The sequence below is a fragment of the Cetorhinus maximus genome, chromosome 8 (assembly GCF_964194155.1).
Source record: "Cetorhinus maximus chromosome 8, sCetMax3.hap1.1, whole genome shotgun sequence".
NCBI lineage: Eukaryota > Metazoa > Chordata > Chondrichthyes > Lamniformes > Cetorhinidae > Cetorhinus > Cetorhinus maximus.
Window position 1 is genome coordinate 29,451,683 of NC_135886.1, and position 144,179 is coordinate 29,595,861.

The 144,179-nt window shown below is 41.3% G+C and overlaps 1 protein-coding gene across 2 annotated transcripts; it reads right to left on the reverse strand.

Moving 5' to 3' along the window:
- Positions 1 to 44,392: 44,392 nt before the first annotated feature.
- brpf3b (bromodomain and PHD finger containing, 3b) lies at positions 44,393 to 114,989 on the reverse strand. Of its 2 annotated transcripts, none has more exons than XM_078546611.1 (13): positions 114,730 to 114,989; positions 105,039 to 106,434; positions 71,880 to 72,036; positions 69,610 to 69,741; positions 66,454 to 66,582; positions 61,518 to 61,830; positions 57,959 to 58,222; positions 51,495 to 52,025; positions 51,156 to 51,264; positions 48,126 to 48,232; positions 47,294 to 47,391; positions 46,303 to 46,457; positions 44,393 to 45,380 (listed from the first exon to the last, which is right to left on the reverse strand). In XM_078546611.1, the coding sequence occupies exons 2-13, from the start codon at positions 106,421 to 106,423 to the stop codon at positions 45,197 to 45,199; spliced, it is 3,564 nt and encodes a 1,187-aa protein (XP_078402737.1). In that variant the 5' UTR covers positions 106,424 to 106,434; positions 114,730 to 114,989; the 3' UTR covers positions 44,393 to 45,196. The 2 variants fall into 2 exon arrangements, with proteins under 2 accessions (XP_078402737.1, XP_078402738.1); XM_078546612.1 differs by lacking the exon at positions 114,730 to 114,989 and adding an exon at positions 114,026 to 114,303.
- Positions 114,990 to 144,179: the final 29,190 nt, after the last annotated feature.

The following is a 144,179-nucleotide window of genomic DNA, read 5'->3' on the forward strand; positions in this document are numbered from 1 at the left end:
ATTTTGGTTTAAATTTCTTCATGATGTGGCTGAAAACACTGGTTAATGTTCATTTCAGCTCTGTTTCACACTCACAATTAAATGAGATGTTATTTTGTGCTATTGGCCTCTATATGCTTCATTTGTTCTGTAGATGCAGGGAAGGCCATTATGTAATAATGGACATGTGTTTCCTGAAACGTTATTGCAAAGGCACAGAGTGTATGTTGTTGGCCAAGGAAATAGTCCTGTCGGGGATCTGGTATAGAGCCTGCAGCCTTGGCATGAGGTGGTAGTTCTTGTTTGGTAGGCTAGCTGAAGAACCATTGGATCAAAGTGTCCCGAGTGTTCCTGCCTCCATGGAGGTTACCCAGGTCAGCATCCATGCCCTCAGCATTCTCCTCACCATGCTCGTCCTCGGACTCACTAATGTACTCATCATCTGTTGCCTGTGCAATGCATCAAGATCTTCTTCCTCCACTAGGTCGTCAGATTGTGCAGAGCGCAGCATACAACCACTATCAGTGACATACGCTATGGGCGGCATTACAGTGTGCCCCCTGAACGGTCCAGGCATCGGAAGCGAATCATGAGAAGACCAATGGTTCTCTCCACCACAGCCCTCGCAGAGGCATGGCTCCTATTGTACCGCCGCTCGGCCTCTGTTCTTGGATGGCGGAGAGGCGTCATGAGCCACCTTTTGAGGGGATAGCCCTTGTCACCCAGCAGCCATCCATCCAGTGAGGCTGGAGCACAGAAGAGCCTTGGCACCTGGGAGTGCCTCAGGATGTAAGCATCCTGGGAGCTGCCAGGGTACCTTGCACAGACTTGCAGAATCTGCATCTTGTGATCACAGGCTATCTGCACATTCATCGAGTGGAACCCCTTCCTGTTGACAAAAGCACCCGGCGCACCAGCTGGCGCTGAAGCAAGATGAAGCTGCCCAGTTCACAGAAGCAACCAGCAGTAAGTTTGATCCAAAACTCCTCACTACTCACATTGACAATTCCACTAACCCTTCTTATCCCGCCCTTGGATGAGCCTTTGCTAATTGTGGCCTGCCTTCCTGCCCGTTGTGCCCGTGCAAAGGCGAAAAATCGCACGGGCTACGTAAAGTCGGAGATAATTGGTCAAGGGCCTTAACTGGGTGCATCTGTCTCCATCGCGCGCCGGCCTAGTGAAATATCATGACAGTGCTTGTTGACGTTAACTCTCAGCCGATGTCATCGCGTTATTTCACGCTCGAGCGGGTCAGGCGCACACGCGCCCACCGAACAAAAAGTCCTGCCCCTGAAATTGCCTGCATAACAGCATTGTGGGAAAAACCTTCACGACACAAACTGCAACATTCACAAAGAAGGCCCACAGCCACTTTTTCAATGCCTACTAGGAATGGGTCATAAATGTCAGCCTTGCCAGCAATGTTCACATCCTGAGAACATTTTTAAAAATCTTTTTCTAAATCTTCTTCTGTGAAGCGCTTTTGTAAAGTTTGTGAGGAATACAAGAGCTCTTTTTCTCTCTGATAATCTGTGTTTTCTCTAGTGAGCGAGCAACTGGAATCTGGCCAAGCAAGCAGCCGTTACTGAAAACAAAATGAGTAAGAGAGCTATTCCAACCACAGTGACACTTATAAACTATTGAACGAGAACCTGGCCCTTCCTTTGTTGAGGTGCCAACATTTTCATTTGAAACGTGAAGACTTGTCTATATTTAATAACATTTTAAATTTAACAAACTCCATAATGAATGGTGTAAATTAATTAAAGGCTGTGTTTAATAGTGCTGCAACACTAGGAGTAGCACATCCAGCACATGCCCAATTGCAGTCTCAGTGTCAGTGTCAGAGTATCACCTGCTGCATTAGAATGAACAAGTTGGCTTGAGACAGACCACCAGGAATAGTTAGGTATGCGCCACTGACCGCAGCAAGGGTTGAACACGCATGCACAACCACGCCTGATGCACTTTCAGGCAGAGCAGGAGTTACAGCAAAAGTTCAAATGAACATCATTGAAGCACATCCAATTGATATTAGGACCAGTTGGCAACTGAAGCTTAACTGGGTTTATATATGTAAGCTTATCCTAACTGTACCAAGGATCAAGCTGCCACACACTCAATAAAAAAGTACTTTGCTACATTCATTTTCACAAATGGGAAGCCCTGAATGTACCTGCATAATTTATAGACTCTCTGCTACTGACCTACAATGTATAACAGTTCATTTGTCCTATTAATGATCTCTACTTAGCCAAAATATGCAACAAATACTATTTATTGTAATGTCCTGAGCTGCAAGTATTTGTAATTGCTACTTTTTTTTCAGCGAAAATAATCGATATATTTTAACTGTCAAAGGCTGAGCCAGCTTAGGAACTTCGGTCTTAGGGGCAGGAGTAGGCCATTTGGCCCTTCGAGCCTGTTCCACTATTCAATAAGATCATGGCTGATCTGGTTGTTTTCTCAGTTCCACTTTCTTGTCTGCACCCCATAACCCTTGACTCCCTTGTCTAACAAAAATCTATCTCACTCAGCCTTAAATAAATTTGAAGATCCGGCCTCCACTACCTTCTGGGGAAGAGAATTCCACACTCTAATGATCCTCTGAGAGAAAAAAAATTCCTCTTCATCTCTGCCTTATTCTTAAACTATATCCCTGAGTTCTAGTTTTCCCCCACAGAGGTAACATCCCTCCCACCCCCCCCACCCTCCACCGGTATCCACCCTATCCAGTCCCCCAAAAATCTTTTATGTTTCAATAAGGCCACCTCTCATTCTTCTAAACTCCAATGGTCTAATGTAGGTCTAACATGTTCAACCTTTGTTCTTAAGATAAGCCCCTCATCCCAGGAATGAGACAGGGAACTTTCTTTGAACTGTTTCCAAATCAATTCTATCTTATCTCAAATAAGAAGATCAAAACTGTACACAGTACATGAATAGGATGGGAATAGAGGGATACGGACCCCGGAAGTGCAAAATGTTTTAGTTGACAGGAAATATGATCGGCGCAGGCTTGGAGGGCCGAAGGGCCTATTCCTATGCTGTACTTTTCTTTGTTCTTTGTACTCCAGATGTGGCCTCACCAAGGCTCTGTACAGTTGCAGTAAAACTTCCCTACCTTTATATTCCATTTCTCTTGCAATAAAGGCCAGTATTCCATTTGCCTTCCTAATCACTTGTTTAGGAAGTGATTTATGTTATTAATATCAGGACACCCAGATCTCTCTGTACCACTGAGTTCTGCAATCTCTCTCCATTTATATAGTGTGCTGTTTTACTATTCTTCCTGCCAAATGGACAAGTCACATTTACTCTCGTTATACTCCATCTGCCAAATTTTTGCCCACTCACTCAACTTGTCAATTCCCTTTGCAGACTCTACCTCCTCTTGAAACTTACCTTTCTACCTATCTAGGTGCCATCGGCATATTTAGCTACCAAACATTTGGTCCCTTCATCCAAGTCATAGATATAGATTGTAAATAGTTGAGGCCCAGCAGTGATCCCTGTGACACTGCATTAGTTACAGCTTACCAATCCATTTATCTCCTTACTGTTAACTAACCAATCCTTTATCCATGCTAATATGTTACCCCCTACACATGTGCTCTTATCTTGTGTAGTAACTTTTGGTGTGGTACTTTATTAAATGCCCTTTGGAAATCCAAGTACATCATATCTGCTGGTTCCTCTTTATCTACCTTGACTGTTACTTCATCAAAAAATTCTGCTAGACTATTTAAACATGATTTCCTTTTCACAAAGCCATGTTGGCTCTGCCTGGTCACATTGTGATTTTCTAAGTATCCTGCTATAACCTCCTTAATAATGGATTCGAGCACTTTCCCTATGATAGACATTAGAGTAACTGGCCTATAGTTTCCTGCTTTCTACCTCCCTCCTTTCTTGAATGAAGGTGTTACATTAGCTATGTTCCAATCTGCTGGGACCCTTCCAGAATCTAAGGAATTTTGGAAGATTGTAACCAATGTATCTACTATCTCTGCAGTCACTTCTTTTAAGACCCTAGGATGCAGGCCATCCAGTCCTGAGGACATGTCAGTCTTCAGGTCTAATACTTTTCCTAGCAGCTGTTCCCTGGTGACGGTGATTGTTTTAAGTTCATCCCTCCCCATCACCTCTTGATTTTCAATTATCTTCACAAAGTTTTCTAAGTCTTCTACCACGAAGACAGACACAAAATATCTGTTCAATGCCTCCTCCATTTCCGTGTTTTCCATTATCAATTCCCCAGACTCACTCTCTAGAGGACTAACATTAGTTTTAGTTACTTTTTTCCTATTCAAATACTTGTAGAAACTCTTACTATTTGTTTTTATATTACTAGCTAGCTTTCTCTCACTCTGCTTTCTGCCCCTTTATGATCTTTTTAGTCATTCTTTGCTGGTCATTGTTCTACAGGAGAATAGGAGGACAGTTAAATTTTCCAACACTCATGATTTAGTTACCAATATATTGGTTCATGGCAATAGATGGGAAAGAGAAAAATAGTACAAAAAGAGTCTAAATTTTGTCACTATGGCTAAATTATTCGCTCAGTAGATTTGTTGGTCTGTATGATGTAAATCAATTTGAAGTCCTCTCAAAACCCAGCATTAAAATCATGGATCCATTATTCCAGGAACAATGATGATGTCCCCTTTCTCATCTCATTGACACCTTTATCAGTCTCACTGTTATTCTCTTTCCAGAAACAGAGGGGCGTTTTTGGAGCAATCCTAAGATACTGGGTGTAGAAAAGCCACCTATGGTCATATGAAAGAACGTTTTCAGAAACTAATTGCGTATGAACTGCAAGATTTACAATAGAACCCAGGCCAAAAGACCCCAAACTCATTTGTTTGCTTGAATCACCTCAAATGGCTATTGACACAAAATACTATACATGTAATTTTAAGACATTACTGACAAGTTCATTAGGGTAGGCTTTATTAATATTCCTATATTATCTCTTGCTGATGAGTAATTTTTAAATAACAGCAAGTAATACAAAACGACTCATCCACTGTCCCTCGATTCAAGGATGATGTCTACTCAGGGTTTCTGCCAGGGGTTTTCATGTGACTGAACATGTCGATTCTCTGTAACCTCATTAGTTCTATAACATGGAGAACCTTGAGTTCCTCCAGCTCTGGTCTCATCCACAAATCTGCCATTCATATTCTATCAAGTGCAAGTCACTCACCCATCACCTCCATTCTCACTGACCTCGTACCCAGTCCCCAAATGCTTCCAAATTCAATTTCTAATCCTTGTGTTTAAATCTCTTTATGATCTCACCCCTTCCTATCTCTAAATCTCATCCTGCTCTCCAGTCCGACATCCAAATTCTCTCTTCCTCTAACTGGCTTTTTGTTTGCATTCCACTGCCTTCAACCCCTGATTGGCAGCTATGCTTTCATCTGCCTAGATGCCCGCTATCCACTTTTGCTCTATTCATTTAAAACCTTCCTTAAAACCCATTTCTGGCCAGGGTCCTGGTCAGTGTCAGCCAGTAGTAGCATGTTTGCCTTAAAGTCAAATGGTTGTGGGTTCAAATCCCACTCCAGGGTCTTGATACAAAATTTAGGCTCAACATTCACTGTAGTACTGATGGAGTGCTGCACAATTGGAGGTGCCATCTCTTTTGGATGAGACATCAAACCAGGCTGTCTGCCTTCTCAAGTGGATATAAAATATGCCATTGTACTATCTCAAAGAACAGCAAGGGAGAATTATCCCTGATGACCAAGCCAATATTTAGCCCTCAATCAGCATCACAAAGGCAGATTATCATGTCATTAATTCATTGCTGTTTGTGGGATCTTGCTGTGTACAAATTGACTACTGTGTTTCCTACATTGCAACAGTGACTACACTTCAAAAGTACTTCATTGTCTGTAAAGTGCTTTGGGACATCCTTTGGTCGTGAAAGCCGCCATATAAATCTGAGTCTTTCTTTCTGTCTTTAAAGGTTCTTTATAAATGCAAGTTTTTGTTTTTGTAGCCATATCTCCATTTGGTGATGTGATATATTTGATTAATTTCAATGTGATCGTTACAATTTCAGATTCATCAGAATATTTTATGTTAATGCAATGACAATTACAAAGTTTTTCACATTTTTAAAAAATAAATAATATGCAAACTGAATGAAGTCACTTAGCACTAAATAAAAATGGACACACCTTATTTAGTCTAAAAACACATCCAATACAATCTATTTTTAGGTAGTAAATTACTTCCAGTAGTCAATGCAAATGTTACATTCTTGTGTTTGTGTCTGGAGGTTGCTCGCAATTATTTTGTGTAATTTTTTTCTAATTGAAAGGGTCATTTCTCCTATTCCATGGCATGGGACCAGATGTGGCAATGGGCTGTGATATATTTCTAAATTGGTCTGTGCTGAAATTCAGGCATAGGTGTAGTTGCAGTTTCATGGAGCAATGTGTTGTTCTCAAAGTGGTTTTTGAAAAATGATTGTTCTCTGACCACATAATGCTGAGGTGGCAGCAACAGTTACAAATTGAGAAAGATCTGCACCAAACACTGTTCAGAATTCCCAGGAATAGAACTTTCTGCAAAGGAAAAGTCACATTAATTTAGTCTTGATACAGTGTTGGATGATTGGCTAATAGTTAAAGGTGCATTTGATTTTGTTTTTCCTTCTTTACATTTTATTTTCTAAACTTTGCCTTGCTGTCAGTGTAATTCTTGTGCCCACTGGCAGAATGTACATTGCACAAAAGTAGCATTTAGCTGACATACCAGAAATCCTCTGTGAATGCTAGTTTTAAATAACAATAGAACTAAAAGTAGATTCTGGTATAAAATAATCCAACCAACGTTTGACACTCCAAAACTAACTCCTCTCACATGGTGGAGCAGATGTGATTACGTTTGATAGTTGGTGAAAGGAAAGCTTTTAAAGATAGTGGCTGGACTGGTAGTTTCATGGGGCCGGGATTTTCCACACCCGCCCGCCGCTGGGATCTTCCGATCCCGCCGCATGTCAATGGACTTCTGGCTGGGACACTGCTTCACCCGCAGCGGGTCCCGCCCACAACGGGGCCAGAAAATCCTGGCCTATCATGGAATATTATAAAAGAACGATTTGTGGGTTTCAGCACAGCCTTTAATTTTCCTCTAATTTACCTTGGTGCAGTTGCTTAACTTGCCCAGGCTTTATGAAATTCCATCAACAAACAAGGAGCTACATAATAAAATTAAGTACAATTCATGCCGTCGTTTTTGCCTCCTGCAAACACTGAATATTTTATAAAGTGACACCGTCCAATGAAACTGTTTACAATTTTACAATGTATAAAATTCTGAAGGGCATCAACCTGAGATGTCAGCTCTGGTTCTTTCTCCACAGGTACTGCCTGACCTGCCGAGTATTTGCAGCATTGTCTGTTTTTACTTCAGATTTCCAGCAGCGGCAGCATTTTGATTTTGAATACATAAAGCATATTTGCCCCTTCTGACTAAGAAACATTCAATAAATTATGGTTCATGGTGTGACTTAAGGAGTCCCTGATTTTAGTTGGTGCCGTTTTCTGCTTTCCAAAAATATGAATATTGAAATCTAATTTGGTAGAGCAGATTTCCAAAAGATTCAATGACATATTTCTGCCTCCATCAGCTATACATTGTTCAGTTCACTTATGGTATGAAAATCATGTTTAATGGCAGTCCACTGTGTAATCTCATAAATTGAGCAATACTCAATATGTTTCTTTAATGAAAAATACAATATAATGTAGCTTGAATTATTCCATTGCATTATACTATTTATCTCATAGGACAATACAGCCATCTCCTGGTGACAATCAGTATGACTAATACTCGAGTACATAGAGATGGAGCATTGCAGTGTCAGAAGTATCTTTATTTAGAATGAATGTTAAATCAAAGTCTTGCATGTCTATTTTGTTGGATATTAAAGATCCCATTTCATTATTCAGACAAGAGCAGGAAGTAACTTCCTTCCTGAGTAACTTCCTTCCTAAATCAGTATCATCAAAAAAGATCAACTGGCTGTTTATCTCATTGCTGTTTGTGGGGGTCTTGCTGTCAACAAAAAAAAATGTTGCATTTAACTACATAACAATCAGTCACTACACTTTAAAATCATTGGGCTTGAAATTTTATTGGCATACCATGCGTCCATGACCAGTGACACAAACTCCTCCAAAAAAATAGGGGTGGGATTATTATTGTAATCAGTATGAGTGGCCTTGTCATTCCAATGGTGGAAGGAAGACTTTTAGAAGGGCCAGAGCAAAAAAGCATATGCATGTTTGAATTGCTCCTGAGTGAGCAAGTTACCATTTTTGGAGTGTCTAATGTGCACTATTACCAGTGTTATCTGGGATCGTCCTCCAAATACGCCCTCAAGAAGTAGGGATCAAATGAGAAGGTTTGATGATTCCCCCACAACACCCCACCTCACCCCACCCCCACCCCCACCACCCCCCACAATGAAATTTTGTCTGAAGTTATAGAAAAGGCTGAAATCTGCAAATCCTGGTTCGGTCCCAAATTACAGCTTCACTGGCAGGCGATTTCCCTGACTTCCACCTCAATTCTACTTCAAATTTTGGGACAAGTACAAGTAAAGTGCTTTGAAATGTTCCAAGAGATGTAATACTATATACCCATTTTTTTAAAATCTAGAGGTGCAATAATTCCTCATTCCTTGGTGAAAGATATATTCCACAAGTTATGAACAAAGGAATACCAGCATCTGCAAAATGAGACGTACATTCTTCTCTTCAGGAGTCTTTGTGGTGGGAACTAGTATGATATTTCCTTACTGAGCCTTTTAGGACCAGTTGTCCTTCTATCAGTTTCTATTAAAAGTGTATACATGAGTTTAAGATTAATTGGAAATGCCATAAATATTTATTTATCTATGAGCTATTGAAGAGGAAACACTATTCTTTATTGAAACAAAACTATTGTATGTTTTGTCAGTGAAGTATGTAATTTAAATATTGTAAATATAGATATTTTTGTAAGAAATGCACAAACAAAAATTGGGAATGCTGAAGACGGGAATAACTAATCAACATGTAATTTCCACATCATCCCATATTGTTACCAAATACTGTAACAGCTTGTATATATCCTCATATTGATAACAGCCAATAGAGTAAAATAATAAATAAAAACAGAAAATGCTCAGCAGGTCAGATAACATCAGTGGAGGGAGAAACAGGGTTGTGAACTGTAGTGGCTCAAAAAGGCAGCCCACCACCACCTTCTCGAGGACAATAAATGCTGGCCTAGCCAGTGATGCCCACATCCCATGAAAGAATTTTTTAAAAGTTAACAATTCAGGCAATGAACTTTCATCAGGAATAGACAAAAAGATATATCATGCTTTAAACAAGTACTGAGGCAGGGAAAGGGGAGAAGGGAGGAAAGAACAAAAGATATGGTAGTGCAAAGCAAAACAGGATGGAGTGAGACAGGTAATGAAATAAAAGATGGCCTAGAGGAAGTGTAAATGGAAATAACAAAATCATTATCAAGTTTCCAAACTGGGAGTAGCAGTGATGATCTGTATTTGTTGAAACCAACGTTGGGTCTAGAATGCTGCAGAGTGTCTAATCGAAAGATGAGATGCTGCTCATCGAGCTTATTTTGAGTTTCAATTGAGTAAAAAGCCGAGGACAGAGTGATCAGAGTAGGAGTGGAGTGGAGAATCAAAATGACAGGTGACTGGAAGCTCAGGGTCATACTTGCAGAATGAATGTAGATGCTCCCCAAAGTGATCACCCAGTCATTTGGTCTCCCCATTGTTAGAGGAGACCACAACATGAGCAGCAAATACAGTGGCCAGAATTTTTAGCTGGGTGGGTGGGCGCGCGCCCGACCCGGCCGAGCATAAAATGAGGCGTGATGACTTTGGGCGAGCATCCCAATGTCATCGCTTAGTCCCATGATATTTTGTTCGGCAGGCGCGCACCGGAGTCAGCATCGTGCCCGATGACAATTAAAAAGCTTATTAAGGCCATTAAAAAGTCATTAAATTCAAATTTACACTGCCCTTCCAACCTTACAGTTGGCAGGCAGGCAGAAACTCCAAGCAGCCTTTGCACTTTTTAGGAAACCTCATCCACTGGCGGGATGAGGTTTCCTAAAGCAAATAAAAATAAAACAAAAATATTACACTTGAATTAAAAACATGTCCCTGCGCTTGTGACAGAGGGGACATGTTTTATGACATTTTTATTTTCGCCATTAGTTTTTTTAAACAGCGCTTCATCTCCCTGAGGCGGCTCCGTGCCTAAGGGAGATTGAAACGTTCTCTCGCGCACATGCACGAAGTGCGCACTAGGCCTTCTCGCCCTCCTCCCCCCACCCACACAGCGCTGCCACTCGCATTTCATGCTGGGTGGGCCCTAATTGGACTGCCAGTATGAAATCGTGGTGCGGTGCCATTCGTGGGTGGCAGTCGGCTTTCCGACAGCCCTCGCCCTCCCCTGCCAAGCCCGCACGCCAAGGTCAAAATTCTGCCCAGTATGTCAAATTGAAGGAAGTACCTGATAAAACAAATCGCTGCTTCACCTTGAATGGGAAGGTGCCTAAGAACAGGTGGGATTGTTGGGGCTGGTTGAGGAGTGCATCCCCCAGGGTATCACAGTGAGAACAATTCCTTCTAAATGCTGAAAGGTGAGGGGAAAATGTGTTTCGTGGTGGCATCACAGTGTAGATAGCAGAATTGGTGGAGGATGATTTGTTGAGCATGAAGGCTGCTCAGGTGAAAATGAGGACAAGGGAAACCCTACTATTGGTTCTGAGAGAGAGGGCAAATGATGAGAGCAGAAGTGGGAGAAATGGAATGACATAGTCAAGTGCCCTTTCAACCATAGTAGAGGAAATCCTCGAATGAGGAAAAAGGAAAACATATCAGAAGCACTAATATGAAAGGTGGCAACATCAGAACAGATGTGATGGAGACAGCAATACTGGGAGAACGAAACAGACTTCTTACAGGAAGTGGGGTGGACGTGTGGTCAAGGTAGCCGTGGGCTTTTAATCATGTTAGTCAATAGCCTGTCCCCAGAAATGGAGACACAGTAGTCGAGGAAGGGAAGGGCAGGCTGGAGATGAATCATGAAGGAGGGAAGATCAAAATTGGAAGAAAAGCTAGTAGAAATTGGAAGCAAAGTTGATTAAATTTTCCAGTTTGGGATGAGAACAGGAAACAGCACCGATACAGTCATCAATGTACTGGGAAAAGAAATGAGGAATGGCTCCCAAGTAAGGCTAGAGCAAATAACATTCCGCATATTCCATAAAAAGGCAGGCATATCTGGAATCATACAGTTCCCATCGCAACACCTATTATTTGGAGGAAGCAAATAGAGTCAAAGGAGAATTGTTCAACATGAGAACATGTCCAGCCAGGCAGAGCTGAGACAGTGGTGGGTGGGAACTGGCTGGGATTCTCAGGCTGTCCTAGTGGGGGAAAGGGATGTAAAGGATTGGACATCCATGGTGAAAAGGAGACAGTTAGAGCTGGGAAACTGGAAACTATTAAAGTGCCGGAGGTGTCAAAAGAGTTGCAGATGTAGGTAGGAAGAGACTGGACAAGGGAAGGAAAAAATAGAGTCCAGATAGGAAATTGGTTCAGTGGAGTAAAAACAGGCTGAAACAATGAGTCTACCAGGGGAGAGCTGTTTATTTATTTGTTTGTTCATGGGATGTGGGCATCACTGGCTAGTTCAGAGGGCATTGCTGTGGGTCTGGAGTCACATGTAGGCCAGACCAGGTAAGGATGGCAGGTGTCCTTTCCTAAAGGACTTTTGTGAACCAGGTGGGTTTTTACAACAATCAACAATGGTTTCATGGTCATCATCAGACTTTTAATTCCATAATTTTATCAAATTCAAATTTCACCATCTGCCATGGTGGGATGTGAACCCAGGTCCCCAGAGCATTACCCTGGGTCTCTGGAATACTCATCCAGTGATAATACCACTATGCCACCGCCTCCCCTCATTTATGGATATTGGGAAGGGGGTTGAGAGGAATTGGGAGCCTATGAGGATAGGAAGATTAGAAAGATCTCTAGGAAAGATAAAGTCAGTAACAGTCTGGGAAATGATTTTTTTGATGCTCGATGATGGGGTCATGTTTCAAGGAGAGGTAGGAGGTGGGTGTTAGAGAGTTGGCGTCAGCATTTGCAAGATAGAGGTTAGTTTGCCAAACAACAAGTTTAATGACCATGTTAAGGTTGGACCTGAGAGACCAGTGTTGCAAATTCAGGCGGAAGTAGGTTAGAGTAAGTCAGCTTTGTAGAAGAATTGAAATGGTTGGTGTCATGCCACCAATTCAAAATGAAAAGATCAAGAAATGATAAGAGGTAAAATAACAAACTGGAAAACGGAAATAACGAAAAACAGTAACCTGTAACTTTTTATGTGAGAAATTCAGGTCACTATCATACCTTTACTTAAATATGAACTTTCCTGAAGTATCCCTTTGAACAAATTGATGGATATACATGCCTTTATGCCACTTTTATACTGCCCCGAGAGCTACAGTACTGCTTTAATTAGTGACAATGAGACTATAGAACTGTGTTTCCACCAACATATGGTACAGTAGATTGTAGGATATTGTTTTGGTCACCAATAAGCTGAGATGATAAATGGGAAGAAAAATAAAATAAGTTACACACATCATCTTTTTTGGGGAATAGTGAGTAAACATGGTACCAAATAAAAATGAAAACTTTTCCTAATTGCGTGTGATATTAATAGAATTGTATTCCAGTATGGAAAATACTGAACAGGTCTGACAGCATCTGCTGTCTGACAGCATGAAGGAGAGAGTTCATGATCTAAAATTGTTGAACTCAATATTCAGTCCGGAAGGCTTCCGGACTGAATATTGAGTTCAACAATTTTAGATCATGAACTCTCTCCCCCATCCTCACCCCCTTTCCGATCCCTCTTTTTTCCAAATATTTATATAGATTTTTCTTTTCCCACCTATTTCCATTGTTTTTAAATGTATTTCCATCCATTGTTTTATCTCTACCTTTTAGCCTATTTCGATCCCTTCCTCCCACCCCACCCCCACTAGGGCTATCTGTACCTTTATTATCACATTCCTTAGATAATATCACCAGCTTCAACATCTCTTTGTCCTTTTGTCTATGACATCTTTTGGTTATCTCCACCTATCACTGGCCCTCTATCCAGCTCTACCTGTCCCACCCCCCCTCCCTTAAACCAGCTTATATTTCACCTCTTTTCTATTTTTCCTTAGTTCTGTTGAAGAGTCATACGGACTCGAAACGTTAACTGTGTTCCTCTCCGCAGATGCTGTCAGACCTGCCGAGTTTTTCCAGGTATTTTTGTTTTTGTTTTGGATTTCCAGCATCCGGAGTTTTTTGCTTTTATGGAAAATACTGAAGTTGCCTTTTCCCTCCGTATTGTACTCATTTTTTTTTAATTAGCTCTTTGTGCATCAGTTAGAACTATTTTTTCTGCTTAATTTGTTGAAGAAGAGGTTCAGATTTATGCAGGAGAGAAATCATCAGAGGGATTGCCTCTCCTTTTTGCAATACTCCACTATCTGAAAACTTTAAGGCATGTAAATCAAGATGTGTTAAAAAAAATCCAGATTGCTAAATTAATATTGAATTTGAGTAACTATGAGAACTGAAAGCTGTAAGGAAGACATTGATTTGAGGACTTCAGAAACACTTTTAAAACATTATTTCTATTATTATGCTATATGATGTTCAGTGAATATTATTCACCATTAGATTTACCATCAATCATTCTTCAAGATAAAGTGACTGCTACATAAAGTACATGTCCAATTGAAAAAAATATGCTCGTTTCAGGATTTATGCTGTGAAATTATGTTTTCCTTACATTGCATGAGGCCATCCCTGCTCAGTTATCTTACTGGCAAAGTTCCTATTTAGCCCAGCAGCATTTACATGGTATCATAAATTTGTCTATGTCAGAAACATATCCTGACTGATTACAATTTAACTAAACAGAGATTTTTGTTCTCTTTATTTATACAAAGAAAATCGACAGTTGTATATATTCGAAATTGAGCAGATAAATCTCTATCTTTCTAGCTAGAGAAAAGGTGCAAGTATAAAAGAGGAACAGTTGTGCGAACTTTTCTGAGCAGGTAGACCAACAAGAGAAAACCTCCAACATTAGAAAATGACCAATTTCTCCTTCAAAAACAGTGAGATGAAAAGATTGTACTGTGCATTACTAGCATTTGCTATCTAGTCAATCCTAATCTGTGCAGCAGAAAACAGGAAGCAGTAAGGGGATACATACACAAGGTCACCAATGCAGCAGAGCCAAGCACTTGGGATTGCAATGAAACAGCAGAGAAAAAGGACCAAACAGTAATATGGGACTGAATTTTACCTTTGACGGGCGGGCTCGGCGGGAGCAGTCGGGGGCAGTCGCGGAGCCATCGGCCGCCAGCGATCAGCTCCACACTGTCATTTTACGCGGGCGGGCCAAGTAAGGCCTGCCCAGCGTAATATGCGAGTGGTAGTGACCTGTACGGGCAGGAGGGAGGTGGGAGAGTCAGGTCCAGCGCTCTTTCGCGCGCACAATCTCCCTAAGGCACGGAGCTGCCTCAGGAAGGTTGAAGCACTTTTGAAAAAAATAAATGAATGTAATAAAACTTTAATGAAACATGTCCCCTCATGTGTGTCACATGAGATGGGACGTTTTTATTTTTCAGAAAAACTTCTTATTTGATTCGTAAAGGCTTTAGGAAACCTCATCCTGTTCGTGGATGAGGTTTCCCAAAAAATGTAAAGGCCGCTTCCAACCATAAGGTTGGACGGGCAGCACAAACTTGAAATTAATTACTTCATTAATGGCCTTAATAGGCCTATCAATTATCGACGGGCGTGCAGCCGACTCCGGCGCATGCCTGCCGAACGAAACTTCACGAGACAGCGTGATGACATTGGGATGCACACCTGACGTCTTTGTGCATCATTTTATGCACCAGCATGTCTGGCCCACCCCCGCACGCCAACTGTAAAATCCTGGCCATGGGGTGGTATCCTTTCCAAGGTCCACGGTGCAATCAATGGCACCAACATTGTGTTGAAGGATCTCACTGAACACCACATCAACAATGGTGAACAGGAAAGGAATCTACTCCCTGAATGCGCAAATAGTTTGTGGCAATACACATAGGATCTCCAAAGTCAAAACCCCACTTACAGGAAACTTCCATGAGGTCTTTGTACTCTGGCAATCAGCCTGGCCTGATATCCTCAAGGAAGAGAGCCATACCAGTGGATGAGTGCTGGGGGACAAGGCACTGACCCTGTTACCATAGCTGATGAACCTAATCTAATTGCCCTGAATAGAAACAAATGAGGACACATGTAACAATTAGGTTGGTGATACAGAGCACTATTGGGGGAATTCAAGTATGATTTTGCTGCCAAGATAGGTCAAATGGAGCTCCAGAGTAATACTGGAAATTGAGAATAGTTATAACATGTTGTGTACTTCATAAGTTTGCTAGTGTTATGGACAGGGGAGGAGAGATAAACTGAAACCCTTAATTCCCTTCCCTTACTGTTGACAGTCAGGGTGGTCATTTAGGAAAGGTAGGTATATGTGTTTCTAAGCCCCCTTTAGCAAGTGGACAATTTAAAGGACCAGCAGCAGACTTCTGTGGGTTTAAATGTAGGATGTCACACACTCATCCCGAAAATCTAAACGCTACGTCAGTCATACATTACACTCTCAAAAAAGATACAATTAAAGACGATAGTGCACTTCTACAAGACTTAACCCAAAAGAATAGTTAAGAGTTCAAATGTTTGGCTTGTTGTAGTCATTGCGGGCCCAATAAAGAATATTTTTTCACTCTTGAATTGTAGTTCAGTTGGGTTCAAATGGCTGAAGTCAGATAACAGGATTGTTCCAAGATTCTCTCAAAGAGATGAATATTCAGCAGGTCACAAAGCTAGGCACTTATGGTTTTCGCATCAGGTAGTCAAATTTCTTTATAGATGAACTTGGAATTTTGTAATCAGGCTGGTAGGCTTTTAAAGACTTAACAGCCTGCTGGTTCTTAAAAGGCCCTGTATTTTATGCAGCTGCTGCCTTGCAGTGTTCTTCTGCAGACTTCCCAGGTCTCTCTCTGGGTCTTTAGATAAAACTTATTACATCAAGCCAGTTTTGGTCGCATGACTGGTATCATACAACCAGAATGGTTTGGCAGTTCAAAGCCATCACTACACAATAGGAGATCGATGGTGGCCTCCCACACTTAACTTTTGGATAATTGGTCTCATCAGCTCTCCTCAGTTAAATTTCAAACTTGGAGACGTAGGTCTGGATTTGTGTCCATGATTCAGGTGTGCCGAGTCAGGAGGATTCCCAACTCCACAAACCTGACTTTTAAAAATGGCTGCCCGGACATCAGATTTTCGGTCTGGGTGGTGTGGACTAAATTAAAAGCCAGGGGGCTGGGCAGAAGGCCTGCCTTAGGGCAATGGCACTGGGTCCAAAAAGAATAAAACATAAAACATCCCTCCAGTCCTCACCTCTCACAATCCCTCAGCCCCCCACACACTCCCCACTCCCCCCATCCATGCCAATCTATGCTCCTGCACCCACCCCCTCATGGCCCTTTATAACCCCTATGCCAACTTAGTGCCAAGCCATGCAAACCTATGTCTCCATCCACCAGCCTGTGTCCTTGCACTTACCATGCCAACTCACCCATTATGCCCACAGGCAGACCCCAGGGCCCTTGTAGAGATGAGATAAAATAAAGTTCTATAAAATAATCCTCTACGGGCAGAATTTCTCGCTCAGCGGGTGGGCGCACGCCCGACCCTCTCGAGCGTGAAATGACCTGCGTTGACATTGGTCGAGCATCCTGACATCAACACGCACTCTCGCGATATTTTTGTCAGCGGGCGCGTGTGGGAGACGGAGGCGCGCCCGCCATTAATTAAGAGGCCAGTTAAGGCCCTTGACACACCAATTGTCAACAAGTTTGTGCAGCCTGTGCGAATTTTCGATCGTTGCATGGGCAAAACAGACAGGCGGGCAAGCCATAATTTGCAAAAGCTTATCCACAGGCGGGATAAGAAGGGTCAGCAGCAATAGCGATGTGAGTAGTGAGGATTTTTGGAGATCGTGTGCTGCTGGTTGATTTTGAACTGGACAGCTTCATCTTGCTTTAGAGCTTCATTCTCAGCATTTCTAGGCTTCATTTCAGGGCTGTTTGTTGTCTTCCAGGCCCCTGGAGGATTCAGACTGCATGGACCCTTCCAGGTATCAGACAGCCTTCCATAACCCTGGTAATGAGGATTGTGGTCTCTGCTGGAGGCACCTCCTCTGAGGAGAAACAGAGGGGCAGAGGGGAGAGGAGGCCAGGTGTCCCGATGCAGCTTCCTGTGGGGCGACCTGTGGGAGGAGAGGCGCAGGCACAAGGGGCGCAGAGCCAACAGATAGTCCAAGGTGGAAGGGCCGGAAAAGGGTGCACTATCCCACTGCCACAGTTTACAGGCAACGATGCAGCTACCTCAAATGTCCAAGGTGCAATGCCAAAGGAGGCTCCGTCTCTCTAGGGAGACCATTAATTCAATTTGTCAGAGGATTGGACCTGAGATCAGTTCCAACTGCGTGGGTGGACACCCCATGCCAGTGGCTCTGAAGGGTCACAGTGGCCCTCAACTGCTATGCCTCCGGCTCTTTCCATGACTCAGTGGGGGATCTGTGTGGAGTCTCCCAATCAGTTGTCCAAAGTTGCGTCAAACTGGTGACAGAAGCTCTGTCCAGGCGTCCATTGACTTTAATTCATTCCCACATGAATGAGGCCAGCCAGGCTGAACGAGCCAGAGGCTTTGCAGCGATTGCTGAGCTCCCCCGCGTCCAGGGTGCCATTGACTGCACACATGTGGCCATCAAGGTACTAGCGGGTAAGCCGGGTACCTTTGTTAACAGGAAGCAATTCCACTTCATGAACGTACAGATAGTGTGTGATCACGAGATGCAGATTCAGAAAGTCTGTGCAGGATACCCTGGCAGCTCCCTTGATGCTTATATGTTGAGACACTCCCAGGTGCCGAGGCTCTTTAGTGGTCCAGCTCGATTCGATGGATGGCTGTTGGGTGACAAGGGCTATTCCCTGAAAAGGTGGCTCAGATGCCTCTCCACCATCCAAGATCAGAGGCTGAGCAGTGGTACAACAGGAGCAACGCCTCCACACAGGCAGTGGTAGAGAGGACCATTGGTCTTCTTAAGTTCTGCTTCTGATGCCTGGACCATTCAAGGGGCACTGCAATACCCCCCAGAGCAGGTGTCACTAACAGTGGTGGCACGCTGCACTCTCCACAATCTGGCACTGGCAAGGGGGGGACCCAGTGGAGGAAGAGGATGTTGACACAGCTGCACAGGCCACAGATGATGAGTCCAGTAGTAAGTCCGAGGACGAGCATGGTGAGGAGAGCACTGAGGGCGTGGAGGCAGACCTGGGAACCTCCAGTGAGGCAGGGGCACCCGGGACGCATTGATCCAACGCTTCTTCAGCTAGGCTACCAAATAAGAACCGTCAACTCATGCCAGGGCTGCAGGCTCCATACTCGATCTCAGAGAGGAGCATTTCCTTGGCCACCAACATACACTCAGTGCCTGTGCAATAACGTTTCAAGAGACGCACGTCCATCATTAAATAATGGCCTACCCTGCATCTACAGAACAAATGAAGCATATTCAGGCCAATGGCTCAAAATCAAATCTCATTTAATGTTGCTTGTGACAGATTGCTGAACTAAACATTAACTGGTGTTGTTTGTCACACTATTAAAAAACTCAAAGCAAAATGGGGGAACAAAATATCACCCGTGACAAGCCCGTCTTGTGAATAAGGTGCTTTACATTTACATTTGTGGATACGACATCAACGTGCTCCCATCTCGCTGGCACTGGCATTGGAGACAGCCTGCTGACTCTGCTGTCTTATTGGCCTTGATGACCTTGGCGGGCGTCCTCTGGCCCATGGAGCCTGTGCTGCGCTCCCCACCCCACCCCCTCCCTGGGAGGCTGTGGCCAGTTCCACGGCTGACATTTCCCCAGTCGCCGCTGCCTCATCAGATGCCATGGTCACTGGCAGAGGGGCGGAGGAGCTGCTGCCATCATCCGGAGTGCCCTGAGAGGAGCCCGCAGAGACAACAAGCAGCTCATGTGCCAATGTGAGGTCACTCTGGACCTCCCTGCACACCATTGATGGATGGGCACCTAGCTGGGATACTGGGTGCCTCATCCATCTCCCACACGGACACTGACCACCTGAAGTCATTATCTGTGTGTGCCTTGCAGGTCCCAGTGCTTCCCCAGGGACCCCTGATTCTGACTCTGGAGCAGCCTCTCCATGAGAGTCGCCACTCTCTCCTTCGATGAGGCATTGCACTTGGCCATGAGGGTCAACGCAGCAGTCATGCTCGGCAGGGACTCCTCCAAAATGGAGACCATGGCACGCATACCCTCATGGATCTCCTCCGCCAGATCCTCCCGACACCCCACTGGACTTCCAGCATCTGCTGCCTAATGGACAACTCCAGAAGCCCATCATTAACCTTCGACTGAGCATCGTCCTGGCCTCCAGCAGTCCTCTGACTGCCCGCACCCTGGGCACTCTCTGCCTCCACCTGCACCTCAAGCGAGTGTGAAGTGCCATCACCAATGTGCACTGAGATACTAGACAGTGATCAAATGCCCACTGAGTTGTTGGTATCTGCGCTGATGCCTGCTTGACAGGGTGGGTGTGCCACAGGTGCGTGGGGAGCATGGTGGTCCTCCGGGGTCAGGGGCGGCTCTTCAGGGTTCTCATGCGAACGCCTGCTGGTGAACCTAAAAGGGAGAGGAAGAACATCTCATTAGTGAAAGTCACCACACTTCACTGTGCATGCCAGGCACCCAGGTGAGACAAGAGAGATCTGCTTCATGGTGCCTTCATCTTTCAGTTATCAATGGGGACTGCAGGTTGGAGGCTCACATCAGTGAAGAGACTACACTAGAATGGTTGCACAAGCCGAAATTCTCACCTCTGTGCATTGCACTCTTACCTTCGCCTGACACCCCAACCTCACCATGGCTGGCTGACTGAGGTACATGTTGCCTCTCAAGCTCCAAGGCCTCCTGCTCATAGCAGGTGAGGATGAGGAGGTATGGTGGTCTTCCTCCAGACTGTGACCTCTCAATACTGTTATGGGATGTATTCTCCTGAAAGGACAGAGGAACATTGATTAGACCATTCTCTACCTGCAGCGCCATTGCAGCCTGGCCAACCCCACCTGAGAAACACCTCTCAGGGCACAACCAAGCCGTGACCCTCAAGCCACTCAGGCCAAGCAGCCATGGCTCACCCCCTGGGCCAACTCCAGTGTCATTGACAGGTACCACTCAGATTCTAACGCCCCTGAGGTCCATGGGGGGATGGCCAGCTCTTAACTGTTCTCCACACTGACTCATGTCAACACGGTACTCACCCTTCCTGAGCTCAGCAGATCATTGAAGCGCTTCCGGCACTGCACCCATGTGCGCCTCACCACGTTGCGGCTGCTCACCTGGGATGCCACCTCCTCCCATGCCTTCTTGGTGAGGTATGGTGGCCTCCTCCTCCCGTCCCTGAGGACAAGAGTGTCCCTTCTGGCAATCGCCTCCTCCAGGAGGGCAGCAAGGCACTCATCAGAGAAATGCAGGGCCTATTGGCCCGCCGACCTCACCTCCCGCATGGATTCTCCTTCCTGGGTCGCAGCCATGTCGCTGCTGCAACTCCCTGGGTCTGCCTGCACCGCCTTTGAATCGGCCGCTGGGTCGCCATTGGACCCAGTGGACAACAGGCTCCCGTTCCCACCTGACCCTTCTCGGAGGTTCCACAGCTGCCTTTCATGCTGGACAGGCCTTAATTGGCCCACCAGCGTGAAATCGCCTACCAGCCTCGATCGCGGCCGGCTTCCTGACCACCACCCCCAACCCCGCCTGACAAGGGCAGAATTCTGCCCTAAGTGTCTATTGTAGACTTCACTACATTGAAAATAAACAGATTCATAAAAACCATTTACTACATTTACATCCCTTCAACTACATAAAGCCTTATAACAACAAACATATTATTCAAGTGCATAATCCCTTATAACAACAAGCATTGGAATTCATAGTCCAACTTCAAAGAGCCTATAACCACTTGTAGCTGTCAATTAAAGTGTGACATAGCAAGCATCCTACTATGATAATGGATGGTTGTGAAATCAGTAATGCAGCAGTAGTCCAGTAACGGAATCCCTCAGGCTTATTATGTCAACAGAGTCAAACAGAAAGCAGTCATCTTTTTTAACACCCCACATTTTTTTTCAAAGATTTAAAGAGTAGGACTTTTAAATTCTTTGACAGCTTGACAGCTCCACTTAACAGGTGCTTTTGACAGTGTGAGCAACCCATTTTTGGGAAAATAGAAGGACATTGCCTTTTAGATTTTCTTCCTCCTGTGCTATTTTTAAAATCTTGTAATATTAATTCAGGGCTGTGAATATGCCATTTTTCAGGAAACCATGGGTCAACAGATGGGTATCCAGCGGGGAACACCTGGAGAGGGAAGAGATACTTTGTATATCTAAGCTCACAAAGAACTGCTGTTGCCAAGATAAAGACTCTTGCTGATTGAATGAAACCACCTTGCCTGAGAAGTGCTCTTTGATCATCTTAATCTTTAAAAAAACTCTTAGTCGGAGAGTGAGTGTGTGTGGGGACGGGTGGGAGGGGTGGGGGGGGGGTTAACGGGATGCCTTAGAACAAGGCTGCAAGAAAAGGAATCTCTTTCCCCCTCTCTGCCGCAGCTTTATGTTAAATCTTCCTCAGAAATGTCTCATCGGAATAAATCATCTGTTTCTTTTTGAAAGTCTGCAAAGTTGTGATAAGTAACAGTCAAGGACAGTTTCACCAACAAATCCGTCCGAAAGAACTTCCAGATCTATTGTGACCAGAATTCTGTTTGATGAACAGTGTCGAGATCTCTTCGAATTTTATCCTTTTAAAAGAAACATTCCCATACTCCAGCCTTTGCAGTGGACTGTTTATTTTGTCCTGTTTTGTTTTTGTGTGCAAGTGTATGGGGGTTTGAATATCAATTTTCTAAAAGGGAAAATCATTGCATTTCTAAACTACAACTTTTATGTTAACCAGTTTATTAACTTGTTTTTAAAAAATAAGTTTGTTTTATAATAAATCAATTTTTTTGTATTCACTGAAAGAAGCCTGGTTAGAGTCTTTTTATGCTGGGATCAATATGTATCAATTGGCCAGTTTTGTGGGCGAATTAAACATTTAAACCATTATTGTGTCCTGCGGAGAAGTGGGGCTAGAATTAACAACGCACTCCTCCCAACGCGGTCCATAACATAAGATTGGGGTCTCTCATGGGATTTGAAGTGCGGACAGCAAGTGATTGGATGCAGATTAATAATAATTGTTAAAAGATAAAGAGACAGATACCAGGTTTCTGATTCATTGGTAACTGACATGACTTTTTTAAAGAAAGATTTATACCTGACAAGAAGTAAGCAAGGCTAAACTAAGGGAATTGGCAGATATGTTGAAGTTAGAATTAACCGAAGAGATGAGGAAAGCAGACATAGTTTAGGTAATTGCGCAGCATTTGAAATTGGAAGGGGTACAAGAGAGATCACATTCTCCAGGGGGTGATTCAATTACCTTAGCTAGGATTCAGTTGCAAATGAAGCACCTTAAACACAAAAAAGAAATGGAGAAACTTAAACTTGAGTAGGAAAGAGCAAAAAGAGAAAAAGCATTTAAGCAGCTAGAACTGGAATTGCAGGCAAAAGGGAAGGAAGGAGAAAGGGAATACCAGCTTAAAAGACTGAAATTTAAAACAAAGGCACCAGACATTGGCGAACATTTTGCAGACAGAAATGCTGGAAAATGGGGTTAAAATGAGCTGTGTTATGACACAGCAGTTGGTAAAGGCTGAGGCAAACTTGAACAACTGTCATAACCTATATTTTCAATTGGTATGTTTGAGATGCAACTCTGAATTCAGGAATAATACCACCAAGCCTCAAAAGGTTTTTTATATAAAACTAAATTATACATTTATTAATTTAACAACAAATTAAACATACAGACATGTCAACAAATTACTACCATAATAACTTTTTAAAAAAGCCCCAAGTTAATCACTCCCAGGTAAATCTTCACTGAAGCAACAGTAACCCATAGACTTTAAACAGACACCAGGCAAAGCACATTTGATTTTATGAATTCAAAATGAGGTTCCTTTCAATTTGTTTCCTTTGCAGACAAAGTTGTAGGCTTACAGCCTGGTTAGATCTTACATGCCTCTGACTTACACACACAAACTCCTTTCTGTTTATACCTAGCTTCCCCTTTGAATGTAAATTTTCCATTGTATCCTAGGCTTTTAACATCACAACTTCTAACAACAACATTTTCATTTTCCACTAATTTTATTAGTAATATAAACACATTGCTTGGTGTCTCCCAGCTAGGTGCAAGATTTTACCCATTCTTTTGAATGGTTTATTGAAAAATGCAAATTGCACTTTACCTTTTAACTTCTTCATGTTTATCTAATTAACATCTCAAAACTACTATACATCAAAGCACCCAGGCTAGCTGGCTTTAATCCAATTAAACCACACACAGACACTAATACAATTCCAATTTAAAAATAATTTCCAATAACATTACAGACATTAATCTCTTCATGACAGTGGCTAGTTTCTTTTTCATCTTTTTCTGACTGGCACAAACATGATGGGATGAATGACCTCTTTCTGCACTGTAACTTTCCTACGGTTCGATAGTTCTAGAAGATTTAATCCCAACCGAGCATCCATTGGGGACATGTTTAAATTTTTACATGCCCTTCCAAAGTTTGAGGAAGGGGATGTGGAGGCATTCTTCATTTTATTTGAGAAGGTAGCTAAGCAAATGAAGTGGCCAAAAGAAAACTGGACATTGCACCTGCAAAGTAGGTTAGTGGGCAGAGTTCATGAGGTTTATGCATCACTTTCGGAAGAGGTGTCTATAGATTATGATGCAGTAAAGAAGGCTATTCTTAGTGCATATGAATTGGCCCTGAGGCATACAGGCAAAAGTTTTGAAACATAAGGAAACAGCCTGTCCATAAATCCAAACCGTTTCTTCATCACCCCCAAAAACCTGAGAAGGATAGAAAGTGGGAGGGTGAAAGGAAAGCAAGTAGCCAGGGAAGAAAAGGGACAACTGGGAATGTGCTGAAATCTCCTCCTCAGGCCAGAAAGGAAGGTTCTGAGGTTGGGAGTGATGTCTGAAGGTCTAAATGTTTCCATTCTAACTAGGTGGGACACATTTAGGAAAATTGCCAGAAATTGATGTGGACCAACCTGGATGTCGAGGGATTTACAGGATTGGATAAAGAGAAAAAGGGAAGCTTATGGCAGATACCGAGGGCTCAAAACAGCAGAAGCCTTGAGGAGTATAGAATGTGTAAGGGGAACTTAAAAAGGAAATTAGGAGAGCAAAAAGGGGGCATGAGAAAACATTGTCAGGTAAAATAAAGGAAAATCCAAAGTTATTTTACAAGTGCATTAAGGATAAGAGGATAACTAGGGAAAGAGTAGGGCACATTAAGGACCATACTGGTAATTTGTGTGTGGAGCCGGAAGACATAGGTAGGGCTCTAAATGAATGCTTTGTGTCGGTGTTCACAAAAGAGAGGGATGACGTGGGTATGGAAATCAGGCAGAAGGACTGTGATATAATTAAATAAATTAGCATAGAAAGGGAGGAGGTTCTAAGTGGCCTAGCAGGCTTAAAAGTAGATAAATTTCCAGGTCTGGATGAAATGTATCCCAGGCTGTTGAATGAGGCAGGGGAGGAGGTAGCAGGGGCGCTGGCAATAATTTTCACTACCTTTCTGGCCACAGGAGAGGTGCCAGAGGACTGGAGGACAGCCAATGTGGTACCGTTATTCAAGAAGGGAGGAAGGGATAAACCACGGAACTACAGGCCAGTCAGTCTAACCTCCGTGGTGGGGAAACTATTGAAAGCAATTCTGAGAGACAGAATTAATCTACACCTGGAGAGGCAGGGATTAATCAAGGACAGTCAACATGGTTTTGTTAAGGGGAGGTCATGTCTGACCAATTTGATTGAATTTTTCGAAGAGGTGACCAGGTGTGTAGATGAGGGCAATGCATTTGACGTAGTCTACTTGGACTTCAGCAAGGCTTTTGATAAGATCCCGCATGGGAGATGGATAATGAAGATAAGAGCCCATGGGATCCAAGGCAATTTGGCAAATTGGATCCAGAATTGGCTGAGTAGCAGGAAGCAAAGGGTGATGGTCGAGGGGTGTTTTTGTGACTGAATGCCTATGTACAGTGGGGTTCCACAGGGGTCAGTGTTGGGTCCCTTGCTGTTTGTGGTATATATAAATGATTTAGACTTGAATGTAGGAGGGTTGATCAGTAAGTTCGTGGATGACACGAAAATTGGTGGGGTGGTAAATAGTGAGGAAGATAGCCTTAGATCACAGAAGGATATAGACAGGCTGGTCAGATGGGCTGATCAGTGGCAAATGGATTTTAATCTGGATAAGTGTGAGGTGATGCATTGGGGCAGGACAAACAAGGCATGGGAATACACGATGAATGGTAGGACCCTGGGAAGTACCAAGGATTAGAGGGACCTTGGTGTGCATGTCCACTGGTCCCTTAAGGTAGCGTGACAGATAGATAAGGTGGTTAAGAAGGCATATGGGATACTTGCCTTTATTAGCTGAGGCATAGAATATAAGAACAGGGAGGTTATGCTGGAACTGTATAAAACGCTGATTAGGCCACAGCTAGAGCATTGAGTGCAGTTCTGGAATCCGCATTATAGGAAGGATGTGATTGCACTAGAGAGGGTGCAGAGGAGATTTACCAGGATGTTGCCGGCTGGAGAGTTTCAGTTTTGGGGAGATTGGATAGACTGGGTTTATTTTCCCTGGAGCAGATGAGATTGAGGGGGGACATGATTGAGGTGTATAAAATTATGAGGGGCATAGATAGGGTAGACAGGAAGGAACTTTTCCCCTTGGTGGAGGGATCAATAACCAGGGGCATAGATTTAAGGTAAGGGGCAGGAGGTTTAGAGGGGATGTGAGGAAGAATTTTTTCATGCAGAGGGCAGTGGGAATCTGGAACTCACTGCCTGAAAGGGTGGTAGAGGCAGAAACCCTCATAACATTTTAGAAGTATTTGGATGTGCGCTTGTGTTGCCATGGCATACAAGGCTATGGGCCTAGTGCAGGAAAATGGGATTAGAATAGTTAGGTACTTGTTTGACCGGCACAGACTCGATGAGCTGAAGGGCCTTTTTCTGTGCTGTAGACCTCTATGACTCTAAGTTGCATGGGAAATCCGTGGAACTTATTGGGGTACGTAAGGTTGATTCAGGGAAAAAAACCCCGACTGAAAATACAACTGATCAAGTTGTAATGTTATTGCAGCTGTGAGTCCGAGTGTAAACACTGCTACGAGTACAGGCGAGGTGAACAAGAAAGCTACAGGGAATTCTTGTGAAAAGGAAAAGTAACTTCTTATTCCTCAAATGAAGCAGATAAATCCAAAGTTATACTTAGGGATACAGGGGCTCCCCAAAATCATTTGCTGGGAAAAGGCCTGACTTTTCCACCAGAGGCTTTTAGTAAATGCTATTGGCGGGGAATATATACCCATACCTTTCTATTGGGTGCAGCTGAAGTGTGACCTTATGTCAGGAATGGTAACAGTAGGAGTTGTTCATAGTTTGCCTATAGATGGAGTTGACTTATTCCTCAGAAGTGATTTGGCCAGAGCAAAAGTAGTAGCTTCTCCAGTAGTCACAGAAAGGCCAAGTGAAGTCAAGAAGACAGAGCAATTGCAGGAACTGGTTCCAGGAATATTTCCTTCTTGTGTCGTGACCCAAGCAATGGCTAAACAAGCTCCATCATCAGAGGTAAAATTGGCACCACAAACAGATATTTGGCTATCTTTTTTTATATATTTATTCATGGGATGTGGGCTTCGCTGGCTGGGCCAGCATTTATTGCCCATCCCTAGTTTACCTTGATGAGATAGTGGTGAACTGCCTTCTTGAACTGCTGCAGTCCATGTGGTGTAGGAACACCCACAGTGCTGTTAGGAAGGAAATTCCGGGATTTGACCCAGTGACAGTGAAGGAACGGCGATATATTTCCAAGTCAAGATGGTGAGTGACTTGGTGGGGAACTTCCAAGTGGTGGTGTTCCCATCTAACTGCTGCCCTCATCCTTCTAAAGCTACCTGAAACATACTTTTCAGATTTGTACCGTCAAAGGAAACAATCAGTAAGTCATCGCTGATTGAAGCTCAGCAAGCCGATCCAGAGTTAAGTAAAGTGGCACAATCAGCTCAAACCAAAGCTGAAGCAGAAGGAGTTCCAGAATACTACGATATTAAAAGTGGGATTCTGATGTGGAAGTGGAGACCTCCTCACAGACTTGCGGATGAAGAGTGGACGGTGGTTCATCAGGTAGTGGTAATATCATCAGGAAATATTAAGGATAGCTCATGAAATTCCTATGTAGGGATCTGAAAGACCCAAGCATATGTAAGTCAACATTTTTACGAACATACAAATTAGGAAGAGGAGTAGGTCACTTGGTCTTTTGGGCCTGCTCCGCCATTCAATAAAATCATGGCTGATCTGATTGTAACCTCAACCCCACATTCCTGCCTACCCCCAATCGTCCTCTTGCTAATCAAGAATCTATCTGGCTCTGCCTTAAAAATATTCAAAGATTCTGCTTCCACTGTCTTTTGTGATACAGTGTTTCAAAGGCTCATGGCCCTCTGAGAGAAAAAAATTTCCCCACATCTCTGTCTTAAATGAGCAACCCCTTAGTTTTAAACAGTGAACCCTAGTTCTAGATTCTCCCACAAGGGGAAACATCCTCTCCACATCCACCATGTCAAGACCCCTCAGGATCCTAAAGGTTTCAATCAAGTCGCCTCTTACTCTTCTAAACTGCAGTGGATACAAGCTTAACCTGTCCAACCTTTCCTCCTAAGACAATCCACCCCTTCCTGGTATTAGTCTAGTAAACCTTCTCTGAACTGCTTCTAATGCATTTATATCTTCCCTTAAATGAGACCAGTACTGTACACAATGCTCCAGATGTGGTCTCACCAGTGCCTTATACAACTGAAGCATAACCTCCCTACTTTTGTAATCAATTCCCCTCACAATAAACGATATTCTATTAGCTTTCCTAGTTACTTGCTATTCCTGCACACTAGCCCGTTGTGATTCATGCACTAGAACACCCAGATCCCTCTGAGTCTCAGAGCTCTGCAATCTCTCACCATTTAGAAAATAAGCTTCTTTTTTATTCTACCTGCCAAATGGACAATTTCACATTTGCCCACATTATTCTGCATTCTCTCCTTTGCCCACTCACTCTTTGTGGTCACCTTAAGTCCTCTTCACAATTTACTTTCCTATCTATCTTTGTGTCATCAGCAAATTTAGCAACCATTCCTTCAGTCTCTTCATCCAAGTCATTTATATAAATTGTAAAAGTTTGAGGCCCCAGCATTGATCCCTGTGGCACACCACTCATCACATCCTGCCAACCAGAAAAAGACCCATTTTTGCCAACTCACTGCTTCCTGTTAGCCAACCTCTCTGCTATCCATGCAAATATGTAACCCCCTAAACCTATGAGTTTTTGATGTGGCATTCTATCAAATGCCTTCTGGAAATCTAAGTACAATACATCCACCGGTTTTTCTTTATCCACAGCACACGTTACTTCCTCAAAGAACTCCAATAAGTTGGTTAAACACAATTCCCTTTCACAAAACCATGTTGACTCTGCCTGATGACCTTGAGCTTATCAAAGTGCCCTGCTATAACATCTTAAATAGTAGATTCTAACATTTTCCCTATGATAGATGTTAGGCTAACTGGCCTATAGATTCCTGCTTTCTGTCTCCATCCCTTTTTGAATAAAGGAGTTACATTTGCTATTTTCCAATCTAATGGAACCTTCCCTGAACCTAGAGAATTTTGGAAAATTAAAACCAATGCATCAACTAACTCACTAGCCACTTCTTTCAAGACCTTAGGGTGAAGTCTATCCTGATCTGGGGATATGTTTTCCCTATATGTTTTGTAATGAAATCCATTTGAAAATGACATTTCATCCCTTAGAGGCGGAGGCATTTGAGGAACCCATTTTTGGAAAAATTGAAGGACACAGAATTTTGGACATTCTTCCTCCCGAGTTATTTTTAAAAGTTTGCGATATTAATTCAGGGCTGTGAATATGCCATTTTTTCAAGAAACCACGGGTCAACAGATGAATGTCCAGTGGGGAACACTTGAAGAGGGAAGAGATACTTTGTATATCTAAGTTGGCAAAAAACTGCTGTTACCAGGCTAAATAAAGGCTCTTGTTGATTGGTTGAAAACACCCGGCCTGAGCGACGTAGTCTTTGAATATCTTAGCCTTCCAAAAACTCTTAGTCAGAATGTGTGTGGGGGTGCCTTAAAAGCAGGCTGCAAGAAAAAGGCTTTCTTTCCTTCTCTCTGTCTTCATCTATGTGTTAAACCTTCCTCAGGAACGTCTCATCAGAATAGATCATCTGTTTTTTTGAAAGTCTGCAAAGTTGTGATAAGTAAGAGTCATCAAGGACAGTTTCATCAACAAATTCATCTGAAAGAGCTTCCAGATGATCTATTGTGACTAGAATTCTGTTTGATCAATAGCGCTGAGATCTCTTTGAATTTTATCCTTTTAAAAGAAATATTCCCACACTCCAGCCGCTGCATGGAATTGTGTTTATTTTGTCCTTTGAGTTTGTGTGCATGTGTATGGGGGTTCGAATATCTGTTTTTTATAAGGGGAAAATCATTACACTTCTAAACTACAACTTGTATGTTAACCAGTTTATTAACTTGTTTTTAAAAAAGCATGTTTTATAATAAATCAATTTTTTTTGTGTTGACTGAAAGAAGCCTAGTTAGAGTCTTTTTAAGCTGGGAATAACAGTATCAAAGGTAAACAATTGGCCAGTTTGGTTGGTGAATTAAACACTTAAACAACTGTTGCAACCTGTGGAGAAGTGGGCTAGAATTAACAATGCACTCGTCCCATCATGGTCCATAACAATAGTTCCTATTGACACTTTTGACAGGTCCTCTTTACAGGTGCTTTTGACAGTTAATTTTGACAAGTCTGTTGACAGTTCCAATGAGCTTGACAGTTAATACTTTTATTCACTTTTTATGCACATTCATGCCTACATTTAACAATTCCAAAGGGCACCTTTCCTCCCGCAAAGGTGCCCCATGACCAGATCCAAGGGGGTACACTGGCTATCCAAATAAATACACAAAAGTTCAATCCTGCTCTTACCAGGTCTACTCTGCACACTTAGGGTTTCACACTTCTGGCCTACCAAAATCCGACTTCAGTGGAGGCAGCTGATGATTTAAATATCCAGCTGTATCCATAAACCACGCATGTATGAAACGTGAACCACCCCCATTCCCGTCCCGCGAACATGCAAAGTGCTGTATTCAGGGCCAGGTCTTATGACTTTCATGCACTTCCACCCCTCCGTTGTGGCAAAAATGTGGGCCGTGGACTCTAGAGGTTCTTTGATTCTGTATTTGGAATAAATTTCAAACATTGGCAGGTGTGAATTCCACAGAGGGGTGCTACCTGGGCATGTTCAAAGGGGAGACCTCCACCCACTATGACTCAATTGGGAACTCTCCAGATGTTTGAGATATTCTGTGTTGAAATTGCAACTGTTACTTGACCCTTTGGCAGTCATCTTAACCACTTTGTGATTGTACATTTTAAAAATATAAAAGTTGCAGAACTTCAATAGGAACAAAGCCCACGTTTGAAGTTATGAATAGGGGATGCCTTCACTGGGCATGACATGAATCAAGTAGGATATAGGCCTGATATAGCTGAGGAGGTGTTGACTCCAGTACTACAGGGAACAGAACATTACAATGATATCCACTCAGAGCCTTGCTTAAAGCTGCAAGGGTCTGCAGAGGACAGATATTCAAGAAAGCCTTCTCAATGTATTCTGCAAGGTAAACAGTTACATCTCCCACAGTTTCAAATAAAGAGACATGTCCTCAATCCCATAATCATATTTCCACAGGACAACACTTCAGCCCTCGTTGGTCTGACTGTGTTAGTAATTAGCACTTGAGTAATAAGCTAGCATCAGATGAGTGCACCATTTCCTATATGTATAATCTCCATGATTAATAACGTGATGCTATTACATAGTTTGCTTTAATACAAATATTGCAAAGACAATCACCCTACTCTTTCTGAACATACCTCCCTGGTGCTGGTACATAACTTTCTATTACGTATTCTAGTGCTACTTCTAAGCTTGAGCTGATCCCACCTGGGATCAGGAGGTGGTTGATTCATCACACGATGCAGGAGGGTCATGGAACTGAAATGGTCCACCTCTCCTGGCTGCTGGCACATGGCAGGAAGTCACTGCCATTTGCGTTTCTGGAAGGTGGTCATGGAAATTCTGGTCTTGCTTCTCACATTCTATTGACATTGAGAGGGAGGCCAGAGTCTTATCAAGAGCAGCTGTCCTGAAAGACAACAGTATCAGGAAGATGGGCTCCAGCTGTCATTATTTCACTAGGACCTAGATCTGTTGTCACAATAAACAGCAGTTATCAGCTCCTAAATGCCTTGGGGCACAGCTGTGACCACCGTCTGGAAGCTGTCATTCATACTGTGCTCCATTTTTTTTCTTATTGCCTGAGGAATTGCTGTCTGTATTCCCATGGAGCTGAGGACACCGATTGGTCTGTGGTTACTTTTTACAGGGATCTGCTGTAGATTAGAGTGAAACCTTCAGTCACTTTTGGTGCTTGCAAGGAAGACAAAGCTTCCAACGTGTTGCCGCACGGGAAAGCTATAGACATGAGAGCCACACGTTGATTACCATAGTCCTCCGAGATCATCCTCAGAGCATGCACATAGCTTTGATATTCCACAAACGTTCTTTTCAGGTGAGTACCCAGGGGCTTTGGTTGACAAAATTCTTAAGTCATTGGCATCCTTCTTCGCAGCCTCCACATCCACCCCTCCACTTCCCAATACTGTATGAATCACCCAGTGTCACAAACATCACCACCACTATCTAACTACCCTCAGGTGAAAGAGTCTGATCTAGTGCCTGGGGTCGAGGAAACAAATGTTGCAGGTGGTTAGTTGGCAAAGATTGCGGAAAACAAAGGCAGGGCAGGATGAAACAATTGAGACAATAAGAGATCCAAGTTTCATATTCATTTCCTCATCAGTGTCAAGTGCAATGAAGAAGAAAGATGTCCCCATGTCTTCCTCCTCCTTAATCATCATCCTCCTCCCGTGCCTCAGATACTGTGATGAAACTGCAGAAATGTAGAGTAGAAGGTAAGGTGTTTCAGGAGAACTCTAGGAAATGCTCAGTAATTATATTGAACAAAGTTATAAACGTGTATATATATGTTTTGTTAAAACTTGGAAATTTTAGTTTTCAGAATGTATCGAAACCATTCAATGTCAGGTAATGATACCATCAAATTAAACTCATCTAACCATCTCTATATAGCCTCTCATGATCAAATAATCTTAGATTAAAATTAGTTTCTAAATAGGATTTTTCATCAGTTTTCCCGCCCCCTCTCCAGCCCCACCAAAACTAATACTCAAAGTTCAATCCACAATTGCACTTTCAGCATCCTTTGTAGATTTGATCAGCTCGGTGCATTTCTGCCAAAATAACATTGAAAATCACTCTACAACTATCTGCAGCCCATTTCTTCTTGATACTCACTGATAACAGCAACAGGCAAATCTACTAAGGAGAATGAACTCATTTATGTTGTTTGTGAAATAAAAAATTGATAAAGAAAAAAAATCAATTGAAGAAAAACTGAAAAGCAGCTGGCTAAAAGTATTTAATCTACTGTTAAATCTGCAGTCAGTTCTATAAATATAACAAATTACTTAATTAAAGGTTGATTTATTTGGACTGATGGGAAAGCAGCAAGTCTTAAGCTCAATAAAGGAGTTTGCTTTACAGAAGGCAGTATTATGAACTTTCCATTGCCCGATATAAAGGTCCATGCCTGGACCTGATGGAGACTAGTGTGGCAGCAAAACAGTTGCCTGATTGAGTGAACCTAGGTTTGACCTAATCCATTTGGGTTAGACCCATTTAATAAAAATCCTGGTTTGTATTGGGCCTGCGACTGAATGCTTGCCACAGAGGTGATAGCATAAGAGATAATGGGAAACTTTAATGGGATCCAATCATACGGTGACCATTCAGGACAAAAATTGTATTAGCCATAAAGAATGAAAGACTACCAAAACAGTACCATTTACTGGGTTAGAAATTCCACTTTGGCCAGAATTGGTAAATTAGACACAAGTTGCTCTCGAATTTCCTCGAAATTCCAGTGGAAGAAGGTAGAGGAAGAAAGCATTAAAAATTATGCAAAAAAAATTAGGGAAATGAACAATGAACAGAATAACAATCCTGGGAAATTTCAACTGCCCTGAAATTAATTGGCCAGAAGAGGTACGTAAACAGGATAAGGAAATGGAGTTCCTGCAATGTGCGGAAGACTTGTTTCTAACCCAGTAGGTAAGCAGCATGATAATAAATTGGAGAAAAGCTGGTTTTGATGGGTTGAGAACTTGAGAAAAGAAAATGGACGACAATATTGGCAAACAATGATGCAGAATAGCAAAGGGAAATATTTAAATGGTGTTCAGAGGCCATTTAAAAATATATTCTGTTTAAGAAGTAAAACCTCTTTAACTTCTGGGTAACTATTGTAAAGACCCACACCCCCCATCCCCCCATCAACCTCCGACAATCCCACCTCCCCCCGACCTCTGGACCTCCCCGGCATCCCCGTCCCCCAAACACCACCCCCACCCCCCACCACCACCCACCCCCAAATGGAAGTGGCAACGCAATTTTCAAGAGCAGGTAAGTAGGCATTTATTTCTTCTAATTTCTGTGGGCCAGCACTTTCCAATGCTAATCGGAAGTTACAGCCTATTGTATTTAAAAGTTCATTAAGAAAATGTGTATTGCCAGAAGACTGGCAGATAGCTAACATTATACACCTATATTTAAGAAGGAAGATAGAACACATCCAGGGAATTTTAGACCGGCCAGCTTAACATTAATGGGTAGCAAAGATAGTGGAATCCCTACAAAAAAGAGAAACTGAAAAACATCGAGAACCCAAAAATAATGAATAGTCAGCATGGATTTCAAAAGGATGTTGGAAATCTGAAATTAAAAGGAAATATAAAACCGGTCAGGCAACATCTGTGGAGCAGAACTGGTAGAAGTTAGAAATGTAATAGATTTTAAACAAATGAAAGGGAGAGATTGGAAAAAAGAACAAAAAGGAAGGTCTTGGATAGTGTGGAAGGCAGGAGAGATTAAATGATTAAAAGGGTCGGTGATGCAAGGCCAAAGGGAATGTTAAGTAAAGAAAGAAAAGATCCATCTAGAGGTGGTGTGAATGGCAGAAAGATGAGCTGTTGCCACCTGAAAGCAAAGAGGAGGGGAAACACATGAGAGTAAAACCAAATGCAGCAAAGAAAAAGGAAACAGATGGAGACAAATGTTACCATCTGAAATTGAGTTCAGAAGGCAGCAAAGTGACAATGTGCAGTTCCTCAAGCTTTCATTGAGTTTCATTGGAACACTGCAAGAGGCTGAGGACAGAAAAGGTCAAAGCGGGAACGAGTGGAGAATTAAAATGACAGGCGACTGGAAGCTGGGAGTCATGCTTACAGACCGAATGGAGGTTCAAAAGGGAGAAGTCTTGCTTGATCCACCTCAGTAAGTTTCTTGAAGAGATAACAGTTGAAAGAGGTAATGCAATAGATACAATTTATTTAGATTTCCAAAAGGCCTTTGATACTGAATAATGATAGACAAATGAATAAGGTCAGAGCACACAGAATCAGGGGACAAGCAACAAAATGGAGAGCTAGCTGGCTGCAAAACAGAAAGCAGAGAGTAGGGATAAAGGATAGTTATACAGGAGCAGTAGAAAGTGGGGTCCCACAACGATCAATACTGGGACCACTGTTGTTCACAACTTATATTAATGATTTAAACATCGGAATCGAAAACATTTTCAAAATTTGTGGGTAACACCAAATCATATGGAACAGTCGATGTTGAGGAGCGCTGCCACAAATTGGGAGAAGATATTGATATACTTGAAGAATAGGCATATAATTGGCAAATGAATTTCAACATAGGTAAGCATGATGTATTAAAATTTTGGTAAGAAAGATAAGGTGGTCACATATTACTCAGAATATAAGAATCTACCTTAAATCTAATTTAAAGGAATAAAAACAAAAAATGCTGGAAAAATTCAGTAGGGTCTGACAGCATCTGTGGAGAGAGAAACAGAGTTAACGTTTCGAGTCTGTATTATTTATTTCAGATTTCCAGCATCCACAGTATTTTGCTTTCATCTAATTTAAAGGAAGATGGCTGTTGTTGGAGGTCAATCATCCCAGTCTCAGGATATCGCTGTAGCAGTTTGTCAGGGTAGTATCCCAAGCCCAACCATCTTCAGCTGCTTCATCAATGACCTTCCCTCCATCATAAAGTCAGAAGTGGGGACATTCACTAATTAATGCACAATGTTCAGGACCATTTGTGACTCCTCAGATACTGAAGCAGTGCGTGTTCATATGCAGCGAGACTTGGATAATATTGAGGTTTGGGCTGATAAGTGGCAAGTAACATTCATGCCACACATGGGCCAGGCAATGACTATCTGCAACAAGAGAATCTAACCATCTCCCCTTGACATTCAATGGTGTTACCATCGCTGAATCCCCCACAATCAACATCCTGGGGGTTACCGTTGACCAGAAACTGAACTGGACCAGCCATTTAAATACTGTGGCTACAAGAGCGGGTCAGAGACTGGGAATTCTGCAGAAAGAAACTTGCCTCCTGACTCCCCAAAGCCTGACCACCATCTACAAGACACATGTCAGGAGTGTGATGGAATACTCCCCTCTTGCCTGGCTGAGTGCTGCTCCAACAACACTCAAGAAACTCAATACCATCCAGAACACAGTAGCCCCCTTGATTGGCACCACCTACAACACAAACATTCACTCCCTCCACAACCAACGCACAGTGGCAGCAGCATGTACCATCTACAAGATGCACTGCATCAACTCTCCAAGATTCCTTCGACAGCAGCTCCCAAACCCACGACCTCTATCACCTAGAAGGATACGGGCAGCAGATGCATGGGAACACTGCCGCCTGCAAGTTCCCCTCCAAGTCATATACCATCCTGACTTGGAACTATATTGCTGTTCCTTCACTGTCGCTGGGTCAGAATCCTGGAACTCCCTCCCTAACAGCACTGTGGGTGTTCTTGCAGCAGATAGACTGCAGTGGTTCAAGAAGGCAGCACACCACCACCTTCTCCAGGGAAATTAGGGATGGGCAATAAATGCTGGCCTAGCCAACGATGCCCACATCCTATGAACAATTTTTTAAAATCCAAATGGGGTATAGGAACAAAAGAATCCAGGAATAAAAATATAAATAAAAAAACCACAAAAAGTAATGACATAAATTAATATGGCCATAAAAAAACAAACACTAGGGTTTTATTTCTAGAGGGATAAAATTGAAAGAGAAATTATGCTAAGCTTTTATCAAACGTTGGTTACATCACACTTGGAATATTGTATACAGTTCAGGTCACCATATTAGAAAAGGATATAGAGACACTGGAGAGGGTGCAAATAAGACGCAGAATATATTCACTTGTGGAGAAGAACTAAACATGGAGGCCATCAATATAAGCTAGTCAGCAAGAAATCAAATAGGGAATTCAGAAGAAACTTCTTTACCCAGGGTGTGAGAATATGGAATTTGCTACTACAGGAAATGATTGTAGCAATTAGCATAGATGCATTTAAGGGAAAGCTAGGTAAGTATAAGAGGGAATGGGAATAAAGAGTCATGTTGACAGATGAGGGAGGAGGCTTAAGTGGAGCAGAAACACTGGCATGGCCTGGTACTATGCTGTATATTATATGCAATTACACTATCTTTCTGGAGTAAAGTTACGGTTCGTTTCTGTCCAAACTCATTATGTACTAAACCATTTACTAGTTCTATTGGTATAGCCTAGTCAGTTTCTTAGTAAATTTAATACTGTTAATATTTAAAAGCTTGTAAAATACGCCTACTAGTGCCTATGTACCTCAGAAAAAATAAGCTCAATTTGGAGAGCCTCCTCAAACAGGGCACACTTGGCAGAAACTTGCCATGCTTCATATTTTGATCTAGGGTTGTGATATGTTTTGTAGGCAGGGCCAACTTCTAGTGCAATATTTTTCAGCCCAGCATTTAAAATCACAGAAATTGGAGTTAGGCTTAAGCTAATTTGTGTTTAAAATTCTGAGGCCTGCAGCGCTGATTTAGCCAATTTCAGCCAGGTTGCAAATCAGCACAAACTAGCGGAAACTCTAGACCAGTATGTCCCACATATGTATCCCCTTACATAATATTTTATATTTACAGCTGACATATGCCAAGGCCATGCACAAAATTAAAGCTGTTTAATGCTGACAATGGCTACCATTGGACACACATTACAGATGTAACTCACATTTGAAAGTTTTCACACTCCCATCCTCATCAACTTCATATGTGAAAAGCATCATACCATAACTAGCAGTCCTTGTGTTTTAATAGAAACCTTGAGAGGTGGCTGTCCAGGTATTTTGGTCCCTACCCTGTCAAGCAAGATCTGGAACAGAAAGAAATGGCAGGGGACAATATTGATTTTAATTGTGTTCAGCAAACCAAAACAAATTATATCAGCCGATTAGTCCATCTAGTTAGTCCAGCATATATACTAGTTAAAAAGGAGGTAGGGAAAGTTTCTTTTACACAGGGTGTTAGGCACCCAGTTGCTTGGCCAAAATTCTGGAACTCCCTTTCTTCCTGTAGATGTTCCTACAGCAGATGGACTGCAGTGGTTCAAGGCTGCAGCACAGCACCACCTTCTCAAGGGCAATGAGGGATAGGCAATAAATGCTGGCCTAGCCAGCAACGTCCACATCCCACAAATATAAGTCTCTGCTTATTCTGTTGCATATGACTAGGGATTGTAAGCCAGGGAAGTAAGTGCATCCCTGTCCAGTCCCTAGGTGGATCAAGATTGTGCAGCCATTAGTGTACACTGTGGATATGGTTGTGCTAACAGGGATTTTAACCTGGATATGTCACCACAAGGTTTTCTAATGTCCACTTTATCCAGTGAACACCTTTTCTAGATTCAGGTACCAGGTCATGTGCAATTTGATTTCATTGGGCATCATGGTATTGTTTGGTTGGTGTAGATGGAGATAAGCTAGCCATGGAGGCATAAGCTCCCCTTGGCTCTGGACATCGTGCTTATCCTAGGCATTGTGCATTTGCATTAACATCTCACTCTGTTTCACCCACAATGAAGAACATCAGGACATTTTTCCATGTTGAAGTCACTATGTAAATGCAAAAGGTATTGGCTGTTAAATGTGTACTTGTCTATACATCCATCTTAGCAATTATCTTTTCATCTATCCCAAGCTTGATAGGTGTATGGTCTCAACCTCATATTCAAACAGGTTATCTCTGCATTAATTTTCTGAACAGTCATTTAAAGTTTTCATTAAGCTTTTGAATTGCTGCTATGAGTTCTACGTATCCAGGTGTGACTAGTCTGTATTTAGTGTTAGGCTATCTTGGCTGCTTTACGGTCCATGTTGGGTAGCTTCTGGAAGATTAGGATGGTTGGGGGTGCCAAGGTGTTGTAAGACAGTATCAGCATTGTTAGAATGTTATCTTCTTGGAAGTACAGGCCATGTCTTCCTCAATGAATCACTAGGATTGCCAGACAAAGAAAGTTGCAGTTTTGAGTCCAGCAATGTCATCACCTGAAGACTTGCTTCCCCTACAGGTCAACAGGATTAGGAATCATGTGGGCAACATTGCTGATGTTAAGAAGCAGGAAACAAATAAGGCAGGAGGTGTTGAGTTCTTGATGGCTGTCCAGAGATGGATATCTGCGATGCAGTATTTCTTGCCTAGGGCCTACCGAGCTGCTCAGCCATTTAATATGACCATGGCTTCAACTTCACTTTCCCACCTGCCCCCTATATCCCTCAAGTCCTTTCATAATCTTGAATATTTCAATGAAATCACCTCTCATTCTTCTAAACCCCAGGAGAATTTAGACTCAATTTATCCAGCCTCTCATCCCAGGGACTAACCTAATGAACCTTTGCTGTACTACCTCCAATGCAAGTATATCCTTCCTTAAATATGGAGACTAAAATTGCACAGAGTCTTCTATATGTGGTCTCACCAAAGCCCCATACAATTCTAGCTTTATTCTTGTACTCCAGTCCTGTTGCAATGAAGGTCAACATGCCATTTGCTTTTTCAATTGGTTGCTGTACCTGCATGCTAACTTTGTGTTCCTTGTCCAAACACACCCAAGCCTCTCTGAACATTTACAAATTCCAGGCCTTTTAAAAAAATATTCTGCTTTTCAATTCTTACAACCAAAGTGAATAACATCACACTTCCCCACATTATACCCCATCTGCCACTTGTTGCCCATTCACTTAAACTGTCAATCTCTCTTTGCAGCCTGCACCCTTCTCACAACTTGCATTCCCACCTAGCTTTGTATCAACAAACTTAGAAACATTACTTTCTGTCTCTTCATCTAAGCTACAAATATAGATTGTAAATAGCTGAGGCCCCAGCAATGATCCTTGCGGCACTTCACCAGTCACAGCCTGCCAACTTGAAAATACTGTTGATGTCAACTCTCTGCTTCCTGTCCATGCTAATATATCAATCCCAACTTCTTGAGCGCTTTGCTTGTGTATTAACCTTTTGTGTGGTACCTTATTGAATGCCTTTTGGAAATTCAACCATGCTATGGGCAGGATTTTCCCGTCGGCGAGCAAAATTAGCTGCGCACCCACCGACCTGTCAATGGCCAATTGAGGCCATACAGAGTAACTATACTAATTAATGGACCTGCCCGTCCAACCTTAAGGTTGGCAGGCAGGCCAACAGCCCTGGCGGGAATTAGAAAAAGCACGAAACCTCATCCATGGGCGGGATGAGGTTTCATGTAGGTTTTAAAAAGCTTTATTAAAGTTTTTGTAAAAATTATGGACATGTCCCAACTCATGTGACAGTGTCACATGAGGGGACATGTCAGGGAAATTTTATTTTTCTATTTTTAGCTTTTTTACATTTAGAGCTGATCTCCTTGAGGTAGCACTTAGCCCCAGGGAGATGAGTGCACTCTTTCGTGCACATGCGCGAAAGAGCGCACTCTCAATTTTGGGGTTCACCCCCACCCAGGGAGTGCATAGCGCTTCCGTGCGGACATTGCACTGGGCAGGCCTTAATTAGCCAGCCCACATAAAATGGCGCCGTGCCCCCAATTGGGGGCACCAATCGGAAGCGCACCTGTGCCCGTTGGCCCTTCAACTTCGTGCCCAACAGGGGGGGGGGGCGGAAATCCTGCCCTATGTCTACTGGTTCCCCTTTATCTGCTCTACTAGTTAGATCCTCAAAAAATTCTAATAAATTGATCAAACAGGATTTCCCTTTTGTAAAACCATGTTGACTTGCTCTAATCACACTGAGTTTTTCTAAGTGCATTGTTAATGCTTCTTTAATACTAGCTTCCAGCATTTTTCTGATGACTGGTGTCAGGCTAACTAGCCTGAAGTTTGTTTTTTATCTCACTCTCTTCTTGAATAGCAGTGTTACATTTGTTAACTTCCAATCTGCTAGGACCATTCCAGAATCTAGGTAATTTTGTAAAATTATAGCCAGAGCATCCACTATCTACATTCCTAGATGTAGACCATTAAGTTCTGGGGATTTGTTGGATTTTAGTCCCTAGAGCCTCTCCAGTACTTTTTCTCTGCTGATATTAATTACCTTAATTTCCTCACTCTTATTAGTCCCTAGTTTATCCCCTATTTCTGGTATGTAACTTATGTCTTCTACTATGAAAACAGATAAAAAATGTGTACAATGTCTCTGCCATTTCCTCATGATAATTTCCTCTGCTGCTGCTTCTAAGAGACTTTCGCTACTCCCTTTTTATATACTTATTAAAAGCTTTTACAATCTGTTTTTACATTCCTGGTTAGCTTAGTCTCATATTCTATTTTATTTTGCTATTTATCAACTTTTTAGTGGCCCTTTGCTGGTTTCCAAAACACTCCCAATCCTCAGATTATTACTACTCTTTGCAACATTATAAGACTCTTCTTTTAACCTTAGCAAGCCATCAATGGATCTTTCTCGGAGGTTTTTTCAATGGAACATATTTTTGTTGAACGTTTTGAATTGTTTCCTTAAAATGTTTCCCACTGTTTATTTACTGCCATACCTTTTAGTCTATTTATCCAATCAACCTTAGTCAGCTCTCCCCTCAAAGTATGTAATTGACTAAGTTTAAGATTCTTGTTTGCGATTGGAATTTGCTGCTTTCAAACTTAATGTGGAATTCAACTGTATTATGATCACTATTTCCTAGTGGATCTTTTACTCTGACATTACTAAGTAACATTAGCTTTATAAAATAGCTTTATCTCTAGTTTGTTACATAACATATTGCTCTCAAACTGTCACTAAAGCATTCTACAAAATAATCTTTCAAACCACCTTTGCCATTTTGATTGGTCCAGTCTATGTGAAGATTAAAATCCCTCACAACCATTACATAGCCTTTGTTACAAGCTCCAAGAATTTATTGTTTAATGCTCTGTCCAACAGTATAACTACTGCAAGGAAGCCTATAAACTACTGCCCCGAGAATTTTGACCCTTGCTATTCCTAATTTTCACCCACACTAATTCTACTTGCTGATTTTCTGAACCAAGAACCTTTCTCACTAATGCCCTTATGTTATCCTTCATTATCAGGGCTACCCTCCTTTTCCCTTCTACCTATCATGAGGCTACAGGTCAAGACACCGCTGGTAGACAAGGATAAAATTCACTTGCTAGAATCTCCATAATAAAGATCAGCCAGTTGGACAGGCCAACATAGGCTACAGTAAAGGCTAGAATCTAGTGATTAGTATTCAAAGTAAATCTGTTCAAAGATTGCTTAGTAAAAGGTCAACCATAGCTTAACTGCAAGGAAAGGGCCAGCCCAGGCTAAAGATGAATAACTGGAATTGTATTGAACGATGAATTTGTCAAGCTTGACATTTGGAAATTAAGCTAAGTTCTGCACTAAAGTGTAAATCATTAAAACCAGTTGTGAAATGGCATTTTTAAAAAATATGGACATTACAAACCCTTATTGCATACATGTTATACATATTGAGTATGTTTTGTTAAAAGCCATTTATTCTTCTCCTCCAGATCAATTAAATTACTTGTACAAAAATAGATATATTACATGTGGCATTTAAACTACTGCTTTCATTGCTATTGTGGAGAGCACACTTTGCATTAAACTTTTTTTGGAGGTACAAAATTTTGGCTTTGAGTGAGTTCCCAACACTATAAGAAGTTAACTGAATTACTTTTTGCACTTCTAGTGCACACAGAGACACCAATTTCCACACTTACACAGGCTCTGAATAGGTGCAGCATGGCCGAGGTATGCTTCATCTGTCCAGAGTGCCAAACTTGTAAATTTGGTAGGCTGGATCATTTGCATGTTTGTGGGTTACCCCCCTTCTTACCCCTCAACTACAGGTCCACCCATTGCCTGAGCAGTGTAACTAGAAACAAGGTGGAAACACAACTGCAGGCCCAAGAGCATATAGTTACAGATCTGTCTAATGGTCTTGGGCCTACTGACTGCTGTTGGAGAACAGAAGCAAGAAGGTAACACCAGAAGATAACTGGGGAGATTGCAAAGGAGGTAGCACATACTTTGTCAGGACTCCAGTGCCTGGCTATCTGGCCCATTCAGACCCAGATGCAAAGAGTAGCACCAGCTTCTTTGGACATCCCTCAAAATGATCACCCTTCCCTTAGCATAGAGAGAAAAGTGTGGCTGGAGATCCAGGAAGACCTCTTCCCTGCCTCTTCCATGGTGGCCTTTATTCTGCACCTATTACAAAGGCACAAACCCAGATCTGCCTCTCTGAGGAAGCACCAGAAATTCCATCTGTCTGTAGCAATCAGAAACTAATCAGAAATGAATGGAAACCCTGCTGTTGCGCATAATATGAAGTTAAGAGAATGCACCAACAAACTGAAGCCAATTATTTTGTATGTACTATTGAATAAAACTACAAATAATGATTTAATATTTTGATAAAAAACATTATGAATTTTTGCCCTACTTAAAACACAGAAACCCTCCAAACACACTACATGACTGCCATACATAACAAGCAATATAACATTTGCCATTTATTCCTAGATTTGTACTTTGAATTTTAAGGTTAGGAAGATTTTTTTCTTTTTGCCAAAATTGAAAATTTATGAACATACACGAATAGACAATAATCTTTGGCAGGCCCAAACTATAATGGAAAACTGCTGCAGTTCGGTACCCAATTGGTTTCCTGAACAGATAAAAGTTGGATGTCATCTGAAACATGTGTAAATTTTAGCATTGATTTTCTTCAACAGATAAAACTGAAAATTAATATCCAGTTTAAGTATTTGGTCCACCAAACATAATAGTTCTGTAGTGATCTTAACTTTAAAGATGGGAAAAATGATGGGCAGGAACTGACGTACTGGTCCATCTAGCCTGCCCCTCACAGTTGTAATGTCTTATGCTTCATAATATCATACACTTCCAGCCATACCTGGAAGCCATCTAATCTCCTGGGAGAGGCAAAAAAACAAGTAAAAGAACACTGTGCAATTAGGGAAAAGAAATCTGGAAAATTTCACTCCATCCCACTTATGCATTCAGACCTAGTCCAGGAAAGCACTCAGGTCCTGATTAATGTCATAAAGTACCTACCTCTTCCACAAGGTGATCTCCACCCCAGCCAGGAGATGGCCCAGTCTCGCTTGAAGGAATTAACTGGGAATTTTTTTTGTTACCGTTATATTTTGTCACGGCAGCTTTCCTTTGAAGGCTAGAATCACAGCGACACTGATAAGAGCAAACAGCAAAGAAGAAACTGACTCCAAGTTATCGAGACTGAAAGCTAACAAAAGAAGCTCAGCAATTAAAATTAAGAACTGTTAATTTCTATTCATCACATTTAATTCTCAGGAGAAAATATAGCCTCAGACAGTTGGATTGTAATAGATCAGAGGTAAAAGTACAATTTTGCAAGTGTCAATTCTCAATTTTCTCAACCATTACAGTTTCTTATAAACAATACTAGAAAGCAAATAATCTTACTTTCTACAATAAATACAACATGAACATCCTGTGTTTCACAGTGGACACGCAGCTAATTTTAGGTCCCTAGGTAAGTCAACATCATTGATATAATAGCCTGAATACATTAAAAACCAAAATCATAAAATGTAATAAAAAATGTTTTCAACTTGTACTACACAGTATACACAGGTCACAAGTCCACTGCATTTTAACAGAACAAATACTTTCAAACGTCAAATGGTATCGTTTCTCAAATAAATTACAGTGTGTGCGTACAAAATCCATTACCATCACAGAGAAGCTAAAGATTCAGATCTGCAGCCTTGAATAATTTAGTGTATAACAATATAATACAATTATATACATGGTTTTTCTTCCCCTTGGCGTCCACACAAAAGGCATTATAAACACTATGAACAGGATTTGTATTTGTAAATTTAAAGCATGATCTATGTTTAAATGAAGTAAACATGGCAAGAAACAAGCCAAAGAAAGGCCATATAAGAATTGGCAGTGACAGAGGCTGTGTGTCGATCTGCTTAAAAGTATGAAAAAATAAAGAAAGGAAATTTAGTTTTTACAATGAGCAGAAATTAAGGTCTTTGATGCCCGATGTCACATCATACAATCTCCTTCTGCAACTTTGGTTATGTTTTATAACAGTCACATGTAGTTTGAGGTGAGAAAGCCATGTTCTCCACGTACTCTGCTCAAATGAATCATTGCTCGGTCATAAGCAATTTGAACAGATTTTCGAATGCTTGATTTACGCCCTTCCATCATTTTCAGTTTGTCCACTGTATCATCAATACCAAGAGGAAGTAATTTTGAACGGGGAAGCCATTGCCTGTTGAGAGGTAACAAATCATGCAAACATATCAGACAGAAATTACAGATCAATAGTGTTATTTCAGTTCTGTGGTGCCTGAATATAGCATGACTTGAAACTACATGATCAAATTTTGAAAAATTAAGAGCAAAATATTATTATGCCAGACACCAATCATGTGGGGTTTCTCGCTTGTACAAAAGCCATACTTAACCTAAGAGGCTGCTGTACATATCAAGACCATCTGCCAATGCAGGCTTAGAACTTAATTGACTTTACACAGACAGCATATATCATATGTAATGTGCAGGAGCTAAAACCAAGTGTGCAAATGGACAACTTTGCTACATACCATAATTACTCAACTTTAGATGCAGTTATTTTCATATAGGGTTAATAATGCAGCAAGGTTTGATTGCTAACATTCTTAGATTTCTTGCCCCACCCCTTCAGAATGTCCTAATCAGAACATAGGGTAACATTTTTTGATTGTACAATCAGAATGCATCTTTGAAGTTCTGGACTTTTATTTATGACTAGCAAGATTGATCATTCACAGGTCAAAGCAGGGATTCTTGTTTGTAAGCCCTGCCCTTCCTTTCCAATGCTGTATCAAGCTGAAGAGAAAATGGCAGCTTAGCAGAGTGGCACACATATTTGACAGTAGTCACCAGAGCAACAGTGTGCTAGCTACTTGATTGAGCCTCTTCCCTTAAGAATCTGGAGAATGCAGCAAAATTCAAACTCCAATCAAATAGGGCTCTGAACAAAATGCACATGCAGTCATTTCAGGAATGAAAATCAATTTTAAAGATAAAAAGGACTTACATACTGAAAGTTCCAGTACATTTTTCAAAATCAATATAAACCAAATAGAGTTAAAACAGTACACCTACATATAAATCCATAGTTCAAGAACCATATTTCTTTTTCCACTTACCACGTTCTTTTGTTGTCAAAAAACAATACTAGGTAAAGTTTCTCTCCAGCTTCAGCGTGCATCTGTTCTCCTAGTTTTACCACATCCAATGGAGGTACAGGTATTGGGACACCATTGTGGTACAAGCCATCTCGAGGCATGTTAGGATCTATGATCTACAAAGTAAAATATTACAGAAAACAAATGAAAAACATTTTGTAATTGTAAAGCATCTGTCATGATCTCAGGACTTTGCAAAGTGCTTCACAGCCAATGAAGTACCTCTGAGGTGAAGTCACTGTTGTAACATGTGCAATTTTATACACAGTAAGGTCCCACAAACAGCAATGAGATAACTGGCCAATTAATCATTTTTTTCCTGGTGCTCGTTGGTCAAGGAATAAACATTGGCCAGGATACCCAGAGAATTCCCCCGCTCTTCTTTAAAACAGTACTATGAAGTCTTTTACATCGACCTGAGAGCATAGACAGATGTTAGTTAAAAATCTCATGTAAAAGACACCAATCACCTCAAACAGTGCAGCACTTCCAAAGTACTATACTGAAGTATCAAAATTAGTTTCAAGTCTCTGGAATGGGGTCATAGCCACTGTCTCAGAAGCAAGTGTGCTAACGCTGAGCTAAGTCTGATGCCTTCTAAGTAACATTTTCAAGAGAAACACACATATGCAAATGTGAGGCAATAAGCATTACCACGTCCCAGGTTGGACCAGTTCTCAGCCTGTACTAGCATTGGTTGCATAAAAACAAAATTGCATGGAACAATGTTCATCCAAATCAATTAGCAAAAAATGCAGACTCAGCTATACCAAACAAATGAAAATAAAATCTTGAACTGCGTTGTGAGTCAAAGTAAAAGTTAATTAAAATGAGTGAAATTATTTCCAAAGGTTAAATTACAACCTAGAATCTGCCAATTATTCAGTGAGGTTATTTAACGTATTATGTAGTTTTGTTCATTTTACTTAATGGGGCAACAAATTTGACTTACTAGTGCTGGATATGAAGGGTATCCTCTGCACTTGGCCCAAACTAATTCCAGAGGCTCTAAAATGGCATCATTCTCAAAGGGTGTCCAGACCCCTCTTCCTAGAGAAAAAAATCAGAACAATAGAAGTGTTAAGAAAAGTTTATATGCGTTACAGTGTAAATTCTGCAATTTCACTTATTCTAAAAATAAATACCCAGCCATTTTGGAAAATACGATACTTCTCACAGAAACCTTGAACTGAACTAATGTACTTGACATAAAACTCATTTATTTCAATTTCCTTTGTTTTAATTAAATGGCACTCTTCCTTTGCTATATTTTAATGCTTCTGGAACCAAATTTGTTATTGCATAAAGATAGGCTAATGGTCTCATGTTCAAAAAACAAACCAGCCAGACGTTTTGCGTTTTTCCTGGAGCTTTTTTTTTTAAAAAGGAAATAAATCATCCTGCCATAGAATACACAAAACAGCTACAACTGAAATTTTCCAACTCCAAACAGCAGGTGGTGCCATTTTTATGAAAAATTGAATTTGGCCAAACTTTGTTTTTTTACCCAATGCGGTGATGCTTTTCAGTGTAATTTGCAATTACATGATAGAGTATGAAGAAAATAAAATATGGCCTTGCTCTCATTCACTTAGTTTTTTTTAAACAAAAGTACCCTGCCGAGATATAGTGACAGACTAACAAAGCATTGGTGGAATTAGAGACACCTTCTAGCAGGCTTCACACTGCCTCATTAGTAATATTTATTTCACAGTCAACTATTTCTTGTAATTTTATTTTTTACATCCAATTAATGCTTAGTAGGAAGTTCCTACTATAAGTACCTGATGCACTGTAATCTCCACAAGATACATCCCCGTTGCCATTATCAAGATAGTGTGCTCGAACAAGAGCTGGCTTCCCTCGACTACGTTTGGGCGGAGACAGGCCACTAAAAGAGGACATACAATATTAATTAGTAATAGTATTTATAAAGCTAATGGATGCTTGCTTTTGAAAACATTCATTCAATCATAAATAGGAGGTAGTATGCAATTGTAATTGATTGGCAAGGGAATAAAAACGATATATTCAACAACAAATATTTATATTGCACCTTTAACATAATTAAATGCCCCAAGGTGCTTCACATGAGCATTACAAAAAATATGGCACCAAGTCGCAACAGGAGATGAGGTCAGATCTCCAAAAGCTTGGTCAAAGTAGGTTTTAAGGAGTATCATAAAGGAAGACAGTGAAGTAGAGAAGTGGAGAGGTTTAGGGAAGAAATTCCAAAAGGTTGGGGCCTAGGCAGCTGAAGGCATGGGACTAATGGCGAAATAATTAAAATGATGGAAAATCAGGCGGCCAAATTTAGATGAGTGCAGAGGGTTGTGGGGCTGGGGGAGATTACAGAGATAGGGAGAGGCGAAACCATGGAGGAATTTGAAAACAAAATGAGAATTTTAAAGTCAAGGTGTATCTTCACCAGGCCACTAAGTACACTAAAAAGTACCTTTTAAAAAGCTTATGGCGTTGGGGGTTACTTATTAGCATGGAGAGAGGACTAGCTAAATTGACAGGAAAGAGAGAGTCGGGATGAATAGGTCATTTCGGGATGGCAAACTGGAACTAGTGGAGTGCCACAGGGATCAGTTCTCAACAATTTAAGGTCTATGTTAACGATCTGGATGAAGGAACCAACTGTTTGGAGCCAAATTTGCTAATGATACAAAAATAGATGGGAAAAGAAATTGTGAGGAGAATGCAAAGCATCTGTAAAAGGAAGTTAGATGAGTGTGCAAAAATTTAGCAGATGGAATATAATGTGGGAAAATGGAAGGTTGTCCACTTTGGCAGGCAGACTGGAAAAGCAGAATATTATTTCAACTGAGAGAGAGACTACAGAATGCTACGGTACAGAGGAACCTGGGTATCCTTGTACATGAATCACCAAAAAGTTAGCATGCAGGTACAGCAATTAAACAGGAAGGCAAATGGAATGTTGCCTTTATTGCAAGGGGAATGGAGGATAAAAATAGGGAAGTCTTGCTACAACTGTACAGGCCATTGGTGAGGTCACAACTAGAGTACTGTGTACAGTTTTGGTTACTGTACTTGAGGGACATACTTGCATTGGAAGCAGTTCAGAGAAGGTTCATTAGGCTGATTCCTGGGATGAGGGGTTTGTCTAACGAAGAAAGCTTGTGTGGGTTGGGCCAACACTCATTGGAGTTTAGAAGAATGAGAGGTAATCGTATTAAAACAAATAAGATTCTGACGGAGCTTGACAGGGTAGATGCTGAGAGGATGCTTCCCCTCATGGGGGAATCTAGAACTAGGGGGCAGAGTTTCAAAATAAGGGGTCTCCCATTTAAATGAAGATGGGGAAGAATTTCTTCTCTGAAAGAATCATTAGTGTTTGGAATTCTCTTCCCCAGTAAGCTGTGGAGGCTGGGTCATTGAATACATTCAAGGCTGGGTCAGACAGGTTTTTGATTGACAATGGAGTCAAGGGCTATGGGGGCCAGGCAGGAAAACAGAGTTAAGGCCACAATCAGACCAACCATGATCTTACTGAATGGCAGAACAGGCTTGAGGAGCCAAATAGCCCACTCCTGATCCTATTTCTTACATTCTTAAGTAGTCAGAGATTTTGTTAAATGTTTTTTACAGATATATGGGAATCCACTAAGCTACTTAAAATGGTTTGGCAGAGGTTATCACAAAAACTAATTAAGTTCTTAAAAAATTGAATTTTTATCATATGCATTTAAATCTGGCTTAGATTTCCTCCCATTTTAATGTACAGAACATCATACTCAAATTATAGATATTTCCCACCATCTATTCAGGCACTACAAGTTTTTTTTTAATTAAAAGCTAATGAGATATTTTCAATACACAGATTTCACCCTAAAACTCGTGCAAAATGTGTACTGCAGCATATTGAACTGCCTATACACAGGACATTACAACATCTGGAATAGCAAAACATGATGCAATGTCTGTCCCTTACCAAAAGAGTTCCTGGTCTCACCACAGACATTATAAGGAGGCACCAATTAGATGTCAAGTGCTTCTCCACTGGGAATGGAAGTGGAAAAGGAAAAACAAAAACCAAAGCAAAACTAAATCTTTAAGCCACTCTTACTTATCTAAATCAGTTTAAGATTAGACTGTTAGAGGTCAGTGAACAGATCACCTACTCTGTCAGAAGACAGTGCATACCCTTCACTAAATAAGTCATGCAATTTAACACTGGATTCTAGTATGACTGACCATAATTTCTATGGCAATGTTTTTAAAAAAAACATAATTAATACCCTTTCAATTTAATCTGCAGGGGAACTTTGGATTCGGAATAAGAGATATCAGTACTGGAGATTTTTCTTATTTGCTGAAATGAAGTGCTGGCATCAAAAGTGCTGGCATTCCAGGGTAAGATGTAGCATAGTTTCTGTTCAAGATCAAACGCCCATTACTGCATTATCAAGCCAACCAGATCCCAGTGAGGCAACAAGGTCAGCTACGGCAGAGGATTCAGGTCTTTATATAACATCTCAACAGTTACCTCATCCACAAATGCAAAAAAGAGTAACATTTTCATTTCCTCCACCAGCCGTCCATATAACATTAAAAGCCAACTTAGTCTGGTACTTATCATTGCAAGTTTTGTACAGTCGGAAGGGAAACAAATGTACACAACTCAGGCTGGGCAGAATTTCAATCTGCAACCTAGAGATGAAAAAACAGCCTTCTAATCCACTGTTCCACTCAATTTCCAAACAATTATACACATTTAATTAACCTTTATTATCACATGGTTTACTCCAGGCATGAAAATCAGCAGGTTTCCAGGTTTTAATAATTACCTGTTACTGTCAAATGCCCCATTGCTTCCAAGACTAGAACTACACTCAGAATCTGAGTAGCTCTCTGCATTTAACAACTGGGGGTGTTTTCCAAATCCATTTGAAAGCCCTGTGCAGAAAATATACAAGGTTTCAGCAAAACATTGCCCTCAATATAAAACATTTATTTTAAATTTTAAAAATCCAAGAGACTGACTGGCCCTGCTAAATAACAACTGCTGACTGACCACAGAGTAGCACCAAAGTAATCCATGGGCTGTACTTTTAAGCTGTCTAAAAAAGGAAGTTCAGTGCTGAGAAACAGCACTTCTGAGGAGAAAGGCAAAGGAGAAAGATTACCCAGTTCTGCAGGAGTGCAAGGAGATTTCTCGCTTTCGCTATCTGAGCTACAGCTCAGACTTTGAGGTCGTTTCCTTGACTGACGTCGACTCTGTAGTTTTGAGAGTGTCCCTGGTGAAGTATTCAGTGCCAATTGCTCTGTTTGATGCTGGCTGTCTCCATTCTCCACAGGCTGACCAGAGCCCTTCTGTAGCTTCATGCCATTTTTGGCCTTTCTAAAGAGAACAGATGTACGCCTGCCCACTTCGTTGACTGACTGAGCTGTTGTGTCTGAGGTAGAGAGAGCTAGACCATTTACACCACTGTCACTGAGAAGACGCTGAAGAGTATGAGTGCCAAGGGCTTCCTTTTGTAGTGTTTTTCTGTTTAGGACATCGCTGTCAGATTTAATTCGTTTGTGCAGTCTGCTGTGTGCCCTGCTCTCACTCACAGGTTTGAGGGTAGGAGGGTCTGTGTGGGTTTCAGAGTCTGAGGGTGAAGGTGCAGGCCCAGTAGGTTCTAATGTAGGTGGAAGTGAAGATTTTGAATCATCTGTGGGAAGGAGGGGGACAAAAAACAAATTAAACCCAATTTTCCAAATTTATATTCACTCCAGTTTATTCAACCTCGAAATATTTGGGTTGCTTCATTAAACTAACTTGTGTATTTTCTAAACAGTATTAAATAACTCTGATTATTCTAAATACTGAATTAGTGCCTAATCCAACCTTGAAACAAAAACTGTATCTAAACTATCTACAAATAAAAAATTGTTCTTGCAGAATTGTTTTCTTCCATGTGAAATTTTCTATCACCTTTGCAGAAACGATAGTTATGGTATGCATGTACTGGGCTGTCCTATGTAGGGGTCACAAGCTTCAAGAACAGTAGTTGATCTCCCGTACCAATGCACATATTAAATCAAAGAAAAGATTTACAACTTGCTGCCTAGGCATATAACTGGCATGGCAGATTGATTCTGAAACCCAAACTTGGGGTTTTCTACAATAGGCAGCTAATCTACAGTTTCAAATCTACTCCATGCTCTCTCTTTTACCCATCTATTATCTTCAAGTCCTTCTCTCTCTCTTTCCCCCATCCCCACCAACTTCTCCATCTCCTATCCTATCCCCACTCCCATTTACCTATGCTTTCTCTGACCACCCCTCACTCCTATCACTAATCCTACCTCTTCTGCTTCAATCTATACATTCAACCCTTGCATCCTTCCTACCATATAACTCGAACTGACATTCACTGCCCCTTACACTGTTCCAGGGTGTTTGGCAAGAGGCTAAAGGCCTGTTCACCTTAACTTTATTTTCATCCTCTCCGTCCTATCCATTCACCTCGGAGCTTTGTTCGCTTTCAAAATTCATTTTTAAGTCAAATTAGGACAAAGAAAACCACTGCCTATGTACCCCTCACTCCATTTCTCTCAGCCTGTCCCTCTGTGAAGTAAACATCATTACGCAGGTTCACATTTCCTGTCAAAAAAACACTTGATCGATGCTTCAAAATTCAACACTGTTTTTGAAAAATAAACTAAAATTAGCACGAGGAAGATACGGTTTCAATATGATACATATTCTGAAGTTTACAGAACACAAACAGCTACAGTAGGTGTGTAATTACTGCAGCCTGTCGTTTTTCACAACAGACCACAGCCCGAGTTTGAAAGAAATACTTTTTAAATCTTCTCTCTAGCTTTTCTTCAAACTATTTTTTAAAAAACAGCACAACAGAAACTGCTGGAAACTAAAGAAAAATATCCACGTGAGCTAGTTTTATAGCACTTTACAGCCAATGACATACTTTTAAAGTGTAATACTGTTGCATTGTAGGAAAAGCACCAGTCAAGTTATGCACGCTAAAGTCCCACAACCAGTAACATGATATGACCAGATAATCTGCTCTTACTGAGGCTAGTTGAGGAATAAGTGTCAGGTTTTGAGTGTTAGCCGTAGCTCAGTTGGCGGCACCGTCACCTCTGAATAACAATGTTTCGGGCTCAAGTTCCACTCCAGGATTCGGGTACAAAAGTAAAAGCCAACACTTGCAGTACATATTGAGCGCTATACTGACAGAAGTGCCATCTTTCAGATGAGTCATTAAACTGAGGCCCTATCTCTCTGGTCAGGTGGATGTAAAATATCCCATAGCACAATTTTGAAGAGCAGGGGAATTATCCCCAATGTCCTAGCCAATATTTATCCCTCAATCATCCTCACAAAAAACAGATTATTTGGTCATTATCACATTGCTGCTGGTGAGATTTTGCTGAGCGCAAGCTGGTTGCCACACTTCCTACATTTCCCTGCATTACAAATAATTAACTTCAAACCTTAAACTATTTTTCTCTTTCAAAGGCTGATCAACCTGCTGGTGCAAACTATCATTGTCCATAATCTTTCATAATCTATACAGAACCAGAATCAATGTCCTACATCAATATTCACTGGCCTGCATTTATTTAATGGATATATTTTCACATGGATAATCTCCTACAGTAAAAGGAATAAATGAAACAACTGTTGGCCTTATTTTAAGAACAAAAAGCCATGACATGTACATTTCAAAAGTGCTTCATCGGCTGGTGGTTGTGAAGAGCACTATATAAATACAAGTCAGTCTTTCTTTCATGAATATGGGTTATTTATTTACATTATATTGTGAACTTTTCATTTTTTTTTTTGCAATTTTTACCCATTTGTATTTCAGTTCCACTGTCCAAAACCTTTCTGGTTACATGCTGTCTCCAATTTACTAATTGACCTGTCAGCCAAATAAACTCAGGATTAACATCCACAACTCTGGTCAGTAAATCAAACCAAAATTCATTTAAAGAATGCAGAGCAATTACACTTCTTAAAGGGATGGACCTACATTCTATTACCAAGGTATCACAGCTACATCCTCTGAACATGGGCCGCACCCATAGAATATTCACTGGTATGTAACAAAAATGATACCATCTGCATGCTATATTACAAATGCAAAGCAATGTGATATACTTCTAAGCTGAAGCCTGAAATAGTCAAGCACATTCCAATTTGCAAACCCTCCTGAACTCCCTCTCTAACAGCACTATGGATGTACCTATGCCACATGGACTGCAACAGTTCAAGAAGGCAGCTCACCACCACCTTTTGAAGGGCAATTAGGGATAGGCAATAAATGCTGGCCTTGCCAGCGACACCCACATCCCATGAATGAATAAAAAGTGGTACCATCAACAATTGGATTTTTTGACCTTAAAGGAACACAACTCTGTCTTATTAGCAAAATAATACGGTCATAGTACATGACCGTGATCCATGTCTGGCGTGTAGGAAATATCAATCTCTTGCACATCACATGCAATGCCACAAGAGACTTCTACAAAGCATATTATAATGTCTTTTAAATTCACTATATAAATACTGGACTCGTGCATGTATTTTGTCTTCAACACTTGAAACCGATTTGAGATTATGGAATTTTAGCCAAACAGCAACAAATTACAATGGAAGAGGTAGGGAACGTATGAAACAAACTTAGGAGGGGAAGGAAAAACTACCAGTAAAGACCAATCAATTAAATTTACAAGATGGACCAAAGCGAACAAATTGCTTCAAATATTTTTTGAAATGCTTTATGCAAGTGCTCCATCTTAGTTTGTGCACTAAGCTGAGCAATACCACTTGAAATGAGATTTGTATTCAAAAAGACAAAAATTACAATATTTAATCAGAAAAATAGTAAAACTTAGGCATTTGCATTTTCTGCAATGATGGTTCTCATTGGAAGCCATTTTACATGAAAAGTGTTAGCACTCAATTTATACAGCTTCCCAGGCCAATCGTTGTCAGCTGAAAGATTCAATTCGCCAGGTTACAATTCCAAGCCTGCACTCGTGCTTTCAACTTTTAGAAATGTTTACAATTGACGCAACATTGATATGCATTGCGCCTGCCAGGGCTCACTGTTTATAAACGCATTCTCTCCACAATCTGGTATATTATTAGAACATTAACTGAGAAAGAAATTCACAAGAAAACTGTTTTTACAACAGTTAAATTGTGTAATTTTTTTGGTACATCAAATAAAAAGTATAAACCACAACTTTTTCTGAAGTCATTTCAGTAAAAAAGGATACTGCATTCAAGGGATTGGTTAGTTTCTTACATTATATGACACAAGATTTTAAATAATTAAAAATTACAAAAATAGAGTCTTTATTTTATATAATATATCCTAAACAATGAAACAACTGCCATCTTTTAATTTGTTTGTTTTTGCCCTATACATTTGCCCTGCTCATTTGAACAGCAACAACTTCTGGAAGGGCCACACTAATAATCAAGTTTGGAAGAAGGTTCTAAATAAAGCTCTGCATTTAAAATATTTATCCAATAGATATTACTTGGAACACACTACACACCGATACAGATATAGTTAAGTTTATATATTTCTTGCCCTTCATCAGTCCTGGACCCTGTAAACTGGTATTTATGTCCCCATTGACAGGGAGCAAAGAACTATTTATTCTCCAAGAATCAACCAAACATTTATCTGACCATCTCTAAAGGGATCTCTTAAAATCTTATTTTCAAATTCTTTAGCATATAGATCAATTTAAACACATAATCACAGATCTAAATATTGTGGTTAAATTCTTAAATCCTTCCCTCTTGATTAAATTGAATGCGTTGTATGGACTAATTCCATCTAGTTATAAGAACTCAAAAGACATGAAAACGCTCCACATTAACGGCATTGTAGAGATGAAGGAAACTAAATGGCTCATCGGGTTAATTTTTCTTCAATGACAACATCTATCTGCCTCTTAATTTATTAGAGATTTTGTCTTTACTAGCCTATTTCAGAAGGCTATTCCAAGTATTAATCAATTGCTGCATTAACAACACTGCCTAACAAAAGCCCTCTCATTAGTTTGTAATTATTCCTCTTTGTTCTCGAGTTCTATAGTTTTTAAAAACACAAATGCCTGGATTCTGCAGTGTATGAAATGCAAAACTATGTTCACCTTCATTACTCCTCTGAAACTGACAGCAACTTTTGGAGCCCGCACTTTCACAACTAAATGTGGAAATCCAGAAGTTCTCGTCATTGACCCTAAGCTTTGCCATAGGATGCACTAAAGTCCCCTCCCCACACTGCAATCAATTGGAAATCATGGAACGTATGAGCATTTGCCCCTGTACACTATTAGTCTCGATGCAAAAGTCCTTGAAAAAAAAATTGTACCATGACAAATAAGCTTTAACTGGGGCTGGATTTTACCAGGTGCTGTGGTCCCTCGCCCCCATCAAAAAGTCAAGGGGGGGGGTCCCTCGTCCCCACCAAAAAGTCAAGGGGGGGGGTCCCACCCAGCAATTTGACACTGGGAGTACCATTAATTGCTTTAAGACGAGACTTCCACCTTTTCCTTGGGAGGAAGTCCCACCTTAGAGAGCTGCAGGCCAATTGAATGGCCAGAGGCTCTGTAGTTCGAGCAGCGCCACCAGGAACAGTGGCCACTGCTGAGATTACAGGAAGTCTCCAATGTTGAGGAGCCACGGTAAGTCCAGATTCGGGGTTTTGGGCAAAGGGGACAGGGGGCACGAGGAGGCTGGGTTCAAGAGGCCAGGAGGGAGGGGATGAGGTGGTTGGGGTGGGGGGGGGCTTTCTCACCAGGGTGCTCACGAATTAGGTCCCCCACCACTTGCCCAACACCAGCATGCGTAGCTAAAGTTGCCGGGCTTCCCACATGGTGTGGGCCTACCCCCGCCATGGATTTAAAGACCAGCAGCAATGGAATGAGGTCAAGTAGCCATTTAAGGATCTCAATAGGCCCAATGGCAGGCGAGCAAGCAGCTTGACGCCTCACCCTGTAAAATTTCAGAAATGTCAGGGGTAAGAGGGTAGGTGGCAGGAAGGCCACCAACTGGATTCTACGTGGCCCCCGCCTTCAAACCCACTGGTGGGGAACATAAAATCCAGCCCTGGGTTTTTAATTGCGTACCAAGTACATAATTATCGCTGAAAAACTTCTCTGGTCTGAAAAAAATAATTTTACAATTCTGAATTGTCAAATTTCTCCATTAAAAAATATTTAAATTATTGGAGTTTTTTTTAAATCATAAAGTTTGATTATGTTTCACCTTCTACCTTAATCCTAAGTGTCTGTCCCAATCATTTAATTCCCTGTAAAATGTAATTAAAAGGGAAGGATAATCAGTTCATTTTACTTCCTGGCTTGCTGTCTAAGAATTTTTCATTGTGATTGGCCACTTACCCTGATTAATGAAAATCGCTGTCACTGGAGGCCTGAAGATATCCTTGACTTGGTACTAGATTTAAATTATCAAGGATGGGGAAAGCTATGTCATACAGAACTCACTACATCCATGTGGACGTCTTCCTGATCATTGGCAGGCAATGTCACTTTGCCAGTAACCGCAAAATCTGCACCAGATTATATACAGTTAAATATCACAAACCTCTCTCAGCGCTATCCTCGTGGCTTTCAGTCAGTGGTTTTCCATTATCCTCCTTCGACAATTCATAGTTGCCATTATGCAAATGCTGCTGTTGTGCCAGTTTATGCCTGATGCTGTTGATTTCTCTCCTCAATAATCTTACTCGTTTTGATCTAGCTCCACTCGATTTCATGGTGCATGTTATGTCCAATTTATCTAGCAACTCTTTGAGCTGGTCCTCCAGCGACAGATGGGCTCTGTTCTCTGGTATCAGCATGTTATCCACTGAAGAACAAATCAAAACATAAATTGAATCCAAAAATTCCCCGTGGTCAGCAATTATGCTCTGCTTTTAATTTTCTTGGTCTGGTTTGCATTACGATTAAAATACATGAAAGGATTATGGAAATATTGAAACCAGCATAATTTTAACATTCACAGAATTAACATTTTGATGCCAGTTAGTGGACTTGTTCATCATATGTGAATGCTCAGTAATGCAATATTAAGCAAATTGTGCAAATATCAAAATTTAACAATAAAATTCCACTGCATTCTAAAACCTTCATTGATCCACAAACTGAAGTTATAACAGTTTATGTTTGAATCCTAAATGAATTAGAATTCCAAAACACAATAATCTAATGAATATTTCACAAAAATTACCGAAAACTGCTCTAGTCATTAAATTCACGAATGAGATAACATCCAATATTTAATAGCATCACGTGCAAAACACTATGCATTAATGTTAATATATTTCAGTCTTAAATTGTAAGTACCAGGCAAAGGTCATCAATATAAACACCAAACGATTGAAAATATAAGTGACATTTAAATTAGATAATTATATCGCATTCAATGTAATAAGTTCGACTGATGACAAAAGTTGGGCATTAACAAGCACACGATGTCACATTCATGCAAGGTGTCCATTATTAAAAAACAAATTCAACCTGAATGCTTCAATTACCATTTACTATGCGTTAATGGATAAACATAATGGATTAGGGTTGGGATGGATTATTTTATCCAGAAGTGAAATTAAGGTACTCTACCACAGTCTTAAATAGCTTAAACAATTAGAACATTTCTCCCTTCACTGTTAGAGGGAACAGAGCAAATTCTACTGTGTACATGGGCTGCTATTCTTTCTGGATATTATAATACTGTATAGACCCTCTAGCTCATTGTTTTTGTTTTGCCTCCAGTGCTATGAAATTTTATCTGCTTTGTAAATGAGTACACTCCACAGCACTGACAGCCAAGACAACTAGACTTGTTTCTATTTCACTCACTTTACTGCAAAAATGAAAAATACATCATTTCAAACATTTAATCTCAATTTCCAAAGATTATTAATTTTGCTTTAGTTTTAATGCAATGAGCATTACATTCAGTACATTTTAAACTCCATTTCCCAGAAAACAATTTCTGATATCAACTCAATTATACTAGGATACAATGTGCTAATAAACAAGAAATTTAACATATGGAACTTAAAGCTCTTACTGTCATTTACAAATCACTCCATGCCATCATCCACACATACCTCTGCAAATTCCTCTAACCATATATGCCAACTCTCACTTTCCACCATTCTGACAATGACCTGTTCTCCCTCTCCACCAACCACTGCAATTGCATCTTGTTCAGCCATCTTGACTCTACTGTCTACATTTTCCCTCAGTCACTCCCCTTTGCCATCTCTCACCCCATCTTCAAAAGCTTTCACCAAACAAATTACTTTGACCATGTCTTCAGTCAGCTCTTCTAATTCTTAATTTACACAAGAAGCACTTTGGATGTTTATTATGTTAAACACTTTATAATGGCAAGGCAGTAATGATGCCACTTCTTACTCTATGTCTTACTCATGTCACAAACGCTTAATTATGATATGACAGATTTTAAGGACAATTGTTCTAAAGGTACATTTCTGTTTGCAAATCTATACATTGAGTTTAAAAATCTTTTGCAAAATGGGAGTATGGACAGACAACATGGCACCTTTCTGTGTTAGTCGAATTTTGTCAAACTCATATCTCTAGAGCTAGCTACGAAGAGTTATTAAAATGCATCCTCCAGGGATGTCCACTGAATCTTCTAAAAAGGTGTGAAAATCCCTTTTACTTCTGAGAGAACAGGAGATGGGAAGGGACTTCAAAGAACCACAACGTAATTAACTTCTCTGCCTGGTGAAATAATGACTCCTTGAAAATTAACACAGCAGCCATTTTTGTATTTTTCGAACTGTGGAGGCTGTAAGAAGCTATCTTGGGGAGGCAGGGTGCAGAACCCCCTGGAAGAACTCTGAGAGACATCGTCAGGGGGGTTTTATCTCTGCCAAAATTGATGGTTATCCAGAAATTAACTGTTGTTCGCTGAGAATAATCTAGGCAATCTTCAAATGTCATAGTCGCAGAACTAGTGAGGAACAAGAAACCTTCACTCACTCCCAAAACCTACGTGAACTGCTGAGTCCACCTGAAAAAGGCAGATACCGTACTAGTCGACTACAGAAGCTATAGCAACTGCTAAACCGAACCTCAAGTTTCAAACCCTTCACTTCGGAAAGAAGGTATTCAAGCAATGGGCGGCCGTGATACCTCACAGACACTGATTTGAAATCACATCTTAAAGTATCTTTTTTCCTTTAAATGCATTTTAATTTTTGTATCTGTACTCTATTTAATGGCTTTATCACTTTTGCTTAAGTAACTTTCAGCAGTAATTATGTAATAAACTAACCTTGACCTTGTTTAAGACTAAAACTTGTCTGCTGGATTATTTTTAAATTGAACCACTCAAATTATAATACACAAAGAAACTCTTAGGTCACAGGCCACTGAGGAAACGCCTTTTACGTGGTCATGACATCAAATTCGGTGCCTATGCATTTTATTCTCTACTCTCTATTTTTGTCTTTTTTGGGTTATACTTCTTATTTCTAAGGATAATGTGAAAAAAATACTGGGTGACCAAAAAATTGCAAAAAAAAACTAAAAAACAAAAAAATTACTACAGCAGAACTATGGGGACATATGACTTTCAAAAGATAATTAAAAATGGATTGCCTGTGTTACAGCTCGTGTTTTTAAGGATATAAAGTTCTGCCTTTCACATGCCAGTTACCATGCTCATAACTTTTCTATTGCAGTAAAAGAAAATAAATCTGGGCACCTAATGTTGTTCTAACATTTGTTCTATATAAATCAAAAACAGGATAATCTAAATGTCTTATTTGAGTCAGTCAGAAAAGCATGACAATTTTTATCCCTGTAAAGATTGATTAAATGTGCAACCCCACACACTTAATGCATGGCTTGCTATATGCAATATTAACCGAAAGTACATTATTCGATTAAGGACTTTTTAGAAAATAGAATAATGTAATTTCATTTTTGAATATTAACCATCTTGATGAAAAAAAATCAAGGCTTAAATCTGGGATAATTTATGGAATGTTTTTCAAATCCATCAATTGAAAATCTTGGTTTCCCCCTCCCCCACTTTTCAGTGAAATAACAAAAGGAAGTATTATCCTCCCAGTACCAATCTGTACTGTCAGAATACCTACCATCCTCCCAGGAGAAGCGGTAGAAGTTAGCCAAATTTGGTGATTCAGGTAGATGCATTCCAGTTTCATAGTCATACCCAATGTTTTCAGCTTGGCGTCGAGCACACCTTAATATGGAACCTCCTATGTCTCTCAATCTCACAGCTGCCCGGTAGAATATAGTTTCTTTAGCATTATACTTCATACAGTTGTTTATGACCAGGTTAAAATCCGTTTCAAACTCATCAAGGGTTTTGTAACAGTGAGTTTCTAGCTTTTTTCTCATGGTTGAAAAGTCCATAGGATGTGTAATAAACTCTAAATAATCTGGAACCTTGAAAAACAAAAGCATTAATAATAAGTAAATGTCAAAAAGATAGAACCCTTCCTTTTCCACCCCACCCAAAAAAATTGTGTATGCTAAAGAGCAAGTCTCACCATCAATTTTGATAATGAAATCCTGTGTGCCTTATTTGTAGATTTCTTTTTAAATTTTAGCAGCGAACTTACTGGGGTAAAAATCTTCCAAATTAGTGCATTAGTTCCAGGATTTTGATGCAGCGACAGTGAAGGAATTGCGATATATTTCCAAGTCAGGATGGTGAGTGATTTGGACGGGAATTTCCCAGTGGTGGTATTCCCATCTATCTGCTGCCCTTGTCCTTCTAGATGGTAGTGGTTGTAGGTTTGGAAAGTGCTATGGAAGGAGCCTTGGTGAATTCCTGCAATGCATCTTGTAGATGGTGCACATTGCTGCTACTGTGCATCAGTGGTGGAGGGAGTGAATGTTTGTGGATATGGTGCCAATCAAGCGGGCCGCTTTGTCCTGGATGGTGTCAAGCTTCTTGAGTGTTGTGAGAGCTGCACTCATCCAGGCAAATGGGGAGTATTCCATCACATTCCTGACTTGTGCCTTGTAGATGGTAGACAGGCTTTTGGGAGTCAGGTTACTCGTTTTGGGAGAGGTGGGTTACTCGTCGCACGATTCCTAGCGTCTGACCTACTCTTGTAGCTACAGTATTTATATGGTTAGTACAATTCAGTTTCTGGTCAATGGTAACCCCCCAGGAGGTTGATAGTGGGAGATTCAGTGATGGTAATACCATTGAACATCAAGGCAATGGTTGGATTCTCTCGTGCTGGAGATGGTCATTGCCTGATAAGTGTGTGGCACGAATATTACTTGCCACGTCAGCCCAAGCCTGGATATTGTCCAGGTCTTGCTGCATTTGGTCATGGGCTGCTTCAGTATCTGAGGAGTCACGAATGGTGCTGAACATGGTGCAATCATCAGCAAACATCCCCATTTCTGACCTTATGATGGAAGGAAGGTCATTGATGAAGCAGCTGAAGATGGTTGGACCTAGGAAAGTACCCTGAGGAACTCCTGCAGTGATGTCCTGGAATGGAGATGATTGACCTCCAAAAACCACAATCATCTTCCTTTAAGCTAGGTAGTGTGTGCAGTTTTGGTCTCCTTATCTGAGGAAGGATGTTCTTGCTATAGAGGGAGCGCAGCAAAGGTTTACCAGACCGATTCCTAGGACGGCGTGACTGATATATGAGGAGAGATTGAGTCGGTTAGGATTATATTCGCTGGAGTTCAGAAGAATGAGGCAGGGGGATCTCATAAAAACCTATAAAATTCTAACAGGACTAGACAGGGTAGATGCAGGAGGATGTTCCGATTGTGGGGTAGTCCAGAACCAGGGGTCACAGTCTGAGGATACGGGGTAGACCATTTAGGACTGAAATGAGGAGAAATTTTTTCACCCAGAGAGTGGTGAGCCTGTGGGATTAGCTACCACAGAAAGTAATTGAGGCCAAAACATTGTATGTTTTCAAGAAGGAGTTAGATATAGCTCTTGGGGCGAAAGGGATCAAAGGATATGGGGAGAAAGCGGAAGCAGGCTATTGAGTTGGATGATCAGCTATGATCATGATGAGTGGTGGAACAGGCTCGAAGGGCCAAATGGCCTATTCCTGCTCCTAGTTTCTATGTATGACTCCAACCAGCAGAGAGAGTTTTCCCTATGATTCTCAATGACTCCAGTTTTGCCAAGGCTCCTTGATGCCATACTCGCTCAAATGCGGCCTTGATGTCAAGAGCAGTCACTCCCATCTCACCTCGGGGGTTCAGCTCTTTTGTCCATGTTTGAACCAAGGCTGTAATGAGGTCAGGAGCTGAGCGGCCCTGGCAGAACTCAAACTCAGCGTCAGTGAGCAGGTTATTGCTAAGCAAGTACTGCTTGATAGCACTGTTGATGACTCCTTCCATTACTTTACTGATGATGGAGAGTAGACTGATGGGGCGGTAATTAGCCGGGTTGAATTTGTCCTGCTTTTTGTGTACAAGACAATTTTCCACATAGCCGGGTAGATGCCAGTGTTGTAGCTGTACTGGAACAGTTGGCTAGGGGCCCGGCAATTTCTGGGGCACGTCTTCAGTGCTATTACCAAAATAATGTCAGGGCCCATAGCCTTTGCAGTATCAGTGCCTTCAGCCATTTCTTGATATCATGTGAAGCGAATCGAATTCGCTGAAGACTGGCATCTGTGATACTGGGGACCTCCGGAGGAGGCCGAGATGGATCATCCACTCGGCGCTTCTGGCTGAAGATCATACCAAATGCTTCAGCCTCATCTTTTGCACTGATGTGCTGGGCTCCTCCATCTTTGAATATGGGGATATTTGTGGAGCCTCCTCCTCCAGTGAGCTGTTCAATTGTCCAACACCATTCATGACTGGATGTGGCAGGACTGCAGAGCTTAGATTAGATCTGTTCGTTGTGGGATCGCTTAGCTGTGTCTATCGCTTGCTGCTTATGCTGTTTGACATGCAAGTAGTCCTGTGTTATAGCTTCACCAGGTTGACACCTCATTTTTAGGTGTTCCTGGTGCTGCTCCTGGCATGCCCTCATGCATTCTTCATTGAACCAGGGTTAATCCCCTGATTTGATGGTAATGGTAGAGTGGGGGGGGATAAGCCAGGCCATGAGGTTACAGATTATGCTCAAGTACAATTCTGCTGCTGCTGCTGATGGCCCATAGCACCTCATGGATGCTCAGTCTTGAGTTGCTTGATCTGTTCACCAGCAGCTCAAGAAGGCAGCGCACCACCACCATCTCAAGGGTCATTAGGGATGGGCAATAAATGCTGGCCTAGCCAGCAATACCCACAACGCATAAATGAATTTTTTTTTTAAAATCATATTTTGTTATTGTTTCATAGGTACCGAAGATGAGACTCTCTCTTCAAACAGAGGTAATATGTAGTGCTTTCTCTACAGATTCTAAATTATGTGGGATGACTGAATTCACACCTACCTAACTTAAACATGACTCTGATCCATGCACAGAATTCAAATGTACCAATATCATTAGATTAAATATAAAATTTAAAACCATACATAATATTCTGAGAAAACTCAGTTAAGTAAAGGAAATGATTTCCTGGAACTGGGATGGGTGGGAGCAGAAATCTGGGCAAAGATGCACTCTGCCAAATTCCTACCAATTAGATTTCCCAGCAAGTAGTGTATTATCTATTCCCTACCTAACAGCACGGTGGGTCTATCTACACCAAACGGACTGCAGCAGTTCAACAAGGCAGCTTACCAGCACCATCTAAAGGGCAACTAGGGATGAGCAGTAAATGCTGGTCCTTCCACCAACACCCACATCCTACAAATAAAAACAATCCAAACAACCAAAATAGGTCACCCAAACACATGTTCCACAATTTTATCCATGACTCAAAAGCCTATGCAGTTGATGGCTGACTGACTGATTGAATAACCTTTATTGCCAAATTCAAAATAAAATTATTCATAATTATACCAGCAACACCAAAGATGATGGCAATGTCACACCAGGACTTCAGGGTGTACTGCAGTTATTATGCATAATCACCTCACATGGAGTCTGTTATGTACATGGCTTGCATATTAAGCATATGTCTTGGTCAGCAAAATCAGTAAAGATTTGGGCACATTTTTCTGGCAGACAGAAACCCAAATATATGGAAGATACGTGCCTGAATTCTACTAAAACAAAAGAATCTAGGCTATACTGTTTATGTAAACTCACAGTCAATGAGTACAATCCAATTTGGAGTTGGGGGTGAACAAAGGAGGAAACAGGGGAAAAAGGAAAAGGGGCTGAGGCACTGTACTTAATTTAAATACAATCTAAATTTACTCAATTAAAATTAATTAAGCAGAGTATAAATTTATAACAGACAAATTAACTGCCTACATTTGAAAGTTTAACTAAAAAAATTGATATTGACACTAGTGATAAATATATATATTTTTTAATTCATTCATGGGATGTGAGTGTCGCTGGCTAAACCAGCATTTATTGCCCATCCCTAATTGCCCTTGAGAAGGTAGTGGTGAGCTACTTTCTTGAACCACTGCAGTCCATGTGGTGTAGGTGGACCCACAGTACTGCTAGGAAGGGAGTTCTAGGATTTTGGCCCAGCAACAGACAAGGAACGGCAATAAATTTCCAAGTCAGAATAGTAAGCGGCTTGGAGGGGAGCTTTCAAGCGGTGGTGTTTCTGTGTGTCACTGGCTAAGAATATAAGAACATTAGATATAGGAGCAGGAGTAGACCCTTCAGCCACTTAAGCCTGCTCCACCATTCAATACGATCATGGTTGATCTTCTACCTCAACTTCATTTTCCTGGCCACTTTCCATATCCCTAAATTCCCTGACAGATCAAAAATCTATATATCTTAGTCTTGAATATACTTAACGATGGAGCATCCACAACCCTCTGGGTAACAGAATTCCAAAGATACACAACCATGAGTGAAGAAATTTCTCCTCATCTCCAAATGATCAGCCCTTTACCCAGAGGCTCTGCCCTGGTGTCATAGCCTCCCAGCCCAGGGAAAACAACCGCTCCGGGTCAAACCCTTTCAGAATCTTCTACGTTTCAAGCCTTACCTCTTTGAGGCTTACAGGTTGTGCAAATATATTTGCTTGATCTCTTTCCTGAAGTTGATCCAAAATTTGTCTTAAAAACACAATGAATGGTGTAAGTTGCAATTCCAAGGCAACTTGTTGAACTTTGACCTGCAGAATGTCAAACAATACAAGTATTTTCACAATACTGGTACATGATAATGTGACAAAGATGATCAAAATTCAAATTCATTAAAACAAACAAGCATGAGCTTTAGTTAATTCTTCAACAGCCTCATAAGAACAGGAAACAGCAAAAGGATGCTTTTTCAATGGTAAGTTTACAAAAACTGCATTGTAACACACACCCTGCATTATGTAAATTCATCACCGTAAAGTTTGAGACATTCAGGACATCTTCTGAAAATATGAAATTAACTGAACTTTAATCATGCCCCATGGTGATCATCTGCATGGAAATGCTATCATAAGGGTGACCAGCCACTTTACTTCAAAAGGGAAATAAACAACAAGTCGGGAGTTCACTTTCACTTGTCTCCGATCCTAGTGCGCTTGGACACCGACCGTAACAACTGCTAGCATGGTTTTGCTCGTCTTGTATCCTGCCAGTCCTTTGTGACACATCCATATCTCTTTTCAGGGTTATTGGCTGCATTCTGATCACACTGTTATGCTATTAAATTGTTTGTTTCCACTGTCTTCTAATGAATTATCTTAACTGCACTGAAGTTCATTTTTAAATGTCACATATTGGCGTCCATCTTTAATGAAAACTACAGTGTAATTGAATCATCACAAAGAGAATATTGCTTTAATATGCATAATGTTACCTCAGTTATATCCATCTTATACATTCTATCAAAAGATAAAGCAATTTGAAGGTCCCTTACTCCAACATTAATATTAATCATAAGTAGTAAAGATGGCGAAGGAGTTGAGTCATGGTATTTTGTTTCAGATGTGGTGCAGAGCTTGTCTGCACATGAATAAAACTGCAAATGGTGGAAATATTAGAAACAAAGCTTGTGCATCCACTGGGATATGGTATTCAGCCTCTGTTGACCTCCATCATTCCTGTAGATCACAAGCACCTGGAGCAAATTAATCTGGGTGGTACTAAGGCCAGCTCTTTGAATACCTTACTGACAGAAACTCCTGTATAGATTTGATACATTTAGATTTCGGCAAGATTTTTAATACCATGCCATATAAATAATTAGTCCACAAGGTAGAAAGGTATGAAATAGAAAACAAGCTTCTGAAATGGATTAAAAAATTGGCCAAGCCAGAGGCAGCAAAGGCTGGGTGCAAATTAAGCTGTGTGGACATCTCAAATGTTTACTAGCAGGGCATCAAAGATCAGTGCAAGGGCCAAATGAGTTGGAACTGGGGACAAGAGGAAAACAGAGGTTTGAACATGAGGTTACAAGCAATCCAAATACAAAAGGAATCTGGATGGATTATGAAATAGGTTGATGTTTGGCAACTGGCATATAACGTGGACAAATGAAAGGCAGTGGAACTAGAAATAAACAGAAGAGCTATAAACTACATGGCTCCAAGTTTTAGGACACAACAAAGGAGAGGATTCTGGGCTTGTGCGTATAACTCGCTGAAACCAAAAGTGTAATATGCAGCAACAGTAAAGAAAGTCAACTGGCTCTTGATATGTCACGCCAGAAAGGAGGGATAGAGTCTCAGTGATAAAGGGCTGGCACAAGCCACTGGTTATAGCCACACTTGGATTGTGTGTACAATTCTACAAGTGTTGGAGAGAGTGAGGAAAAGGAAAAACAAAACTGTTACTTAACTTTTAAATGCTTATTAACATATCAGACAATCCAATAGTAGCTTGATTGCCAAATACTCTAGATCCGAGGTACATGCACTCAAGCTTAAAAAGGAAAGTTTAGACATTACACCGAGAATGATGAACTCCATTCCTGATAAAGCAAGCCATACTTTCCTCCAAAATTAGTTTCTGAAGCTAGTATGATACAAAGGAAAATAAAGAACCAGAAAAAAGACAGCAGTCCTTCTGGACATCTCAAAAACGACCCCTTTCAATTCTCCTTAAAAACAGAGGCAGAAAGCGTGGAAAATTTTAAAAAGGCAGTTAAGGAGGCGGCTGTGGTATAGTGGTATTGTCATTAGCAATCCAGAGACCCAGGGTAATGGGTCTGGGAACCTGGGTTCAAATACCACTATGGGAGATGGTGAAATTTGAATTCAATAAAAATCTGGAATTAAAGTCTGATGGTGACCATGAAATCATTGTCGATTGTCATAAAAAAACCCATCCGGTTCACTAATGTCCTTTATGGAAAAAAACACTGAGGAAAATGCAGTTGTGCTTTATCAGGGAAGGAGTTCAAAGGAATAAATTTTTTTCTGTATATAATAATCACCAAATACAACAAATATTTCACATGGGAATAGATAACTGGTGGGAAAGAAAATCAGGTAGCTCTTTTGCAGAACAGGACAAATTGTGAACATCAGTTTAACAATCAGTGATGAGAGATTGTACTAAGTGTGATCAATCTATTACAGAAAACAAAACTCTACTTTGGAGAAGGGAACTAACTACAGTAAGTAAAATTGCTCAAATAGCAAGCTATATTAAAAATGACCTACTTTGCATTCTTAACTTGGAACCAAACTATAGTTCCAAAGCCATTGCATAATCAAATCACTGTTCATAAAAGGGATTGTGCACGTCAATTAAGGTGTACCCAAATTCCTCAATTCATTTCATATTGAAATATTCAGAAAATTGGTTCCCCAGTTCAGCAAGTCTCTTCCTTCTTGCAGTCATCATTGACAGATTTAATAAGAGAACCTATTTTGCCTGTTGTTATATTACACAAAACAGGAAAAGACTACAGGTGGGAAAATGCATCTGCAGTGCTCTCAGTCCACACATTTATATGATGGTAGTGTAATTTTTTTAAAAATGCTATTTTAAAACAATGACAATCATATTATAACAGGAAAGAGTTTGTGCGCTAGCTGGAGTGAAATCAGAAACATGTTCTATATGAACATATTTACAATTTTTACTCATCTAGTGCATAAGGGAAATCTTTCCCCAAAAGTAGTGATTCTACCATATGTAATCCCCAAATAAGTTAAGCACTGCTATTAACATCCCAATATCAATTATAAAACAATTACCTCTTCCCTTTTGAGCTTCTCTCTTTTGCGAATCAATTCAACAAGCAAACGAGCCCTTTCCAAATCATGGCGTAGTTTCTGCCAGTACTTCAACTGTTCTTTTACTGCACTGTTTTTTTCATCCTGTTCTTTCTGTGAAGTGAGTTTAATATATTACCATATGCATTTTGCTAAATTAGTGATAAATCACTAATTAGTGATTAATCACTACCACTCTAAAATGTATCAGCAAGGTGACCAGTGAATAAGAGAAACTTGGATGAAATCTGCAAAGCTAAAGTGAGTAATAATCAAGCACAAAGTTTCAAATTTACACTATATTTGTTAAGGTTGGAAATATGTCAGATTTCAAAGAATATATTATGAAAATATCAATACAAGGCAAAATATTAAAGGCTGAGCATGTTCTTTAAGAAGTTGACCACATAGGATGATAATAAGTTAACTAGGGGCTCTAGCCTTATGCAAGTGAAAGATGGAGGAAAGACGATATTTCAGGCAATACTTTGCCATTGATTCATTAATAAATGTCATTTCCATGGTGGAAAAGCTTGAGCAGCAACATCATTGTCGTAAGCAGGGACAACTTTCCACGATCAGGCAGCAAACAGACCATTTGTGCATGGAATGGTACTAGAACTGATCTGAGGAAGGTCAGTGATCTGGTATTTCCACAACCTGGTTCAATCAACCATGTGTACTCTGAAATGTCTGGCCTGTAGCAGTAAAGCCTCGTAGCAGTAATTAACCAAGCAGATGGCGCAAAGTGGCAGGACTCCATATTTCCGCCAGAAGATCAGTATGCAAGACAGCATTATAGATTACATCAAGGAAGACAAAAATAGTCTTAATGTTTACCCCCAATTCATTTTTCACTGAGGGTAATTAAGGTTTGTACAGAACAAATATATGTCATGTACAAGTGGAGAAAAGGATTGTGGATTTTACAGCTTTGTAGAGAGTTCCACAAAAGCATGTATAAGATTCCAAATTAGGATATTATGCTTTGGGATAGTAACAGTGACTAGTTCAATAATCTCTGGTAAACAAAGCCCAATTAGCTTTCTTAAAGATCCATCAGGCTTTCCTTGTCTTTTGATGAACAGCAGTTGCAAGCATGATTAAATAATGGTTGGAGTTCATTGTGTGGAAAGTTGTTGAGAGCAATCCATGATACTGGGTTGTGGGTGAGATTGTTGTAACCCAACAAATGTAGGGGAGTGGTCTTGACGCCCACCTCTGCCAAATGTTCAAGTTTGAGAGTCAGGGAGAGATCGTTACTAGCTGCCAAACTTTAATCACTCTTCTTGGCGTACGAGTCGCCCCAGTCTGTATAATGGTTATTAAAGTCACCAAAGTTGATAGCAGGGTTAAGAAAGAGATGAGAGTAGATTGTTTCCTCAGGTTTTAATTGATGGTTTGTATATGCTTGCAATCATGAAACCATCTGTATACCATTACAATGATTAATGAATAAGATATGCATTACAGCTAACATGTTGTTATGGACATAGATGGCTCAGCCATGCATGGCATGAAGTACACAACATACCAAGCGAAGCAGCCAGTTTCATCTATTGCAATGTGGGTTTTCTTTAAACCAAATTCTGTTAGCCTTCTGGTGGTGTCTCTCTGCCGAAAGACATTTGAAAGCTACTTGTCTGCCTGGAAGAGTGTTCATTGTCGACCGACTAAACAGAATCTGAAGATTCTGTGATTCAATTTGCATCATTAGATTCACCAGTAAAATTGATTACCCATAGTGGGAGAGAATACTGATGCACTGCTGTACACACATTACCAAACACCTTTTCATCAAGTGTGTGCTGGTTAGACCCATGAAAAAAAGTCACCAAAACACTAAGCAAAAATTAAACTTAAAACAATTGTGTCACATTCTATAAAAATGGAATACTATAACAATAACTTACTCATACCTGTGACACTTCATCCACAATCCATTTGTTTTTACTGTTTCAGGAATTTTTAAATGTTAATACTTTTGACATAATAATGACTATTTTCAAGAATGTAACTGAAGTCAGCTATGTCATACAATAATATCAGCCATTAATAGTCTTACTGCAACTTTTATAGTACAATAGGCGCATAACAAATGAAAGTTTGCAATATCCCATAATACACAGCAGTAAAATGAAAAATATATATTTACTTTCCAAATATTATTTATCTGCATTTACCAAAAAATAGTTCCCAACACTTAATTAAACGAAATACAAATCAGTAACTTTGGTTAAAGAATCTTTTACCTGTTCTGCATTTCTTTGAGTCTGCAAATGTGAGTGCAATCGCCGAAGCAGAGGAACACCATTCCGTGACTGCCTTTTCAACATCCAGTAATTATGCAGCCTTTGCATGAACTGGGTTTTCCTCTGAATCGATAACCGACTGCAGATTTTATTTAACCTGATAAGAAAGCAGGGATTCTCAATTACAAATACTATAGATTGCATTCTTTAGACTTAAAAAAATTGATTTTATAATTACAAAACTAGCTTTTTTTGATAATCAATGAAATATTCAGCATGGTGAGAAATATCCAATTTTATCGATTTATATGCAATATATTAAATGACGAGGAAATATTGAGGTGGTTGAAGCATTTGAACAGTAAAATTCAAGTTTGGTTCATTCCTCAAATTTAATATCTCAAATTTAATATCTCAGTCATGTAGCTTGCCACTTTTCAGCTTAGCCAACAGACGGTTTTGAGAAATACTGAATCATTTGACTTCAGGGATAATTAAAACTGCCATAACTAGTACTATGTAAAAAGGGAGATAAAATTATAACTTAAGGTGCAAGCTTTAAAATTTTACTTAATAAAAGTTTGCAAGAAGAGTATAGAGTTCATAACCTAAACATTAAAAGAGAATGATTGATATTCATAACTTTCTCTGTAACTCAGAGCAAACTGTTGTCAATAAGAGAAAGAGAATGGAGATACAGATTCAGAATTATTTTATACATTTTCCGTACTCACTTGAAAAAGAGCTTATGGTTAATATGATCCCAGTAGATCAGTACATTTCAATCATTTCAAGGTCAGCTATTCATTTGTGCATGAAGGGGGAACCAATATAAGTAAAAGGTGTCTGCGTAAGAACTTGGACAAATTACAAAAAAGTTTTAGTTCCGATGAAGAGTCATACGGATTCGAAATGTTAACTGTCTTCCTCTCCGCAGATGCTGTCAGACCTGCTGAGTTTTTCCAGCTATTTTTGTTTTTGATTCAGATTTCCAGCATCCGCAGTATTTTGCTTTTATTTTACAAAAAAGTTATCTAGTAAGAGAGGTCAGAATATTATTTTATTTGCATACAATCATATACTGTAGCTTTGAATACTTTGTTTCTTCAAATAATTGATTACTGCAAGATTGTCAAACAGTAATGCATTCCACTCGAACACCATCCACATCCGGAAGCAGTTTATATGATGACCAGTTGACAAATGTAATCTTTCCAGTGATTCCTTGGTACTTCACTTAATCTGCAAATACTGGGATATGGGCTGGCCAGTCTCGAATAATTTTTTACTGTATGAGCCCATTGCACAGAACAATTAATTTGACAATCTTAGCATTAGGTTGGATGATATAAAAGCGGAAAAATAGTGCAGTAAAGAATGCCTCGTGAACAAAAGTTGACAACTCCAAACACAGTTCTGATTAAAGGTTTTGACAAGTAAGTACACTGAAAGAGAACAAGAGCAAAAATGCTGCGGATGCTGGAAATCCAAAATAAAAACAGAAAATGCTGGAAATACTCAGCAGGTCTGGCAGCATCTGTGGAGAAAAAAAACAAAGTTTGCATTTCAGGTCTATGACCTTCCATCTGTTCTGATGAAAGGTCACAAATCTGAAATGTTAACTCCTGCTTCTCTCTCCACTAGGTGCTGTGAGACCTCCTGAGTATTTCCAGATTTTTGTTTTTATTAATTGGAAGAAAAATAATGTACAGCTTGTCATAATTTAAGTTATGCCAAATCTTTATAAAACTGGGGCAGAATTTTGCCCTCGTCAGCTCGGTCGGGAAGCCGCCCGCGATTGGCCCAGACCACGATTTCACACTGGCAGGCCAATTAAGGCCCGCCTAGCACGAAACGTGCGTGGCAGCGCTCAGCGCTGCCTGTGTGAGGTGGAGGAGGGCAAGCGCACAAGTTTGCGCATGTGACTCTGCCACATGAGCAGGGACATGTTATTAATCAAATAGTAAAATTTTTAATTTATTTTTAATTGCTGTTGGAAACCTCATCCCACCCATGGATGAGGTTTCCTAAAATGTGCAAAGGCCGCTTGGCCTTTTCACCTGCCAGCCAACTGTAAGGTTGGATGGGCAACGAAAAATAACATTTATTAATGGCCTTCATAGGCCTATTAATTGACGGCGGGCACAATGCCAATTCCCGCACGTGCCCACCGACCGAAATATCCCATGAGTGCACAATGACATCAAGACGTCTCACATCGGCATCATTTTACACTCATTCAGTTCAGGCGCATGCCCACCCGACGAGCGAAATATTCTGGTCACTGGATAGGCCTCAGCTGAAGTAGTGTGTTCATTCTGAGCATCACACTTTCAAAGCCTGAGAGAGTGCAGAAGAGGTTTACTGGAATTGTACTAGGGACGAAGGACTTCAGTTATGTGGATACTGCTGTGAAGCTGCAGCTATTTTCCTTAGTGCAGAGAAAGTCAAGAGGAGGTCTGATAGAGGTGTAAAAATCACGAAGAGTTTTGATTAATAAGGAGCAACTGTATCCAGTGGCAGAAGGGTTGCTGAACAGAGGACACAGATTTGAGATTGGTAAAAGAACTAGAAGTGACATGAGGAAATTTTTTTTTTCAAACTCAATGGGTTGTAAACTGGAATGCATCGCCTAAAAGGGTGGTGGAAGATTAGTCTCAGGACAAGGGGCCGATGACCATAAGACATAGGAGAAGTAGGCCATTCGGCCCATCGAGTCTGCTCCGCTAGTCAATGAGATCATGGCAGGTCTGATAATCCGCAACTCGACTTTCCTGCCTGTTCTCCATAACCCTTGATTCCCTTACTGATTAAAAATCTGTCTATCTCAGCCTTGAATATACTTAATGACCCAGCCTCTACAGTCCTCTGCGGTAAAGAATTCCATAGATTCACTACTCAAGAGAAGAAATTCCTCCTCATCTCTGTCTTAAATGTGCAGCCCCTTACTCGAGATTATGTCCTCTGGTCCCAGACTCTCCCAGGAGGGGAAACCACCTCTCAGCATCTACCGTATCAAGCCCCCCTAAGAAGCTTATACGTTTCAATTAGATCACCTCTCATTCTTCTAAACTGAGTACAGGCCCAACCTATTCAGCCTCTCCTCATAAGAAAATCCCTCCATATCCAGGATCAACCTAGTGAACCTTCTCTGGACTGCCTCCAATGCCAGTATATCTTTCCTTGGATAAGGGGACCAAAACTGTTCACAGTATTCTAGATGTGGTTTAACTAGTGCCTTTTTTGTTTTAGCAAGACTTTCTTATTATTATATTCCATTCCCTTTTAAATAAGGGCCGACATTCCATTTGCCTTCCCTATTATCTATTGAACTTGTATGCTAGCTTTTTGTGATTAATGTACAAGGACCCGCAAATTTCTCTGTGCTGCAGCCTTTCTCCATTTAAATAATATTCAGCTCCTCTATTCTTCCTGCCAAAGTGCATAACCTCACATTTTCCCATATTATATTCCATCTGCCAAGTTTTGGCCCACTCAACCTGTCTATATCCCTCTGTAGATTCTGTGTGTCATCCTCACCGCTTGCCTTCCCACCTATTTTTGTGTCATCTGCAAACTTGGTGATAGTACATTCACTTCCCTCATCCAAGTCATTAACATATATTGTAAACAATTGTAGCCCCAGCACTGATCCCTGTGGCACTCCACTAGTTACAGGTTGCCATCCCAAAAATGCCCCCTTATCTCAACTCTCTTGACTTCTATTAGTTAGCCAATCCTCTATCCATGCTAATATACTATCCATGGGCTCTTATCTTATTAAGTAGCCTTAGGTGCGGTACCTTATCGAACGCCTTTTGGAAATCCATCTACTGGGTCCCCTTTATCTATCCTGCTTGCTACCTCCTCAAAGAATTCTAATAAATTCGTTAGGCATGATTTCCCCTTCATGAAGCCATGCTGACCCTGCTTGATTATATTATGAATTTCTAAATGCTCTGCTATTACATCCTTTATAATAAACTCTAACATTTTCCCAATGATGGATGTTAAGCTAACTGGCCTGTTTTTTGTCTCCCTCCCCTTTTGAATAAGGGTGCTACATTGGCAGATTTCCAATCCTCCGGGTCTTTTCCAGAATCTAAGGATTCTTGGAAGATTTCTACCAGTGCATCCACTATCTCTGTAGCTACTTCCTTTAATATCCTAGGATGCAACCCATCAGGTCCAGGGGACTTATCAGCCTTTAGCCCCATTAGTTTCCCTAGTACTTTTCTCTAGTGATGGTTATTGTATTTATTTCCTCCCCCCACCCCCGCTTTTGCCCCTTGATTATTTAGTATTTTTGGAATGCTATTAGTGTCTTCTACGGTGAAGACTGATGCAAAGAATTTATTCTACTCCTCTCCCATTTCCTGGATCCCCACTATTTCCCCAGCCTCACTTTCTAAGGGGCCTATGTTCACTTTGGCCTCACTCTGCCTTTTTATATAAAGAAGCTCTTGCTCTCCGTTTCTGTACTACTTGCTAGTTTACCCTCAAAGTTTATTTTCTCCCTCTATTATTTTTGGGTTGTATTTTAAAACTTCCCCAGTCCTCTGGCTAACCACTAATCTTTGACACATTGTATGTTTTTTCTTTCAATTTAATACTATCCTTAACTTCCTTGGTTTATCCCCTTCCTTGGATCCTTCTTCCTCACTGGGATATATCTTTGTTATGAGTCATTAACTATTTTCTTAAACGTCTGCCATTGTTCATCAACCATCTTTTCTTCTAAACTCCTTTCCCAGTCCAATCCAGCCAACTCTGCCCTCATTCCTTTGTAATTATCCTCATTTACGTTCAGCACAGTTGTTTCCGATCCAAGTTTCTCACTCTCAAACCGAATGCTAAATTCTACCACGTTATGGTCACTGTTTCCTACAGGATCTTTCACTCTGAGATCGTTTATTAAACCTCTCTCATTGCCAGATCCAAAATAGCCTCATCTCTGGTTGGATCCACAACATATTGTTCTAGGAAACTGTACCGAATACAATCTATGAATTCTTGCTTGTGGCTACCTCTGCCAATTTGATTTCCCCAATCCACGTGAAAATTAAAGTCACCCATGATTAATGTACTGCCTTTTTTACATGCCCTCATTATCTCCTGATTTATTCTCTGTCCTACAATATAGCTACTGTTAGAGGGCCTATAGACTACTCCCACCAGTATCTTCTTCCCCTTATTATTTCTTACGTTCACCCATATGGATTCTACATCTCCCAAATCAAGATCATTTCTTGCTATCATACTTCTTCTATCTCATGCTAACAAAGCTACGCCACCACCTTTTCCTTCCTGCCTGTCCTTTCGAAAAGTCACATACCCCTGAATATTTAGTCCCCAGCTTTGATCTGCTTGTAACTATGTCTCCGTAATCACTAAGATCATACCCATTAACCTCTTTTAGTGCCGTTAATCCATTTACTTTGTTCCGAATACTACAAGCATTTAAGTAAAGAGCCATTAATTTTGCCTTTTTACCATTTCTCCCCCCTTTGACCCTATTTGCTGCTGTTTTTTTAATGTTTGTACATGCTGTCCCTTCCTGTCACACTCTGGGTATCATTACCTAAATAGCTGCCCTACAATGATGCCATATGCTTTTGCTTTGTAAGCTTACACATCCCCTCCAGAACCTTCCCCCCTCTATTTAGTTTAAAGCCCTCTCAACTGGACTAGTTATTCCATTCACCAGGACATTGGTCCCAGCACAGTTCAAGTGAAGCCCATCCCATCAGAATGGTTCCCTTCTACCCCTAGTACTGATGCCAGTGCCCATGAACTGAAACCCATTCCTCTCACATCAATCTTTTGAGCTACGCATTTAACTCTTCGACTTTATTTACCCTATGCCAGTTTGCCCATGGCTCAGGCAGTAATCCTGAGATTAGTATCTTGGAGGTTCTGCTTTGTAACTTAGCTCCTAACTGTTCAAATTCTTTCAGCAGAACCTCCCTTCTTGACCTATCAAGGTCGTTGGTACCAACGTGGACGATGACAACTGGATCCCTCCCCTCCCACTCCAAGCCCTGAGGAGATGTCCTTAACCCTGGCACCGGGCAGGCAACATAGCCTTCGGGACTCAGGCTCAAGGCTGCAGAGAACAGTATCTATCCCCCTAATTATACTATCCCCTACCATTACTACATTCCTATGTCCTGCCCCACTTGAATGGCTCCCTGTACCACGGTGCCGTGGGTCAGTTCACTCATCCTCCCTGCAGACCCCACTCTCATGCACACAGTTTGCAAGAACCTTGTAACTGTTGGCCAATTGCAGGGGCCGAGGCTCATTGAATGCTACCCCCGGGTCCCCATACCTACCTCACCCGCAGTCACAACCTCCTGTCCCTGATCACAGACCAAATTTGAATTGCCTAATCGGAGGGGTGTGACCGCCTCCTGGAGCAAAGTGTCCAGGTAACTATCCCCCTCCCTGATGTGGCACAATGTCTGCAGCTCAGACTCCAGTTCCTCAACTCTGATCCAAAGTTCCTCGAGCTGCAAACACTTATTACAGATGTGTTCGCTCTGGATCACCCGGTGCTCAGCAGCTCCTACATGCTGTAGCAGCAATACATCACCTGATCTGTCATCACTATCACATTATATTTAATTTATTAATTAATTACTCTAGTATCCCTGCTCTTTACACTTGAAGAATCCCTCGCTCTTTGCACTTTATTGTAATTAATTTTTTTTTACGCCAGTATCAATCTTATACTTAACAAGCTATTTTTAAGAGAGAAAAAAAGACTAGAGACCTAAATACAAACTAAAGACCTTACTTTTACTTTAAAGACTAGAAATACTCACCAATCAGCTGCTTCCCCTGCACATCACATTGTGGTTCATGACATCACTCCACCACTGGTCTCACATGAAGTCTTCCCGCTCTTTTTATAAATGAAGTCTTCCCGCTCTCCGTGCTCTTTTTTTAAAACGATTTAGAACTGAGATGAGGAGAAATTACTTTGCTCAAAGGATTGTGAATCATTGGAATTCTCTATTCCAGAGAGTTGCGGATGCTGGGTTAGACAGATTTTTGGTCTCCCAGTGAATCTAGGGATATGGGGAGTGGGCAGGAAAGTGGAGTTGAAGCCCAAGATCAGCCATGATAATGTTGAATGGCAGACCAGGCTCGACAGGCCATATAGTCTACTTCTGTTCCTATTTCTTGTGTGTTTAAATAGTAATTTCTAAAAGGGAATTGGATAAATACTAGAAGTAAAAATAAATTGCATGGCTATGGGGAAGGACCAGGGGACTGGGATCTAATTGAATAGCTCTATCATGGCCAGGCAAAAGCACAATGGGCTAATGGCCTCCCTCAGTCCTGTATCATTCTATGATTCCACCATATACCTATTTATCACTTGTACTGCAGAAGATTGCGTCAAACTGCAAAATTTTCTCTTATTCCCTGCAGAGAAATTATGGGCTACAGTGCACACGTGCTAGTTCATTTGCTGATAAACCCGATTATTACTAAATTGTTATAAACAGTTGATACAGCTCTCTCAGTGATTCAGAGGCACTCTTCCATTTCCAATCAGTCCACTACAGTACCCTAATGCCCCTTTATTCATACTAGCACCAATCTCCATCCTTAATGCTAGCCAGCACTCTTCTATTTCTCCTTTCACACAGTTCATACTTGTGCTTTACTCCCTTCCACACACACATCATGTTAACAATCTTGTCTCTCTCTCTCTCTACTCAATTCAGTGAGAATCGCCTCCTCACTCTTAGAACAGCCTGACAATCTCCTTCTCCATCCTCCTAGTTTCCACTGGCATCACAATACCCTGACCCGCTTCTTTGTTCTAACCTGGTGCTGCTATAACTAACAAATGAAATCTGCTGCAGATTGGCAAGAATTACAGATCTTGCAAATTATTGCAAGAATTCCTACCCACAGCAGATATCCATCAATTACAGCAGTATCAGTGAGAGAAGATAATAAGCAGCACCTGACAGCCGTACAGATTTTCACTTGTAAATGCATAGGCTGACTATCTGCATCTCATTCAGATGATTGATATACATGCGTTCTTTGGAAGTACGAGTTCAGGCACTTCATTAGGGGCAAAGGCTAGAAAAAAAAGTGTTTACTCCTCAGGTTTGACATCTTTAATAAGTACAAAATGAACCCAAAATATGGGGCACATACAGTTGCTACATTTCAATAATGAAACATTTGAAGTCATACTCAGACTCAAGACGTTTATGGCACAAAAGGAGGCCATTCGGCCCATCATGTCCACACCGGTCAACAAAGATCTGACTACACCAATCCCATTTTCCAGTGCTTGGCCCATTGCCCTGGAGGCTATGGCAACGCAAGTGAATATCAGTTCAATGAACTCCATTCTTGTTTCTCAACCTAATTTCAGCAAAAGTTCTTCGGTGCGGTGTACATTGTGCATACAGCACACAAATGGGAGAAGGCAAAGGAGGGTTATTTATGTTATATACTGCATGTAACCTTAAACCTCAATCCAAATGCATTTAGTTTTCACATTTGCCTATAATGCTAATGTGGTGATTAAAAAAGAGAATGCGACTTGCAAATATCAAGGGATTCTGGTGGTAAATAATCAGCAACCATCAAGCAACTGCAATTTATCAACAGTATACTCAGCTAGTCATCTGAAAGTTGTCTGCAAATAAGTAAATGCAGCTTATTTAGAAATGACCCATTTGCTCTTGCAAAAGTAGTCCAGTCTGCAGTCTAGATAGGTGAGTAAATGAAGATTGTCCAAAATAAACAAATCACACTAACAAACTGGAGGGCTGTATTCAAAGAATAAGCTTAAAAAGCCAACAGTGTTGGGTATTAAAATATTCAGATAATGGCTTCAAAATGCATGTGGATCAAAAGAATTGCTCTGAACACCTTCACTGATCAGAGGGACGAAAACCGTCTACCAAAAAGAACATGTTTTAAGAAGTTTTCCATCTCTGGAACAAAGATGTCAGTTCCACTAAATTCTCCTATTGTGACAAGTAATGCAATGGTATTGTTTTGTGTCATTTAACGCAAAGCAAAATCCACATAATGGCAACCTTGACACACATTCCAATAATATACTGCATTATATACACAATACTGGATACAAAACATACATACATGTTTCACTTTTTATTTACATCCCAGAAAATTATGCTGTGGTTTTTAAGTTTAACAAACCCCTATAATGAGATGTTAAAAGTCAAATTCATAAATCAATGTTTGCAGATCTCTACAAGTGATTCATCCATATACCATGCCATGGGTTTTTTTTTCCCCTGAAAGACCAATTGTTCTATCTTTGAATCTGAGCAGAGGCAGACAATGAAGATGAAGCCAGAGTGGATTGTTGAGGTATCTGCAGCTTCATACACACAAGCAAGTCAAGCATAGTTTAACAAGAGTTAGTGAGCTTGCAAGTTAATATACTAAGCGCATTATTCTGCAACTAACAAACCTGCTTCCCACAGCTCAGGGAAGTATAATTTCCACACTGGGAGTCCTGTATATGAGAACGTGTTTGAGACTTTTGAAATTCATAATAGGCAGTAAGCTACTTCACTTAATGCTAATCCCATGAAGGATTCACCCAGTAACAACTCGAAGTTCCACATTCAAAACATTTCAAAATATACTTTAAAATGCTTGTTATTTAAACAATGTCTACTGATTATTTACTTTTTTAAAAGTTGTTTCTCATCACTAAGTCCAATTCCTTTTCCCTTTCAAATTAAATCTATAACTTCAAATAGAAAGAAAATTCACCTTGAGACAGATATGCCAATCACTTTTCATTCAGCACATATCTTGTTCCAGGTCGTGAGTATTTTTTTTAAAAACTAAATGGCCTTGCTTTGGGCCACATAAATCAAAGTTGTATAGAACGTGATACAGCGTGATATGGACATCATATCTAAAAGTCCAATATTATATCATGTTAAAAGTAGTCGATTTCTACATGCAATGGACAAAACAAAACCCTGCTTAATTACTTCACAATTTGAACATCTGGAAGCAGTGTGTTGCATTCAGTTCTGGGTGCCGTACTTTAGGATGTGAAAGCACTGGAGAGAGTGCAGAAAAGATTCATGAGAATGAAGTTCCTCATCCCTAGAACCCAGTTACGAAAATAGATTGGAGAAGTTAGGGCTGTTTTCCTTGCAGAATAGAAGGCTGGGAAGAGATCTGATAGATATTCAAATCATGAGGGGTCTGGAGAGCGTAGATAGGGAGAAACTGTGCCCACTCGTGAAGGTTCAAAAACCAGAAGGCACAAATTTAAAGTCATTAGCAAAAGAAGCAAAAGCGATGAGAAAGAACTTATTCCACACAGCAAGCGGTTAAAGACTGGAATTCCCTGCCTGAGAGTGTAGGAGTCTGGTTCAATCAAGACACTGAAAAGGGAAATAACTTGCTATTTGAAAGGGAAGAATGTGCAGGGTTATGAGAAGAAGGCAGGAGAGTGGAACCATGTGAAATGCTCAGGCAGCAGGAGCAGACATAATGGGCCGAATGGCCTCTTCTACACTGTAACAATTCTATAACTGTGCACGCAAATGTGCACGCAAATATGTATGGAACAGCAAGGTATTGATGTTATACACTAGGATGCATTTTGCAATGCTGTGGCATGTACCAAAGAAATAAGAAATTAGCACAAGAAAGTTTACAACTTTATGTGGAAAATGAAAAAGATACACAAAAGAACTTTTCTTAGTCAAGATCTATAGGAGAAACACTAAACTGTAAGCACAGATTTAAGCATTTGATTGTTATCCCTAGCATCTGAAAAAGTTTTCCAAGTGATTTCCTGCTGATGAAGAAAGTAAAAGAATTAAGAGTGAATTAAGAGCCTAAGCACGGGAAATTGTGCGCTGTGATGCGTATTCAGGATGTATCATTGCGTGACGGGAATGTTACATCACGTAATGCACAATGTATGTTGATCTCTCATAGTATTACTCAGTCAAAATACCCAGCATGGACAATTTTTGTTTGCATCACTATCTCTTATCCCTTCATCTTTTTCTTTCTTGTATGTCATACATCTTTTTCCCATTTTTGCACCTGCTGCACTGACCATTCTCATTGCTCCCGTCAGGCTTGCTTTCGCACATTTCCAACATCTGTGTCACGCTCTTATACTCATGTGCTCCAACTTGCTTTTAAGCTGTAAGGTACAGTGGAAGATGAGAGGTATCTTATATTGGATTAGGGAAGGGGTAGCAAAAGGTTGCGAGAACGGTGATTCAAAGTGAAGGTTAAAGTGGAGAGTAATGTCGCAACCACGAAGCAAAAGAATTAAGATTGAAAAGTGGGAGGGAATGGATGGGAGAGTTGAGCCTCAGGCATCTTGTGGAATGGTAGCACGGGGCAGATGAGCTTCAATAATACTCATAGGGAAGGGGGGTCTGGGCAGGGTATGCAAGATCAGGAGGGTGGGGTGGGGGGAGTAAAAAAAGGAACCATTATCTATAGTTACTTTGGTAGGGGAGGGTAAAAGAGGAAGAGCACTTAGGAAAGCCTGAAGACTGGAAGCAGTCAGCAAGTTGAGGTTTTGAAAAAAATGGTGGCAGGGAGCAGAGATTTGTGGTAGGCAGAAAATAGGTTGAACCTCAGTGGTGGGGAAACTATTGGAAGCAATTCTGGGGGACAGAATTAATCTACACTTGGAGAGGCAGGGATTAATCAAGGACAGTCAACGTGGTTTTGTTAAGGCGAGGTCATGTGGAGCAGGTGGAGAGGGAGTTGATGAATTGGAACTGACTACATTGCCCAACTGGGACAGGGTTTTGCAGAACAAACGATACAATTGGATTACAGTGTGAGTTCTGGGCATGGGTGTGGGCTATGGGAACATTAACATGGAGATGGGCACTGGAAACAGGGTTGCTTTGAGGGTAAATTGTGACCTCTTTAAGAGTCATAGTCATAGAGTTATAGAGGCCAACAGCACAGAAAAAGGCCCTTTGGCCCATCGAGTCTGCACCTGTCAAAAAAGTACCTAACTATTCTAATCCCATTTTCCAGCACTTATGCCCATAGCCTTGTATGCCATGGCATCGCAAATGCACATCCAAATACTTCTTAAATGTTATGAGGGTTTCTGCCTCTACCACCCTTTCAGGCAGTGAGTTCCAGATTCCCACCACACTCTGGGTGAAAAAATTCTTCCTCACATCCCCTCTAAACCTCCTGCCCCTTACCTTAAATCTATGCCCCCTGGTTATTGACCCCTCCACCAAGGGGAAATGTTCCTTCCTGTCTACCCTATCTATGCCCCTCAATTTTATACACCTCAATCATGTCCCCCCTCAATCTCCTCTGCTCCAGGGAAAATAACCCAGTCTATTCAATCTCTCCTCGAAACTGAAACTCTCCAGCCCAGGCAACATCCTGGTAAATCTCCTCTGCACTCACTAGTGCAATCACATCCTTCCCATAATGCAGGTTCCAGAACTGCACGCAATACTCTAGCTGTGGCCTAACCAGTATCTAATACAATTCCAGCCTAGCTTCCCTGCTCTTATATTCTATGCCTCAGCTAATAAAGGCAAGTAACCCATTTGCCTTCTTAACCACCTTATCTACCTGTCCCGCTACCTTAAGGGACCAGTGGGCATGCACACCAAGGTCCCTCTGATCTTCGGTACTTCCCAGGGACCTACCATTCATCATGTATTCCCGTGCCTTCTTTGTCCTGCCCCAGTGCTTCACCTCACACTTGTTCAGATTAAATTCCATTTGCCACTGTTCAGCCCGTCTATATCCTCCTGTAATCTAAGGCTATCTTCCTCACTATTTACCACCCCACCAATTTTCATGTCCTCCATAAACTTACTGATCAACCCTCCTACATTCAAATCTAAATCGTTTATAAGTACGCCACAAACAGCAAGGGACCCAACACCGATCCCTGTGGAACCCCACTGGACACGGGCATCCAGTCACAAAAACATCCCTTGACCATCACCCTCTGCTTCCTGCCACTCAGCCAATTCTGGATCCAATTTGCCAAATTGCCTTGGATCCCATGGGCTCTTCGTTATCAGTCTCCCATGCGGGACCTTATCAAAAGCCTTCTTGAAGTCCAAGTAGACAACGTCAAATGCATTGCCCTCATCTACACACCTGGTCACCTCTTCGAAAAATTCAATCAAATTGATCAGACATGACCTCGCCTTAACAAAACCATGTTGACTGTCCTTGATTAATCCCTGCCTCTCCAAGTGTAGATTAATTCTGTCCCCCAGAATTGCTTCCAATAGTTTCCCCACCACTGAGGTTAGACTGACTGGCCTGTAGTTCCGTGGTTTATCCCTTCTTCCCTTCTTGAATAACGGTGCCACATTGGTTGTCCTCCAGTCCTCTGGCATCTCTCCTGTGGCCAGAGGGATATTGAAAATTATTGCCAGCACCCTGCTATCTCCTCCCTTACCTCACTCAACAGCCTGGGTTACATTTCATCCGGGTCTGGAGATTTATCTGCTTTTAAGCCTGCCAGACCACTTAGAACCTCCACACTCTCTATGCTAATTTATTTAATTATATCACAGTCCTCCTGCCTGATTTCCATACCCACGTCATCCTTCTCACCTGTGAACACCGACACAAAGTATTAATTTAGAACCCTACCTACATCTTCCGGCTCCACACAAATTACCAGTATGGTCCTTAATGGGCCCTACTCTTTCCGTAGTTATCCTCTTACTCTTAATGTACTTGTAAAATAACTTTTGATTTTTCTTTATTTTACCTGCCAATGCTTTTTCATGCCCCCTTTTCTGCTCTCCTAATTTCTTTTTAAGTTCCCCCTTACACATTCTATACTCCTCTAGGGTTTCCACTATTTTGAGCCCTCAGTATCTGCCATAAGCCTCCCTTTTTCTCTTTATCCAATCTTGTATATCCCTCGACATCCAGGGTTCCCTGGATTTGTTGGTCCCAACCTCTGTCTTTACTGGAATATGTTGGCCCTGTACTCTCCCTATTTCCTTCTTGAATGAGTCCCACTGCTCTGACGCAGATTTACCTAAAAATAGCTGCTCCCAGTCCACTCTGGCCAAAGCATACCTGATCTCATTAAAATCGGCCTTCCCCCAATTTAGAACTCTGATTTCTGGCCCATCCTAGTGCTTTTCCACAACAACCTTGAATCTAATGGAGTTATGATCAATATCTGCAAAACGCTCCCCAACTGATACCTCTACCACTTGCCTGGCTTCATTCCCTAAAACTAAGTCCAGGACTCTTTTGTAGGATCTTCTACACACTGGTTTAAAAAGCTCTCCTGGACGCATTTTAAAGAATTCCGCTCCCTCTAAACCTATCACACTATGACTAACCCAGTTAATGTTGGGAAAGTTGAAATCCCCCTATTATTTTTACACTTCTCTGCAATTTGCCTACATATCTACTCTTCTATTTCTCTGACTGTTTGGGGGCCTGTAGCACACTCCCAGCAATGTGATTGCTCCTTTTTTGTTTTTCAGTTCTACCCATATGGCTTCATTTGAAGAGCCTTCTAAGATGTCATCCCTCCTTACTGCTGTAATTGATTCCTTGATTAATATTGCGATACCCCATCCTCTTTTACCTCCTTCTTTGTCTCGCCTGAAGACCCTATATCCTGGCATATTGAGCTGCCAATCCTGCCCCTCTCTCAACCATGTATCTGTGACAGCAATGACATCATACTTCTATATGTTAATTTGTGCCCTCAACTCATCTGCCTTATTTGTCAGACTCCTTGCATTAAAATAAATACCATCCAACCTTGCCAAGCTTCCTTGTGCCTTATAATTTCCATGCCTTCCAGACTTACTTTCTCTCTCTTCTAATTTTGGCTGTGCATCTCCCCCTGCTGAACCTCCTCAGGATCCCATCCCCCTGCCAAGTTAATTTAAACCCTCGCCAACAAGACTTTTTTTGCATTGCTATATTGCTTATTGTTGGATAATTTTATCTGCATGCATTGTTTGCTTACTTAACGGTGACACTTCAGAAGTAATCTATTGGCTGTAAAATGCCTTGGGAGGTCTGAAGATGAAAAAGAAGTGTAAACACTAGTTCTTTCTTACTGACTACACAAAGACCAAACACACCAGTTGGGAGCACAATATAAATACCACAGCAGTAACAGTGCAGAATTGACTGGCAGTAGGCAGGAGATGCCAAATAGAAGACAAAGCCAAAGAGATTATGAAGGTGATTTTAGGTGCGGGAAAACAGGTTGAGGAGAGCAGCCACAAGTTATTTTGATGGAACAAAATCTGGAAGCAGGGGAGAAAAATATCTTCACATATGTAAGCCTGCCCACAGTTCACTCAAATAGTTTGACCAGCCCTATCATCAGAAATGATCCAATTTAACACCTCTCAACATTTTGGCGGACATAAAAAAACAGGTGAAAATCCATAAAGTATGGCCCCAGTAGTACCAGCAGGACTGCACACATGCTGTGTCAGTGGGAGGCAACTTAATCTGTGTGGTGTCAGGTGTCTGCACCATCACAGCTGTACCTTAGATGCCCATTGGCCTCAAGCCACTGGAAGCCCTGCTATCTACCACTGAATAGAGAAGCAGAAAACCTGACTTTGTGCACTCTTCATCTTCTGTTTAAGGTTCTTTAAAACAAATTGTCCATCATTAGAGTCCAGGGTTGTTTCCGTGGCTTGGAGTCTCCTGGTGGGAACCACTTTTGACTTAGAGAAATTTTGTGAAATAAAAGACCTGGCATAAGACTGGCCAGTGCACTGTGCACCAGTAAAGCAGGAACTCTCCAAGTGAGCAGCTTTCATCCTCTGTAATATAGCTGATGATTTAAGGAGGAGGCAGAAGTTCTGCCATATACCATGCAGCTCAGGACTTCACACTGGAGCTTAAGACCTTTGCTGTCAAAGTCCAAGCTTTTTTTCAGGTGGATTCGTTCCATGCAGAGCCCTTCAACCAAGCCCTTCTTCACCTGCAATTTTCTCATCCTGTACTGCTCTCTGATACTAGTAACTGCAATTACAGGAGAATTGAAAATAACATTAGATGATGAGTCCTCCTTCAGCTGCAGATTTCTCAAGTGGCACAGAATTGTAGGGTGTGGGAGTCAGGGGAGGCTAATGTGTCATCGCAGAATGTGATGGTCCAAATAGTGAGTATTTTGTACCATTCAGGGTAGACTGCTGCATGGAGCATGGTAAAGAGTTTAAACGGTCAAAACTTTAACAGCAGCAGTGGACGAATAGGAGAGTTTCCTACAATAACATGACTGAAATACTTGCAGAAAAGCTTGTGCACAAATCTTTGAAGGCAGAAGGTCAGGTTCACAAAGCAGTTAATAAAGTAAACAGGTTTCTGGGTTTTATGAAAAACAGTACCATAAAAGAAACAAAAACAAAAATAGCTGGAAATACTCAGCAGGCCTGATAGCATCTGCGGAGAGGAACACAGTTAACGTTTCGAGTCATCCGGACTCGAAACGTTAACTGTGTTCCTCTCCACAGATGCTATCAGGCCTGCTGAGTTTTTCCAGCTATTTTTGTTTTTGTTTCAGATTTCCAGCATCCGCAGTATTTTTCTTTTATTTTAGTACCATAAAAGATGTGCTTCATGTCAAATAATGATTTTTAATCCACCATTTGGTAAACAAATTGAACTTTTAAAAAATATTTTTTTAAAATCACAGACTAAAGGTGACATGAACTCACAGCCAAGATGGCTGCCTAATTTGAACTATTATATACTCCACATTCCAACCCCAGGAGATGGAGATGGCATCTGCAAAAACCCAAAGACAATGAGCTCAAAGGAATGTGAATGTTTCCTATTCCATTAGCGTAACATCCAGAAACACGACTAGGTGGAGGCAAACCATCAAACCTAATCACTTGAACAGTGGTACCCTGACTAAGAGGGTGAATTTCCAGACTTGACCTAATCAAGTTACAATTGAAATACATATTCATGTTTGAATTACTGGTCAGTTGGACAGGACTGTCATATGACAAGCCAACCCTTTGTATGTTTTAAGCACATGTTTTCTCAGCAGAGCTGAGGACAAGCAGCTGAGAAAGATCATCCCCTCTTTCTCTCTCTCCATCCAACATGCGAGCTTTTGGGCCCTGTCTGCTATTGTTTGATATTCTCTCTCTCTCTCTCCATGTACAGCAGACAAAGATTAGAACTCAACTTCACAGCTGCGTCTCCAAAAAAAGATAGACCATCCATCTGCAGTTTTAAACTGCCTCAAAGCTGAAAGCAGAAGACCACAGAGTGAAAGCAACAAGACCATTATGTTCAGCCAGAACAAAAACAGAATTACCTGGAAAAACTCAGCAGGTCTGGCAGCATCGGTGGAGAAGAAAAGAGTCAACGTTTCGGGTCCACACGACCCTTCAACAGAACTGAAGTATAGTTAGGAGAGGGATAAAATATAAGCTGGTTTAAGGTGGGGGGCAGGGGGGAGAGAGTTGAGGGTGGGGTGGTTGTAGGGACAAGCAAGCAGTGATAGGAGCAGATAATCAAAAGATGTCACAGACTCTCTTGCCCACATGTCTGTCCTGGGCTTGCTGCATTGTTCCAGTGAAGCCCAACGCAAACTGGAGGAACAGCACCTCATCTTCCGACTAGGCACTTTACAGCCTTCCGGGCTGAATATTGAATTCAACAACTTTAGATCTTAAACTCCCCCTCCCCCCATCCCCACCCCCACCCCGTTTCCTCCCCCTCCCTTTTGTTTTTTTTTCAATAATTTATATAGATTTTTCTTTTCCCACCTATTTCCATTATTTTTAAATCTACAACTAATACCTTGTCAGTCTTTCTACCCCACCCCCACTAGAGCTGTACCTTGAGTGTCCTGCCGTCCATTCTTAATTAGCACTTTTCTTAGAAAATATCACCACCTTCAACACCTCTTTGATCCTTTTGTCTGTGACATCTTTTGATTATCTGCTCCTATCACTGCTTGCTTGACCCTACAACCACCCCACCCTCAACTTCTCTCCCCCCGCCCCCCACCTTAAACCAGCTTATATTTCACCCCTCTCCTAACTATACTTCAGTTCTGTTGAAGGGTCGTGTGGACCCAAAACGTCGACTCTTTTCTTCTCCACCGATGCTGCCAGACCTGCTGAGTTTTTCCAGGTAATTCTGTTTTTGTTTTGGATTTCCAGCATCCGCAGTAGTTTTTTGTTTTTATATTCAGCCAGAAGCCAGTTTAGTCACCAAACTACAGACAGAATTCCTTTTAACTTCTATGGTCTCTAATTTGACCAACCTATCCTTCCCCACTCTGTAATCTGTATTTATGTGCACGTGCACGCACGGAACTGAGTATATGTGCGGGAATGGAACTGCGCTTGTGTGTTTCTAGACTTTGAGCACGTGTACGCGCGCATGAAAGTTGGTGCGTATATTATTTTACTTAGATTAAGTATAGTTAGGTTAGCTACTTAGCTTAAGTATAATAAAACTAACCTCTTTGTTAAATTCAAGAAAGCCTGACCTATGGTCTCTTTTATGATCACAGTGTGTAAATAGTTAAGTACTCACTGAATTGGCAAGAATATGCTTTACAAATATAAAAACTATTCTGGCTAAACGAGGAGAGTGCAAAGACCCCTCCTCACCTGGTCAGAACAACAGGTTTAAATTACAAAACCCAGGAAGTTACACTAAACCTATATAATAAAACACTAGTTTCACCCCAGCTGGTGTATTCTGCGCAGCACACTTTAGGAAGGATATGAAGCCTTTGGGAGGCTACAGAAGGAGATTAACTAGAATGGCTCCAAGGATGATGGATTAGTTACATGAACAGACTAGGTGGGGGGATTGTTCTCAGAGCATAGAAGGACAAGAAGAGATGTTTAAAAATCATGAAAGGGTTTAGGTAAAATGAATAAAGAGAAACTGTTCCCAATGGTTGAAGGGTTAATGGGTTAATAATCAGAAGGCACAGATTTAAAAAGGTGATTTTATTTTACAACACACAAGTTATGATGATTTGGAATGCACCGTCTCCAAAAAGGCAACTAGACAAATACTTGAAGAAAACATTACAAGGATATGGGGAAAAAGCATGGTGTGGGACTAGCGGGATTGCTCTTGGAAAGAGCCAGTGCAGATTCATTGGGTCCAAAGGACTCCCTTTTGTGCCATGCTATTCTATGATTCTATGAAATAAATTAATAAAGCCCAAATTAATAATTTAGCCAAAAATCCCAAATTCAGCTTCAGTCCCCCAACACAGGAGCAGACCTCTCAAAGAAAACATTTTCCAAAGATTTAGAAACAGTAGGCGTATTTTTTAAATCACGTATTTCTTATATTAGAAATGTTCAAATCCAATAATGCAAAGCAATCCATGCAAATTTTGAATAAAGCTTATTTACAACAGCATGGGCATTTTTTATCCTAACCAACCATCAATCAGTTAATCCAGGAGGGCACAAAATGTTGAACTTGCTTTGTAGAATGGAGGTGGGGCTGCAGGGCAGGGAATAAAGAGGCTTTACCCTACAGGAGATCAGATTATTACGTCTGTCTCTCAAAGCTTCTTTTTATGATAAGCAAAGAAAACAGTTACCTATCCAAGAAAGTGGGGGTGGCTGTGGTGGAAAGAGAGCAGCACCTCCTTCACAGGGTGGAGGAGGAAGAGGAACTACTGCAGTTTATTTTAAACATTATCAGTAACAAGGGAGAAATTGTTCAAGCCTTAACTGCCTTGGTATTTCATTCCATTTCCATTAACATTAAAAAATGCATCTCAAAACAATAGCTTACTACAAAAGTAGGGCTGAACTACAGCAGCCTTACATCATCTTCCCTGAAGAATTAGTGTTCTCATGTTTATACGTCTCGCTAATTTGATGTTGCGGATGCAGATTTGCTCATTGCCTACATGCACACAAAAATATAGTCCATCTTCCAAGTGGTGTTGTTGTCACAAAGAACTATTTCTGCTCCAGCAAAATAATGGAATATATCACTCCAACTCCAGTGAACCGAGTACTGTCCATGCTCCGTGAATGTAATATCAGCAGAGTGGATCTCCATAGTCCTGCCTTGGATTCTATCGGTCTCTCTTGGACAGTCCGATGTCCACCATTTCAGGTCAGCCTTGTATAATGCTGGACATGCCCTTTGCTTGCCCTGGATCCATAGATACCCCCAAACTACAGCTTCCAGGTGCCCTGTCTCAACTGCCCTCTCTTTCAACTGATACCCACTTGTTGATCTCTGGTCTCAGCTAGTCCTTGCAGTCTTATGCCTGGTCATGGCTCTGAATTGACCTGTTTAGGAAGAAAAGCAGAGGGACACAGTAGGTTTCTAAACAGAACACTACCTCTCCACCTGGACATCTTTCAGACGTAATCACAAATATTAGATCAAGATTGGGCAATTTGAATACGATGTCTGACACTGGCTCCCACATATCTCAATTCTTACACCTCACCCTAGCCAGGACTATACTGCTTATTCACAATAGGTTTTGTCTAGCCATCTGGTCAAATTTTAGCTCCTAAATCTCTGATGGTTGTGCAACCTGCTTCACTGTAATGCTGTAGGCACAAATCGTGTTCTTGATATAATTTAGCCTCTTTTGTCAATTGACACTAGCTAGTGCAATCCCATTTCCACGTCAATTCGGCCTCTGTCCTTGATACCACTGGTCATGCTTGGACAGTAAACTCTCTGCAGGAGTTTCAGCATCCAGTCAGCCCAAAGTGGTCTGTCTGATTGTCAGTTGTTTAAAGGTCTCCTATCTGCAGCCAATCGTATTTGGGGCTAGACTGATTCTACTTCCAGTTAAAGGTGCAATTCTTACCAATCCAACTGTTCAATTTGCTTCATGACATCAAGTAACTTAACTCTGCTTCTGTGGGTTGGGGTTATTCTGCTACATATAGTCCTCAAGCTGCAGTTGCATCTACTCGGTCTACATCACCTACCAGAATGCTGTGTTTTTCCCCCAGTCTATTTCTGGGCCTGATTGAATAACTTGAAGGCAGCCTTTGTTACACCTTTATTCAGTCTTCCTCATATTGCCACACTGTAACAAAGCTATTAAATATAAACCACCTTTGGCAGTACAGAACTTGAGCATTGCTGAAAAGTGAGACATGCTACTACAGCTTTTTGTCTTGCATTCATCGGGGCAGCCCGCAAGATAAACTAACAGTAAAGGGAACAATAGTTTATACTGCATGAAAAATGGTGGTAGTAGGTTGGCAAGTGGACTATAATTGGTAGAGGCATTGCTATGGAAAATGCAGCAGGGAACTGCTAACAGCCAGGCTTTTGTTCAAATTCAAACCAGGCAGGTCAACTCTGATTGGTCAAGGCATTAGCCCTGGGGAATGAATCAGGAAATGGCTGTCCCCCAAGCTTTTATTTAGTTGGACAAGGCACAGTACATGGACATGCTCCTTCTGTCTGCAAAGGGCAGGGCACAGTGTGTGAATATAAGTAGCTTCGAGCACGCTCTGCGAGCTTGACTGATAATCTTAAATTGGTTGTCAGTGTAATTCTTAGCACAATCAGGGTTGTTTAGCAAGTGTTGTCCAATCACAGAATCACATCTAATGTTGGACACTGTTTAGAGTTTTGCAAGCACGGGCTGGTTGTGTACAGTCAGTACTTTGCCTGTCGCAAACAGTCGAAGGGCCGTGCTGTTTGATACAATTCGCCAGTTGCTGGGACGTACAACCTACATACCTGGCATCACACCAGCAGTGAAATTCATACACCACATACTCATTTGTGTGCTGGACAAAACTTTTTTTGGCTTGATGGCAGCATCCCATTAGCGGGGAATACCACCACCTTGCCATGACAAAGAAAAAGTTGTTAGGTATGCTGGACCCATGGACATCCCTTTATGGGAAGGGTACAAAAAAGCGATAGAGAGAATGAGAACTATTTCTGTAGTGCCACGCAGCTCTGCACTGCCATACATTGTTTCAAAGGAAACAACAACATAGTGTGCTATGTTCCAAACTTTACTGTAACAATAATGTACCCCTGTTAAACATTCTACAGAAAGGTGCTGAACAATCCAAGCAATACAACAGCTTCCTCGATCTTGAAAGATCCCCTAGCACTATTTAAAGTAAAAAGAGGGAGTTCTCTCAATGTCCTGGACAACACTTGGCCTTCAACAAACATTTCTTGTTGGGGGAAACTTGTTGTGAACAAACTGACTGTCATTTACCTATCTAACAGTGAATACACTTCAAAAGTAATTTATTGATTGTAAAACGCTCTGGGGTGTCCCCAAGGATGAGGAAATTTTATAAATATGTTTGTTCTTTGTTGGTTTTTTTTGCAAAAATATACTTTATTCACAAAATATCTTCAACAACATTTCAAACCATTTCAAAATCACCAACACCAAAAATACAATCAGGTTCAACTTTTACAACGTGTATCACGAAATGCATTGATACAAAAAAATGAATATTACAATCATTTGCAGACATTCATTTTGAGTTGTACAGCCCGAGGGGATTTAAACAGTTCCCAGTCCCTCGGTGCACTGTGGCAGAAAGGTCTTAGGCAGCGACCCTTCCCCATTGCGCCTTTGCGGCGGCTGCCCCAAGCTTTAGTGCGTCCCTCAGCACGTAATCCTGGACTTTGGAATGTGCCAGTCTACAACACTCGGTCGGGGACAACTCTTTGCACTGGAAGACCAACAAGTTTCGGGCAGACCAAAGAGCGTCTTTCACCGAGTTGATGATCCTCCAGCTGCAGTTGATGTTTGTCTCGGTGTGTGTCCCTGGGAACAGCCCGTAGAGCACAGAGTCCTGTGTCACAGAACTGCTCCGGACAAACCTCGACAGAAACCACTTCATCTCTCTCCAGACCTTCTCTGCAAAGGCACAATCCACCAGGAGGTGAACAACGGTCTCTTCCCCACCACAGCCACCTCGAGGGCAACGTGCAGAGGGGGTGAGACTCCTGGCGTGTAGGAAGGATCTGACAGGGACGGCCTATCTCACCACCAGCCAAGCTACGTCTTGGTGCTTGTTGGAAAGTTCTGGTGATGAGGCATTCTGCCAAATGACTTTGACAGTCTGCTCGGGGAACCATCCCACAGGATCCACCCTCTCCTTTTCCCACAGGGCCTCTAAGACGTTACATGCCGACCACTGCCTGATGGACTTGTGGTCAAAGGTGTATAAAGGCGATGTTGGGCACGTTTTTCCCCCCTTTATCTAGAGGCTTGTACATCGTGTCCCTGCGGACACGATCCATTTTCGACCTCCAGATAAAGCCGAAGATGGCTCGGGTGATTGCCACCACGCAGGAGTGTGGAATGGGCCAGACCTGCACCACGTACAGCAACAGCGAGTGCGCCTCACATCTGATGACCAGGTTCTTACCCGCAATGGAGAGGGAGCGTCGCTCCCACATGCCCAGTTTCCTCTTCACCATAGACACTCGCTCCTTCCAGTTTCTAATGCATGCTCTGGTCCCTCCGAACCATATCCCCAGCACCTTCAGGCCGTCAGCCCTGACGGTGAAGGGGACAAAGGATCGGTCAGCCCAGTTCCCAAAGAACATGGCCTCGCTCTTCCCACGATTTACCTTGGCTCCCGAGGCCAGTTCGAACTGGTCGCAGATGTGGATCAGTCTGTGCACTGATAGCGGATCCGAGCAGAAGACGGCGACATCGTCCATGTACAGGGAGGCTTTGACCTGAGTGCCTCCACTGCCTGGGATTGTCACTCCTCTTATGCCCGGATCCTCCCTGATGGACTCAGCAAAGGGTTCTATGCAACACACAAAAATAACAGGCGAGAGAGGACAGCCCTGCCTGACTCCAGATTTAATAGGAAAGCTATCTGATTCCCACCCATTGATTGAGACTGCGCTACTCATGTTAGTGTAGAGCAGTTGGATCCAATTGCGAATTCCCTCCCCAAACCCCATTTTGGAGAGCACATCCCCCATGTAGGTGTGCAATATTCTGTTAAAGGCCTTCTCCTGATCCAGGCTGATGAGGCAGGTGTCCACACCCCGTCCTGCTGTTTCATAAATCTAAAAATGTCAACAAATCAGCTCAGAGAAATTTGTATAAGTAAGTCACGACACCCAAGTATGACACACTGCCTGTGCATGTTCACATTGAGTGGCAAAATATGGTTTTATATAGGTGTTTTGTCAGAATAGAACAGATGTCACTAGACACTTTCACCATTCAGCATCACACTGCTGATTGCTGATGTTTTACTTTAAGCCAAAAGAGATTATGAATATGCAAATTAGAAAGGAGGGCATGGCTAGAAAACTATACAGGAATAATTACTAAACACTTGTGAAAACTACCAATCTTGACAGATCAGTTAAGGGAACCTACCAATAAAAGGAGACAAGTAAATTAATTGAATCACTCAAACAGCTTTCTAGGAGAAAAAGTCATTCTTCCCCCCCAACCCCAGTCATTGAAATTTCTACTGGGAAATATAAGGATTTAAAAACAATTGAAAAAAAATCAAATATTGCTTATTTGTTAATAATGATAAATTGAATTGTCTTTTGTCTTTTTTTAAACGCTTTCAATAATGCATTTATTTTTAAGGTATTAGCTTGTCTCAAAAGCTTTTAACTGGTTGAAGGAAGATACAGACCACACTTGCTCACACCATAGGTGTGCAGTTTTCAAAATTTCCCAAACATGCCTCAGTAGGTTTTGCAGTGTAGAAAAGCGTCATCCCTCTTCCTGCAAGGAATTATTTTCCAACAAAAAAAATGGCATCCTAATCTGGAGTTTGAATTCTCAGTTTTATTGCGGCATATTTCATGTTTGTACATTACAACAGTGACTACACTTCAAAAAGTGCTTCATTGGCTGTAGAGTGCTTTGAGACATCTGGTGAGAAGCACTATATGAATGCAAGGCTTTCTTTTTATTTACAGCTACTCCGTTTTTTAAACATTTACTGGTCATTTTTTAACCTTGCATATTGTTCTGTGCTCAACAGCAACTGTGGCTTCTTCATTTACTGTTTAAAACCAATATCTCATTCAGAATGTATTCTTCTCAAAAGATTTGAAGGAGATTTCAGTTTGTTCCCACCCCCAAATGATTTAAACGTAGCAGAAAATGAATTTATGTTCCTGGTCTCACCTGATTTTCTGCTGCTTATGTAAACCATATCACATTTTATTTTGGTTCTAGATAAGTACAAAATTGTTTCCTTCCGAGAGAAACAGCAAATCACTCCAGAGGCTTTCTTGTGTTTAAACTTGGAAAAATCAGTTTTTGGACATTAGATTGTTAATTTATTGAGGACCATTTAAGTCGATTAACACACCAAATGTATTAAGTGCTCTAAGGCAGAAACAGAAATGGTTGGAGCCAGTTGACAGCAGGAAAGATGCTGAAAAGGTAAGGCCCCTTGATGGTCCAAAGTGGGCCATAATAGTTTGGACAGGAAGCTAATGTGGAAATATTGCAAGGACCACCCAATAGACTGGAAGAGGCCATGAATAATGTTTGTGGGGAGGTGGTGGTATAGTGGTATTGTCACTGGACTAATATTTCAGAGACCCAGAGTAATGCTCTGGGGACCTGGGTTCAAGTCCCACCATGGCAGATGGTGAAATTTGAACTCAATAAAAATTTGGAATTAAAAGTCTGCTGATGACACAAAACCATTGCCGACTGTCAGGAAAACCAATCTAGTTCAATAACGTCCTTTAGGGAAAGAAATCTGCCATCCTTACCTGGTCCGGCCTACATGCAATTGATTTTCCACTGCTTATGTAAACCACATCACGTTTTATTTTGGTTCCAGATTAGTACAAAATTGTTTCTTTCCGAGAGAAACAGCAAATCACTCCAGAGGCTTTCTTGTGTTTAAACTTGGAAAAATCAGTTTTTGGACATTAGATTGTTAATTTATTGAGGATACAGCAATGTGGTTGACTCTTAAATGCCCTCTGACAAGGGCAATTAGAGATGGGCAATAAATGCTTGCCTAGCCATTAACGCCCACATTCCGTGAACAAATATAAAAAAAAGGTTTTCTGCACTGCTCTCTCTCTCTTTCAAGGTGTTCAAATATTGTCCTCTTCATACCAGTGGACCCTGAAAAGCCCCTCCTCCTTCATTACTATCAGACTTTAAACTTCAATCCACAGTTTTCTTGGATTTCCACCCAAAAGTTCTCCCTGCTCCCAAATCCCATGACACAACTAAAAATCACAAAGAGTGACATGTCCACTCCAAATTGCAAGGCCTCTCTTAACGATCCTATAATCCTCCCTCTTCAATGCTCCCAGATCCAAGGAACTCCTTTCTAATGCTTCCAGCACCCCCTCCACAATGCTCCCAGATCGCAGGGTTACCCCTAATGCTAGTCAGTCAGAGTCCCTGATGATAATACTTGACATAATTCACAATGAGCAATGACACATGTTTCAACAAGTATATGCAAATTTCCTCTCCAGTAACGATAACTGTATCCTAATTTTCTGTGAACGTTGAATAAATAAGCAAGGGATTTGCACATGCTATTAATTTGCCAACCATGAATTATTACTCCATGTGGGTGCAAAGTTTCTATTCACTCCCACAGAATACAAACAGATCACATTCAGTGCTAAAGTCAATCTGACCTCCAAATGAATCAGGCTCAGGTCAAACAATGAAAAAGCACAATCTCAGGTTCCCTGAAAATGGAGCATAAATAATAATGCTTATGGTAAGATTGTTAGTATCGTCCATCAGGCAGTGGTCGGCACGTAACGTCTTAGAGGCCCTGCGGGAAAAGGAGAGGGTGGATCCTGTGGGATGGTTCTCCAAGCAGACTGTCAAAATCATTTGGCAGAATGCTTCATCGCCAGAACTTTCCAACAAGCACCAAGACGTAGCTTGGCTGGTGGTGAGAAAGGCCCTTCCCGTCAGATCCTTCCTACACGTCAGGAGTCTCACCCCCTCTGCACATTGCCCTCGAGGTGGCTGTGATGGGGGACGAGACCGTTGTTCACCTCCTTGTAGATTGTGCCTTTGCAAAGAAGGTCTGGAGAAAGATGAAGTGGTTTCTGTCAAGGTTCATCCCGAGCAGTTCTGTGACACAGGACTCTGTGCCCTACGGGCTGTTCCCAGGGACACACACCGAGGCAAACATCAACTGCAGCTGGAGGATCATCAACTCGGTGAAAGATGCTCTTTGGTCTGCCCGAAACTTGTTGGTCTTCCAGTGCAAAGAGTTGTCCCCGACCGACTGGCACATTCCAAAGTCCAGGACTACGTGCTGAGGGACGCACTAAAGCTTGGGGCAGCCGCCACAAAGGCGCATTGGGGAAGGGTCGCTGTCTAAGACCTTTCTGCCACAGTGCACCGAGGGGCTGGGAACTGTTTAGAGCCCCTCGGGCTGTACAGCTCAAAATGAATGTCTACAAATGATTGTAATATTCATTGTGTTGATGCATCTCGTGATACATATTGTAAAAGTTGAACCTGATTGTACTTTTGTGATGGTGATTTTTGAAACGGTTTGGAATGTTCTTCCAGATATTTTATGAATAAAGTATATTTTTCCAAAAAAAAACAAAAAAATTGTTAGTATCAGTATTTCCACCTCTAATACATTGCTGCACAGAAACATGAAGAATTAAGAGTTCAGTGTAGAATTCCTAATAAGTAAACATATTTCAACAAATAATCCTGAAAATGGAACTCCACAATCTGGATACTTAAACCAGATGTACAATATTTGTGCAATACGATGAGAAGCTTGCATTCACAGTTAAATGAAGAATTCTTCTCATCAGAAACCTAGTGAGCAATGAATATTAGAACTCTATTGCAAAAGCCTCACAACCCATCCTGGTTATTTGCACTGTAAGAAACAATTACTGTTGATGCTTCAGCAATGTCTCCATTTGAGGTGTAATGTCCTGGGGCTTGCAAATAACATATCTGCTCTGACTTCAGGCAGGAATAAAACTGTATCTCAATACCTTGACCCAAATGAACCTAAAAAGCAATTTTAGGCAGGGCATCCCAGACGAGTCCCATGAATTACCTGGTCGGAATGCCAAGTCAAAAACATCTGACTTGCAATGGAAACGTACTGTGTACCAGCTCCACATGCAAAACTAATTTCAACAGTAGTCCCAATTCTCTGATCCACATTCCCTTAGAAGGGCAGCCCCTCACAGAACACAGGATTACCTATAATCTTACAATTCACAATGGTTCAGATATGTCATTAGGTTATGAAAAACTGAGTTAAGGTCCCAAATATGAACACAGGGGCACAATTGGGCACAAATTCCAAATAAACACATGATTCTAATGATCCAAACAAAATAGTTATGAAGTCCTTTACTGTTAGATCTTGGAGCATTTCTATGATATTTGTTGCAGTCCAATGCCGGTTCCTAACCGGTGGTATGAGACCTAATTATCATCTGGAACTACTATGGCATCCTTGCCGGTCATGATGCTGGTAATGTGCTACTGTGTTTAGTGCATCAGAGGCAAAGTACCAAGTTTATGTTTTTGGAACAAGTATTTTATGCAATGTTTGTACTATTCCATTTTGCAGTTTTTTTTAAAGCTGTTGACCAATTAATGCAAAGATGATCATCCATGTTGCAGAGGTATTTTGTTCATTTTGATTTCTAATCCATTGAGCAAATGAAGCAATGTACAATTGATCAACAATTTTCATTCAATCTAAAAAGCACAGTTTTGCTACTTTCTCAGGCTAAGTATGTAATCTCAGGATTTATTTTATTTTACATTGTTAGGACAAACATATGAGAAACAAAGGTAATTTTGAGTTGTTACTTTCCTGGGCATTCATTGAGTTCCTTGAATTCCAAGAAAACCAAACCTCTGAATTGAATCATAGAACGGTTACAGCACAGGAGGCAGCCATTCGACTTGTGTCTGTGCCGGCTCAATTCACATGGTGCCGATCTCTCACCTTTTCCCCACAGTCTTGCAAATCTCGTCATATAATTATCAAATTCCCTTTCGAAAAACCACCATTGAATCTGCCTCCATAATGTTCAACGCAGTGCATTGCAGAAGGGGTGAAGATAGATCTGTTGACACTCAATTCTTGCAATTCTAACCCATTCATGTTGAAAAAGGAGTGAAACACTTATCCCAATTTAAGATGAGAGGGCTGACATAAAAACAGAACCATATACTGGTGAAAACTGAACTAGATAATGGTACTTGTCCTGGATTGTTACACAGTGCAGGAGTGAGACACTCCATGCAGCACAGCTATCTGCAATGTCATAACAGCACCTGCATGCACACTCAAAAAAAAGAATTCAAGGTTTATACAACAACTTATATTTATGTAGCACCCTTCACATAGAAGAATATCTTCGGCTATTTGCAGCTGAGGAGGCTGATAAAATGTATCTATTCAACCATTTTCTAATGAGTGTTGAAAAACGAAAGTACACAACTTTAGTCCTATGATACTTGAGGAACTATTGAAGAATATTGAAAGTTTATCTATGTATCTACAATTATGAATTACTGCTCCTTGGTTGATGGCTGGATTGTGAAACAGACAATAAATGCTGTAATACCAGGAAGCCACATCTGACTGAAAAATTAAAGGGTGTCAATGAAGGGGGTTTTCCTCAACATCATTCACCCACCACAAGAAACTGCACACTTCCTTCAATTCCAAGAACAGTGACAATTAGGACATTTTTTTCCCTCAACCTTGTTTACATAATGAAGCATATTTTCACTTCACAGCACCAGCACACACAAAGTGTACATGCCATAAGGCAGGATGTGGTCTGTCCACAGTAACTCACCCATTCACTACTTTGGGAGGTAGTTGTATTTAATCAAATCAGCAAGACCTAAAAAACGGATAATTCTACTTTCAATAAAAAGTTCTAAACTCCCATCCCCAGAATTCTTGCAGCTGACATAGCTTGGACTAGAATTTAAAATTGCACTTTTCCTCTCAAGTGGATAGGGTACAGAGCAAAGCAAAAAATAAATAACATTTTTGAATTCAACTCCTGACAATTCTATAAATTACAATGATTTATTTGCTTTGGAGTTTGAGTAATAAAGCATGGATTAATATCATAGACATACTAACTTACATAAAGGAACTATTTCAAAAAATCCCATTTTCCTATAGCTACCCTCTTTCATGGGATACCAGTGAAAGCATGGCATACCAAGATTGGGGTTCTACCAAGGAAACATCCAATATTATAATTAATGAGGCATTTATACACCTTTGCAGTGCCACCATATCTGCTATCCCAGAGTTCTTTGAAAAACAAACCCTCACCTCTCATCACCTGCTAATTCAGTGTATGTTTACTTTGGTCTGCTGCTGTAGGTGAGCAGATAGAGGCAGGTGGTCACAGAGCCCTTCCTATGCAGCATGGCCTGCCCAACATCGCTTTTTAGGTTCATCTTTTCTCTCAAATGTCAGATAGCAGTATTGTATTCCGATCAAAAACCTGTTGATATTTATACTTTTTGTCCGTGACCATCAATGCAAATTTGGCATAATGACTCAAGAAAAACTAATTTAAGAATTAGTCAAATACACTTACATTATTATTGTGCCCTTTCTACCCTTGCCACTTAGCAAACCTAGACTTTCATGTCACATGGATCAGAATAAAATTTGATTTGTACGCGCCAAAAGAGAGAAATGGCATGCAAGACTAAATGAAGTGCCTGTCTATTTAAGGTTGGTGCTTCTACCTTCACTGGCTATGCTAACCAAATACTGGGGCACAAAACATGCAGATTAATAGCAGGTAGCACTTCCACCCATTTTCACGCTCCTCAAATCTTCAATTACTAAACACAGACAGAAACTATAAATTGAGGGGAGAAACAACACACAAAAAGTCAAAACAGCTATAAAGTGAGTACAATCACTTATATATGCAAAAGATCAAAAGGCATAGACAATTTCACCACTCGCAGTACACAAGATTGTGAATTCCCATTCATGTTGTATGAACTCCATCAGCTTACTTTTATTGTTAGAGCCTCAATTCACACAACTACTTTAGAGTAGGCAGTCTCTCAGTTGAGCAGATTTTCAACATACATAGGAATAACAATCAAAACGCTGAAGGTAAGGAAATTCTGAAAAAAAAGGGAAATAATGTTGCCACTAGCACTAATGTGCCAATATGCTATATGGGAATGGAATTTGACTGGCCAACATACTTTTGCAATGCATGTCTTGTCATATTCTTAAAATTACTCCCATCATATACTTCATAGTATTATATAGCTTAAAATACACTCAAGACAAATTTATAAGCTTGAAAGGCCAAGATCTAATAATTACATTCCCGGGTTTTCTCCACAGTTCAAAAGGAGGAGTTATAAAAAAAAATACGTGCCACTACTGTACTTCAATATATCTGACTGATATCACAGATAGGCGAGGTAGTCCTGCTGATTTTCTACAAATATTTTGGCTCCTGCCATTTTTAAGAATGTCAGCTGGTATTGGTTCTAGGTATGTCATTCAGTGTCAAATTTGGTTTGACAGTGCTCCTGTGAAGCATCTTGGAACATTTTGCTATATCATAAAAGTGTACATAAAAGTGTACAATTGTTTTTGTAGTAGACACGGAAGAGTGGAGTCATGTTGCATCGGATATCTGGAAACTGGGCCTTCTAGAAACAGATAACTTCTTGTCTGAGAATATGACCCCGATCTGGCTCAGATTCCATCTGAGTGATTAGAAAAGAAGTGCAAATTCATGTTTCTAGAGATTAACTGGACAGTTTTATGAAAAGACTGAGCTGGTCTGGTCTGATGTTTTTATCAATTAGCATCATCTTAAGTAAAGCACTATACTTACCACCTTAAGTACAAGGTTTTTAAGTTTTTGTCAGCTGCAAAATTAACTGGCATTACAGAGAACGTGATCCTGACACTGGCAGTCTAACACCTGCAGCTGTCTATACTAATAGCATTATACATACTGAACATATCTGCAGTCTATCACTGCCCCTAATGAGCTGCACTGAATTCTAGCCTGATACTGTTTTATCTTGTTTCTTTTGGGATGATTTCCTTAAATTCAATGCTCAGCAAAAGAGGTGCTCTTCAAAGCAGGTTCCAAGACAGACCATTAAAAAGAATCACTATTCACAGACGGAAACATCACTCAAGTATCCAGACACCGAGACTAGCAGCAGAGCACCAGTCCCAGTATTTCTTTAAAAAAGCAGCATCAACTTGATCAGTTCTGGAGACTACAAAATAAATAATGCTGCCCTGGTGTCCAAAAACATCTGGAATCCTGTTTTTTGAAGGAGGGATTATTCAAACCACATTTCAGACACTTGGGTAAGCTCTATTTATAGAAAAAGGGGTTTACAGTGCAGGGGGTCCATTTATTTATCTTAAAAAGTCAGATTTTCCTCTCCTCCACGCTACCCCCCACATATTAATGAGCGAATGTGCAAGCCTGTGTCAATATCACTTTAAGCCAGGAGCTACGCAAAGCTGCAATCCAGACTGACTTACCATTCAGTTTAGCCTATCCTGTGTGAAGGGATCTTACCTTCCCTTTCCATCGATGACCCAAATAAGATCAGGAACTTACCGTTGAGGGAACTCTAGAGTTTGACTTCCATAACCATGGCATACCAATGCACAATGCCAAACAAATCTGCTTTTTTTAAAAAAAATAAACAATCTGTTTCTCTAAGTTTGATAACGTTAAGCTGCAATAGAAAACTGACTACATAAGATCAGAAACCATTTAAAGTGAGTTTTGAAAGATATTTTCAACAACTGAGACTTGTAAAAAGGAACACAGGAAAACCAGTACACAAGTTTGAAGGAAAATAAACTGATGGGCTAAAAACAGTGCTTTACCAGTTATATATTTGTCTTTCATGAAGAAGCATTTTCTTCAATTATTTATTACACATACCTACAAGTTTCCATATGAAAGGAACTATGAAGGAGAACGTGCCTCGAACCACTATACAAAAATATGTTGCAGCTCTAAAACAGAAAGAATGGAAGCTGTTGCTAAACATCTTAAGAATATAGCTAAACTCAGCAATTCTCTCACTACAGTATATTTTGCAGAAGGTATTAACGTATTTTGGCCATCTCTTTAAAAAAAACTCACCTGTGAGTAGGTATCTGTGGTACAGTCACCACTGGTACTGCTGCGCGTCGCTCTTCAAGGAAGTTTCTAATTTTTTTAGTTTTCTGTTTAGATTTGACTTTGGTCTTTTTAGGTGATACTTTCTTCGGACTTTCACCATCACCAACATCTTTTTCTTGATCTTCTTCATCTTCCTCAGCCTCATTATCACCCAATGCAAGAATTTTTTTCACTGACCCTGGTGGGGAGTGGATATCACAATACGCAGTTTTTCGGACACTGAAAGTTGTCCCATTGGCACTAGTTTCTCGCACTGGTTCCATCTTCATGTACAAACCAGTCCGTTGAGCACAGGTCACATGGAATGCCGTGTAGCAATTAGCTTTGTGACACTGAATAGATGCTCCAGCACCTTTCTGTTTGCAAATATAGCATACTAACTTCCACCTAGCAGAAGGAATGTTCTCTATGCTGTCTATTGGCTCCAAGAACACAGTATTAGCAAAGCAGACCTCTGGTATCCACAGAGCACAAACTACATGGGCCCATCGGCCATCATCTGTCTGTTTAAAAGCACCACCATTATTTGGACACAAAGCGCAATCGACAGGCCTGGAAGGAGATTGCAGGCAACAGCGGCAAAGCCATTGTCCCTCTGGAATATATGGCACTCCATAGCATTCCTGATGTACAGCAAGATTGCAGATATCACAAAATAAGATCACATTGCTATTCTGACACTCACCATCCATACAAATACAACAAACTGCATCTTCGTCAATTAAAGACTGGGGATCACCTTTATTCCGGCTTTCAAAATAAGATTCCTTTTCCAGTTTGTCCATGAGGCACTCAAATGTCTCCTGGGACACTATACCAAGCACGTCACTCTTACGCTTTTCATTGATCATTTCTAGCCATGCATAATCCTCCTCATCCATATCGTATTCAACTTCACCATCCAGTTCTTCCACTGATTTTTCAATATATCTGTAATATGCTGATGGTAGGGGTGGGGCATCAGGAGGATTATAGTCAATAATTCTAAAAGAAGGTTGAGGTAATTCAACAGATCCCCCAGCTGCATGTTTAGAGGCCGACTCTTTCCTTTTGTCTTTGCAAATTGTTTTTTTAGACTTTGAAGGAAAGAGAGGTTGTTCACTGTTTTCTTTGTTACTATTACATTCTGTTATCTCTTGGGCAGTCAAGTCATCTTCAGTGATAATCTTTAAAGTATCAAATATACTAATTCTGTGCAGTCTCCCATCAATGTCTACCTCAACCATCCTTTGTGCTTGAGCATACGTCAATGTCTCTCTGCTTGGTGAGCATTTAAGTCCATAGGGAGATGGGGAACGACGACCTCCGCAGCTATTTCTCATCTTCTTCTGTGGTTTTCGCATCATCTATAGGCAATCTGTGAAGCAGTAACAACAATATCAGAACAGAAGTTTTCATTTAGAGATATCCCCTTGACATTATTATTTTAAAAAAATAAATGTACAATAAGATCTTCTGCAGATCTGGTGTACAATGCAAATCATTCCCCAAACACAAGATAAATTTGAAAGGACAATTATACCTTTTTTTTTTATATATAGTTTTTTTTCTAGTTTTAGTGTGAACATAGTATATTTCACCTCCATCATCCTGATTTACTAAAATTATAAACTTAAATTTGACAAAAAAAGATTAAATGAAGAAGTTACTTTCAACAAAACCAGAAATATCTGAAGAGCAACTAAACTGGAATTTTGAGCAGTGTAGGAGTATCTCAGGAGATAATTTCCTGTGTACTTTTTTGCATTGTGTTTTGTAACAAGCTAGCTAACTTGAACACTGAACGCATTGCAGCATAATGCTGCTGCTAGAAACTGGTCGTGCAGACGGCAGAAAATTCCTCCTCAAACTTTTTAAGACGTTCTTCTTCATTTTCATATCTTTACATATTATGAGACATTCAATGGGATGCCAAATTGCAAACTTTTGCACCATTGCCATCGACACACTTCACTGACTGGTAAAAGGAATGTGTGGTTATACATAGAAGTTAAAGTTTTTACCATTTTGGATGATTATTTGCAAAACAGAAAGCATCTCATTTCAATTATTTGCAGACATCCAAATCTGAAAACAAAAGGGACTTCCAATTTCAAAAGAATGGTACATAAACTTCAGCATTAGCTCATGATCCTAGTATCACAAGAACATAAGAAATAGGAGCAGGAATTGGCCATTTGGCCCATCAAACTTACCCTGCCATTCAACAAGATCATGGTTGATCTGCCCCAGGCCTCAATTCCTCTTTCACGCCAGCTCCCCATAGCCCTCAACTCCCCGATATTTCAAAAATCTATCTACTCCCTCTTTAAATACTTTCAGTGATCTAGCCTCTACAACTCTCTGGGGTAGAGAATTCCAGACATTCACTACCCTCAGAAAAGAAATTCCTTCGCAACTCAGTTTTAAATGAGTGTCCCCTTATTCTGTAATTATGTCCCCTAGTTTGAGATTCCCCCACTAGTGGAAACATCTTCTCAATAACTATCCTGTCAAGACCCTCAGGATCTTGTATGTTTCAATAAAATCACCCCTTATTCTTTTAAAATCTAATGAATAAAGACCTAACCTGGTTACCTGTTCTTGTTAAGTCAACCCCTTCATCCCAGGAATGAGGCTAGTGAATCTCTTTTGAACTGTCTCCAATGCCAGTATATCCTTTAAACATGGGAACCAAAACTGTACACAGTACTCCAAGTGCAGCCTCACCAACACCCTGTACAGTTGTAAGATTTCCCCATTTTTAAACTCCAACCCCCAAGCAATACAGGCCAAAATTCCATTTGACTTAATTACTTGCTGCAACTGCATGCAAACTTTTTGTGTTTCATGCACAAAAACACCCAGAGCCCTCTGTGCTGCACTTTTTCGGGAGTCACTCTCCATTTAAATAATAGTCTGCCTTTTGATTCTTCCTACCAAAGTGCAAGATCTCACACTTTCCTACATTACATTAAACTCCATCTGCCAAGTTTTCGCCCACTCATTCAACCTATCTATATCCCCTTGCAGAATCCTTATGCCCTCATCACAACATACCCTCCCACCTATTTTTGTATCGTTGGCAAAGTTGGCATTACACTCTGCCCCTCCTGCAAGTCATTAACATAGATAGTAAATAATTGAGGCCCTAGGGCAGACACCCTGGATTTCCAAAGCGTGGTATGTTCCTGGAGGAAGAACAGGTACTCTGCAAATTTTAACCTTCAGCTCAATCTCAAGTTTAACACAGGCCTGGGGACCCACCTCTTCTATACGGTTCCAACATATTAGCCTTCAATGTATCTAGATGAAATTAGTTTAAAATTGAACATCAGAAGCCAAGTAGTCATCATTATATAGAGGCTTACAATCAAATGTATATTAGTTTGTTTTACCTCAAAAAGATGTTCCTCTGAATTCAGAGGAAGCCTTGGAACGAGTGTAGCATTTTGGCTTTTATTTTCTCTTATGTCTGATGACTCTTGCATTCCCCATGAAATTGGGAATGCTGGAGAGGAAGCAATGACAGCAGGGGGCTTTTCTATCCTGCCTAGAGCTTTTTCAGACTTGGCACAAGAACTTCTACAAGTCTTCAAGGAAGCCCCAAGATGATTTTTTTTTTAAGGTCAGCAGCAGGGACATGTTTGGTGAAACTGATGCTTTAGGGCTATACTGGGATGAGTTATGGTTTATTGCAAATTATAAAACTTTATTATTTTCTATTTACTGCCAAAAAAGGAGACAACCGCCACAGAAAAAAAATTCTAAGTTTAAAAAACACATTAAAGAGCAAACCAAAATTTCAGAAAAAACTACTTGAAAAGGGTAGATGAAACCTTCCTCAATAGCTAATTGATAAATTAACTCAAAATAAAATACTGCAGATGCTAGAAATCTGAAATAAAAACAGAAAATGCTGGAAGTACCTTGATCAGGCACTATCTACAGAAAGAGAAACAGTTAATGTTTCAGGTCGATGTCCTTTCTGATGACCTTCTGAGTATTTCCTGCATTTTCTGTTTTTATTAGTAAATTAAGTGTCTATTGTGTGATTGTACATTAATAAGATCAAAACTACGATGATGTCCAAACTACAGTCTCCCTGCCCTGTTAATCTGTCCTCAAAACCCTGATGTTCTATTTGCACTTAGATTATTTGCTGATTTGACCAGTTTAGATTTTGTGGATGTAGAGGTTTAGGAATTACTGTGTTTAAAAGTAGCCTTTTAACTGATCATTCCTAAATCAAAATACAATGATCGAATAGTAGGAATTAAAAATGTGTAAATTAATATGGACATGCATTTATTACTTCATTGCTGACCCCGCTAACTGCCACAAGTGGACCTATATAGCTCATGTGAACAATAAGATTTAGCCACCAGTGTCTCTAGACTCATATGAAGTTATGGCCTGTGGAACTCTCTCTGTAGTAATCAACAACTTCAGGTGTTGAAAAAATTACTGGGAAGTATAGACAACTATAATAAATATCTACTTGAACATTTATCAAATAAATATTTTGTGCACTCCTTTAATCTAACAAAGAGATGTGCCCCATTAATGCCCCTTTCCACTGCAATGCATAAAAATGCAAAAACAAAATGACCGGGTTTAATCTTTGATGTAATCTTCATTATTCAGGTTTTCAAATTTGACCGTTGAGTGCTGTTCCAAGCCAATCAAGATTTAGCTTTTCACAAGTTTTTCTCATTGCTTCTGGAAGCAGCTTTTTCTGCCAATGGGTAGCTTTTTTGGTGTGATGTTAGTGTTTGGCTCAACATCACAATACATGCACTCAATTTAGGCCTGCCAGAGACAGTCAATAATGAAAATCCTCAGTACAGGAGTCCTTCTAGTAATATATTTTTAGACAGGTGCTTTAATAAATTAAATCTGCTTACTATGCATCAACCGTTGAGTATTGTGTCATAACTGCACCTGTGATCAGAGTTTGTAAGATATTTCTATACCAAATGCCGGCAAAGTTCTGCATTATTGTTTGTTGTATTCCTAGATCCATCACTTCAATCCTACATTATCACATCTCAAAACTAAAAGTTCATACAATGGTGTCAAAAATACTTCAATACTGAAGATCTTTATTTTTTTCTTGCCAATTTTGTCCCCTACTTTGTAGGCATTGCTTGTGGCAATGATACTAGCACCCACTATGCTCTTTGCCTGAAAATTCATTATTTGTGTGCACGCCTCAACAGACTATTCAGCCAAATGAATTCTACAACTGAGCCAGATCTGATCTTCCTTCAGCATCCACAGCAGGGGGTTGCTGGATAGCAATCAAGAAATAGAATTCTGACCAATTTTCACCTGACTAACCCAGGGCACTGAGGCCACTGTAGTGCACTTAAAACTTGTGATCAAATAATTCCGTATAGGCTGGAGATTGAACCTTATCTGTATAACTTAGCTACACATTCAATTAACTCACTAAGCATCACGGAGCCTTCCCAGAACACATAGCTGAGAGTACTGAGATTTTTTTTTCAACGAACATACTGGAGCACACTAAAATCAAGACTTTCACATTTGTTCAAATTGTAAGTATGTTATGAACAAATAATTCTTCACTGTTAAACAAATCTATAAAATTTATACACAATATACTGACATAATAAAGCAATTAACAAAAATTTTGATCATTTCTTGCCTAAGTGGACAAGAACTTTACAGGTTACAATGAAACAAGATAGAGATTAAAAGGGAAGCACAACAGACCCAAATAACAACAGAAAATAGAATAAAATGAATCGCTCAAGATAAAAAAGGAAATTAAAACTTAGTTCAAGAAAGTATGATCTCAATAGAGACTGGTAACTTTTAAAAAGGAAATTTGAATTCCAAGTTATTAACTGAAAAGACCACGCAAGAAGATTTAAGGAAAGTTTTAAAGGAAAAAGTTTTACTGACAAAAGAAAAAGCACCATTAACTTAACACTATATCTCGTAAGCACTTATACTTTAAACCCAAAATTTCTAACAGAACACTTCCCATTCCACTTTTAATTTTAACTAAGAATCCATTTTTACATTACAGTTCCTTCAGTGTCCATGCAGATTTCCTAGAAACAAAGCAACGTGCTTTTCAGTTCTCATGGATTTACTAAGGTTTTCTTCCATTTCCCAGTTATCTTTCCGGGTGAGGGGTTTCTTGGAGATTTTCCCACGAGCATCCAGCTAGGTGAATCCTCCAGCCCTACTTCACAACTCACAGCTGAGCATGGGCATCACTCGCATCTTTACGTAGTGACTTCAAATCAGAAACACCTTTGGTTCCTGAAAGTTCTCTGCTACTTGTTCCAGCCGCTGGCAGAATCTCTCTCCACCTGTCTCAAAACTGCTGCCAGCTTGACTGCCTCACAGACGGTGAAAACGGTAAATACATACGAAAACAAACAAAAAAAATCTTCCTAGCCCCAACAGCCCATCTTCCTGGCAACATGACACAAATAGCCCATTCCCACATAGAAATGCAAATTAAATTAAAATTAATTATCATTAATTTTAAACCCATCCTTTGATCCTAAAAGTATATGGATACTTTAAAACCTTTGTTTACCAGGTACTTTCTTTGATCTGGGGAAATTACATGAATAATTTAATCCCCACCCCACCCCCTCCAGTTTACACCATAACTTCAAACCCACTTTGAGAGAAGCTTACAGGCAACCTATCTCCTCAATACCTCTCACCACCAGCCCAGCAACACGAGGGCTGCTGCCCCTTTAATCTACAACTCCAGGCCAATCTAATAAGCTATCCAGACTTTCTTGCATCTATCCTACATTTAAAAATAATAATTTCCAAACTAAAAAAAAATCCTATAATATGCAATTGTAACAAAAGTAGTTATTTCTGTTTACTGTAAGGCAAAACACGTTCCAACAACAACTAGCATATGCATTGGCAAGAACAATCCTCAGCTCAGCTCATGGCTTCTCAAGTTTTAACTTCAGAATTGGGTAATAATGAACCTTTAGAACCTTCTCCCTCATTGAAAAATATCTATATTTGAAATACATACATTTTTGTGAGAATGAGAAATAATTAGGAAGCTGCAACGTGTAATAGTTCTCACAGCTTCCAATCCGTTCAAAAAATTGTAACATAAGTAAAGTTTACCTATCAAAGTTTTAAACACAGATGATGATACTGGAATGCAAAATTCATATTAATGACTTCGCATTGTATGTACATTTTACTTCATATAGATTAAATCACTAAGTTAATAAAGTTATAATCACATTTTTCTAGTTTAAAATGTAATTTCCACATTGAATGAAAGTTTTCTTTCCTCTAACATTTAGCAAACATATGGTCACAAGCAGCTACCAGCTGATTAATCATTCTGTTTTACAGACAGCTCATCATAACAAATTTTAACTAAATCTTTCTGCTTCTCCCTACCTAAAAAAACTGAAACTGAACATGTCACAGATAAGATCAGACTGAAAGGCAAACAGAAATTCTCAGTACTTTTACATTTCTAATAATCGGAACCAAATAGTAGCCTGAGCAGAAAGCAAAGGGGGAATGTTTTTGTTGTTGCACCCACTATACTGTACCTGTACTGGCATTTATGATCTGACAAGAACATATTAAAATCATTAACACCATAAATCAATTATTGAATTGTGAATTTCTACCCCTTTGTTTCCACACATGTCCCATTTAAAAAAAAAAGAACTATATCTGGAATACTAGAGATAATGTGTTGATGTAGGAAACATGTAGAAAGGCAAGTGGATTACATGATTATTTTATTGCAAATGGCCTCTCCCAAGATAAAGTTTAGTTATAGCCCATAGCCTGTGAGGTACATAAATATTCAGTGTTATATTTAAAACACAGGCAACACATCCCCATAGGGAATTACTGTATGGGATGTTATTGTTTTTATAACTTGGGAAGTAACATTTGCACCTCAGCTCACACCCCTTGTTCTAGAAATGTTATCGCTGGATCTGATCCACATTTCAAATTTAAAGGTTTTACTTCCTATCAAAAATTTTCAAGAGTGCCATATACTGCTATATGTACAGGATGTCCACACAATTCAGTTAAGTGTATTCATAAGTTATTAAAAACCAAACAAAAACAGAGAATGCTGGAAAAACTCAGCAGGTCTAGCAGCATCTGTGGAGAGAGAAAGAGAGTTAACATTTCGAGTCCGTATGACCCTTCTTCAACTGAGTTTTTCCAGCACTCTGTTTTCGTTTCTGATGTCCAGCATCTGCAGTATTTTGCTTTTATATTGAAAACCAAATCTGTAATAAGACACTAATTTTAATCAGATCAAAAGAAATGTAATTCTGTAAATGGTTAATGACATAAATGCTTTTCATTGAGAGCAACAGGCACATAAAGCTTCAATTTAAAGAGAGTTTGGAATGGCTTTATATTATTTAGAATGCCTTCTACGATACATTGGTTTCCGTCAATACAAATCACCAGTAAGATCCAATTGTTTATGACATCTGTAATACGTGGATTCTTTGTCCGATTTACAACTTGAAATTTACTTGGGGCCAATGCCCAGAAAGGTGGTTAATTCTCACTAAGTCATCCAGGATACAAGTGACTTCCATATAGATACGAGTGTTGTGTATGTTCTAAATTCACTAACAAGAATGCCTGTTGTTTACCTCGTTACAAACATTCAATAAAAAGAAATAAAAGATGCCAATGCCAAAGCGTTCAAGACATCACAAGTCCTCCGTAGTGAAACACTGCGGGAAAGCGGGCACCCGATATAAATCAGTGTACCACTAAACGCGTCCTGTGAATGTATATTATATAATAGTGGTGTACTTTATTCCAAAAGTTGAACCCCGTTGTCATATTACTAAGTGCTATACATTGTTGACGTGGCCTGAGGTCCCAAGCTGAGTCCTTTGTCCTATTGCACTGGCTCGCGGTCTGACACCAAGAAACTGGATACTCACGCCAGCTCAGCTGTTCGATGACGTCGAGGACACCGGGGGTCAAAAGGTGGCTGACGTCACTGCAGCAAATCATTTTCCCGGGCGTATTTGAATTTACCTCCTGTCGGCACGAGCCGCCCACCCAGGCCGCCATAAAACACACCAATGTACCTTCCCCCCCACCTACACTAACCATCTGAAATCATGATTCACAAAGCCCAGTCTCCACTCCGACGTCGACCCACCCCCTCTACCAAGAATTTTCCAGAATTTTTCTCTTCAACATCCCAGCGCCCCTCCCCCCCCAAAAAAAAACAACACTAGGCAACAGCTCAACCGATCCTGCTAACGGATGCCGACCGGCGCGCGGATGATGGACAGCAGCGCCAGCCAATGGACGCCGGCGATCGCATCGGCCCGGCGCCAATCAGGACAGGGGTTATACTCCGCTGACCAATCGGCACGGCGCAAGGGCAGGACATGACACCCCCACCACCCCCTCCCCTCCCCAGGTTCGGTTGGACGGAGAGAATTTACTGTAGAACAAGATGGCGGCTATTTCCACAACAAGCGACCCCCAACGCATATTAATTACAGACCTCTAACGGCTGACCCGAGTGCGTTTCACTCGCCGGCGGCCAGCGCAACACCAAAGCTCACGGCTTCACTTTCCAACCCGCAGGCAAAAAGGACAAACGCGTAAACAAAAACCCCCGGCCATTTACCTTGTATGTAATCCGAGCAAAGTCGGAGAGACAGAGAAAAACACCCTCCGGGACACAATAATTACTAATGGCACCAAAAACGCCTGGTATCTGCCGTTCGGTGACCGCTGTTCAACGCTTAATATGCCGTCCTCTTGGTTCGGAGCGCTTCATAGTGCGCCCGTGGATGTCTCAGGACGACAAAGACGGACTTTTAATGGAGATTTTAGTGCGAGGAAGAGTACGTAAGATAGCGGTAGAAACGCGAACCCTTTGCCGCTGGTAGAGGGGGGGGGGGGGGTGGGGAGGTGGGGGAGGGGAAGGGGGAAAGAGAAAAAAAAAGCTCTTTTCAATCACAGGCCGGACACGCCCCTGCGCATGACCCGAGCAATCGCGGAAACCCCGTGCAGCAGCAGTAAAGCTGCTCAGGAGGAAAAGTGGCGGCCGGGGCCGGGGCGACGGCGGCGGGACAGCTCGCTGGCTGCAGAGCCCAGGCTGTCCGCCTCCTTTCCGTCCCTTCAACACAACACCCCAGCCTCCGGGCTGAGATGACTGACTGACTGCCCGTCCCTGTCAGAGGAGCTATGAATCCCAGTGCAAGTGCTAGCTCGGCTTCGAATAACGGGTACCCCTCACTGCACAAACCCTCTATAAAAAAAGAGTGGTGCTTTCAATCTCTCCTGGTAGACCTCATAACTAAAGTAATGTTAGTGGCAAGAATTATGCAGAATAAAACACCCCCAGTTAAAACCAAAGAGCTGTTTCCCAAGACCTGAAGAAGTTGTTGAATATCCAATTCTAGGGATTGCCACACCTCTTGCACCCACGAGGACATCACAGCAAAATAATATCGAAATATCAACTGTGGATTACATATTTTATCTTTGGTCTTCAAATGTTTATGCTATAACCCATCCTGCCCGCCGTGGGTGTGCTTAGCGTTTTCGTTTGAAGACTTAACACTTGAATAAATCCAGTGTTCTGCCAACTACTGCCACTTGAAATGTGTTCGGGAGACAGCAAGTTACCTAAGTGCAAGCTAATAATTGTTGAGGGCAGGGAGTGACTCCTTTGCCTGGCTCCCTCCAAAATTGTTCTCGACGGAAATAAATTGTGGTTGGCTATGGGGATAAATGGTGCAATAAGTTTGATCGGCCTCACGGCTTCAGTCGAAACGTATTAATGTACACTGCACGAGGTGCTACTGATCGGACTAGTGCTAGAATTTAACCGAACAACGATAATGAACAGATCTTCAACATTAAAAAAAACTGTTGCAACTAATCATGAACAAGGCGCGGGATATCGAGCTTATATGATTACAATTGGCCAATGAGAGTATTACAGGATGACACTCACGTGATTTCTATCGTCCAATAAGCTAACACAAAAATGCCATTGGCCGTACTGGGTTTAAAGGTCTAAAAACACTAAAGTCTAGAAGTTGAATATACCTGGCTATTTCAGAAAGAGTGCTAGCTTTTCAAACTGCTATTTTCGGGATTTGTGTTCAGTGCATTCATGGAACTGTCTGTTTAAACTTTTGGGTCTATCAAAATTCTGTGGATGATAAAAGAAATGTTGCTTTGTTAGTTGAAACAGACGTCACTACATACAGCATTGCCATATAACCTGATACCTCATTAGACTAGCCCATTGTTCCTATCAAGCTGCCATGTTATTGCAGGTAATCTTTTGATGAGTTAAAGATTATTACAAATAATCTACCTCATGTCAGTCAGTATACTTGACGTTTGCATGTACAGAACACATACTGGAGTTCAGACACATACTTTCAACATTTTTTGCTTTTCAATCTCATTCATTTTCAATAAAATTAGATATATGCAATCCTTCTTTAAAATTCACTTGACATTTACTATACTTTGCCTCAAGCACTTTATAAAATATGTTAAACCATAGTTTAAGTACTTACGTGCACTAAGTTCCATTATGCCTAAGGGACTATTCATGAAATGTGGTTGCTCTATCACGGTAGTAATGTGTCCCTTGTATTCAACAATGAAGGGTGAAGGGAGCATGGTAGATGGACACTTTGATAACTATGAAAGCTATTGTGTGACAGACAGTGCCTACCATAAACCTCACATAATCTCATTCTGGGCAGAGAGATTTCCCCTGCTCATCCATTTGATGTTACCATACTTCTATCTCACATCTTATTACCACACTAGTACTGTGTCACAGCTCACCTTCACTGTTCTCACTATACACAATTTCTATCTGTTGATAGCCATGGTTTTCCAAGGGTCAGTGACAATGCTGCACTGCTTCAGGTGAATCTGTTGTAGTGCTTTTTTGTGCACCTTCTGCCATTCGCCAGTTCTCTATAAAGCACTAGCTCTGGTACCTAAAAATGAGGGGCTAATTCTGGTGAAGTACAACACAGCAGTACATGCATGCTAAACAGTGGAGGCAGCATGCTTATAGACGGAGTTAAGCGATTCCACAACCAACACATCAGATCAAAAGATCTGGAGTTCTGCCACATACCAGTCATGAATAAACTAACAGGATGAATATCCCCATCCTGAACAATTGCTGGGACCAGTACAAATGCAAAATAGAAGGCCAAAAGTGCTGAATGGATGATCCATCTTGGCCTCCTCCTGAGGCCCCAGTATCATAATTCAAATTCAATTCACTCCACATGATATCAAGAAACAACTGAGCACACTGAATACAGCTAAAGCTGATGATCCCAAGAACATTCTGGCTATAGTACTGAGGACTTTTGCTCCAGAACTAGCCACACCTTTAGCCAAGCTGTTCCAGTACAGCTGCAACACCGACATCTACCCAACAAAGTGGGTAATTGCCCAGGTATGTCCTGGTCACAAAAACAAAAAAAAAACCAAATACAAAAAATTAACTCCATCAGCCTACTCTCAATCATCAGTACAATGATGGAAAGAGTCAATGGCAGTGCTATTAATTGACACTTACACAAATACATGACTTAGAGCAGGAGTAGGCCCTTCAACCTGCTCCACACCAATGACCTGTTCACTGATGCTCATCTGAGTTCTGCCAGGACAATTCAGCTCTAGAAATTGTCACAAAAGTATAATAATTCTCATAATAATTGTGATTTATTGTGAAAGTAGGTTAATAGTGGGGTTTAGATAGTTTCTCTTAATTGAATTGGAGACAGGTGATCTGGAGGCTTTAACTCATCAGAAGAAGCTAGGTTTGAAATGCTAAATACGTAAACATGGCTGAAGTTTTAGAATGTGAGGTGAGGAGAATTTGCATTTTTAGATAAATCAGGTTAGTTTGAATTTCAAAGAGAAGCTAGGCTAAGCAGTGTGTTTGTTTTTCCCAAAGGTTACTGATAACATTAGCACCTTGCAATGATTTATATTATGAGAAAAGTAAAGTTTCAAAGATTTATGGGAACAATGGAATTTGCATTAAAAGGGAGAAACATGTATAAAGGAAATTGAGGTTATGTGTTAGAGGAGGTATTGCAAGGTCTACCAGATGTGTGAAAAGCCTCCAGTAGTTGTGCATTAAGCTGCTGTCTACAGAAAACAAAGCTGGGAAAAGCCACTTTGAATTCTACTGACCAGGATATTGTGTTGTCACATCAACAATTTCCAGTTCCCTGGCCCCAACCGCTTCCTCTTCACCATGGACGTCCAATCCCTCTACACCTCCATCCCCCACCAGGATGGTCTGAGGGCCCTTAGCTTCTTTCTTGAACAGAGGCCCGAACAATCCCCATCCACCACTACTCTCCTCCGTCTGGCTGAACTTGTTCTCACACTGAACAATTTCTCCTTTAACTCCTCCCACTTCCTCCAAATAAAAGGTGTGGCTATGGGTACCCGCATGGGCCCCAGCTATGCCTGTCTCTATATGGGGTATGTGGAACATTCCTTATTCCAGTCCTACTCCGGCCCCCTCCCACAACTCTTTCTCCGGTACATCGATGATTACTTCGGTGCAGCTTCATGCTCTCATCGACACCTGGAAAAATTTATTAATTTTGCTTCCAATCTCCACCCCTCCATCATTTTCACATGGTCCATCTCTGACAGTTCGCTTCCCTTCCTTGACCTCTCTGTCTCAATTTCTGATGATAGACTGTCCACCAATATCCATTACAAGCCTACCGACTCCCACAGCTACCTCGACTAGCTCACACCCCGCTTCCTGTAAGGACTCCATCCCATTCTCTCAGTTCCTTCGCCTCCTTCGCATCTGTTCTGATGATACTACCTTCAAAAACAGTTCCTCTGACATGTCCTCCTTCTTCCTTAACCGAGGTTTTCCACCCACGGTCGTTGACAGGGCCCTCAACCGTGTCCGGCCCATCTCCCGCGCATCCACCCTCACGCCTTCTCCTCCCTCCCAGAAACATGATAGGGTCCCCCTTGTCCTCACTTATCACCCCACCAGCCTCCTCATTCAAAGGATCATCCTCCGCCATTTCCGCCAACTCCAGCATGATGCCACCACCAAACACATCTTCCCTTCACCCCCCCCGGCGGCATTCCGTAGGGATCGTTCCCTCCGTGACACCCTGGTCCACTCCTCCATCACCCCCTACTCCTCAACCCCCACCTATGGCACCTCCCCATGCCCACGCAGAAGATGCAACACCTGCCCCTTCACTTCCTCTCTCCTCTCCGTCCAAGGGCCCAAACACTCCTTTCAAGTGAAGCAGCATTTCACTTGCATTTCCTCTAACTTAGTCTACTGCATTCGTTGCTCCCAATGCAGTCTCCTCTACATTGGAGAGACCAAACGCAAACTGGGCGACCGCTTTGCAGAACACCTGCGGTCTGTCCGCAAGAAAGACCCAAACCTCCCTGTCGCTTGCCATTTTAACACTCCACCCTGCTCTCTTGCCCATATGTCTGTCCTTGGCTTGCTGCATTGTTCCAGTGAAGCCCAACGCAAACTGGAGGAACAGCACCTCATCTTCCGACTAGGCACTTTACAGCCTTCCGGGCTGAATATTGAATTCAACAACTTTAGATCTTAAACTCCCTCCCCCATCCCCACCCCCATTTCCGTTTCTTCCCCCTCCCGTTTGTTTTTTCCAATAATTTATATAGATTTTTCTTTTCCCACCTATTTCCATTATTTTTAAATCTGTAACTATAATACCCTGTCAGTCTTTCCACCCCACCCCCACTAGAGCTGTACTTTGAGAGTCCCGCCATCCATTCTTAATTAGCACATTCTCTTAGATAATATCACCACCTTTAACACCTCCCTGTTCCTTTGTCTGTAACATCTTTTGATCATCTGTATCACTGCTTGCTTGTCCCTACAACACCTCCCACCCAACTTCTCTCTCCACGCCCCTCCCCCCTCCCCCGACCTTAAACCAGCTTATATTTCACCCCTCTCCTAACTTCACTCAGTTCTGCTGAAGGGTCATGAGGACTCGAAACGCCAACTCTTTTCTTCTCCGCCGATGCTGCCAGACCTGCTGAGTTTTTCCAGGCAATTTTGTTTTTATTGTGTTGATTTGCCTGGATCTGTTTAAATCAATTTTTTTATGATTGACTTAATGGAGGTGGAAGCCAGATTAATTAGGTTAGGGGTTTTAGGATTAATTAGGGGTTGTAGTAGTAATTTGTAGACCAATGTATGTGCTTGAAATCTTTTCTTTTGCAAATAAATCTTTAATTTAGTTTTGTAAAAAATCTCTAGAGTCTTGGTGGACTTACTACTGAATTCAGGACACACATCTTGAAATAAATACAAATTACAAAATCGCTGTGACCATGTAATCCAGTTTCCCTCATGGATTTGATTCGTCTGGCACACATAATCTGCCATATCATAACACATTGGGGGTTTTTTGCGGGATATTTGAAATTCCTTGATTGGTTTGGAGTTGGTGAATAATAAGGTTACGGTACGAGAAGCATTTGGAATTCAGGATTGATGTAAGGGTTTTTTTAAAGTGGTGAGACTACAAAATGGCTGTATTCATGCCTAAAACATTTTTGGAAGTAGAAGATATAACTCTGATTGGGTTACAAAAAGTATCTAAGGATGAGTTGAGAGTTGGCAGATAAGTTGCAGTTGAGGTTACCTGTGGGGGCAAAGAAAGCAGACATAGTTGAAGTGATAGCACAGCATTTAAAGTTGGAAGTGATACCTGCCACTAGTGAGTCGCAGCTGGAGGTAGTGAGACTTCAGTTAGAAATGAAGAGGCTTGAATTTGGACAAGCAAAGGAACTGAAAAAACTTGAATTGGAGGCAAAAGAAAAAGAATTGGAAATGAAAAACTGGAACTAGAGGCAGCAGAAAAAGAAAGGGAAAAAGAGATTATTTCAAAAAGAAATGGTAATCTGAAAACTTGATCTCCAGAGGGAGAAGTTAGCAATGGAAGAGAGAGAGAAGGAAAGAGACAGAGAATACCGACTTAAAAAGCTGGACTTTAAAAAAGGGACATAAGATGCTGAGAAAAGTTATGATGATTAAAAATACTTTGAGCTAAAACCCAGTTGGGAGATGTATAAATTTGTGCAAGCTCTTTTGAAGTTTGAAGAAAGCGATCTGGAGATGTTGTTTATTTCATTTGAGTCGATAGCTAAACAGATGGAATGGCCACAAGAAAACTGGACACTGTTGTTACAATCTAGGTTAGTGGGGACAGCACATGAGGTTTATTCTTCACTGTCAGAAGAAATGTCACTGGACTATGAGGTGGTTAAAAAAAGGCTGTTTTGAGTGCATATGGGTTGGTTCCAGCAGCATACAGGTGGAAATTTAGGAATATGAGAAAACAGCCTGGGCAAACTTATATTGAGTTTTAGAGAGTAAAACAAAGTAATTTGGATAGGTGGATACGAGCAATGAAGATAGAGATGACATATGCAGCTCTTAGAGAGGTAATTCTTTTGGAATAATTTAAAGATTCAATCCCTTTGTAGTGAGAACTCATGTGGAGAAACAGAGGGTTAAAACAGGAAGACAAGCAGCAGAGATAGCTGATCATTATGAGTTAGTTCACAGAGCTAAACCTGTATTTCATCACCCTTTTAAATAGAGAAGGATAGAAAGGGGGAAGGTGAAACAAAGGTGGGCAGTCAGGGAAGAGAAGCAGTAGGTGGAAATTCCCAGGAAGCTTTTTCTCAGACTAAAAAGGAAGGTGCAGAGAGTAGAGGCGACACTCAAAAATTGAGGTGTTTTCATTGTAATAAAGTGAGGCACACAAAGTCAGGGTGTTGGTAATTACATTGTAAATCTGTTAGAATTATTGGGATGCAGAAAGGTTATGGAAGTAAAAGTACTGTGGGTTCTGAAGTTCAGGCATGGGAAAAACCAGTGGTTTGTGTACAGGTAAAACAGGGAGAATCAGTGATGGGTAAAGATGTGGGAATGTGTTCACAATTTACCCAAGGAGGTCCTGAGGACCAGGTTCCAGAAATGTTTAAAGATTTTGTATGTGAAGGGGAAGTCTTTCCATGTGTGCAGGGTGGAGTAGATAAAGATATTAAAATTTTAAGAGACACAGAGGCTAGTCAACCCTTAATGTTGTGGGATAGTGATATTTGTTGTTCAGAGGGTGTATTGCAGGAACAGTGATATTAATGGTTCATGGAGATGCTAAACCTATTCCACTGTGGAAGGTAAATTTAAAGAGTAAGTTGAAAACGGGTGAGTTGATTGTTGGGGTAGTGGAAAAATTGTCCATTGCAGGGGTTCAATTTGTTTTATGTAATGATATAGCTGGATCACAGATGTGGGTGATGCCTATGGTAGTTAAGCAGCCTTTAGAGGTGTTTTCAACAGAAGTAGTTGCAGAAAGTGCATCCTGGATTGTTTCCAGATTGTGTGGTAACAAGATCACAAGCTCACAGGTTGAAACAGGAAGGAGGGGAAGTTAAAAGGCAGGGAGAAGGTGTTGAAATCCAATTAGCTGATAAGATTGTTCAGAAAGAAAGAATGGAAGATAATGCAGCTGAGGTATTTAGCTTCATGCAGTTGGTAGAGTTACAGAAAAAGGATCCACAAATAAAACAGTTATATCAAACAGCTTACTCAGAAACAGAGGCAGAGTGTATTCCAGAATGTTATTACCTTAAGGGTAATGTGTTAATGAGGAAGTGGCGGCTGTATCAAGTTTCAGCAGATGAAAACTGGAGGGAAGTATATCAAATTGTTATACCATTTGGATATAGAAATGAGATCCTGAGAATAGCTCATGAAATTCCAAGGGGGGCGACATTTAGGAATTAGAAAGACACAGGCGAAAATACAAAAACATTTTTGTTGGCCTGGATTGCATAGTGATGTAGTTAAATTCTGTAGAACATGTCACACATGTCAGGTGATAGGGAGACCACAAGCAGTGATTAAGCTGGCACCTTTAATTCCAGACCAGGCATTTGAAAAACCTTTTACTAGGGCCATGATTGATTGTGTAGGACCCCTCTCTAAGACTACAAGTGGAAATCAGTACTTACTGACAATAATGGATGTGTCTACAAGGTTTCCTGAAGTGACACCTTTGAGAAATATTACAACAAAGAGAATTGTGGAAGAGTTAACTAAATGTTTTACAAGATATGGTTTACCTAAGGAAATACAATCAGATCAGTGTTCAAATTTTATATCACAGCTGTCTAAGGAAGTAATGAACAGTTTTGGGATAAAACAATTTAAGTCAACAGCTTACCATCCTGAATCACAAGGGGTTTTGGAAAGATGGCATCAAACTTTAAAAACCATGATGAGGGCATATAGTCAGGACTATCCACAGGATTGGGATGGGGAATTCCATTCTCATTATTTGCTATTAGGGATGCTCCTAATGCAAAGATTTAGTCCTTTTGAATTACTCAATGGTCATGAAGTAAAGGGACCACTGAAATTGATTCATGAGAAATTGGTAGGTCAAAATTCAGAAACTACTCTCCTGGATTATGTTTCAAACTTCAGAGAAAGATTGGACAGAGCACGAATTAGCTAGGGAACATTTAAAGATATCACAGCAAGTGATGAAAGTGAAGGCAGATGGGAAAGCTACAGCTCGTAGTTTTGTTACTGGGGAAAAGGTGTTAGTTCGATCACCAGTTAAAGGCAAGGTTTAGTGGGCCTTACAGGATTGAAAAGAAGCTGAGTGAAGTAAATTATTTAATAAATACTCCAGATAGAAGAAAGAAGCAGAGGATGTGTCATGTAAATATGCTTAAAAAGTACTTTGACAGGGAAGAAGACCAAAAGGAGGTATTAGTGGTAGTAGATAAGGAGAAGAGGTAGAAATGACGGATTCTGAAAGTGATTTTCCTCTAATCAAATTGGATAATGAGGTGGCACTTGAAAATTTAAATGTAATATTGAGTTACCTTCCAGACAAGTGTCAAAATGATTTGGAGAAGCTATTGCAGGCACACAAAGCTATTTTTGGGAATAAGCTGGGGAGGACAAATTTAACTACACATGATGTGAGTGTAGAAGTTTCATCTTCGATAAGGAAACATCCTTATAGATTAAATCCAACAAAGTTATCACACGTACAGAAAGAAATTGAATTCATACTTCAAAATGACATCATTGAGTCTAGCTGCAGTAACTGGACTTCACCTATTGTGATGGTACTGAAACTGGATTGAACATAAAGACTGTGTGTGTACTATTGAAAGGTGAATGCAGTGACAAAAGCAGATTCATATCCTATACCACGGTTGGAAAATTGAATTGAGAAAGTGGGGTACTCAAAATTTATCACAAAGATTGACTTGCTGAGAGAATATTGGCAAGTACTGTTATCGGAGCGAGCAAAGGAAATAATAGCTTTTATAATGCCAGATGGACAATATCAATTTAAAATCATGTCATTTGGTATGACAAATGCACCTGCAACATTTCAAAGACTGAGAAACAAAGGAATTGCAGGATTGAGCAATTGGGCTGTTTATATTGATGACCTGATAGTTTTCAGTCAAACGTGGGAGGAGCATTTACAACATTTGGAAGAATTGTTTAGTCAACTACAAGGAGCTAATTTGGTGATGAACTTGGCTAAAAGTGAATTTGCAAAAGCGCAAGTTACATATCTAGTCCATACTGTTGGACATGGTAAGGTGGCTCCGAGAGATGTGATCTAAGCTGTTGTGAATTTCCCATGCCTACAACAAACAAGAAGCTTTGAGATTTCTGGTCATGAGTGGGTTTTACTGGAAATTTGTACCAAATTTTAGCAGTGTTGTTGCTCCATTGACTCAACTACTAAAAAAGAACAAAAAATTTCAATATACACAGGAGTGTCAGAAGGCAATTGACAGTTTAAAAACTGTATTGGCAATGACACCAGTTTTGACAGTACCCAAATATGCCAAGCAATTTAAGTTGGCTATTGATGCAAGCGATTTAGGCATTGGGGCCGTACGGTTGCAAGATGAAGAAACTGGAATTGAGAAACCGATAGGGTATTTTTCACGGAAGTTGAATGTACAACAGAGAAGATATTCAATAATTGAAAAGGAGACTCTGGATCTGATGTTAGCATTGCAGCATTTTGAGAGTTATGTTGCAAACAATTAATCAGGAACAATTCTTTAAACAGACAATAATCCTTTTAAGTTTCTGGACAAATTTCGAGACCAACGTGCAAGGCTATTCAGATGGAGTTTATTACTACAACCATTTAACCCATAGATTATACATGTGGCTAGACAAGAAAATCTAATTGCAGGTGCATTATCGAGAGTTCAAAGCTCAAAGGAAAATTGGACATTTAAAACCTGGACACTGGTCTGAGGTAATTTCTGTTGATACCAAGGTCTTGTATATATATTGTTATGTTAATGCATGCATCTGGTAATGTAATAGTGTGAGTATATAGATAAGTATAGGAGGTAGTGTAAAATGGGTTGAGAAAATGAAGCTGTCTTTAAATTATGAGAACAAAAACAAAAATACCTGGAAAAACTCAGCAGGTCTGACAGCATCTGTGGAGAGGGATACAGTTGACGTTGCGAGTACGTAGTTACAGACTCAAAACATCAACTGTATCCCTCTCCACAGATGCTGTCAGACCTGCTGAGTTTTTCCAGGTATTTTTGTTTTTGTTCTAGATTTCCAGCATCCGCAGTATTTTGCTTTTAAATTATGAGAGTTCATTTTCCCGTAAGGAGGGGGCTGTCGCGAAAGTATAATAATTCTCATAATATTATTATGATTTATAGTAAAAGTAGGTTAGCAATAGGGTTTGGATAGTTTGTGTGTGTGTGTGTGTGTGTGTGTATGGGATTTAATTGAGTTGGAAACAGTTGATCTGGAGGCTTTGGCTCGTCAAAAGAAAGTAGGTTTGAAATGCTAAATGCATAAACATGGCTGAAGTTTTAGAATGTGAGGTGAAGAGAATTTGCATTTTTCGATAAATCAGGGTAGTTTGAATTTCAAAGAGATGGTAGCATGTTACAACTAGCCAAAGAAGCTAGGCCAAGCAGTGTGTTTGTTTTTCCCAAATTATCACATTAGCACCATGCAATGATTTATATTATGAGAAAAGTAAAGTTCCAAAGACACATGGGAGCAATGGAATTTGCATTAAAAGTGAGAAACATGTATAAAGGAGATTGAGGCTATGTGTTAGAGGAGGAATTGTGGGATCTACCAGAAGTGTGAAAAGCCTCCAGTAGTTGTGCATTAAGCTGTTGTCTACAGAAGCCAAAGCTGGGAAAAGCCACTTTGAATTCTACTGTCCAGGGTATTGTGTTGACTTGCCTGGATCTGTTTAAATCTATTTTTTTACTGATGCCTTAGAAGTTTTGCGAGTTTTTATAGTAGTAATTTGTACACCTATGCATGTGCTTGAAATCTTTTCTTTTGTTAATAAATGTTTATTTTCATAAAAAATCTCTAGTGTCTTGGTGCCATCTATATGATGTGCCATGTAGAAAGACATGACAGTAGGTGCATTGGAACACCACCACCTACACATTGCTCTCCAAACCACACACCGTCCTGACTTGGAAGTGCATTGCCATTCCTTCATCATTGCTAGATCCAAATCCTAGAAACAGCGCTGTGGGAGTATCTTCCCCACACAGTCTTCAGAGGTTCAAGGAGATGGCTCACCACCCTTGACCTGAAACTTTAACTCTGTTTCTCTCTCCACAGAGTTCTGCTGAGTATTTCCAACATTTTCTTATTTCAGCTTTCCAGCATCCACAATATTTTGCCTTTGCTCACCCACTCCTTCTCAAGGGCAATTAGGGACGAGTAATAAATGTTGGTCTTGCCAATGATGCCCACATCTCATGAATGAATATATTTTAAAAAGTAAATTAACATACATCATCCATCATAATAATATAGCCTAGAAGGCTATCAACTGAACAAAAATTATACAACCTGTGATGGAATCCATAGTTTCAAAGTTTGTATTTTTGAGACTAAACTTCCCTAGCCAAAAAGGGAAACTAAACTTTTTGGTTTCTGAGCAAAATAAGAATGAAACTGAGATTGAAAACCAAAACTTTTAGGGAACTGAAACTGGTCGATAGCAAATAAGAGGACACAGAGCCATCCGAGCTCAGATTACGGATCTCAGCGGTGCAAGTACAGGCTGGCTAAAGAAGATGGAAGCTGTACTCAAGAGCTAGGAGGAGGTAAATACACAGTTGCTGCAGCTGTTTCCGTTACTTGAAGATAACATTAGTGGATCAATGCCATCAAGGCTGTTGAAAGCGGAGTTGAAGAAATTCTGCAGATGTGTGCCATTTTTGCTGAAGATCATGCCCTACGAACTTGGGTTGGTTGTGTGCTGCTGTTGGTTGGGAATCAGGCAAAATCCTGGAAGAGGAAGAGCTGGAATTTTCATGAGGAATATAGAATTTTGAAGGACTTTCGGGCTGAGAGTGATGCTGAATGGACCATCGAGTATACCTGTAAAATCTATCTTTGTCATATCAGCTATTTAAATTGAAATTTATAGGTTCTACAGAATAGAAATTGCCTGTTAATTCCTGTTAGATTTATGCTGATTTGGGTTTGATTGTTAAAGTAATAGTGTTAAAAAATGAAATCTTGTCCAATTGGGTTTTTCATAGAAGTTGTTTGGGAACTTCATGATTCTTTCATGATTACTGTGGTAATCGAGAAGTACTGAATAAGACATGTATCATAAACTCCTGTTAATATTATAATAACTTCCAAAATATGTATATATTTAGAAATATTTTGAAATGCAAACAACTTTCTCAAAACATAATGGAATTTATACCTCCATATTGTTCTACCCCTCAGCTGCTAAATTATGTTTCCATGACATACTTTACAGATTGAACCTTTTTACATAGGATATTTAGTTTTATCATCTATAGAATCAAAGGACTTTTAAGTTCAAAACTTATTGACCATAACAGAATGTTGTAAAGTGCTTGAAAATATTAGAAAATGTCAACTTAATGAGATTGCAAAAGACCTTTTTGCATTTTAATGCCATCCAGAACTGAGAATAGCTGTGAAGGAAACTTGGTTTATTCACTGATTATGTAAGAAAGAAAGACATGCATTCATATAGTACCAATCGTGACCTCAAAATGTCCAAGGTGCTGTACCACCAATGAAGTGTAGTCAATGTTGTAATGCAGAAAACACAACAACCAATTTGCATACAGCAAGTTTCCACAAACAGTAATATAATAAAACCAGGTAATCTATTTTGACAATGTTGATTGAGGAATAAATTAGTCAGAAAATAGGAGATAACTCTCCTTTTCTTCAAATTAGTGCCAAGGGATCTTTTATATTCAATGAGAGCAGGGACAGGGCCTTAGTTTAATGTCTTGTGCAAAAGCCAACATCTCTGACACCGCAGCACTGCCTCAGTACTGCACGGAGCGTCAGCCTAGTCTTTAGAGTGGGACTTAAACACTCAATCTTCCAACTTAGAGGCAAGAGTGCTATCAACTGAGCTATGGCTGATACAACTAATACTCTATACAATGGTATCATTTTTGTACAGAGTCCACTACCCGTTTTGAATACAAACTTCAAATGACACAAGCCCCCTAATTTATTTTAAGATGATGTCAGCTTTTCAGCAAGCAAATCAGCAATCCATTTAGGATGAATAAATTACCAAATTTGATGGTTTCTGTTTTTATTAATTTGGAATTCTTCATGCAGTTTAGTGAATTATGATGGAAAGACTTCATTTATTTGCAAGTAATATTGATGTGATCATTGTCTATAATCTAATTTAGCCTAATACAGCTGTATTAGTATACAGCTTGAATTAGGAAGAGCTGGACGGTGTAGTGTCACGTAAAAATTAAGTGCAACAACAAATAAGCAGAAACTAACTTGAAAAAAATTCCACCAATAACTGTGTTGAGTCAAAATTTTTAAAATCAGAATCAATGACAGCAGCATCCTGTTATAAACTGACTTGTTTATGTAATCACTAGCCGCAGTGCCGATCGGGATAGCTTTCCTCAAAACCTTCTGCCAGTTTAAACTAAACTTTCCATTTCTGCTAGAGAAACTCGTGTCCACCACATCCCATTACAAGTATACTTGCTGTCAGTTGGTTACTTAGCTGTGGTTTATATTTGGGGGATACTGTAGTGACGTCAGACCCTTTTTCCCTCTTTCCCCTCCCCCAACCTTAAGAAATGGAGAGCAATTTTCAGGGCTCAGATTGCCCAACAAAAATAACTTTCTATTCGATTTTCTCTGCTATGTCACAAAAAGTATTCCCATGGAGAAGTCTGCAACTCAATTCTTGTACCCTCTCAGCTGAATGAAGTCCTGTGGAAACATTTGGATGAAAGGAAACAAAATTACTTCAAATTTTTCAAATCAATTTTTAATATGTCATCCATTCTCCCAACAGGCTTTATACTTGTGGTATCATATCTTGTATCTTGTGTGGGATTTTTCAAGACCATGGAGTAGAGGATTTAAAATTCAACCTATGGTATACTATGGGCCACCAAATAGTAGAAAGAAATTGGAACAAGACAAATCTACAAAATGAGTGGCAGGCATAGAATAATAACAATTGAAGATTTCAACTGCCCCCAAGTAAATTGGCAGGAAGAAGAACAAAAGGAGAAAAGGAAATTAAGTTTTGATAGTGTATACAGGACTCCTTTCTCACTCATTACATAATAAGTCCAACAAGAACATAGGACTTAGGAGCAGGAGTAGCAGCCCTGCAGTTTTATAGACCCTTGTTGAGACCTCACTTGGAGTATTGTGTACAGTTTTGATGTGTTTCCTAGAATTCCAAAAAATCAGGGGTGACCTTATTGAAACTTATAAAATTCTTACAGGGTGTGACAAGATGGATGTAGATACGATGTTTCCCCTAGCTAGTGAGTCTAAAACCAGTGGACATAATCTCAGGATAAGGAGTAGGTCATTTAAGACTGAGATGAGGAGGAATTTCTTCACTCAGAGGGTGGTGAATCTTTGGAATTCTCTACCCCAGAGGGCTGTGGAAGTTCAATCATTGAGCATGTTCAAAACATAAATCGGTAGATTTCTGCAGACTAATGACATCCAAGGATATGGAGATAGTGTGGGAAAGTGGTGTTGAGGTAGATGATCAGCCATGATCTGATTGAATGGTGGAACAGACTCGATGGGCTGAATGGCCTACTGCTGTTCTTTTGTTCCTATGTTCAAGCCTGCTCTGCCATTCAATAAGATCGTGGCTGATCCACTCCGTCATCTGTGTCGTCGTCCCCCACCCCCCACCCCCGTAACCCTTGACTATCACAAACCTGTCTAACTCTGCCTTGAATAAATTCAATGGTCCAGCATCTACTGCTTTCTGGGGGAGATAATTCCACACACTAATGACCATTTGAGAGAAAAGAAAATCTCCTCATCTCCATCTAAAATTGTAGACCTCTTATTCTTAAACTGTGTTCCCTGATTCTGGTCTCCCCCACAAGTGGAAATATCATCCCATGATCTATCCTATCAAATGCCCTCAGGATCCTATATGCTTCAATATGATCACTCTCATTCTTCCAAACTCCAAAGGATATAGGCCCAAGCTGTCCAACCTTTCTTCATAAGATAAGCAGGACTCGGGAGAGTGGGGTGCAGACAGTGCCAAACACGGGGATTGGAGTGGGTTGTAAATGGAGTCTCTTGTTGTCCAGACGGCAGCCAGAGATGCAGACCTGACAGACTGGTTTAAAACAAACAGTTCTGTCAGGCTGAAGGTTCCAATTTTTAAAAAATCAGATCTGTCAGTGCAGAATTTCACTAGTTGCTGTGCTGCTGCTTCCGACCTTCGGGCAGCCTTGTGGTTTTGACTGTTTTTTAAAAAGCCTGCCAGAAATCCATGAAGCTGCCCAAAGGTCAGCAGCAGCATAGCAACTGTCAGGAGAGAGCTATTGCTTGAAAAGATCGTGGCCAGGATTTTCCGTGCCTGCCAGCGTCGGGCGTGTTCGATGTCGTGAGCAGGCAATATGGTGCGATCGGTTTCACGACGGCGTGAAACCAGTTCGTGATCGTCCACTCAGCCCACCAATGGCAGGCTGCGTTTCATGCCATCGGACGTCAGGAACCTCATCGTAATACATCTGCATATCATTATTAGGCCAGCCCGCCGGAATCATAGCCCACCCCCCAACACCACTGGAGCGTCCATCCATATCGGTGGGAAAGCATGCTGACGTGTTTCACAACAGCACATAAAAGGCGTGCTCTTGGCAGACTGCACTTTGAGGGGAACTTGGAGGTGAGTACACAGCCACGATGTGCAGCGCTCGCCAGGGTCGAGGGACGGTATAATGAGGTTCATACTGCAGCTCGCAACTTGATGGAGCAGACCATCGGGATACCGCAAATGAGGTTCTGTTGCTTGAACCAGTCTGGTGGAGCTCTGCAATACAGTCTGCAGAGGATGTCACGCATCGTCGTCTGCTGCACCCTTTACAACCTGGTGCTGCAATGGGGAGTCAAGTTGGCTGAGGAGGAGATGCAGGAGCTGGAGGTCTCCTCCGATGATGGGGATGAGGCCTTCGCACTGGCTAAATGAGGCACGCACGCTTGGAAGACCCTCATAACTGCTAGATTTTTGAGGAGGATGATGACGACATGTAGTGAGGTGACCCCATAGATCCTTACATTTCATCTGTGGACATTTGTCTGGCTTATGGCAGCGCAAATACCCTCTGTGAGAATGATCCTGCCATGAAGACGCAGTAGAGGCCCTAATTGTCACTCGATTGCAGGAGGATAATGACGATATGCAGATAGGACATGCCATAGATCTTCACATAGCCTCTGAGAATGTCTGACTCCCATCTGGGTGAGGGCAGCTCGTTTACACTCTGTGATCAGGGTCATATCATAGAAACACAGCCATGAAACTTTAAAAGCTTCAGATCCTTTGTCCACTTTCAGCACCTGAGACCTTCAGCAGCACAGCATCAGTGGTCAAGATGCTGAAGAGGTGGGGGCCAGCCCCACCTCAAAGGTACTGAGAGTACACAGGCTGTGCAACTACATCTTCTTAACCTTCCTAACCCTGCCGCTACATCTTGGTGCTCCCTGGACATCCACAGCGGAGGTGGAGGCAGCCTGCTGACTGCTATGCCCTGTCTTTAATGACCTTGGTGGGCATCCTCTGGAGGGCCTCGGCCTGCTTTCGAGGTCCTGCAGTGGGGCAGTGGCACCCGCCTCGGCCTGTGGAGCTGGAGCTGCTGAGGTCATAGGAAGAGAGGATTCGGATGGGCCAGACACTCCCAGAGTCACCTGGATGCTTGGCCCCAGGGTGTGTGTACCTGCTGATCCTCCTCCCTATGGATGTCCAACAGCCCCAGGCTGATTCCTTGAGGAAAAGGGGTAGCTGGAGTGAGATTAAGCTGCCTCGCACCCCTCTCGCATACGCACTGTTGGAGGCCAACTATGCCTCAGTTATGGAGTTGAGCCCGCATAGAAGTGCAGAGCCAATGTCCTGGACCAAGGTCTCCATGGGTGCTGCCATCCTACCAGTGCTGACCTCTGCATGTTGGCATGCTGGCGCTATCACCCCAGAGTGAATGCAGACAGACTCCTCCATCGTGCCTTGCAATCTGAGGAGTACAGTGGACATCCCTTTGATGTTCCCAAGCTTGTTTTTGCAGTTCCAGCAACTGATTGAATCCAAAGGCTTGTCATCTGACTCGGACTCAGAAAATTTCTGGCCTCCAGCTGCCCTCCGAGTGCAGATACCTGGGAAGTCCCTGCTGCTGCCTGATGTGGATCAGAAAGTGCGATGTGCTCACCAGATTGTAATCCCGAGGCTATTCTAAAGCTAGGTCCAACTGAGGTGTGTGTCTCTGCACTGGTGGAGGGTGTGGGTGAGCACTGTGACAGGACTTCAAGGTGGGTGCCTCCAGATTACTCTTCAGAGGTTTCTTCAGGGTTTGATTGGAGGTCCTGGGTCATGCACTCCATCAGTTGTTTCCCAGATGTGCCTGCGGAAGCAAAGGGAGATAATTAATGCATGGCAGTGGCCTGTGAAACAGGACACATCGCTCACAGCATGGTTGTCTGATGGATGTTGCACTGCTGGACCCTCACTTTGTAGAGCACCACCAACCTTTCAGCACAGGACCGGTCCAGATCATTGCCAACCAGCTTGATTGCTCTCTTTACAAAGTCCGTGAGGACCTTGATTTCAGGCATTCCTCTACTGATCTGCAACCTCTCCCTGTTTTGTGTACCTGCTTGTCCTGCATTAATAGAGATGGAGAAACTGTAAGCAGAACGCCTGCCAGGCCAGATGGTAAGTATGCCTGACATGTGTGGGTTGTGAGTGATCCCTTGGATGGGATGAGAACAATGATGGTGAGTGTGAGAGAGTGAATGGTGATGTCCCTTGAACCGGCAGTGAGTGAGGGCCCCTTTGGATGTGTGATGGGTTTGTGAGTGTGTGAGTTAAGAGTAATGAGAAGAGTGAATTACCCTGGTGGGACGGAGGAGATCATTCAACGTCTTACTACACTGGGTGGCTGTTCTCTTTTGAAGGGCTTTGGCGTTGACCACTGCTGCCACCACCTCCCAAGCCTGGTTGGTCATGCTGCTGCCCATTCTGCCACCAGAACAGGGGTAGAGAACATCCAAAAGGCGTTCCAGTGACGCATCGCTAAACCTGGGGGCTGCAGTCTTTTTGCCATTCGTGGCCGTATTCCCTGCGGCAGTTGTGGGCTGGAAGCACTGAGAAGTGTGCTCGTGGCTGGATTTTAAATATGGCGCCCGACATGATGTAGTGGCGAGGTGATGGCCCACCATGGAAACGGCATGTTTCCCGGGAATGCATAAATAATGTGCGGGGTTTGGGTCAATACGGCGTGAAAACTTGCCATTTAAACCGGCAGGTAAAACGTCATTTTATCCACCCACTACCACACTTAGTGCAAATCTAGGACGACTCTGGCCCATAAATCAAATTCTTGTAATTTTAGAACCAATTGGATGCTCAGTATGTGTGTGTGTGTGTGTGTGTGTGTGTGTGTGTGTGGGGAGGGGGAAGTGGGTGGGGGGAGGTTAGCATGGGGTGGGGGGAGATTAGAGGGGGGGTCGGGGGGAGGTTGGGGGAGGTTAGATGGTGGTTTGGGGAGATTGGAGTGTATGTTGGGGAGGAGGTTGGTGGGGGTGGAGAGGAAGTTGCGGGTTTGGTGGGAGATTAGAGGGGGTGCAGGGAGATTGGGAGAGGTTGGAGGAGGTCGAAGGGGAGATTAAATGGTGGGTATGGGGGATGTTGGAGAGTGGTTGGGCGGGAGGTTGGAGGGGGTGTGGGAGGATGTTGGAGGAGAGTTTGGATGGGTTTGGAGTGGAAATTGAGGTGAGGTTAGAGCAGGGGTTGCAGGGGGCACTGGGGGGAGGTTGGGGTGGGGGTGGTTAGCTACAGAGTTGAATTGTTTTTGTAAATATAGTGATTTCTTTACCTAACATCAGTTGATTGCTCTGTGATTAATTACCCTTAGAGGATCAGCATTGGTCGTCCAATTTCACCATTGCTACAGTCACTCTGCCGCCTGCAAGCAGATGTAATGAAAGAAAGACAAAAACTATATTTATACAGCACCTTTCATGATGTCTCAAATCATTTCACAGCCAATTAAGTACTTTTGAATTGTAGTCACTGGTATAATGTGGGCAATGTTATCAAATGGTGGAGCAGGCTTGAGGAGCCGAATGGCCTACTCCTGCTCCTAATACGTATGTTCATATGTCATTCAGGGATGAATGAAATTAACTGGGCCAGATGGCCTTTGTCATCCATAATTATTTTAGGAATAGAGAGTAGAATCATGGCTGGAGTTGTGTTTATTTTCTTGCTAATCTACATTTACTGTGAGCAGGTTATGTGGGGTGAGGTTGCCAGGGCAGGAGTGCGTAATGGGGGCTCATAGTGAATCAGTAACCTGTTTGACACTGCACATAATTCTCAAGAATCTTTTCCATTGACTTTTGTCTACTTACCTATTATCCTACTCTATCTTGGTGTTTCTTATGAGTATTTTGGGGTATTGAAATATCGTGATGAAGTTGTCTTGCATAGCAGATATTGAAAATATGCTGTAGTGGGAAGCAGGAATCAGCAGAGCCTTCAGACTTGCTGATCAAGAAAACATAGATACAACTGTGAACCATTCAGTTTTTGTCCTCTGGCCTCTTAAAAATTCTGTCGCATAGAGACACCTGAGGGCTCCAATGCTTCTCAATGACACTGACGACCCATATTGTTCAATCATTCCACTTTGTAACTCAGGAGTCATTTGATCTTTCTACCCTGTGAGATTACTGATAAAATAGAATCCAATTACACGCCCTGTATAAAATAATTATATTAAATAATATCATGCACCCAAGCAGAAGAAAATCTTCTTTTCCAATCTGTAGAAGTAGGTCTTGTGCCATTTATTTGGGTTGCAAGTATTGAATCTTTCCACCAAATGTGAATTTAGTGTCACCATGTCCATATGGTGCAATCTGCAGAACATATTAATGAGGGCTGAGGCAGTCACCGAAATCAGTGTTACGTCTGCAGTGTTATAAATAACTAATGGAATATTTTCCTGTCAAATCAACAATATTGCATGATGCTGTTAAAGTAAAGTTTGCACTCTCTGGTTTGTTTAATAGTCACGGTGGGATCACCTATAGGGCGCACACACACTAACACTGCACTAAATCATTGCTGCTCTTAATATTAATGATAATATTGATGCTGCATATATTTATCGGATGATATTTTTAACTAGATGCCAGCAATGCCGTTATCATTTTATTAGGACCTTTCTGTGATTGTTTGGTCAATTGATTGGTGAATCTTGAATGGGGAAAAAATATGTATGATTGAGGGGGAGGGTTAAAGTGTGGGAGAGGAATAAGGGGCCCAGAAACAGGAGAAGCACCAGGGCCCATGATTTCTCTCGCTGGCCCTGAAGATAAGCCCCTCATCCTAGGAATTAGTCGAGTTAACTTTCTCTGAACTGGTTCTGATCCAATTATATCATATTTTAAATAAGGAGACCAAAACCATACACAGTATTCCAGATGTGGTCTCACCAAGGCCCTGTATAGCTGCAGTAAAACTTCCATACTGTTATATTCCATTCCCCTTGCAATAAATGCCTACATTCCATTTGCCTTTCTAATCACTTGCTGTACATGCGTACTAACTTTTTGTGATTCATGTACCAAGACACCCAGATCCCCCTGTACCAATAGTATATTGCTTGTCTATTCTTCCTTCCAAAGTGGACAGGTTCATATTTTCCCACATTATACTCCATCTGCCAAATTTTTGCCCACTCTACTTAACTTGTCTATATCCCTTTTCAGACTCTCTACCTCCTCTTGGCAACTTACTTTTCTACATGTCTTGGTTTCATTGGCAAATTTAACTACCATACACTCGGTCCCTTCATCCAAACATTGATGTAGATTGTAAAAGTTGAGGCCCCAGCACTGATCCCCATGGCAGTCCACTTGTCACAGCTTGCCAACCCAAAAAAGATCAATTTATCCCCACTATCCTTACTATCTGCGTCTTGTTAGCCAACCAATCCTTTATCCATGTCAATATGTTACCCCCTATGCTATGTAATCTTATTTTATGCAGTAACCTTTGATGTCGTGCCTTACCAAATGCCTTCTGGAAATCCAAGTACACCATATCTACAGGCTCCCCTTTCTCCAACTTGTTTATTACTTCGTTAAAAACCTCTAATAATTAGTTAAACACAATTTCCTTTTCACAAACCCAAAAAATCACAGTTGGTCTTGTAATAGGTAATAAACCAGAAAGTAATAAAAAGTAGGAGAGCATCTTCATAGTAGTGATCACAACATAGTAAGGTTCAAGATTAGAATCAAGACTGACATAAGTACGACAAAAACAACACAAAAACTTGTATTATATAGTGTCTTTAAAATATTCAAACTTTCCAAGGTGCTTTACGGAAGTGTTATAAGCAAAATTTGACACCAAGCCATTTAAAGCAATGTTAGGTAAGATGGCAAAAAGCTTGGTCAAAGAGGTACGTTTTAATGAGCTTCTTATGGGGAGATAGAGATGGAGAGGTATTTTTTTGGGGGGGCAGGGAATTCTAGAGCTCTTGGCAGTTGAAGGCAAGACCACCAATAGTGGAGCAATTAAAATCAAGGATGCTTGACAGGCCAGAATTAGAGGAGCACAGATATCTTGGAGGGTTGTGGGGCTGGAGGAGGTTACAGAGATAGAAAGGTGTAAAGTCATGGGGGAATTTGAAAACAAGGATGAGAATTTTAACATCAAGAATTGCTTGATCAGGAGCCAATGTTGGTCAGCAATCACATGTAAATAGGACTTGATGTGAGTAAGGACAGGTAATGTTGGGATTGGGCATTAGCATTTTGGATAATCTCAAATTTATATGTGAGAGCCCTACCAGGAGCACATTCAAATAGTCAAGTTCAGAGGTAACAGAGGCATGAATGAGTGTTTGCTGAGATGAGCTGAGGCAGGGACTCGAGCAATAGTACAGGGCTGTAAATAGAAAGCATTGGTGATGGCACAGATACGTGGTCAGAAGCTCACATCGGCATCAAATATGACACCAAGTTGTGAAGGGTGTCTCAGCCCCAAACAGTTGCCAGAGAAAGGGAGGGAGTTATTAGTTCGGGTAGGGATTTTGCGATGGGGACTGAAGGCAATGGCTTTGATCTTTTCAATACTAAGACTAGAGTAATTCCGCCTAAGCTAACTAACTGGAATAGAGCAAATTAAGAGGAAATGAGAATGGAACAAAAAAAGATAAAATGTGAAAGAACCTTGAAAAGATAGGAAAACAGTGGGAAACCTTTAAAAGTAAAGAAGTTTGAAAAAATCAGGAGGGCAAAGAGAAATTATGAAATCAAATTATCAAGGATGACAAGATCAACGGATAAGTAACAAAATGAAATTTAAAGTAGGAGTACGGTCATTAAAGAATGAGTAAGATAAATTCATAGATTTGATAGAGAAATGGCAGAAGTATTGAACAACTACTCTGCTTCAGTTTTCACTGATAATAAACATTTCACTAAAGGATGAATTAAAAGGAATATGAACAGTTTGGATAGAAGGGGAGATAAAAATTGGCCAACTAAGAGAGGATAAAGTCGTAGGTCTGGATGGCATGTACCAACACACACTCGAGATAAACTAGGGAAGTGATAGCAGAGGTATTAGTTTATAGACACAGAAGTTCCATAGAACCACCTAATTAATTATGCAACCAGGGTTAGTACATCAAATCATGTGGTGGGGTCAGCAGGAAGTCACGCGCCCGCTTTCATGTCCGGGCACCATATTTAAAAGGCATCTGGGCAGCAATTCATTCATCGCACCAGGAGTCCAGGACCAAGACATGGCTGCCAGGAAACAGCAAGCACTAGCTTAATAGTTCAGTGATGCCTCCCTGGAGACTCTCCTCCAGGCCATGGAGGATAGGAGGGACGTCCTCTTCCCCATGGATGGGAGCAGGAGGCCCTCCTGACTCACCACAGCTGCCTGGGAGGTCGCCAGGGTGGTCAATGTCATAGCTCTGCAGAGGAAGACCGCCCTGCAATGCAGGAAATGAATGAATGACCTAATATGGCTGCCAGGGTAAGTGAACACTCCGCTCTCCGTACCCACCTCACTATTCTCTGAATTGGTCTCGGGATCTGTGCGTCAATGGCAATTAAGTCCAACATCTATGCTGCCAATCCCTAAAAGCCCTTCACAAGGTGTTGGGGTGCTGCCTCATTGCCCCACTGTAATTCATGTGGTTTGCTGGTAGGGATGCCTGCCAAAGTCATCAAAGGCAAGAGGGCATAGTCAGCAAGCTGCCTCCAACTCTGCTGCGGATGTCAGGGAAGCCCCTAGGTGTAGTGGTAGGGTAAGGAAAATTAAGAAATATTTAATTCACTATAGTTGCACAGGTGTACTATCATTGTAAATAGTTGTTGCATCTTTGTAAATATATTAATCATTGGACTTGACAGGGATCTTCTAGGATTTTCGTGCTGCTGCTTGTATTATTGCCTGTGTGCATCCCACCTACACCACTTTCAGGGAGCCGACCCAGACTGGGTCTATGTCCCCCCGAATCATGTCTGTCCATGGAGGCAGTTCTCCTTGTCAAGGTGCTTGCGAGCCATGTGCGAGAAGCCTCCCACGTATAGTGTTTCCTTCCCCTCCACTGCCTTTCTGAATCTAGAGAGATCCTTCCCTTGGCAGGATAGATTATCAGGATTCTCTTTCACTTGTCCAGTTGACCTGATCTTCAGTCCTCCCAGCCGATGACCATCCTCCCAACCAGCATTTCTTCAGCTGGGAATCGAGAGTGTGGACTCGGTGCTCTGCCTTCACATGAGGATAGTGCACATAACTTTTGAAACAGCATCCACCCTCTACCCTCCTCCTGTAACTCACCCCCTCTCCGCCATCACCATTGAACCCCCCCCCCCCCCCCCCCCCATTATCTTCAGCCCCCCATCTGTCACCCTTCAACTGCTTTCCCTCCCGGATGAGCCCATGCCCACCCTGAGCCCGCCCACTACTAAGATCCACTTACACCTCCATGTTCCCTCCAATCACCCAGACCAGTCCTACCTACACCCACCTGACCCTCACCCTCCCACGTTCAAGTACCCCCTCTAACAGTTACAGTGCCCTCCCACCACCAGTACACTTGGTTTGTCCCTCAGGATTCCACCACCGACACCACAGACTCCTCCCTCTGAACCTCCCCGCCCACCGCCACCTTCAATGCTCCCTGGTTTCCCACAGCCCCTGCACTGCTCCTTGGTTTCTTCCCAACCAATCCCCACCCCCATAAGGCTCCATTGTTTCTTCCCCTCACCAACATTTTGCTTTCCCGCCCCCACGTGTAACTGCACCCCCACCTTTTGCCTTCCCAACCCCGCCTTGTGTTCCAGCATCCCTTTTTTGTCTTCTCACCCACCCGTTGTGTTCCAGCACCCCCAATTTTGTCTTCCCACCCTTCCTCTGTTGCAGCACCATGCCCTTCCGCCCCCCCTCCCCCCCCTCCCCCGGTTGTTGTGCACCTTACCCCCATGCAGACCAGGTCATGACTTTCCAGTAAGTCCTTTCTCACCATCTCAACACCACATTGGTCCAGTCGGGTTTGCACTGGCGTGAATTTCTGCTGGTAGTGCGGATGACCTGTGGGAGGGGTGACCATTCCGGTCAGCCGCTTATTTGAAATCCATTAATGATATGCTAACCGGGTTCCCGACAGCCTTTGGTGGGAATGGTGACCCGCCATGACAGTTGGGACCACAAGTTCCTGCCATCATTTCTTGCTGTCGGGAACCACGATTTTTTCATCCCTTTGTATTCTCCACCCCCACCCATCACAAACCCCACCACTGGCAGGAGAGGAAAGTTCCAGCGGTGAAGTCAGGGGTCATATAGCTGAATGGATAGCAAAGTGGTTAAAAAAAAAGCAGAGAGTAGGGGATAAAGGGTACTTATTTCAGATTGACGTGAGGTAGAAAGCATTGTTCTACAAGGATCAGTGCTGGGACCACTGTTATTCCTAATTTATATAAACATTTGGTCTTAGGCACAAGAAATTCAATATGAAAATCTGCAGTTGATAGCAGACTGGGGAGTATAGCTAATCTAACACTGAGGAAGGATGCAACATAATAGAAGAGGACATTAAAAAAAAACTTGCAAATTGGGCAGTGTACTGACAAATTAATTTTAATATAGATCAATGTGAGGTGGTGCACTTTGGTCATAAAATAGTAACAAGCAACCACACTCTAGGAAATAAAAAGAACTGAATGGGATAGAAGCACAAGGAATCTAGGGATACAGGGGAACAAAGCATTAAAAATACCACTGAAGGTTATCAAAGAATTAAAAATGCTCACCGAGTACTGGGATTTATTCTTAGGGGTATAGAATTCAAAATAGTGAGGCAATGTTAAACTTGTATAGTGCCCGGGAGAGGCTGCACAGTATTCTGCACAGTCCTGGTCTCCATACTATAAAAGGCATTGGCCTGAATTTTCAGTTTGGCAGGCGCGGTTGGCAGGCCTGGGGTCGGCCGGGAAACAGACCACCAACCGTAATCGGCCCCCAGCCACGATTGCACGCTGGCTGGCCAGAAGCGCGCACTGAAAAGCTCAGCACTGCCAAGGTGGGGGAGGGAGGAGGGTGGGCGATGAGATCAACGCAGGCGTGAGCGCGCGCTGAGAGAAAGCTCCCTGAAGGTAGAGAGCTGCCTCAGGGAGCTGCAGACCTGAAAATGTTCCAATAAAGTTTTAAAAAGCAAAAAAAAATGTCCGACATCACAATCAGGCACCTGAAAATATAGATGATAAAAATGCTGTCCACAGATTTTTATATTTATTTTATTTCATAACGGAAACCTCATCCCGCCCTTGGATGAGGTTTCACGAAAAATGTAAAGACCGCCTGGCCGATTCGCCCATCTGCCAACCACAAGGTTGGATAGGTGATGAAAAATAGCAGACAATTGCACCATTAATGGACTTAATTGCCCTCTTAATTGTCAGCAGGCCACTTCCGACTTTTGTGCCCGCCTGCCAAGTGAAATATCACAAGTGCGTGATGACGTCAGGATGCTCGCCCAACGTCATCTCATGCGGTTTCACGCCCGATCGGATCGGGCACGTGCCCGCCTGATCAACGTAAAATTCAGCCCATAGGGCTGGGTCTAATGTTCCCTCACTGGTGGGTCTGAAAGCGCTGTGTTGGAGGGGTGCAAATTAAATCCAGTGGGTGGCCCGCCCTTCCCCCACTGCAATTATACCAGCGGCAGGGAAGACACTGGGCAGCTTGTCCACCAGTGGACCAATTGATGTCCTTACTCCTGCTGCCACTCCTACCCCTACCAGGCGATTTGCTGTCATGCTCATCTATCTTGCACCCTCCTCACACATCCACCATAGCTTGTCTGCAACTGCTCCATAATATTTGTTATTCAATTACGCCTAGGTCAACCCCTCTTTCTGCTGCCCTCCACTTTACCCTCTAGAAGAGTTCTCTGAAGCTTTTCAGCTCTGATCAAATAGTCAAAATACTGACATTTTCTTTTCTGGATGTTACTTTTTAAAGAATTCGTTTTGCTCTTGCAGTTTCAAACATCTCTTCATCGGTCTTGTGGTCTGTATATGGAATTTTAAGCATGCATCTTAGCATCCCCATTTCAAAGGCCTCTACTTTTTCGATAAATCTTTACTTATTGCCCAGATTTCTGAGGAATACAGGAAACAGGATGGAATGTAGCAGCTTATGGGTTTTTTTTTTCCCTTGTTATAAGCTTGAATTTAATTGTTACCGCATCCTTCATCTTTACAAAATCACTTTTGGCTGTCTCTATCCTTCTTCTGACTTCAGCATCACATCTACCATCTTCTGTTATCATTTGTCCTAAATAGACAAACTTATTCATTTGTTCCAGTGTGACACCATCTATTTCAATCTTCGCTCTAGTTTCTTCTACTGTATTCCTCCTAACTACTATTGTTTTTGTCTTTTTGGTGTTCATACTGAATCAATATTTTAAAATTAATTCCATTCAAAGGCCTCGTCCCACCACCACTGGGATTTGGCCGGTGGCAGGAAAGGTCCACGTCAAGTGCTCAGCCCAGAAGGTTTTCCTGTGCAGGCTGATGACGGGCGGTGCTTCCCTCCTTAACAAGCCTCCTGGGCCATCAGAATACCCTCCTAACACTCAGCAGAATTTTTACCTTGTTGGGCAGGCGCGGTGGTCGGGCCTGGGAGTGACCGCACAACAGACCGCCACCCATGATTGGGCCCTGACCGCGATTTAACACTGGCAGGCCGATTAACGGTCAGCCAGCGTGAATTGCGTGCTGAAACACTCAGCGCTGCCTGGGGGTGGGGGGGGGGGGGGGTGGGGGGGTGGGGAGGGCAAGTGCAAAAGTCAGCACGGGTGTGCTCAGGGAAAGCTCCCTGAAGTCATGGAGCTGCCTCAGGGAGCTGAAGATTTTTCACGTTAATAATAAAGTTTCCCAAAAAAAAAGGGAAACATACCCCTTCATGTGACTCTGACACATGAGCAGGGACATGTTGAAAATGAGTTCTAAAAATGTTTACTTTATTTTTAATTAACATCGGAAACCTCATCCCGCCTGTGGATGAGGTTTCCTCAAAAATCCATAGACAGCTTGGCCTATTCGCCCACCCACCAACTGTAAGGTTGGACGGGCAGGGAAAAATTATATTTAATTAATTAATTAATGGGTTTAACAGCCCTCTTAATTGTCGGCGGGTGCACTGTCGACCCCTGCGCACACCCACCAACCAAAGTATCGTACGAGTGCATGATGATGTCGGGACGCTCGCCCGATGTCATCACGCGCTATTTCACACTCATGCATGTCGGGCGCATGCCCACACGCCAACCTGGAAAACTTGGCCACTGATTCATAAGTATAGTCTAAGAATTGTGAGATTGCAGCTAATGGGAAAGATTGAACATGTCTAGCATTTATTTTAGAAAAGAGAAGACTTGAAGGAGATCTGATAGAGGGCATTAAAATTATGAATGGGCTGAACAGGGTAGGTGTGTAGAGAATGTGTCCACTTGTGGGAGAATCAAAAACCATGATTATAAGATAGTTATTAATAAATCCAGTAAGTAAATAAGGAGAAATTTATTTGCTCAGAGAGTGGTTAGGATGTAGAACTCGCTATCACAGGAAGTGGTTCAGGCAAATAGCAGATGCTTTCAAAAGGAAACGGGACAAGTACATGAGAGAAAGAAGAACAGGAAGATATGCTTCAAGACTGAGATGAGGCAGATAGGGAGCAGAATCATCCCAGATTTGCACTAAGTGTGGTAGTGGGCCCGCAATGGTGGGTTTTCACGTCGTATCATCCCAATCCCGCCACATTATTTATGAATCCCCAGGAAACACGCCATTTTGATGGCGGGCTGGCTCTCATTCGCCTGCCTGCCATCACCTCACCGCTT

What these genes read in the sequence shown, in the direction of transcription:
- brpf3b (XM_078546611.1), bottom strand. Translation starts at nt 106,423, where the DNA reads ATGATGCGAAAACCACAGAAGAAGATGAGAAATAGCTGCGGAGGTCGT. An exon ending in CCACAGATACCTACTCACAG is followed by an intron (nt 72,037 to 105,038) that starts GTGAGTTTTTTT and finishes CTTTCTTATCAG; the next exon opens with GTTAAATAAAATCTGCAGTC. An exon ending in TTTGACAACAAAAGAACGTG is followed by an intron (nt 45,381 to 46,302) that starts GTAAGTGGAAAA and finishes ACCTCTCAACAG; the next exon opens with GCAATGGCTTCCCCGTTCAA.